This window comes from Atractosteus spatula, chromosome 13, assembly GCF_055471065.1.
Source record: "Atractosteus spatula isolate fAtrSpa1 chromosome 13, fAtrSpa1.hap1, whole genome shotgun sequence".
Classification (NCBI taxonomy): domain Eukaryota; kingdom Metazoa; phylum Chordata; class Actinopteri; order Semionotiformes; family Lepisosteidae; genus Atractosteus; species Atractosteus spatula.
In genome coordinates this window covers 43869653-44013213 of record NC_142718.1, presented here as the reverse complement: position 1 = coordinate 44013213, position 143561 = coordinate 43869653, and the positions used below count along the sequence as shown (strand labels likewise).

The 143561-nt window shown below is 39.0% G+C and overlaps 9 protein-coding genes across 11 annotated transcripts; 2 read left to right on the top strand and 7 right to left on the bottom strand.

Moving 5' to 3' along the window:
- Positions 1 to 22084: 22084 nt before the first annotated feature.
- LOC148822473 (rac GTPase-activating protein 1) lies at positions 22085 to 34680 on the top strand. The gene is made up of 16 exons (XM_088930076.1): positions 22085 to 22166; positions 24265 to 24467; positions 24991 to 25127; positions 27897 to 27975; positions 28209 to 28262; positions 28415 to 28516; positions 29484 to 29616; positions 29920 to 30071; positions 31068 to 31232; positions 31345 to 31440; positions 31557 to 31755; positions 32787 to 32892; positions 33027 to 33159; positions 33515 to 33641; positions 33804 to 33918; positions 34620 to 34680. Exons 1-16 carry the CDS (start codon positions 22085 to 22087, stop codon positions 34678 to 34680), a joined length of 1944 nt encoding a protein of 647 aa, XP_088786202.1.
- A 1673-nt stretch (positions 34681 to 36353) lies between these two features.
- On the bottom strand, positions 36354 to 47065 carry gmppaa (GDP-mannose pyrophosphorylase Aa). Of its 3 annotated transcripts, XM_088930071.1 has the most exons (13): positions 46736 to 47064; positions 46308 to 46405; positions 45330 to 45433; positions 44293 to 44485; positions 43831 to 43890; positions 43423 to 43553; positions 43263 to 43277; positions 42022 to 42156; positions 41411 to 41508; positions 41283 to 41329; positions 39329 to 39421; positions 38976 to 39144; positions 36354 to 38429 (listed from the first exon to the last, which is right to left on the bottom strand). In XM_088930071.1, exons 1-13 carry the CDS (start codon positions 46773 to 46775, stop codon positions 38329 to 38331), a joined length of 1284 nt encoding a protein of 427 aa, XP_088786197.1. In that variant the 5' UTR covers positions 46776 to 47064; the 3' UTR covers positions 36354 to 38328. The 3 variants fall into 3 exon arrangements, with proteins under 3 accessions (XP_088786197.1, XP_088786198.1, XP_088786199.1); XM_088930072.1 differs by lacking the exon at positions 43263 to 43277 and having other exon boundaries at positions 46736 to 47065; XM_088930073.1 differs by lacking the exon at positions 39329 to 39421 and having other exon boundaries at positions 37395 to 38429.
- An 888-nt stretch (positions 47066 to 47953) lies between these two features.
- catip (ciliogenesis associated TTC17 interacting protein) lies at positions 47954 to 54511 on the bottom strand. Its single transcript, XM_088930075.1, has 9 exons — positions 54442 to 54511; positions 53560 to 53745; positions 52570 to 52625; positions 51809 to 51895; positions 51320 to 51487; positions 50695 to 50819; positions 48918 to 48994; positions 48550 to 48638; positions 47954 to 48236 (listed from the first exon to the last, which is right to left on the bottom strand). The coding sequence occupies exons 1-9, from the start codon at positions 54509 to 54511 to the stop codon at positions 48033 to 48035; spliced, it is 1062 nt and encodes a 353-aa protein (XP_088786201.1). The 3' UTR covers positions 47954 to 48032.
- Positions 54512 to 55518: 1007 nt separating this feature from the next.
- Positions 55519 to 65465, bottom strand: pnkd (PNKD metallo-beta-lactamase domain containing). Its single transcript, XM_088930074.1, has 9 exons — positions 65299 to 65465; positions 64624 to 64739; positions 63973 to 64085; positions 63100 to 63158; positions 60904 to 60996; positions 59408 to 59571; positions 58477 to 58563; positions 57773 to 57888; positions 55519 to 56883 (listed from the first exon to the last, which is right to left on the bottom strand). Exons 1-9 carry the CDS (start codon positions 65457 to 65459, stop codon positions 56710 to 56712), a joined length of 1083 nt encoding a protein of 360 aa, XP_088786200.1. The 5' UTR covers positions 65460 to 65465; the 3' UTR covers positions 55519 to 56709.
- A 2132-nt stretch (positions 65466 to 67597) lies between these two features.
- LOC148822469 (protein lifeguard 3-like) lies at positions 67598 to 80972 on the top strand. The gene is made up of 12 exons (XM_088931212.1): positions 67598 to 67902; positions 72191 to 72527; positions 73752 to 73819; positions 74244 to 74308; positions 75346 to 75399; positions 76275 to 76325; positions 76419 to 76458; positions 77451 to 77488; positions 78026 to 78113; positions 79098 to 79193; positions 79419 to 79472; positions 79938 to 80972. The coding sequence occupies exons 2-12, from the start codon at positions 72221 to 72223 to the stop codon at positions 80082 to 80084; spliced, it is 1008 nt and encodes a 335-aa protein (XP_088787338.1). The 5' UTR covers positions 67598 to 67902; positions 72191 to 72220; the 3' UTR covers positions 80085 to 80972.
- Positions 80973 to 81027: 55 nt separating this feature from the next.
- Positions 81028 to 84384, bottom strand: LOC148822468 (uncharacterized). Its single transcript, XM_088931213.1, has 3 exons — positions 84280 to 84384; positions 82470 to 82701; positions 81028 to 81838 (listed from the first exon to the last, which is right to left on the bottom strand). The coding sequence occupies exons 1-3, from the start codon at positions 84326 to 84328 to the stop codon at positions 81679 to 81681; spliced, it is 441 nt and encodes a 146-aa protein (XP_088787339.1). The 5' UTR covers positions 84329 to 84384; the 3' UTR covers positions 81028 to 81678.
- Positions 84385 to 85719: 1335 nt separating this feature from the next.
- mcm6 (minichromosome maintenance complex component 6) lies at positions 85720 to 92821 on the bottom strand. The gene is made up of 17 exons (XM_088931210.1): positions 92625 to 92821; positions 91863 to 92009; positions 91639 to 91749; positions 91093 to 91342; positions 90686 to 90851; positions 90377 to 90522; positions 90138 to 90288; positions 89772 to 89913; positions 89452 to 89593; positions 88818 to 88925; positions 88251 to 88406; positions 87927 to 88055; positions 87659 to 87820; positions 87274 to 87409; positions 86879 to 87043; positions 86609 to 86748; positions 85720 to 86370 (listed from the first exon to the last, which is right to left on the bottom strand). The coding sequence occupies exons 1-17, from the start codon at positions 92720 to 92722 to the stop codon at positions 86260 to 86262; spliced, it is 2460 nt and encodes an 819-aa protein (XP_088787336.1). The 5' UTR covers positions 92723 to 92821; the 3' UTR covers positions 85720 to 86259.
- A 2473-nt stretch (positions 92822 to 95294) lies between these two features.
- Positions 95295 to 130270, bottom strand: dars1 (aspartyl-tRNA synthetase 1). The gene is made up of 18 exons (XM_088930634.1): positions 130099 to 130270; positions 123050 to 123149; positions 121598 to 121627; positions 118638 to 118695; positions 117443 to 117535; positions 115202 to 115304; positions 109660 to 109762; positions 109059 to 109139; positions 107182 to 107241; positions 102379 to 102490; positions 99982 to 100116; positions 98993 to 99140; positions 98683 to 98829; positions 97963 to 98005; positions 97564 to 97644; positions 97333 to 97444; positions 96402 to 96473; positions 95295 to 95807 (listed from the first exon to the last, which is right to left on the bottom strand). The coding sequence occupies exons 1-18, from the start codon at positions 130119 to 130121 to the stop codon at positions 95716 to 95718; spliced, it is 1593 nt and encodes a 530-aa protein (XP_088786760.1). The 5' UTR covers positions 130122 to 130270; the 3' UTR covers positions 95295 to 95715.
- An 8824-nt stretch (positions 130271 to 139094) lies between these two features.
- LOC148822465 (C-X-C chemokine receptor type 4-like) lies at positions 139095 to 141731 on the bottom strand. The gene is made up of 2 exons (XM_088930481.1): positions 141640 to 141731; positions 139095 to 140702 (listed from the first exon to the last, which is right to left on the bottom strand). The coding sequence occupies exons 1-2, from the start codon at positions 141655 to 141657 to the stop codon at positions 139635 to 139637; spliced, it is 1086 nt and encodes a 361-aa protein (XP_088786607.1). The 5' UTR covers positions 141658 to 141731; the 3' UTR covers positions 139095 to 139634.
- Positions 141732 to 143561: the final 1830 nt, after the last annotated feature.

Sequence of the window (143561 nt, the reverse complement as noted above, 5' to 3'; positions counted from 1 at the left end):
CATGATCTCTGTCAACAACTGCAAATGTGGTTAAACGCACAATACACCATAATTCACCAAAAGCTATGCAAAATATGGTACAGTATCTACAGTCTATAAAATATTGCAATGAAAATAAGGGCAGGGAATAATGTCTGCCACTAATTGCTACTACACTGTTGATACCAAGGTCCATCCCTATGGAAGCAACCACAGTGACCTCACTAGACAATTTAACAGTCACTGTTAAATATTAATGTTCTAAAATAGCTGACTTGGTGATTTAACATTGATTTAATTTAACCTGAGTTAGCTATTAGTACAATTTCCATGATTGTCTGTGCCAAGACAAGACTCATTGTAATCAAATCTTCAGAATAAGGTAATCATACTAGGAAGTGCAAATGAGCTGGCCTGGATAAACTCCCCCTCAGATGCAACAATAAAGATTTTAAAAAGTCCAAAATTAAATGCTGTTCTGCTTAAGCGCTAGAAAGTATAGAACACCACGTAAGTGCTACACATTCATATTTTGCTGTCAAAATAAAGATTTATGGTAATGTTGGGGGGAAAAATGTATATGTTTTTAGAACCATTTTATCCAAAATTCTTTGAAATCTTGCTTTGACCGAGCTGTCCAGTATTGTCAGTTTTAAAAGAAGAATTTGCTACAGCCTTTGCTCTTGCCACCCTGTATAACAAAGCTATGGTGATTGTGTACATTTAAAACCAATCCAATTAATTATTCAGAAGCATTATTATTCATTCCGAATCAGGTTTCCCACATGAGCTGTGTGCTTAATGGCTCCCAGTGGGATCTTTAAGGTTATATATTTTCTGATCTCCAGTGCCACTATGCTCTGCTTATCACACATTCCCTTCCTGGTTGTACTAGGAGTCAATGCCTTCTACAGTCTAGTTGGTTTCTCATAGTGAATGGCCCATCAGCACTCAGGACTACTCTATGGCATGTATAACATGCTATTTTATGGTTGTTGTGGGAAATTCTTTATCAGAGGCGCAGGACACAGCCCAGTGCAGATTTAGTTTTTATTCGATAAGGACAACAAGGCATGTTGGCTCTGCCCTCTCACAGGCTGTGAAAGAAGTTTGTTTCACACTTTACATGTTTTTTCCTGTTTTATGATCTGCTTGTGAATGTGTGTCATGTTCTACCATATGTGAAAAAGGTTGGTTTCACCCTTCGAGTGTTGATCATGTCATTAGATGTGACTACTACAACTCAGCTGCAGCTGTTAAAGCAAGTCACCTTTATTCTGTCTTATTGTACGTTTTGATAAAGGCTTAATTAACAAATCCCAGCAATTACTCTAATACCTTCCACAATGTGACTCAGCAGTAATATTGTAGTGCTAGATATATGTAATGTATACTTAAATGGCAAACTATAAAATGTAAATTAACTGTAAAGTAAAATAAATAAGGACCCTCAAAAGACAGATGATATAGAATAAAAAAATACTGTCTCCACCTTTGCATGGAATTTGTCAGAACATTCACGTTCTGTAGCTTCTTCTTCTCTGAACCCTGTTACAGCTCAGTTGGGGTCAGCATTGCAGCAGACCTACTATAGACAGAGCAGCTGAGTGTAAACATAATGCTGCTCCTGCTCCTCATGGAAACAGGTAACTATGCAGAGCTTGTCAGCCCTAACTGCACGTCTCTGAGAAGTGGAAGAAATTCAGAGTCCCTGGAGAAAACTCACCTGGGGAGAACATGCAAATTCCACACACAATGTGCCCCAGCCAAGGACCCTAGAGCTGTGAGGCAGCGGGCATAAACACTTTCCAGTGCACTGTCCAAATAAAAGAAAGTATAGAAAATGAAGCCTAGAACAAAGAACTTCTGAGAGATACAAATCTGTGCTAATATCTCTGTAGAAAAGAGAACAATTTAAAAACAAGACGAATTCTAGAGGTGTACAGTTCACTTAGCAGTGGGATATCTATGGATTTAGACACTTTACTATTGAGTTTTATCCAGGGTTCCCCTAAACTAGTTAAATCAGTATGTTGATCATTTAAAGTGTCTTTCATCATATAATGAAGGCAAATGTTTATTAATAGTCAGGTACTCTGAAGCAAAGCTAGAAATCCAAGGGAGATTCAATAGACATCAGACAAGCTAGATGGGTAAATACCTTATAATACCCTTATATATATTTTTATATCATTTTAAGCCTCAACTAACCCATTTTGCCTGACATCAAATAACTGATGTTACTAACATACACAGTCCTTCCATTCAAATTTTTAAAAATCACAATATCTGGAAGTTATATGCACAGACAGTTATCACGTTGAAAATAAGGTTACTTACAGCTTGACAGAGGTTCACGCTTTGTCTCCATTATTTTTTATTAATTATTCCTTGTAATTCGTTTACAAGTTATACTAACTGTACTGAGTGTGTAATATTAACAACTGCCCCTCAGTATAATAGAAAAGTAGGTGATATTTTTGATTACTTACTGTGTTTTTTTTTTATTGCATTTGAGTAAATTGATGAACTGCTTGAGCCTTTGGACATGTAGCTAGTTCATGTAAAATTTGCCAACAATTCTGAAAGGTCATAATTTGTAACAAGTCAGTTTGTACAAATGGGCTTTACAAAATTATTTACCCCTTCTGTGCACCCACTGAGGGCTGGCATTGCCAGTGTAATGCAAACTGTCTAATCAGCCCATGCTATGCTGTGAGTATTGTCTTAAATCTAACACGGAAGATGTCTCTCTGGGAACATCCAGTTCAAAATCCAATAATGTTCAGCCAGCAAAGGTGTTTGAATGACCCACCACATATTTCAAGATGTATTTAATAAATATCACTACAGAAAATTTAACTTTGAAGAGACAGTATTTTTAAAATGCTGAGAGATATTTGATACTGCAAAAACTCCATTATAATAAAGAAATAAAGATAACTTTTCAATAATGTAAACAGCTCACCTATAGCCTAAATCAAAACAGCATTTTTAATCATATATACAGTCATGAAATTCACAGTCTATGTTTTGCACATTTTGAGAAGTGGTGAGGTTAATGTTTTTCTGAGAATTTGGATTACTAGTTTGGGTTAAAGTAACAATCACAGAAATAGTAAAAGCTTTAAAAAGTAATGAACATTGCAGCAAAACCAATGAGTCATGACGCTGAATTGTAAAGCCTCTACTGAAACAATAATTGAAACTAAATTAAACACTTGAAACATTACAGGAAAGGACAAAGGAACCAATGGCTTTAATCAATACAAGAACAAAAAAATGAAATGGTAAGTACTAAAATAATAGCAGCATATACAGTACACACAGTTTAGGTGCAAAACAGTAATGACACCCTGTTATATGTATAAAGTGAATAAATCCAGCAACAAAATCATTGTTTGAGAATAAAAAACATTAATTCAATTAATTGTGAAAATTACTGAAGGATGCAGTTGAGAGTTGCAAGTTCTCGGGTGCTACAGTATATACAGTAAACAGATGACCCTTGACCAGGTGCTGAAAGGTAGTTATGGACTGAGGATAGTTCATTCCATCACAGAAAGCAGCACTTCTGAGCCAGCCTTCTTTTTGGCAATGTGATCCACGCTGAAGGTAGGGATATTCACTTTTGCTAATTGCACAGGAAAGTCTAAGCTGCAGAAACATATGCATGAAAGGGATCTGATGTGTAATCTATGTCCTCATCAAGACCAATAAAAAAAGCAAACAGAAAGCCAGGATTAATACTAAACATCGTGGAACTGAAGTCAAGTGAAGTAAAACATAGGAATGCTCACAAATGAGACCATTCAGCCCATCTAGCTTTGGTTTTTACTGGCTTATTGATCCAAAGATCTCATGCAGTTGTTTCTTGAAAGAAGCCATCAACAATAAGGCTAGGTGTCTAGTTCCCAGCTCTCATAAACCACCAGCATGACCTCATTTAGAATATTGTGTTCAATTTTAGTCATCGTAGCACAAAATATATCACAGCCTTGGAAAGAGTTCAAGAAAATTACAATTCTTGGGGAATAATCACATACAGAGAGGTTAAAAGAGATTTAAAAATGTATTCAGTCTAGAACAAAGGGGATTGAGAGGGAATTTGATCCAAGTATATGAAATTCTAAAGGATAAAGATGGATCAACACAGGGGACTATTGCACACTCGGTGGGAAAACAAGGGGTCTCAATGAAGAGAATGGTAAGGAATAGGCTTCTCAGACACAATAGGTGGTTGATGCCCAAACTCTGGCAAAGTACCAAAGAGGCAATATGGGCCAAATGGCTTCCTTCTATTCTAATCCTCCTTATGTTCTTATCCTGAGGGATAGCAAACCTTGTTTTCTAAGGCAATTTCATTTTAGTAGAAAATTAAAGTTATTATATTGCTCTCCTTACTGCACTTACTGTATACTGTGATATTAAAAGCTTTTTTAACCCACTACCACATCTGTCCCCATTTTTCTGAGAATAATGAAAACTATATTCATTTTGGAAATATTTCAAATATTTTTAAAATATGTTTTAACTTTAGAAACAGTTTTTGTATGAATTTTTGTAGACCATGCCCTGTGGCTGCTAGGGAATCACTGCTAAAGTTCTGGACTTCATGGTGACATTGTTCATAAGTAATTAGCTGACTGTGACCAGTGTTTATCAAGTCCAGGGTTACGATTGGCCTAAAATAAATTTGAGGAAAGATAGCACTAACAAACAACCCCTTTAAAAAATGCCAGTGAACCCAAATCGGTGTTGAAGCCAAGACAATTTTTACCTTTGCTTGCTTGAGGTGAGGAAGTGGCTAGAGGTATTTCTCTGTCATAGCCCTCCCTCTTCTTTTGCTGTGCTGGTGGAGGGCTGCGGGAGGGATCTGACCAACTAGGAAAACCAGCCTTTAAAATGTCAAGCTGAGCTACAAGTACTATTTACAACAAAAAGACAATATGAAAGTTATTTGTCAAACAAGTACTTACAAAAAAAGATTCAAGTTTGATTCAGGTGATAACAAAAGCATTTTAATGACAAGCAAAATTTCTCATTTGGTGCATACTGCAAACATATAGTGCTGTGGGTGCACTTACTGAATACATTGCTCCCTGAAGTGTGCTGTAGTTATTTTATTGCAGCAAACTTCTACAGTATTTCTTTAAGGTGGTTTGATATTCTACCCTTTCTTACAACAAAGGACTTTCAGCAAAGTGTAACTAAGCTGTGATACAAGAAAGAGGTAACAAAACTTGCATTGATAGTGCATTGATAACACCAGCTGCTTGAAGACAAATTGTGGATACTGTACTAGATTTTTGATTTATATTCTTTCACACAATACATAGAGTCCCGTGCTATTCGTGTGTTTCTGGTACAGACTGTTAGTAACTAAAATAAGGTTTATTCAATAAAATGAAAACAGAAAAAAAATATTTAGCATTCCAAGCTTTTAGAAGCTACTTAGATTTCACATCCCTCAAAGAGACAGACATAGACCGTGGGAAACCCATTAACTCATAATTTTAACTTTTTTAAAAAGGCTTCTTTCGGTTCAGAAGTGCAGGGGGGCTGGAGCCTATTCTGGCAAGCAACAGGCACAAGGCATGGTACACTCAGGACAGCACGCAAGCCCATTGCAGGGCAGGCAGACACATCAGCACAGAGAGGACCAATTTTCCCAGATGCCAATTAATCTACCGGCATGTGTTTGGACTGTAGGAGGAAATCCACGCAAAAGCAGAAAGAACATGCAAACTTCACACAGACAGCACCCCAGGAGTTGAACCCAGGGCCCAAGCCCTGTGAGGCAGCCATACTGACCACTGTGCCACTGTGACACGCATATAATAACACCGAGAATAAAAAAAAGTATCACTCTAATTACGCAAGAATGTTTTTACTAAAATAAAGTATGTGGGTTTTGTATATGGATGAAATGATCACAAGAAAACTACCGAAGGGAACCAGTATACCTCCCATATCAAGAGAACACATTCAGCTGGGTTGCAGTTGCAGATGTACAGTTTGTGCTGCTTCCAGTGGTGGGCACGCACGCTCCTAACCCATGGCTTTCTGTTGCTCAGCCTTGTTCATGACGAATATTGTCACCATCGTGAATTTATCTGCCATGTCTGTTCAATAAAATGTCAGAACACCTGATACAAAAATGCTATATTTTTTCCCCACTGATAACTTATTGTGAATAATTAGTTGTTATTATTATGTTAGTGATAAATTTCTTATGATGGTCTGTATAATCAATCATTTTACACTTTCATCACTTTCATCAATTTCCCTATGGGATTAATAAAGTATTATCTATCTATCTATAAAAACATATCTCTGAAAGTCAAAATACAATAGTCCTCTTTAGAAAATGCATTAACTAGAAAGATGTTGGTTCCTGCCAGATCCATTATAACAAAATAGAAAAACAGGAGTCTAATACAAGATTGCACTTCTGCATTTTCTCATTTTCTTCATTGCTAATTTTCTGTCTCCACAGTGAAGTTAACTGTGTTGTCATAGCCTAGAGGGAAACTCTTCTGATAAACTGCTTGCTTCTAGTAGGTAAATATGTATATTACCCAGCAAACACTGAATTTTAAGAAGGCATCTTAGTTTTACAGGCAGCCATGATGACCATGTACACATAAAAATATTTACAGTATTGAAGTCCTCTATCTGCATGTTCAGAATTGACAGCATATTCTGCTACACAGTCTTACAAAAGTGCTCCTGTGCAGAAGAACAGTTGCTCAAGCATGTGCATGAGGATTAAGTAGTGTACAAAGAATGTGGTAAATTTGCATTAGAAACTACTAGTGCTTTTGCTTATGTGAAAATATTTAATTTAATCTGTAGGGATATACTGTATGTTCATCATTACTTTGATAAAAAGCTATCAAATGAAGAACTTTAAAAATACACAATTTTTACTTCTCATTTCACATTAATTAGAAATAAATACACAAATAAAAGGTTAAATCCATTCTGAAAAATAGAACAGAGAAACACAATGAGTGAATGAGACCCAAAGAAGGCTCTACAGCCAAAAAATGTGTTTCCACCCTCTATTTTTCAGTGTGGAATTAACCTTTACTTGTTACTTTGCAGCCAGTGTATACTGACACAGCTCGCCACTCATACAAATAAAGACTAAGTTTGTTAATTATCCTTTTACCTGTGTGATATTGTAACATTTTTATTTACTTTGAATTTGCTAGCCATGTCAATAATCAAACTGACATAATCTGACTGGGTCTGTTACATATAATAAATTGATTTATTTGATATTAAAGGGAATTTTGCCTTGTGTGCCTCACTTTAATGACTACATTTGTTTGTTAAATATTTTGACAACTTTGGAACTGTTTGCCTATGGGAATCCTTAGTTTTGCCTTCCAAAAGAGATTAAATATTCAGTGGCAGAAGACAATTACTAACATTGCTGAAAACATGCCACTCATTAAAGCCAATCACTAAACTACATGGAAATATGAAGAGATACATACATTTCCCAAAGTGCATCACTCCCCAATTCAATTAGCATAACTGTCAATTTAACACCCTCAGCTTATGGCCCAGAGTTTGTTGTTAACCTGTTTTCCAGAGAATAAGAATGCAAATTCAAATTTAATGTTGAAATACTGTAACACAAAACCTATTTTGGTAAGAACCAGCCTGTATTTTATTTCAATAATGCTAAGGTTATGATTCAAAGCTTCAGAATTATAGATGATCATTGTAATTAAATTCACTACTGTGATGAAAGACAATACATATCAAATTTATCCTAAGATGAATGTTAAATTGTTTCAAAACTGTCAAATACTTTTTTCTACCAAATGTCTTTAGTTTCAGTAATAGTTATGCATGCAAGCGTTGCTATTTATCAGGTAAAATTACACATTTTCCTAAAAGGCATTTTCCTTTTTGAAAGTATTCCATTTAAACCAGCACATGATTGTCTTATTTTCAGCATTTCCTGTTTGGTTTTCTAAACAATGTAAATAAGAATGCACACAGAGGAGCAGGTGATTATGCATTCTGCCCAACACTTCCCATCAGAATTACATTTTTATCAACATTGCACCGGGGAGAGGGTTTAAATTAGAGAGCAAAACTCCATTTCCAAACCACAGTGGAATTATAAACGAGAAAAAAAAAGATAAACCAGAAATGACTTTATACAAAGGATTCATTAAAATATTTCTGCACCATTCAAGTTGGAATAGGCTCACTGCGTTAGAAAGAGGAGGAAATTCAACTTACAAAATTACACATTATCTTCTTATCAAAGGAGCATTATTTTGATTTGTATTGCAAAGCTCCATAAAAAGCACTTAGAATACAACATCCCTTTCCTAAGGCCTAATTCATTCTCTGTATGTAAAAATAACTTGGCTTCCCACTGGCTTTATGTACTCTATGCTTTACAATAAAAACAGTGTTTTGGGAGCTGCAGAGCAAATCCAGCCATATGAATGCATTTCTTTCTACTATTTTGTCATTCCATTCCTGAATACGTTATGTGGTATCATAATGTCCTAATTGGTTACATAAAATTAACTTCATATTTCATTCTTGAATCACCCAAAGCAGTTTTTTCCAATGTTTTTAATTAACTCAGTATTCCTAATTATTAACAATTAGCATAAAATATAATGAATAAAGAACAGGCACTTTAATTAAATACAGTGGACATTTTCCCATCTTGTTTCACAATTATCTTGTGGTCTATAATGACCATTTATAACATTAATAAGCAGTTGCTGACCATACCTCCTGCTGTCATTGCAACCACGCCCTCCCCTGTTTTCACAGGCTTGTGATTCTGTCACTTTACCAATTTTGATTCTGCTTACAGTATATGATTGAGCTGGCAGCTAAAATGCAACCTACTACCTGTATCCTAGACCCCATTATCACACTTCTACTCAAAGCAGCTTCTAGGCTCTTTCACCATTTTGTCCATTACCTTGTCCCTGAAATCTGGTTTAGTTCCTTGTAGGCTTTCAGTTTGTTTCTATTATAGTTGTGTCAAGAACAGAAGAACAGTTACAAATGAGAGAAGGCCATTAAGCCTATCTAGTCAGTATGGTTACTACTATCTTATTGATCCAATAAGCTCCTTAAATGTCCCCTTAAGCCCTGAATGTATCTGATTGCTCTTCTCTGGACTGATTCCAGATATCTTTTTGATAACACGGTGAGCACAATTGTATACAATATTCTAAATGAGATCTTACTAGCATAGTATACAAGCTTAACATAATATCACTTGATTTGAAATTTTAGTTTTCCTAATTTTTTATTTGCCTTCCATTTTGCTTCACCATATTGTCTGGAAGATATAAATAGTGTCTGCATACAATAAACACTTTCTAGATCATTCCTTCATACAAAATCCTGCACTTGTCTCCATTAAAGGTCTTTTTGAATATCTTTTGCATCTAGTGTTTGTTGCATCTCATATTTTGATATTAACTACAAATTTGATGAGTATACCAGAGTCTAGATCATTTATACAGTTTCTTTGTTTTAACCAGTTCTACGTCCATATAAAACTCCTTGAATGCCAATTGCCTTCATTTTAAGAATTAAACATTTTGGGGAACTTTATGGGGACCAAAAGCCTTCTGATATTGTGAATATACAATTTGCTCTGTTTGTATCCATCACTGCTGTTGCTTGTTCTAAAGACCTCTAGCAAATTAATTAAACAAAACCTGCCTTTTCTAAATCCATGCTGACAATCTCCTAGAATTCCGTTGCCATACAGGTAAGCCTCTAGTAGAGTACTAATTAATGTTGGTATAACCTTACATGTAATAAAGGTAAGACTTATTTGCCCTGAGTTCCTTGCTCTGGTTTTGTCCCCCTTGGAATGAATAGGTACTACGTTAGCAATTCTGCATGTGTATTATCCCTGTCTCAAGTGACTGCTGGAAGAGTTTTGCTAATGGGCTATGAATAACATATCTTGTTTCCTAAATTACAATTGGTAGAATGTCATCACTTCCCGGAAAGTTGTTTGTTTAGTGCTATTAATACCTGTAACTCACCTAATTCTTCTACACTAATAATTTTAAATAATAAAGAACTTTGTCTTCCTTCAGCCTGAGGTATGAGGTTGATCTCTTCTTTGGAGAATAAAACAGTCATTTAAAATATCAGTCACTTCCTTTTCATCATCAAATGTTTCACATTATTTATCTCTGAGACACTTTACTTCATCCTTTACAGTTCAAGAACTTTTATTTATTTTAGCCTCCACTGAACTATTTATTTTTTCCTGTCTTGGCCTTTTCAACATGGTTTATCACATGTGCCTGCACTTCATAAAACCCCTTTTCTAACTGGATACTGTTCTTTTTTAATCATTTAATATCGCCATTCCTCTCTCTCTATATTTTTATTGATTTATTAAACCATTTGGACCACTGCTTTCTCACCTAGAATTTATAAACTCTTAGGATGAATATCTTCTGTGCGTCTTGCAGAAATTCTTTAAACTATCACCATCCATTTTGCACTGATTCTATATCCATCCTACTCCATTTTACTGCTATCAAACTCTGTTCCAATCCTTCATAGTCTGATTTCTTTAAATTCTAATTTTTTTTTGTTTTGGACTCTAGGTGTGTAGTAAGGATGCAATTGTTAACCATTTCTACCACTTTACTATTAGCTATTGACAGCCCGTATGATTTTTCCCATTCCTTGTGAGAAAAAGTAAAATCTTGCCCCTTGATAACCAGTTCTTCATTAACACATATTTCTATTTTCACTATATAATAATGTACCTATATGTGATGGTGTACTGTATATCCTAACCCTAACATTATACCCTTTGAATGGTTTTCTGAGCAACCTTTGATTCATCAAGGTTATGTCCCTGTGCATGAATGCTCTTTTTTATGTACTGTGTAGCTACTCCTCCACCTCTTCTGTCTTTCCTGTCTCTTCAGAATGCAGTGTATCCACTAATGTTGCATTCTTTAACATCACTCTCTGTTAGCCATGTCTCAGTGATTCCAATTACATCATAATTGCCTGCTAATGCAGTGGCTTCTATTTCTTGCATTTCCTAATACTCCTGGCATTTAAGTATAAGCACTTAATTACCTGGTTCTTTGATGTTTTGTTTTTCCTTAGACTTCTCTTTTGAGTCTTTTTTTAACTTTTTTCTCCTTTCCAAACTTTCTTTAGATTCTCTTTCCCTCCATTCTGGTTGAAATGTTTTTGAATATCTCTGTACTGTACATTATTGCCTCTAGCTGACTGGTACATATCTCATTTAGATGTAAAATATGTGGATCATATGCATGACTGAAAGTTACATTTAGAATGTAGGTCTAATTTCATGTTTATATTACCATCCTTGGATGAATAATGCTGTTCATTTCTTTCAGGAAGTCATTGAATGTTGGAATTTTCAAAAGCTGAGCAATGTGAGGTCAGCATTATGTTGTACTGGATAGCAGAAGGAGTACAAGTTACCTTGTACAGACAAAGGAGTGAAAAACAGAGTGAAGGAGTCAAAGCCAATCCAGTGTCTCGTTAAACTAGACCTGTCAGGAAACAGTCTCTGCTGTAGAAAGTAGAATAATGTCTGATTGATAACTTGACAACTATCTTGCAAGAGAGCCTGGCATTTCTTTTAGAAGCTTTAAAACCATTATCTAACATCTTGCCTTGCCAAATGTTTCTACTAAATTCAGAGATAAGAGTCCGTAAATGTGATGAAAGCTTTTCACAAATGATACAGAAGGGTTTGTTTAATCTGGTTACTGGCAATGAGAAATGGGTTCACCATTGGCACCCTCCAAGATTGAATCAATGCACTGGAAGCACTCAGCACAGCTATCCATGGAAGGTGGTGGAAACTCTGACACTTGGTATTCTGGTGTTGCACAACAAACAGCTAGTTCACAAGCCCACCATACACCAGTATGAGTTTGAGCAGTTACATTATTCATACTACAACCCAGGCTTAGCCAAAAGGGACTAGTATTTGCTCTGATGTCAGACTTTTGTGCTCCATGACTAGACAGTAAAAGACATGACTAGACACCCTTAAAAGACAAAAAGATACCCTATTGAGAAGTGTCTAAAGGAACATTCAACAAAGATTATTATTTAAGAATAATCGCTGTTGTTTTGTTTCTATTTACCTGAGTTACAAAACATTTATACCTGTATATACTGTACACTGTGCTAGAACTTGCAAATCAAAAATGCATTTTTCCTTCATAGGTGTGCTGTAAACACAACAATTGAAATTACAGTCTTAAAGTATATCCTTGCAAATAATTAAATGAGGGCAAAAGAAAACTTCGTGATGAGAACGCTGATTTACGCAGCCCATTGAGCTCATCATTTTCCTGTACATTACATAGTTTCACTAGAGCATGAAGCTTTGTTTTGAAAAAACTTTTCCATGAATTGGTAATTCTCTATGTAAAAATGTTTTCTAGTATCAGCATAAAATTAACATTTTAACTCAATTAACAAAAATAATAATGTGATAATAATAATTCTAATTGTGTCATCCCATTCTGTCTGTTGAGCTCCATCTGAAATAGCTACTGTTTATATTAAATTTATTCCGGCAAGAGTCTTCCCATTTCTGCATGCTTCAATCACTTATGTGCAGTATCCATTTTATACATTTATCACTTCACTTTTGCTCTTTTCCACATGCTGAGCTGTGTTTCTGAATAATTTGCCAATCAGACAAGTCTGTTTTTATGCATTTTAATAGTGTTCAACTCGGGTACGAAAAGTGTCAGTGACCCAGTAGTGCAGAGGAATTGTGCAGTGTCATACAGCAGCAATATCCCAGGCACTCTGCAGTGTTTTTAATGGTCAGTGTTTTCCATTAAACATGCATAAATTTAAAGATAAAGTAGAGCACAATGTCACATTTGAAGGAGCTGAGCGGAGCTAAATTAGTGCCTGTCAATAAAAAGGGTGACAAAACTGAACCAAGTAATTATAGATCAATATATCTGACCTTTGTTATTTGTAAGGTTATGGAAACAATTATTAGAACTAAACTAGAAGATGATCTATATGGAAACATGTTTCTAGGAGATGGTCAACATTGATTAAGATAAGATAGATCTTGCTTAAGTAACCTGTTAGAATTCTTTAAATAAGCAACTATAGTAATGGAGACATAGAGGACACAATATGGCATATTTAGATCTTTAGATATGAGTTTGAAAAAAGTTCATTTTATAAGATTATTTCTCAAATTACAAGCAGTAGGCATTTGTGAAAAGGTGTGTGTTTAGATTAAGAATAGTAGAGAGTGTAGATCGGGGTGAATGCTCAAATTGGGAAGCGGTAATTATTTTAGTTTCACTGGGATCTGTACTAGGACCACTTCTGTGTCTAATTTAAACCAATGATCTACACACTGGTACAGTTTAGTAAACTACTTATGATTTTGTAGATCATACCAAAATAGGGTGATTAGCAAATATCATAGAAGAAACAAATGAAATTCAAAAAGATTTAGTTAAAATTAAAGATTAAGATGTTAACATTGAACAAAACAATAGTAAGACCTCGGTTAGAATCGTGTGTACAGTTTTGGTCATGGAAGTCCATTTAAAACCCAACACTGTTACTGGCAAGCATGGACAGGGTTGTGAGTACAAGGAACAAATTACTCAGCCACATTGTTGAAACTGGCTAAAATTGAAACTGGATAAATTATTGCAGCTACTAACTACCAAATGGGCCAAAGTGGCCAAATAGCCTTATTTTCATTATAACCTTTATTACATTTTCATGTTCTTAATTAGCTATGTCTGGTAATGTTTGGAGACACCAGACAGTATTATAATTCTCAAAGGGCAAACTGTCCAGAACAAAAATCTGCACATTTTCCAGAGGAGAAAACCACATCAGTTAATGCACTAACATCTAATTAGGCACTGCGTATAAAGTGTCTCACATGTTACATAATCTTTACAATGGTTTACAAATTCTGGACAGAGATCTTAGTATTGTTCATAGCAGAAATACACAGATGGCTCTCTGTATTGCATCATGCTAGCCAATTACTAAGGTCTGCAGGAATGGAACAGCTGACAAAGTACTGTACATTCATCCTTATCACAATAACTGAAATGGCTGCATTGCTAAGGAACCTGACACAGTAAGTACGAAACACCCTGCCATCCTGGAGCACAATGGACAGTCCCTCTCACACTGGTGCCAGTGCACCTACACCAGAACCCTGCAATATGTGTGTGCTGCAATATTCCCTTATCCATTTTTTTTTGTAAGATGGTGTTAATGTGACTTTCAGGCTAAAGAGGGCAATCTGGAAGTTACTGATCCTGGAACGTATGCTGCATTCTTCAAAACAACCATGAACCATTGAAATACTACTACATATTTCCTGCCTGTGTTTTATTATACAGTAAATCTTCCTTGAATATATAAAAAGAGTCATCCTATAGAAATATTTATATTTCACCATCAGTTATGAGTGTAGTTTATTCTGATAATACTTGATACTAACTGGAACCTATTTTGAAAAACTAGATCTAAAAAACTAGAACCACAGCTGTAGAAGCAGTTTTATTACTTTTAACTACATTTTCATATTTTTAATAACACCATTCCTTGTCTTTGTATGGACTCAGTGATGCAAAGCATTGAGAAATAGCAAGACTTAGAAAGAGCTCTATTTTTAATTTGAGAAGGATTCCCTTGTCTTATAAAACCTGAAGCAAAGAAATGAAAGATGCACTTGTGACACATCCAGTATTTTTGCAAGCTGTTTAATATTGTGGTAATTTCAGGTATATAGTTCATGGCTTCCCAAACCCAATGAAGACCTACAGCAGTTCTGAAATTCCTGAAATATGGTGAAGGATACTATGGTAGCAATATCACTATAGCAGACTTTTTCCAAATAGCAGACTATTTCAAACATTTTTGAAGTCCTACTAATGTCTCTAAAAGTGGCATAAGGCTTATGTTCTCCTGAGCTCTGTTGAATCAACCAAACACAGCAAATCTTTGCTCAAACACGTTGCTAATCACTGTCGGATGGAACAGCCTCTTCATCATATTAGTTCTACCAGATGACCAGTTACAGATGTGTGTGTGTATACACAGTGCCCTCTACTGCCAGAAAGTGAATTACAGAAAACAGGCAAAGATGGGCTGTTCTCATTCTAAAATAACATAATAATGAGAAGAAGTTCTAAAATCTTAACAAAGATTATAATTTATAAGCAAAAAGTGCTTTCTTAGGAATAGTAATATATAAGTTCAGAAAGATCAGAATTAAATGCTAAATAGATTTTTCAGACTTGTTCTTTCCTAATCTGCTTGGAGCTTCTCAGCCCATTGCCCACGTACTGTATTAATCAGGGGTTGGAAATCTGAGATATGACAGGATTATATATAATGAGTTTATTCCTTGTAAATACAGAAGTTATGCCACCGATAAGCTGCGGGGTCAGTAAGTGGACAGACGTGGGAAAGATCATGTCCAGTATTGCTGCTTCAGAAACAGCTTTAATTAGTTCTGCCTTGGTAACCCAGCCTGAGTCACTCTCCAGAGGCCTTCGGCAGGAAGAGTGCTTGATATTGCTTTTCTATCTGCTGGTCCGGGTAAAACTGCCAGGAACAAATCAATCTGGAAGGAGAATCAGCACATAAACACCCAATAAGGGAGCCTGAGTCTTTCATTTTCACATGTGCCAATGACCTTAAACAAAACACTTGTTTTATTTATTCTTCTTTTCATCTTCATTAGTAGTAATTTCTAAAACACTACACATTAGCAATTTGTTATACAGTACTGACATTTTCTAGCAGAAGTTCAACTTTTCAATAAGCATAAATAAAGCAATATTAATCCAATCCAATTATATTCTGGTACAAAATATTTTTATTATAAAAATAATACATTTCCATTCTGATACTTAAAACTTGTGACACTGCTGCAGCAACAAACAGTTGCCCCTTATTTCCTCACAAATATACAAACTGACATTTGGGTGCATTTTATACTTGTATCTCTGGAACTCTGTGCTTTGCTGCCCTTAATTCATCAGACTCAAAGAGCAAAGTCTCAGCAGATGAAACACTGGTGTTTCAGCTCCCTGGAGTCCTACTTTGATGTGCTCTGTGCTCTTCATGGCAGAGCCTGCAACAGTTACAAGAACAGCCCTTCCTGTGTGTTACTGTCGGGGGCTGCAGCACGCTCACACCTCCCCGAGACGCACTGCTCCTCCCCTGGTGACTGAACTCCTCCCTCTCCCGCAGCCCTGTGGTGAGCAGTAATGGGCTCTCGGTCCCGCCTCGCACCCTGGTTTCTCGGGATGGGCTCAGATTTGCTGTGCCCTCGCCAGGGCGAGTGGCTTCCTGACAATGGAAGGGAGCTGTGCCCTGAAGGGCTCTGGCCCCACACTGCGCAAGGAAGGGTTTTCAAACCTGCATGAACAAATTACTTTCCTGTGCTTTGATGTGCACTCACACAATGGCCATGGTTACTTCAGACAGTAATAGTCTATGTCTGATAATTTAAGAATGAATATTTGTACACTTTTCACCATCTTCCGCACTGAATTATTGAAATCCTGCCTTCACATTCTAACCAGCTGCACTTCGGCTGTCATGTGAGTTAAAAGAGTGCCCGTGTGTCAGAACAAGGGGATTTAGTCCCTCTTAATTAGTATCCCTGTTTGTACCTCCTCAGGCAATATATCTGTCAACTGCTCAATTTTGTGTTAACACAAAGTGATGTTTTTCAAAGAGGATTAAGACTACAGAATAAAAAAAGGATTTGTTTTGGGACATTTGTTGTGTTGGGGGGCAACCATTTTCCAGACAAACTGCACAGAAAAGTTATATTAACTATCAAAAGCATTTAAATGTAGCACCACCTGGTGGTTATTAATCAAGTTTCCTCTAAACTTAAGTGGTTTTAACTTTTTTCATAAAAGGAAACATCATTGGTAAGCAAGTCTATTCTTCTATTTCCTTGGCACACAATTTCTTAAACCTCAAAGCAACACATCAAATACACCATTATATTTATATATTTTAAGCATGTGGGCACTGTAATAAAATTTGTACTTTGTAGTTATATGATAAAACATCAAACATCAATGGCATGGATCAAGGACGGTCATAACCCATCATAGCCGGACTCTGCTCTTCTTACTTTGTTCTCTTTCCTCCTTAATCTGTTTTAATGTTCATAAACACAATGAGCTAGTGGACAAATGTTGTCTGAACTTCTTTGATTTTTTTGTTGTTTTATATGAGCTATTGGAAAATACTTATTATAGTGAAGTAAATAACTCATGAGAACAAATGGCATTGGTAGTGTTCATAATAGCAGCCACAAAAAAATACAATACGTCCTCATAACTTACTGTCCTCATTCAGCTGTGCATTTGTCAAAAGCTCTGGCCGCCCTGCACCTGTCCCAGGACTCCAGTGCAGGGTGACAGTAGATCCTGGACAGCATGCAAAGGAGCCATGGAAACGTACAGTGAGAGACGCCAGCACACCTGGCCAGCTTGCAGACTGCACACAGAAGACAGCCCAGTCCTGGTCCTACTAGCTGTGAGGCAGCTGCACTAATTGTCACTTCACATGCATTTTATCTCAAGATTCATCACAGAGCATCGCACAAACATGACCAGGCCATTTCTTGCTTATTACTTTCACCAGGAATAAGGAGAAAAGATGTAGAATTCCTGAGGAATTAAATTGTTGGTAATGTCTTCCATCCACATCCTGAAAGAAGCTAGGATTTACTTCCAAGAATAAAACTTGATGCAGTGCGAAAAAAGAAATCAGATCTCTGTGCAATACTAATTGTGTTATATTTATCTACATAAAGAATTTAAAGAAAATGTTATCACTGCTGTGCTGCTTGTATTGCCCAAAGGGAAACCATTTTTATTTATGTGCAGTTTATTTATGAATCATGTAAAATGCTTCTTTATGTCTTGTTTAGAGCCACCTTACTCTTAAACACTGACATAACTACTAATGACAAGTCAGCAGGTTCTGGCTCATCAATTCCACTTTATAGATTAGTGAAATTCAACATCCATCCTCTAAATCTATTCCAGTACACTACCTTGTTACAATTTAATTATTAATTAAATTAATCAGTTTAAATATTTAACGGAAGCGAAAAACAATCAATTAAATAATCAAGGCACTGGATACAAAGCCCACTAAAGAAATTAATTGCAAACGCCTCAAATGTGTGCAGGTCGTACATGATGGCTAGTGATTAAACTTACACTATAGAAATCGTTTAACATTCATGGCTTGTGGCTGAGACCTAACCAAACCAAAGGAGAGAGTTAGCAATCATTCCAAGGCTGGAAGTAGCACTATCTGCCAGAGTGGAGAAGTGGTTAGAACTCTAGACTTATGACTGGATGGCTGTTGGTTCAAATTCCAGGTGAGCACTGGTGTTGTGTTCTCGAGCAAGGCATTTCATACAGATTGTTATGGCACAATCCTCAGATGTGTAAATCAGTACAAATATAAGACCTTTAGGATAAAGGTATGAGCCAAATAAAGTAGATTCAAATTAATCTTTAAAGTATTTCTAAAGTAATAATACTGGGAGAGAACAATAATACTTACAAATAACAACGATACTGAGAGTGAATATACATCTGGGGCAGGGTCTCTCACTCCTGGTTCTTGTAGGCCATTTCATCGATCAGCTGTCTGGAAAATAATCACTATTCATGATGTCAGCCTTTAATTCATTTCCATGTGTCTGCATGGAAATTAATTTGGCAACCTAGTAAAACTAATTTAGACAGGAATAGGGAAGCAACAGTTTATCAAGCTTGGCTCAGGCTGACTAGAGACCTCTGTGCTAAATGTCTCTACAACAATACAGAGAAAGACCAAGAGGAGAAAACAAGTGGCGTGGCATTGTTTTGTTTTTTGCTTCTAAAGTGTATTAGTATTTCTTTTAAAGAATTAACTGCAAAAATAAAAATGAGAAAATGTGAAGTCTGAGTGACTTGGAGGTCACAGTGTATGGAAACCTGAAGACTGTCTGCCAGGATCCAGACTCAAACTGCTGAAGACTTCACCTGCACATGACACAACGGTCATATGTGGATCACATGCATGTTTTATTTTAACACTCTTTAACATATGCATCATTCGATTAAATAAACAAATTAAGCATCAGAACACAACCGGGCTTTACTGAGGGTTCCAGGTTTTACACCAGTTTGTGAACCAGCTATGTGAAGTTTGATGCAAAATTTCACACTGTACTGTAGGTGTGGCAAATCTGGAGACTTACTATCTATCACCGCAGGAACAGAACAGCATTCAGAGACCCTCAATATACATCATTTGTGACAGGCGTCTTCAGTTTTAAATCTGTCCTTACAAAACTTTTTTTAAACCAAAGTATCACAAAGGAGAAAGAGACGATAAATAGCTTACAGTAGATTACATATTCCATCTCAGTAGCAGAAGAAGTGGAACACTTTCCTTCTGTTTTCCAGTTCATTTTTACAGCTCCGTGGGGGACGCGCATGAAGCTGCGCCTTACTGATTTTATCACATGTTTAAGTGAGAGCAGCTGGCAAGACAAAGCTGTTAAACCGCGGAATTACTCTTGAGCAATCTTCTACCAGTTGAGTGAACGTTTACTAAACAGTATAAAGACATATTTCTAAACCACCCATTAGCTGAAAGTGTAAGATGTAGAACTCATTTCTGAAGATCATTTATGTTATGCTACCTAATAAAAACCTAATAGAAGGTGGAGAACCAGGTGAACTAATTCAAAGACACCTCCCCGAGTGCCGCTCTTGCTTGTACTCACTAACTCCATCTTCGCCTGTTGCGGGGAATATTCCCTGAATTACTCACAATTGAGTCTTCAGGCGGTAAAGAACATGTATCGTGCAAACTAATGGAAGGTGAAAAGTCAGCATCTGTAGCACAGAAGAAGGGTGTCACGGCGAGTTACTTGTTTCTCTGATTAAAGGTCATAGTGAAACAAATTCCCCAGAACAAGTTGCGCACGTTACGTGCGAATCAGTTTGCAGCTGCTTCGTCTTTTCAGCCTGTGAATAGTTGCATTATAAGGTTGTAAGTATAAGGTTGTATTATATTTATTTCTAGACTTATGTTAATGAGATGTAGAAAAATGCTCCTCATATTTCTGATCTGTGCTATAAACGGGCAACAGGGTATCAAAAGGCATTAATGAGTAAAATTAAACGTCATTGTTGTTGCAATTGTTAATCGCAGAGTATTTCATACAGTGCTCACTGAAAAGGTATGGTTGTACTGTATGTGGGCTTTCGGTCGAAGAGACCCGCTGAACAGGTGTATATGATAGGACATCACGTTGTTGGAAAACGAGTTTTCATTAGATGGGTAGATTTGGTTCTCGGGAACGTTAAAAGGCAAAAAAACGGTACATTGCGCTTAAATAGATCCAAAAATATTTATTGCAAACGAATATTTTCCAATTTTATTAACTTAGTCGGCGGTATCATTTAGGTTAAGCACCAGATACAGTTGTTTCGAAATGTGTAGTGGGTGATGCTTTACTATACAATCAAACGTTCACATCCTGCCGCAGAGTTCATCTCTACTTTCAGAGCTCTTACCGGGGAGGTGATCGCGCCCTCTAGTGTTCATGGTTCTCAATAGAAGTGAGTGACTCGTCTGGCGGAGGGCTGGCGTGCCGTCTGCTGTAACTATTTTAATCGTCTTTTAAGGGAAAGTTGTGTTCCGTTGGCTTATTCATATTCAGGTATATGCATTATTACATTAATGCATTTTTATTAAACGCATAGCCACTGTTCACTAACGACAAGCCATGATACCGCTGTCTCTCCGGTTGCTGTGTTCAGTGTTTCCTAATGTTTTCCTGGGTTGTACTTCTTTTTCATAAATAAGTTCATTTTTATTTTGTGTTCTTGCTGTTTGGGCGTTGGGAGTCCCCATAGCGTTTTCCCATTTTTTACATACATTTTGTAGCAGCCCGACTCCAATCTTGATATTCATTAAACCGCATCCTGTGCTCAATACCTTATTATGCCTGAAGAGTGGAAATTGCGATCAATGCTAGCATTCGATTGTGCAAAGGTTACTTCACAGTGACAAATAGCAATGTCATAATAGTTGCTGAGATATATTTTTATTTCTGATGGGCCCATTAAGTTGGTTTGTAGGTTTTGCATTTATTAAATTACATTAATATTTTCATTGTTTTTAGATGATATCAGTCACTTAGGGAACGTTAGAAAAACAGAAGTAACAAGTTGTCAATGAGTCTGGTTACACAAAGAATGTTTTTTCTTATTGTTCCCGTTTGAAGAATTGTTTTTGAAGTTATGCAATATTGTCTTGTTTTACTTGAATGCTAATTTAATCAGCCATAAATTGTCTGATTATTCTGTAATAATATTAAGTGATTAGAACCTCAAAGATTTATTTTCATCTTTAGGCCTAAACAACCACTCTAATATCTCAAAGAAAAGATGATTAATGGACTAATATCTAATGGATGTTTTTCTTCACATAGGGTTTTGGAGTAGTGTTGAGAATTCTTTTTCCTTTATGTTTCAGTAAGCATGATCCGTTATTGCACATTGCTATCATTATCATTTTCTGAAAAATCATCTTGAGGACTTCTGATGTCATTGATTTTTTTTGTATGTCATCACTTCATTTCCAATCATGAAGAGTAGTCTGTATTTCCATTAGGAACAAGTAATAGGTTTATTCCATGCTGAAAAGAATAAACGGGTGTTTTACCTTTGTAGCCTACGCATGCTGACGCAGCTACCCACCTGTATTTCCATTAGTCTACATTAGGATTCCTGTTGAAAAAACCTTGCTCTTCTGGCTGGCGTTTTGTGATTGGACTCCATTTGATTTATCCAAAGCAGACCTCCACACACACACACATATATATATATAAGAATTTACGAAAATATTCTCCCCATTGTCTCTTTTAATCTCTACATGTAGTTTTTTTTAATGATGATAATAATGATTCATATTTTGTTTTTGTATTACAAACATTCTCTGCTTGTTTCACAGCAAGATGGGGGAAACATTTGTAAAGGAGCTGTTGAGTTTGTGTCTCATTAAAATTGCAGTGGATGACAACACAAACTCAGAACTTGGTATGTTTAATTTCTTCTCCTTTAATGTGATTCAGTATGTCTGTGAAAGATATAAAAAAACAAAATAGCTCAACATTGTTTTAAAATATATGCTAATTTGGTGACAATATGTATTGGTAATATGCAATGTTTTTTTTTCAGATATTGATGTAAGATGTAAAAAAAATCAATGAATTCACACCTCAGGGTTCAGTCCTGTGTGGATGTGAAGTTTTTTTTGGTGTGGACAGATGGCTGTTATTACAGTGAGAAAGGGGCGCATGCGCCTGTAGGTTAGTGGAGATATTAGTGTTTCTATTATTGCCATTTTACTGGTAGAATATTACTTGTCCTTATCTCCAGCTTTTTAATGAACTTTCAATCCTAACACCAAGGTTAAAAATTAGGTTTAGCCTCTGGAGATTGCTTTTTGTATTGTCACCTTGATATATTGTTGTAAAAATAATTAAGTTAATTCCCTCTGTTTTGTAGAGCTTATTAAATTTTAGCAAGGCTGTTTGCTTGCGGACATTGCAACCAAAACTCATTAATTTAGGGAAGTAAGCATTATTTGGATAGTTTTTTTCATGAAAATCCCCTTTCAATAAGCTTGAAAGGTTTCTTTTGTTCTTAGAAAATGCATTTCCTTTATATACAAACACTGTTGTTCACCAGAGCTGCAGTTTTCAAGCACCGTGAGCCAGCTCTATCCTTCAGAGCTGGTTTTACTTGCAGTGATTTAAATGAATCAATGAAAATGGGGATTTTGAACAGTTTAAAATGGATTAAATAAGTAATTTAAAAATTCTTTCTTCTTCTTTTTCTCTGCAACATAATCAAAATTATTCCATTCAAGACAACTGTGTGCTATGTGCTTTATTACTGCACTTCAATTCAAACATTAACTACACACCTAATAGGACATTTAGAAACCTGCTGTTGCTAGCTTTCTTTTGTTAATACAAGGTAAAATAAGTCGAAGCAGTATACACTGCTCTTGTTAGGACCCAGAAAAAGGTCACTAATGTGTAATATAATAGTTGGACATTTTTGTATAAAAAATTTGATTGCGCTATACTTATTGAGTATGTGACTGTATTTCATGTGCTTTTCATATAGAGGACTTATTTGGATAGCTTTAGTCATGTAGATACAGCAATCTAAACTGACATGATATTTTGAGATTGTGTTTGTTTTCTTATGCTTTGTGTTTTTGTGATCTGGGGCTTGCCCAAGAGAATATTTAGCACCACAATCACGGGTTGTGTCACTAGTCGACTGTGACTGTCATTCCCTCAGTGGGGCTGTGCAGTTTGCTGAGCACCATTGAGGACAAGGTGCGACCGTTCAGCCAGGACAATCAGCTCTCAGCCACACAGCAACCCTCAGTAAGCGGCTGTGCTGTCCTTTTGAGTGCTATTGAGGATTTTCCCCAAACTTGCTCATTCTCCCCTGCGCACCGTCCCTGGGTTCAGAGCTGCCAGCTGAGAAGTGAAAAACACGAGACGGGTTCTTCCGTATCGGGTACAAGAAAAATTAAGTTGAGATCTGAAGATCTCACTTCATTTGAATCTCCAGAGTACTTAGAAAGGAAATGTGTTTTTTTTGGTTGTTGTCCCTCCTGAGTGTTACTTAGTGTGTACATTATAAGTCTTTCTGTAAAGATTTTGGGAGGCTTATTGCAGGCATACAGTGGATGGAATCTAAAGAGTGCTGCTCTTGCCTGTGTCAGCTGCAGAACTGACATCTTTTAATCAGTGGTGTTCTTTGCATCTCACAGTAAAGTGTAACAGCAGATTAAAACAAAAAGATTCGGAATTGAGTTTTTTTCAGACATAGTTTTTCTGCTGAATCAAATAAATTAGCAGCCACAGCAAGATATATTCTATATCTTCTTGAGAAAAACTTAATACAGTGCCAGATAAATAAGGCCACCTCAATATGATCTCAAATAAGAAATCTATATTGTAAAATGCATACAATTGGGACATTTTAGATGTCATTTGTTTTAAGGAGAATGCAGTGTTAAAACAGTCATCATAAGCATGAACAGAGTACATTCCTTTACTGATTTTTGGCATATATTATAAGGCACAACCCTGTCATAATTTGCTTTCAGAATTCCTCCAAGTGGTGAAGAATTATGAGGAAACTAGGAAAAAATGGCTGCAGTCTGAGCTGGAGCTGAAGAAGTATAAAGAGCTCCTGATGAAGTCGGAGTTGACAAAATCAGCACTGGAGGTAAAACTAAAACATGCTCGCAACCAGGTTGATGTGGAGATGAAGAAACGGCACAAAGCAGAGGCTGATTTTGAACACCTGGTAAGTTACTAAACAGAACAAAGTCTTTCTCCACCATATCATTGACAATAAATCTGCATTTTTGTGCATTAAGACTTTTTTGTGTGTGTGAATCTGGCAACAATTTAAGAATATTCTGTTTTAAAGAATAAGTCCTTGGATTGCTGTAGTAAAAGAGAAAGTCCGGGGCTTAAAGCTGTGTGAAAGTTATTGCATTTCTCTACCTTTGCCAATGGCAAAACCTGCTTAACATTGTTTTGAGACGTTTAGAAAGGAACCTGATCTTGATGGTTTAATGTGAAATTTTTTCCTCAGTCAGTTTGTTTTTTGAGGACCTTAACAGAGGGTTTACAATAAACCATAGAGGATGAATTAAACCAAAACATATTCTTGCAAGAGATATACAGTAGGTATGGAGTTGTCCTCTTTGTAAGAGTAAGGAACTCATGATGTATATATATTTAATGACATTTGCAAGTAAGAACAATTTACACATTGAATTAGTATAGAGCATATTTTTGTGTGTGATGTTTTTTAATCACAGGAAAGACAGATGCAGCTGATTTGTGATGTTTTAATGCATGATGGCCAGTCTGGTGCTTATCTAAATGAAGAACAGAAATTTGTGCTGGCCAATTTCAATACGAGAAGATCGGGTGTCACTCACAGTATGGGCAGAAGGTAAAACATTCATGAAGACCATTAATAATCCAACTGTTCATATACAGTGCCTTGCAAAAGTATTCACCCCATGCAAAATTTCCAGATTTTGTTGTTGTCTGAACTTCTAATCATGCCACTCTCAAATAGGACTTTATATTTACAAATGACACATCTGCTTCAAACTGATAAAGCTAGAAATTTATGATTATATTTTTGAAAAAACTTAGTTCCTTCTCAGTTCCATAAGGATTCAGCTCTCTTGCTGCAGCAATTCTAAAACAATAGTAATATATTTAACAAATAAATAGAAAAAAGGCACAGATCAAGTTACTTTTCCTAATAAGTACAGTGAAGTCCATCATTAAGATGTGGACTGTAAATTACAAAACCCACACACTACATAGACCAGGCTACTCAGACTGGACCCAGAGATGTGACCTTTTCCACGCCCACATATCTGAGAGAAGATCACATGATTCTCTTCAACGAACTGAGTGGCTACTGATTACGTTCTGACATCTAATAGAACAGCAATCTTCAGATATTCTTTAAGCTGTCCGTTAGTTTTACCAACGTGCTTTTCCACAAGGACACGTGATGACAAACTACACCCTGTGCATTAAAAGAAACAATTCCCTTCATATGTGTTTTCTTGCCTGTGTGACGATGATTTAAAGGAATCACACTTCATAGTACTATTACATCATGTGCAAGATCCACATTTATAGTTCCCATCACATGCTGAATCTTATCATGCTCTGTGGCCTACTGTACCTATAAGTGACCAGCACATCCTTGAACTTGCATTTCAGATCATCTGACCACTCTGGTATCTACTTGCAAACCTGCTGTAATTATGCCGTTAAGTGTAGGTCTCTTTGCAGTGGGCCTCAGCCAACTACTCTTGACAACTGTATTACACTTTCCAATTCCACCCTGGGTGGCATGTTAGATTGACACTAGACTCTGGATGTTCGATCTCGTGGGTGAAAACTTGAATGTTGTTGGAAGGATACTGTTTGTTAATGTCACACACTGCGTCCATCCCATGGTAATGTGCTACATGCTGCTGGGTCATCATTTTTGTAAAGCCGATATTAGAAGGTAAAAGTAATCCTTGAGCCCTGTTTAATTATTCATCTCTGAAACCCAATTAACCCTGGAAGAGTGTACGGAACCAATGCAATCGTTTTTCACTCAAAAATTTATAACATCAGGGGTTGGCTTGTATCTTGTCATTTCAATTCTGAGTACCATTCATGTACATCAAGTTTAATGCTTTTATAACCTTGTAGAATTTACTGACTAATCTAGTGACTAATTCAGAAGGTATCTGAATTAGTTGCTAAAATGACAGCCAACACATGATTCTTGGTTTATATGTCCACTGTCTTTAACTTTTTAATTCTCTGTCTCATTATTAGACATATCAAATGAATACGATGTTGATATTTTCCTTATCCTTTAAACTTGCAATTAACTGCATCTCTATTAAAAAGGGAGAACTTAGATGTCACTTGATAATTAACTGATTGGCCGGAATCTAACTTAATTTTGGCAAAAGATCTATTGGACTATAACTTTATTACAAGATAATTTATTTGAAAATAAGCTGTATGAAATAAGATGAGTTCTTCTATCCATTCTTGGTTCTTAGTTGTTGGTAGTACTGGAACTGATTTGCGTACCTAACTTTGTTCAAATTGGGCACTGTTCCTCCTTGACACAGTTGGCTTTTTACAGGGCTCTGTTTTGCCCCATTTTTATTAGTTCCTAAATTTCCCCATTGGATCAGTTGTAATTTCTATTACTATTTCTATCGTTTACACTCAACTATATGTTTGCATGAAACCTAATATTAATCAGACACTGTCAGCATAGATAATGTTACAAATGGATGCAGCAAAGATTTTAAAACCAGGTCTGACAAGTTCCAAGATATAATAATTATCTCTTCCTATCAACTGTGTCCACTTCAGTTCGACAATCGATAGTTTTTGCATTAGTCAAAATACTCACGTCAGAAATCTTTGTGTCATCTTCCATCTTGTTTCAAAAGCAAGTGCAGTGTGTGAAGGTGTTATGAACATTTTTCATTTTTGTAACTGGATCAGATGCAGAAAAGCTAATCCATGCATTTCTCTTTTTCTTGCTTGATTATTCTAATACAGTGCTTGCTAATGTATCCAAATGCGTTCTTGCCAATTTGCAATATGTTTAGAAGTCGGCTGTTGAGATCTTAACTAAAAGTAAAATGCATGAGCATATCTCTCCTGTTTTAGCTTCCTTAACTGGCTCTCTGTGGATTTCCGAATACGATTCAAAATAGTACTGTGCAGCTTTAAGGAATTAAATGATTTGGCTCCTGACTACTGTACATCAGTGAACTGTTATCTCCCTACACATCTGCACATCATTTGCACTCTTTGGACTCTGGCCTTCTTTAGAGCTCCCAGAATGAGGATCCGAACTCTTGGAGACTGTACTTTGTGTTCTGTTGCTCCAAAGCTCATATTGCATCTTTCATATCAGTTAGCACTTTTAAATCCTGTCATAAAATTTTCATACGCTTGATTTTAATTGTTGTTTTCATGTTTTTACATTTGCAATGTTTTAAACTGCTTTAATGTGTCAATAAAAGAACTATATAAAATAGCTTCGTACTCACTGAGTGAGTGTAATCTGAGTTTTCACTTTCAAGGTCTGCTATATGGTATACTATGGTATAAGTAATAACTTTAAGTATATTTTTTTTTTAATTCTTTCTATTTTTGTTTTGTTTTTCAGATTATCGGTCATTGATGAATCCGGCAACTCATTTCTGTCACATTCAGATATTAGTTATGACCGAACAGATGATGACCTGGTAGAACATTTTTGAATTTTTAAATCCTAGTCCCCATTTTAAAATTCCTGATACAGAATACATTTCATATACTATTGAATGTGATTGAAAGGGGAGGATTGGTTAAAACATGATAGTGGTAATAGTTTTGAAATGTACTGTATGAATGTAAGTTGTCTACTATAGTAGCCAAAGTAAACACATTGATCTTAATATTTATAATAATATTAAAAACCATAAATGCTGTTTTGTAGGATCTGGATACTTCTGTGGTTAAACCGCTTAAATCAAGAGCAAGAGAGAAAAGGGTAAGCATTTTCTGACATAAGAAACAAGTAAAAATATGGGCTACTTGTGATGAAATTGGGAAGAAGGAGAGGAAGCCTCATATTAATAAGGCTTGTAATATTCTTATAAACCTGAAAACACCTGTGTGTTTGTTTTCATGTAACTCCTCCAGCGCTCCTCTCTCGCTCCGGGGGTTGGGCCGCCTCTTCTGCCTAAGCGGGTTCGAGCCGGAGGACGATCAGGTGACTTCTTAGGAGGAAAGGCAGCTGAAAATGTAAGAAGAAATTACTTGTGCTTTTCATATCATGGGCTGTTTAAATGAACAAACACATCAGAGAAAAAGAGGACAGATATGCTAAGATAAGCTAAGCATTTATAAAATGTTTGTGTCTTGCGAGTCTGTGGGTGAATAGTAACAATACCTGGCTCGACAAGCAGTTCATGGGTCCAGGATGTTCTTTGCCCACGAGCTCCAGCTGCTGCAGTCACTGAAAGGACACAGTAGGGATTCTGACAGAGATGCTGTGTTGGGATGAGAGAATGATGAGAATTAGAATCTGTGCTTTTATTTTAGTGCCTTTACCTGTTTATTTTCTAATCTTTATTTCAACCTATAGAAAGCCGAGTTTTAGCATCCTATCAAGCGTGTACAATGTGTCTCACTGAATAAATGCAGTGCTGCTATCTTGAATCTCCAGAGAAGACGACAGCAAAAAAGCACAGCCTTCTTACCCTGAGGCGTTGTTACATGGCACAGTTAGCAGAAAGTCAGCCAGCTGTTCAAAAGGAGATGCTGTCTGTGAAAGAAATTCTTTCATTAATCACCTGATTATTCCTGAACTTGTATCTTTTATAGACAGGGGGCAGCATGTTGTCACTTCTTATTGGAAACCTAATTCATCAGTCCCCAGGCCCTGCACTTGTCATCATTCTCGCACTGCCTGCGTCCTGGTGTGGAGACGCTGCTGGACCAGGCATGATCAGCTTCTGTGACGCCCCTCCCTATTGCTGCACCTCAACATTAATCGTCCCTTGAAGGAACACAAGCTTTCACACTGAAATTAATTACCCTGACTTCAGTCAATAGCCCTGAATGTGATTATAAGAGACTCATTAGTGTTTGATAATTTTCATAATACAATTTGAGCTTTGGAATCATGATTAAATATATTATTGTGTGTGAAATGTAATCCAAGGAGAGAACTATGTAATGCTGAACATGGAAGTGTTTTGTTTTTCAGGTCCACTGTGAATCGATTGTGACAAAAACTACCGTGACTCTGCCCGAGGACAGAGGTCACATTCAGACTGTGTCTACTATTGAGACACTGCCTCAGAGGTCTTTCAGAAACCAGCAGATCTCCTCTGTAACAGGTGGTTATTGATATTTTATATTATATATATATATTATTGTTTTAAATGGCAACTGCCCATTCCATAACATTAGAATTTTAGAATTAAAAACATTACAGTACAAAAACATGAGTTTCAAGTGTGACATACGTATGTATGCTGTCGATAAAGTGCTCTGAAGGGGCACAAACATCAGAGTTTAAAAGAGTTTAATGTTTAATAAAATGTTTTGGATTCTTCTAGTATGTGGTTATTTCATTATTGAACTGGTTTCTAAATCTGTTTTGTGTAGGACAATAAATTAAGAATTTTAGTCCCTTCCAGAGCAAACCACAGTGTGGGCTGTTGGGGAGGACACAAATGGAGGAAATCTGACATGTGTTGCTGAGATGGAAATAGATTCGAGCATTAAATTTCAGAATGTTCCCGCTGTCCCTGAAGAAAAAGGATCACGACACACATTTATTTCTAAAACGGTGAGACCATTTTTGATTCTTTTAATATTTAAGTGACTTCAACTATTCATTGAAATCCTGCTGTCACTGAATGAAACATTTTTAAATATTAGGTGTGGTGTTAAAAGGTATGCATAATAACTTAATTTTCATTGTTTTTAATAGTAATTACTGTACCAGGTGGGTGTTATGCAACTTAGTGTCTGTTCAACTTTTATAGAAGTGGGATCAGAGTACAATCTGTAGCCAAGTGTTCCTTCTGGTTTAAGTTCTCATCAATACATTGGTTCATGAAGTTTGTTCTTGAACTGTTTCAGTTCTGCTACAAAATGAAAATCTTGCCTTTTGTAAAAGCTAATGAGGCTGCATTTGCAGTTCAGGGACAGGGTATTGATCTTCTGTATAAGCCAACATAATCGAACTATAAAGTTGCACACATCGCTTAATGCTCTTCTCCTTGGACTTAGTCATGGTGGACATAATGCTGCAGGAATGTTCTGCTCTTGAGTGCTCAGCATTTTTAAGCAGTCAAATGGAAAACAGGTTAACTGTCATGGAAGAACATTTTTTTTCAGCTTCAATTTTGTTTTCTGTTTAGAAAAACTTTTTTTTTTTTAAAAAAGGTCCCTTTAGAATCTCCAGCTTTGTACTGAACTCGCCTCACTGATGCAGTGCTCATCCCAGAGTGACGTATAGTGTTACAGTTGTGAGTCCCACAGTGCCTATGGTGGAGATGGCATTGCTCAGAGGAAGGGATGTAAGTTTTGCTGATGTCCAGCAAGCCACGCACGAGCTGCTGGTGTGCGACACACGGAGGTCAACCCTGATCTGTGCAAGCCCACCCAGCCCAGTTACGTGCAGGTATTTAGAGACTCCAGACCACAGCTGGCGTAGGACCCCAGCTGGTGACGTCTGAACTGACCGCCACAACAAGCACTCCTCATTCCCTTCTCAGTCCGAGGCATTCAGGAACCCCTTCTCCCCATCTTTGAGCAGATTCCCCTTTTGTCGTCTCAGGTTATCCGTCCTGAAGCTTGTATCCCATGTGGGAAGAGGATCAAGTTTGGGAAGATGGCTGTGAAGTGCAGGAATTGTCGGATGGTGGCTCACCCTGAATGCAAAGACCTGTTTTCCCAGAGGTGTGTGCCTAGTGTCTCGGGCCCTTCTGCTCAGAATTTCAAGGTATTGACTAATTTTAGCTTTGTTCGTAACGTGCATAGTGAAATGTTTGTTCATTATCTGTTTTTTTGTTGCAGCTAGCTTTGAGTTGTTTTCAAATCCTTTGTTTTTCCAGGGCATTTTGGCAGATTTTTCTCCATCGACTCCTCCAATGATCCCTCCAATAATTGTACAGTGCGTAAATGAGATTGAGAAGAGAGGATTGCAAGAGGCGAGTCCTTCCTTACCCTAGTTCTTTTGGATAATATTTCCCGGTCTATTTCAGTGATCACTTGCTGGTTAAAAAACCATGAAGAGATCCGTTAATTTCTTTTCTTTATGATCCAGATTGGAATTTACAGAGTGCCCGGCTGCGAGCGAGTTGTGAAAGAACTGAGGGAAAAATACCTGCTTGGGAAAGGGGTAGTTTCACTTAGTAAGGTGGATGATATTCATGTCATCTGTGGATTTCTCAAAGACTTCCTGAGAAAACTGAAGGAACCTCTTCTTACTTTTCATCTTCACAAGGTGTTCATGGATGCATGTGGTATGAATTTTTGTTCCACTTACAGATATAAGACAATAGTTATGAGTGGTTTAATGACATAACTTTGAGTAATGAGCTCTGTTTACAATTATCTGCAGTTGAAGAATAAAGTCACTTCAAGCAGCCTGTTAGCTCTCGACTCAAAAGAGTTGCTCTGATCATGGCTTCCCTTCAGTCTCAAAATCATCTTCTAAGCCATAAAATGAACTGAACCTTGTAATGACTTTCAGCTTTCCTGAGAGTGTGACATGTTTTTAAACAACTAATTCAAGATCTATTAGGCTTCACCAGAGAGGAAATGCACAGGATATGTAGGGTAACAGTTCCAGTTAAATGAGCTTGCACAAGGGCAAATTAGTAGTTGAGGAATCCAGTTCAAACTGCCTTTGGGTTGCAGATGCCAAATATTCTCCTGTAGGTTTTGTGAAAGAGTAACACTTATAGTTGGTGTCTTTATTGAAATCTAATAAAGCTAATGTTTTCTTTTAGCTCTTCTTATCTCTGTACTGCACCTTCTGACCAGTGACTTATTTAGCACAGAGATTATAACCCATTCAATTTATATCCACTTACTGTATTTTGCACCAGTCAGATTTAATCTTGTGATAATGAAAGCCAGCTTTCAAAAGTATACATTTTCAGTTTGTCTGAATCAGATTTAATGACTTCAGGGCATCAACTCTGTTGCTCTGTTTTTTTAAATTAAAAATTGAAATGGGTATTTCAAGGAGTCAGTGTTAATTTCCTATACTTTTAAGTGTTATAGCAAATGCTACAGTGCATGAACATCATCTATGCAGCACAGTATCAAAACTGACATTTATTGAACCTACACTCCAGCTGCTTCAGAAAATGTATATTTCTAATTATCAGTTTTTGTATTGGTGCTAAATGGTAGTATGCCAAATTCAATACCCTACAACATAAAAAGGAAAAAAGGGAATACATATTTAATGATGTGCATTAGTTTTCTCTGCTAAAAAGAACATACCTGTTTACAGCCTCTGATGCTCAGGTACTGTTCTTCACAGAAATTCTCGATGATGATAACAGTATTGCAGCGATGTGCCAAGCTACAGGAGATCTGCCGCAGCCCAACAGAGACACACTGGCCTTTCTCATGCTGCATCTGCAACGGTGAGATCCCCCCAGAGCAAGTAAAGCAAGCAGACTGAGCACATGCTATTCTACCTGCCGTGGAGTCTAAAAATCTGCTTTTGAACTCATTGAAAGGTTTGTACTGTTAAAACAATTTTAAATTCCTTCTCCAGAGTGATGAAGAGCCCGTTCTGCAAAATGGACCTGAACAATCTGGCCAGGGTGTTCGGACCCACCATTGTTGGGCACTCTGTCCCAGAGCCATCCCCTATGATGATAATGAGGGACACGACACTGCAGCCAAAAGTAGGTACATGGGGAAAATAGGTCATATAAAATTCAATTTAATACATTTTTATACAATTTTGGGGACATTTAATATAATTTATGTAAATGTAATTAAGACTATAGTGATTTTGTTTTTTTCTAGATTTTAAACCTCTTTAAATAAACCAGAATGGTCTATTTTTAAAGACAGCATCTTTAAAATTTGGCATGTTAAAACTACAGAACTATTAAACATTTTGATACCTTCAAATTTTTTATGTAAACAGTCCAAATGATCTAGCACTGTTTTTACATGTTTTTACACTAGAGAGACATGTGTTCTAATAGTGATGATTTTCACATTTCATTACAAAAAATGTGTTTATGTGATTAGGTTGTTGCTCGTCTCCTGTCCCTGTCAGAAGATTATTGGAAACAGTTTATTATGGTGGAAAGTGATCGGATAATTTCATCTGTGGTTGATGCCAATATCAATAATGATAACAACGCCATGGAAAAAGGTAAACAGCTAACCAATGCTATCTAATATTATTCTGGGTAAATATAGTATAGTCTGTGAAACTAGCTCAAGATGAAACAGATTTGATCTCATACTAATGACAGTAGAGTAGTTTTCTGTCAATTTCAAACCAGTTTCACCTCTCTACACATTTTTATATCAGATCGCCTGTTTAAGCCCTTGACGTCCCCAGAGATGAGTGGTGCTTTCAAAACCCCCAGCTCTGGCTCTCTGAAGGGCAAATTCAAAACCACTCTGGGCACTGCTCTAAACCAGCCGTAAGTCCTTTCGCTTTCTCTCCAAGTGCTGTCTTAGACAAAAATACAGGAATGTACAACTCTTCTATTTGAAAAGGAAACGGTTTAAAACTGGGTAGTACTGAAACATTGATATTGCTGTAGTAATATGATACTTCCAGAGTTTGTTTTTTAGAGGTCCCTTGTCTCCCATAAGGATGCCCTTATTTTATTACCATATGAACACCGACTCAGGGAGGTTAAAGCCATACCTGGAGGGCTGCTGGAGAGCTATCTGCAGCTTTTCATTGCAACAGAAGTACTCAGTTCTTAATAAGACTTGAGTTCTGCATGGCATTTGTATTTTCAGTTTATCACTCAAAACAGCCTCTTAATTTTTGGAACCTAAAAATAATTACCAACATTATATTCTTTACGTTACTCAGGTAATTTATCTAATTAAGTAGTTATAAGCTTTATTATAACAAAAGCCAGGAGGCACTGTGACCCTCTGGACATGAGTTTAATACCCCAGCTCTAGCTTTACCTTAACATAAGGAAGCCCAACTCCAGACCTGGAGGGTCACAGTCCAGCTGGTCTTGTGTTCTTTGTATCTCTTGCATGTAAATTATTGGAATCAGTTTAACCAATAAGTTCAATTAGGTCGATAAGGATATGGCTGGTCACTTGACTCCGGATTCCTGCAGTACAAGTGTTATTTTAATGAAGTGTTTTTTTTCAGGTTCAACAGCAAAACCAAGACTGAATCTGGCAGAAAAAAGTTTTTTACGTCACCAAACTGATCCAGCTGTTTTTTTATTAATGAAAAGGTGTTGGGTTGAGGTGTGACTAGGTTTTCTTTTTACTATAAAATGGCAGAAATGTTTCTTAGGGGCTTCTGGAAATAGCGTGAATGCTGCTCCAACGTTTAATTACGACATTGTGAAGGAGAGAGGCTCTGTTGTGCTTCGAAGCTGCTTATTCTTTTGGTGGTTTCTAAGAAGAAATTGGCTGGATTATTTTGAATGTAATTGTAAAGTGCATCAGGGATCTTTAGCCTCTTATCTTCCAGTCTGTCGTTTCTGCTGCTGCACATTATCAAAACTAACAGCTCTCTGTTGGTAAATGGAGCTCCTAAAATTAGCTCTTTTCGGGGCAGCCTCTGCATCTGCCTCTCTAAAGGGCTCTATTTGTAATTTATTGCTGGCAGACCTTAAATAATGGATTGAATTTGGTAGTAGATGAGAATCTTGCATTTGTACCGAAACTAGTTCCTTTTTCGTATAGATATATTTATATTTAATATTACTTGTATAAAGCCATTTTCAAAAGTAATGACATCCTTGGACGGATAATCATTTGCAGTGTATATATATATTTCAGTCAAATATGAAATACGACGATTACTGATTGTTTCTAGGCAATGTTTATTGCATAAATACACTGCCATATTTATCAGATTTTATTGCTATGAAAGAGGAAAGAGGAGTGAAGGAGGAATCAAGGACGTACAATATCAACAGCGCACAATCCTTCAAGCTTTCAGGTACCTTTCAGTTGGAAAAGTTATAAACTTGGAAACAATTTGTGTTGAGCCATTTTGAATTTTCTTATGGTTCTAATGAAAACATTTTAATGGAGGTTTTCTGCTGTGCCGTTGTCACAGTGATTTATTAATCATAGTTCAGTATCTGCTGAACAAAATAGTTTCAAGTTTAACATTTGTAAAGACCTTTATCAGACTTGAAGAAAGCCAGCTTGGTACTTCAAGATACCAGGAAGACTGAAATATTCAAAGCTATTAAAAACTTGAAAGTACTTATGTATAAAAATATATTCTGCACTTGGTCAGATTTACTGAACATAAATACCTTGTGAATATGTATGGGAATGAATTAGTGTGCTGTGCCATGGGGAAAATCGTATTTATGGAATCATGCACTGGAAAGGAATTGAAGCACTTTGTAAACCTGCAGTGTTAAAGTAAGTGAATTAAATCTCCATCTAATATCCGCATCTCTGATCCTTGCAATATTTATTCCATAAAAAAATGTAATGAATTTGAACAGATTTCTGCACCATGTGGAAACTTATAGCTTGATTACATTTATTAACATTACAGTTGGCTGATATGCTTCATACAACAAACACCCCCCTGGGAAATAGCACAGGCCCATTTTCTCTTTGAAGTTGCTACACTCCTGCTTTGATTAACCTCCACTTTAGCATTACCCTCCTGAAGCTAATCTTGCAGCGAATGTCATGGCAACAACAGCAAACTGGTACTAATAACGCAACTCCCACCCACCCCCCCAGACACTCCAGCTCCACCTCTCGACCATCATCTGTCTGCTTCCTTTTTCAATAAAACATTCTTGAAGGGTTAAGTCGTAATTAGTTATTTAAGTAATTATTTCTTATTAGCCATAAGCAGTTATTAAAAATTATCCTGAAATTAGGACATTTCACACCAAATTCAGGTTTTAAACTTTTAAAGTGTTAAAAAAAATTATACAAAATGATGTGCACACTTGTTAAAATAAGTTACAGTAAAGGTAAGCAAAATGTCAAGAGAGAAATATGTATTCAGTCACATGAACTCATCATTTGGGCAAGTCTCTACCAGCTTTGCACATCAGGTTGATGCAATCTTTCCCCGTTCTTGACAGATTTGCAGAAGCTCTTGCAAGGTTTTTGGGGATCATTTATGGACAACAGCTTTCCTCAATAGGTTCTCAATAGGATTAATCTCAGGGTCATTCAGAGACATTCACTTTCTTCTTCTTAATGCTACACTGGAGTGGCTTGAATCATTGTCTTGCTGAAAGGTGAATTTATGTCTGTGATTTATATCTGGTGCTCATTTCCCTCTACAATTTGCACCCATCACAAAGCTGCCAGCACTAGGCTGGACAGCTGGGGATGGCTGTGCAGCAGGCAGTCAGTATGTTGGTTTGGCATCATGTAAGGTGTCACATTTAGACCAAAAGGTTCACATTTTGTCTTGTCAGACCATAAAATCTTTTGCTACATTTGCAGTAGCACATAGATGCTTTATTACAAACTAGATGCAAGATAAATGTTTCTCAGTTCCATACAAACCCTTTGTGGCATGGTTGTTAACCAGTCAATATTTTCTCCCATATTAGCCACAGAATTTCATAACTTGCTTGCTGTCGGACCCTCAATGGTCTCCCTAACTAGTTTCCCCCTTGCATAGCTGCTCAAGATAGAGGGACAGCCTTAACAAGTTACCGTGTGGGTGCCTTCTACTTCAAAAGGCTAATTCATTAGGCTTTACACAATGCCTAAAAGACCTTTCAGAGTCAGTGTAATCACTTTCAGTGTAATTAGTCTGAAATCATGTGAACCATTATCATCAAACAGGGAGGCAACTCAGATAATTGTGTGGCTTAAGGTGATTTTGTGCACCTAAATTAATTTCGGTTTACTAAACCTAAAACCTAAAGGGCTGAAATATTTACACAATCATGATTTTGTTTTTCTTTCACATCTGTTTTTTTTTTTGCAATGAATGGAGTAGTTTAACAAATAACTGCTACTTTTAAGTGTCCTGACTGCAAGCTTTAAAAAAAAGAAAACCTGGGCAAGGGTCTGCTGAGCTCGAGTGGGCTGCCCATTGTGAGTTGCAGATAGATATGGCTGCTGGAATAAACCTATTACTTTGCAGCCTATGCCTGCTGACGCAGCTACCCATCTGAACATATTTAAAAACAGGTCAACAAGGGTGATATCCACAGTATTCCAGGCTTAAATAGTGTTATTTCACCATCTGCTTTCAAAGCTCTAATAAAGTTAAAAAACCAATTAGCTACATTCATTTTTTTCATTTTCCTTCATAGTTATAGTAAAAAAATATTTCAATATACTGTACACTAAGAAAATTACAGGTACAGTACCAATATGATCAAATATAAAAACTGTAGTTACCCATTCTGTTATTCCAAGTTAATGTAAAAGTTTAAAAATACATTTTAGGTGTGCTTAATAAGTGGTTTCTGTGTTTTAGTGAATATTTTTATATTATTTTTAAGCTTACCTTTTTTTTTAATTTCTGAAGGAATTTAGAAATGTCGTAGAAACCAGGGTGAAATATTTAAATAACATAAAAATGTGGAATTCCGATCACTATGTGCATAGTAAAGAGAATGAGGATAAGTAAACAACTTTCTGCTTCTGTTGGAACCCAGTTTGATGCCAGGTGTAGCGCAATGCAGTGACAATGCAGGCAGCCAGATGGCGGCCATACAGCTGTGCCCTGGAGCAGCAGGTGGGAACAAGGGAAAAATCCCAGCTCAACTACTGCACTGCGTTTCTAACCAACTCAACTCAACATCACATTTATTTCTTAAATACAGTAAAAAGGCAATGTTATGTATGCATTTTTTTTCTAGTGTATAGAAATACCTATTGACAATCTTGCATTAGAACTACAATATAATCTGGTTTTTAAAACTCCTGTTCAGATCCTTGTGGGGGAGAACGATGGAGTTGAGAATAATCACTTCTGACGGGATGGTCACGTTACAGCCTGAAAAGTAAAAAATATGTTTTTTTGCTTTCATATAATCAACCTACACTACACAACATTGTGATTTAGATATCTCGCTGCACAGTCAATTTCAAGAGATTTTTTAAACTTGCAAAATTTACATGTAAAATCTATCATATCATTACAGCTTATCACAGGAAAGGACCTGATAATCACACCATTACAGTTTATTACAGCAGAGGACTTGATAAATGACTGTCCTTCAATACGTTCTTGTGAACAAGTGATTCTAACACCTGGACCTTAAAGGCCACAATCCACCAGTTTGTAAGGAGCTCATCGTCCTGACTGGAATCCATGAATCAGGGTGGAAATTTAAACCTGAAGACATGGCGGCACTCAGGGACCAGGAGCAGGCCTGGACTGAGGAGTAGGGTCTGCTGAGATCGGGGTCTTTTTAGACCTTTCAAGTGACCACGGGTTGGAATTTCCAATTGTTTTAATATGAAGGTAACTTTTTGCATACAAAATATGTAAATTACACTGTTCATAAAAGTATTTCTACTTTGATGATACCATACTCACCCAGAATTGTTATTGAAGGTGTAAGTTTTCCATCCCTGAAAAGCGTCTCACTGTCTATTTTAGCATAAGGGTCATTGGGGTTGGGGTCACTTGGTGTGCCCTCAACTCGTGCCCACCGGCCGATCGTACTGTCCCATCCAACAATGCTGTTCAGGACACAGCTATGATCCTGAGTAAAACATTTTAAAAAAAAAATTAAAATTGCTCACAAAATGTTTTCAACTCACAGTCAGAGTGGCAGATTTTGAGTAGCAGGTTAGCTCTCTATAGCTACTGAATGTGTTTTTCTGGGTGTGAAAGCTGTTAATGCTTTCTTCCAGTGATTACCGATATGATTAGTATGTGATGGTCACCTGCAGAGTGGCACCATGAAGAATGATGGACTCTCGCACTCGAACTCCAGCTCCTATTGTCACTCCAGTACCAATGGAGACGTTGGGACCCAACTGTGGACGAACATTAAGCCAAAATGAACACAGGAGTTCCTGTAAATCATTCTGATCAACGTTCTTTCCCTTCCCCTTTGCTCACTCTGTGGACATCGCCGTCTCTATGCCTCTCCCCCTCCTGCTCTGCCACTCGACCCCTCCCACCCCTGTTCCCAGCACGTTTCCACTCTGTCGTGATCCAGCCATGACTTCCTGAGCAACACTCCTAGAATCCACCCCACCCTTACTAGCCATTCCACACAACTTCTAGCCCAGTAATATGAATTATTAGTATTATTAACAAACCTTGCATATGTACAGCACTTTTATCCCAAAGACTGAATATTATGAAAACCAGAGTACACAAGCGCAGGATACAATTGAGTCAGGACACTTGTAATTCCAACCCACCTCTTTTTCAAAACTAATTACGGGATTTTTACTGGTTATGTCAGGACCACACCGTTGTGATGTCTCATCTGAAGGATTGCACACTTCAATCAAAGTGACCCTGGTTTGGAAATTCTAGTGCAAAGGGAAAGGCTGGCTGAAGTCGATACCCTGGCTTTTCCCAAGAAATAGTTGGATGAGATCACTGGATCACTTGCCTACTAAATACAAAAGAAGACAGAAGGACAGAGTGTTCGCCTCTCTTTTGTATACACAGCTGGCAGCCCACTGCAGTTCAGCAGGTGTGAGTCTGGCCAGTACCTGGATGGGAGATCTCCTGGGAAAGCGAAGAGGTGTTTGTGGGGCCAGTAAGGGGCGCTCACCTTGCGGTCTGTGTGGATTCTAATGCCCCAGTATGGTGATGGGGACACTATACTGTATAAAAGACATTGTCCTTGTGATGAGACGTAAAACCGAGGTCCTGACTCTGTCATTAAAAATCCCAAGGCGTTTCTTGAAAAGAGTAGGGGTGTTACCCCGGTGTCCTGGCCAAATTTTCCCCTGGCCTCTTACAATCCCCATCTATGAATTGGGTTCATCTCTCTTTTCTCCTGCCCACTGATAGCTGATGTGTGGTCAGAGTACTGGCACACTTTGGCTGCTGTCGCATCATTCAGGTGGAGCTGCACATTGGTGGTGGTGGAGGGGATCCCCATTACGTATAACATTCTTTGAGTTAAGTGTCCAGAAAAGCGCAATATAAGCGTAAGGATTATTATTAAGCACATGCATTTCATTTCTGTCTTACTGTATGTGATTTCACTTTGTACTTCTACTAAATGGAAACTTCTTATATTGCACTTTTTCCTGAATAAGGCCATCTTCTCAACAAATTAATAATCTCTCCATAATCAATAGCAGCCTTGTTGAATTACAGTTGGGTTTAGGATTTGATTTAAAGATAGGCTTAAATATAGGCTTACTGCAAGCAACTGTACAGAACAGTCCTACAAAACAACTTGCATTTGTACAGCTACAATAACCTATTAATGATAATAACTGTTCATGGCATAATTTGTTTGAAAAAAAACATTAAATTGTCCTGAATGCAGCTTGATTATTTTGAGTACACAGGAGTAAGGCCATTGTATATGTTTTTATAATATTGTAATTTTAACCGTAATTACTGTAGCACAATTTTAATGTCAATTAAACATTCTGCCTCTGTAATTGTAATTAACGGTGCTGCGGCAGTCTCTAACAATGATGTGAACACTTGCTTAACTGCTCTGTCATGCCCTACATTACTGACCCACTGTTTACTTTAATAAAGTAGCAAGAATTCAGTATTTGGTAAACTTTCACTTGCTTACATTTTTTTTACTGTAGTTAAACACTTTCAGAGAACTTCTTTTATACACTTTTCTTGTTAACAAAAGCTAATCTCATTAAATGAAATATTTCATTTTATTTTCGTGTCAATGCTTACCACAGCAGTGGAGTCGATGTTGGCAGTTGGATGAATGTACACGTTGCCTGTAAAAAGATCATATGTCAGCCTGAAAACAGAATTAACCCCAGACTAAAGAAGACAAGAGTCACAGGCAGCACCATTACCACTTATCTTGGGCCCTCCTTCTTTATTAGAGGCAAGTCTTTCAGGGTGAGTTCTGTGATACTGATTTAGGTACAAACGGCTGGCGTAGATGGCTGATCTGTCAGAAAAAACAAATTAGTTTTAAAAAGCACAAGTGACACAGTGGCGCAGTGGCTAGCATTGCTGCCTTGCAGCGCTGGAACCCTGGCTACAATTCTGGACTTGGGGTTCTGCCTGCATGGAGTTTGTATTCACGTGGGTTTCCTCCGGGTGCTCAGGACTCCTCCCACAGTCCAAAGACATACTGGGAGGTTAACTGGGCTTTGGGAAAACTGACTTTGGTGTGAGTGTGTGCATGTCTGTGTCTGTGTGTGTGCTGCAATGGACTAGCGTCCTGCCCAAGGTGTACCCTGCCTTGCACCCGTCAGGCTTAGAATAGGCTTCAGCTCCCCTGCGACCCTGAATTGGAAAATGTGCTTAGAAAATGGACAGATGGATTGAAAAAGCTGCTTTGATGCCAACTCACTCACTTCACTGAGATTAAGCTCTTTGCTGGAGAATTGTACTCATGGACCACATTAAACACAGCACGTTACACATGAAACAGAAAACAGTGGTGCTAAACACGTACCCTGCAGATTTGATCTGGCTCCAGAATCGATCCGTTTTGTATACATAAAGCTTTCCTTGCCCTGCCAAAGCAGTAAAGATGTCCTGTTCCAAGCGAATAACTTCAGCGCGCTGCCACCCGTTCACCTGCTCCTCCCTGCGGAATAAAGACAAATACACGCACTGAACTGCTAGTCGCTCTGGCGAGAACAAACTAATGAGCTGGCTTCCTTGTGTATTCTTCACCCTTCCATCTTCTCAGTCCTTGGTTTCATATCAGAACACAAGCATCTTGGATTACACACAAAGTACTCTGGTAACCTAGGCCACCCTGCATCCCGCCCCAGTACAACACGCAACATGAACAGGTGCCACAGACAGCTTTGTACCTTCAGGTATACGCAATATTTAAACCGAACACAATTGTTAACCCACTAATAACTTTTCCATTAAAACTATTTGAAGTTCAAAAAAGGAAGTCAAAGAAAAATGTAAGAAAATAGACAGAATGTTCTGAATGTAGAATTTAACAGCTACTGTAAATGAATGAAAATGTTTAAAAGCTTCAAGCTGGTCTGATAATCTTACATTGGAACTGCTGCAATTCTTAGCGCAGTGACTACACAGAACGCCCCAGGCGGTGCTTAAAAATCGTCATCAAGTTTTAATGTACACATGGCAGAAATAAAATTACGCGTGACTGCAGTCAGACCTTTAAAAAAAAAAAGTCTTACAGAACAATGTTACACTTACTATAATTAACTTTTCTAGAACATATCTGATTCCCAAGTTGATCTTAAGTATTTTAATAATCTTTATTAAATCTTTATTATCTTTAAATAATACATGACCTGTAAACACAAAGACGTACAATTTGTACAGTATATTGCTCCATTATTCAATTTTATGACAACGCTTAGCTATAAGGTTAATAAAATATATTACTCCTCCACTGTGACCAGTTAATCTAAACACTAAGATGTTATGAAATCGGAACCTTAAATACTGAAATGTTTACTGAAAGCTTGTGTTTTATTAAACTCCTGAAACAATTGTTTTTTTTATTGCAGTATTGCTTGACACAACAATATTTATCTCAATTTCACAAACCTTTCCATGTCTCAAAAATAATTTTAATATTATTTGTGCAGCCTGATCTGTAGTTACTTTTTTGCCACCCATGACAGGGACAGCTGGTTAAAGCTTTATAAAAGCACGCCACAAGTCTTTTTGTTTTTCTTCACACCCAAAGTACTGACTTACCCCTCATATGGATACCTGATGACAGGGTTCAGGAAACAGAATGGTGGCAGAAGAGGGGAAAGGAAAAAACAAGAAATGAATAGAACTGAGGTAAGGAAAAGACGAAATGAGAAAGACAAGCTTTCCCAGGCCCTCTGCCCAGGGGTGCTCTCATACGCACAGCAACAGGTCCTGCTGGTTCTTCTGAAAGACCGCTCCAATGTGCTGGAAGATTTCCGGTGTGAACAGGTAAATGCCACAGTTGATAATATCACTGACAAACGTGCTTGGCTTTTCCACATAGTGCAACACCTAGATGGGAAACAAAAAATAATATGTGCATTGCTCATTTTTGTGCCATCCTCTTCGCATTTCTCCCACAGTTTTAATATTTTGAAGATTGCACTCCAACACAAGTAACCTTCTAACACTATGAAAGCTTGTGAGCTAAGCAACTGAATTTCCTAAAAAAAAAGCTTTAACAAGGAAAACCTAAAAATCACCAACTTTCTCCATAAATTGTGTTATATTTAAACTACATCCATTTAACCCAGTTAGATAGGGTATAAATTAGGGTATCAATTATTACCTCGTTAGTTTGTTGGTTTTCCACAATGCACCCATAGTTCATGGACTGTTTTCTGTTAGCCTAAAATATTAAAAATACTAACAATTACATATGAATTTACACGGTATTTAAAATCATTCAGAATTGTTTAGCACTGCAAAGAAAAACACTGGGCAAGATTCCATCACCCAAATAAAATGTATTAAGCATTAAATACTAACAAAAAAATAAATTTGAAGACATGAAAAGTTACATTACATTAATAAGACACCTAATAAGCTACAAGAAGAATGCATAGCACAAAGAGACTAAATAATTTAAAGAAACATAACTAACATTGAATTATGACTTACATCTCCACAGACACACATACTGCGCTCCAAGACAAATTATATAGAAGCCACCAAGCAAAAACTGTATTCAAACTGCCTGAAGGTGTATGAGAGAACTGTCAGATAGATAAATCTTCACTGGACTGCTTACAGTGGTACCAAGAATGACAAAACTGTGTGGATCTCCATGTTCCTTCTGGAATTGCAACATCTCGGGCAGCGGGAACTCGGAGCACACGTCCGCGTTCATGACGAAGAATGCCTCCGGACCCCCCGACAGAATCTGGTCTCGGAAGTGGTAGATCCCCCCCCCAGTGCCCAGCGCGGCGTACTCCTGGAGATACCTGAGGACAGGCCCAGAACACACCACCAATGGGCTTCTCGGCTCCACACCGCACACGCATCCTTAAATGCAAAGGCCAGCTGGAGATGGTTCTTACATGTACGTTCGAAAACAAACTCCTCACCAGTTTAAAAGTCTAGAAAAAGTAGGATGTGTCCTAGGCTAATGTCATTCACCATTGTTTTTATCAGTTACCTTACCATTAGAGGGATGACTCTGAAGGCTTTCTTGTCTGTTTTTGTTAGTCAATATCTCTTTATGAAACAAACTTACATTAAAAAACTATGCTCTTTTATAAAAGAATATCAACATAAGACATCAAATTAAAACTAAAAATGTTCTTTCCATAATTCAAAGTAACAGAGCAGTTTAGGCATATTTAAGACCCACAATATCACGTTAATAGGCAGTTACTTGACGATTTGACCCCATTACTCTAGAGAAAGCAAAGAGCAAAACTAGCATGGTGGGAACAATGATCACTCCTTCATGGCTTCCCGATGTTCTGCACGTTCCATATATTGAATACACAACCTAAGAAGTGACAGTCTGGGTCTGGCCTGCAATGAGTGCCAGTTAATACCACTCAGGCATTAGAGACGATCAACTGTTTGTGGACTTTTATCTTTTAAACAGGGGAGTTTTTTTTTTTGCTAAGTGTATATATATGAATTTGTGGGAAATAAATTCTTGGTGGACTTTTAAAATGTCAGCAATTCAGTGCAGTCTTAAGACACGAAGATGAAGTACAGAACATGTTTATTAAAAATGTCCCTTATAAACACAATATTGTAGTCCTGTCTACTTTAAGATTAGAACCAAGTTTTGAATGTTCATGGCCATACCTTATAGGGATTTTAAATTCCTGTTGTGAACAAGATAGAAATCGAGTGAGTTCTTCATTTGGTTGGTAAAAACCTACAAGTAGGATCTCTTTCATATTTGGTACCTACAAAGACAATAAGAGATATAATGCACTTCAAGGAGGTGAACTTGTTACAGATCCTTGTATAGATCAGTAGAGCTCAGTTTTACTGGTAGCGATTATGTATACAACTGCATTTGGCATTTTGATCCAGTACCATGCTACTATCAGCAATGGCCAGTCAGGTCGGGAAAATATTCTTCTCATCACGTAAGGGCTCGTACGTGACCGGTCTAACCGCCTCTGATGCCTCCAGTGACAGCATCTGGAAGTTATGCAAGGGAACCTGCTTCTGTCGTTGACTGCAGCCAGTAGGTGGCAGAAATTTCCCACGATTACATGGACTAAAGTACTTCCGTCTATAAGGGTTATACGTACTGCATAATGCACTAAGACGAGATCATGTCAGTAACCAACACATTAACTCCTAGTGTGATGAATTTTGCACTAAGACGAATTGCTGTTGCGTTTTCAGCTCCAGTCTATAGCTGCTTAAAAATCAGACCCAGCTCTGCCTAATATACATACACATTCACATTTAAATACAGCTCAGACTCCCCAAAACTCCTAAAGCTAGTTTCATTGATGAAAAGCTTGTATTTTTAAATCTCGTCTTAATAACTGGAGTGGTTCACTTCCAACGTATAAATACCAGAATATCTGAGGTTCATTTGGGTCTGCAGGACTAGCAATCGCAATCGCACTGAAAAACGGTGGAGAAGCCCACAAGCTCATCAGCCCAGTCGTTCAATATTCAGAGATGGTTGTTTAAAGCAATCTAAAACAAGGCTTAGTTTCGGCGGTCTATGGATTTTGAAATAACCTGCATAGTCGAAAAAACTAAAGCAACTGAAGCACCAACAGAGGTATCGATAAGTCGGAAATCGAGTCGGCTGACCTTCGCACAAGCTTCGATGTGGTGTTGGAGCATCGGAACCCCAGCGACTGGGAAAAGGGGCTTGGGAACCTCAAAGGACAGAGGCCGAAACCGAGTGCCTGGGGGAATTCAAAGGGGAAAAAAATCTAGTTTCTCAAAAGCGATAGATTATCATCAATTTACCGCTTCCAGATACAATTGTAAAAGTAGCATTTCTTCTTGCCTTCACGTCTGACAGTTTATCACTTGCAAATATAATTTACTCATATGGGGCTTGTAATGAATGAAGCAAACAACAAGCAACTTCAAACTGACAAGCTGAAACTGTGCCACCGCTCCTTCACCGACTAGATACACGTCGCCACGTCATCAAAACAGCTGATAAAGACAAGAAATAAGAGAAAGGCACGCGAATTCACACACGTTTTTCTTGCCCCGTGTAGTTTTACCTTTCTGTGGGCCTCCAATCAAGATCACAGCTTTCAACATCTTCTTTGCGTTAACAGTCCTGTAACTGAGAGGCAGAGTGTCACCGATCCGTCAGTGTTCAGCTGTTGGGCTTTTCCGTGTGAGCGTAAGCCAATTTCCAGTTGCGTAGAATAATACAATAATACCAAGGTACCGCAAAAAAGTGCTAAGATGAACTGACTTCAAGAATTATCTCCGTTCTAACCCGCAAAATGTAATAAAATTCAACCTTGCTGGATGAAAATACTACATAGCTCCACGTACACCCAATCTTCAAGTTTGCAGTATGCGTCTCAAACAGATGACGTATGAGGTGAGGAGGATTCTGGGAAATATAGTACCGTTCCAACAGAGAGATCAGGAAATACACACCTTGTATCTTCTGCAACCATTTAAGGTCAAGTAGGCAGCAGGCCGCAAAGGAACAACTAAAGATTTATTCCATGCTAAAAAGAGAAGAAAAGAAACAACGTTTCGGCTGTGGAGCTTTCTTCAAATTACCTGAATGTCCACTCTCCTACTTCCCTCCTGCTCCCCTCTCCCAGCTTATAATTTCCCATGCTTGATCAGCTGCTGACTTTCCTCTCCAGGAGACCGTTAGACATTACTAGCCTAGTTGGTATTCAGTAGATAATTGATCCACAGAACTCATCCAGCCATTTCTTAACTGTACCGTTCAACATTTCTGGGTAGCTGGGCCCACTCCTTTACTTTGCAAAACTGTGAAATTGCAATACATTGCACTGATCCTTAAAGATCAGTATTGTGGATTTCATGAGAGAATCACAGTGATACCTGAGGACAGATGATGTCTTCATGCCACAAAGAGTTCAACATGAAAACATCAACTAATAATAAACCAATTTTACATGGCATCTTTAAATGCAATGATTTCAAAGTACAGAACAACATTAAAAGACAAGGACAGTGAATTATATTTTCATTGCATGTGTTAGCAGTACATATACTTGATTGATTGTATCACAAACTCTAACCCCTTGTTGAGAATTACTGACCTGATCAAACAGCGATCAAGCTGTTTGTACCAAAATACTAAGCCTGAATATATGAGTCCTGGATCCTCTCTTGAAAGTTTTACTATGAGCTGTAGTTTAGTATAAATACATCACTTCATTAATGGTCTATTAGTACACTATTCTAAAAGGAATACAAATAAAAGCAGATACTACAGAGTTGGAACTAAAAACCTTTAATGTTTGATCAAAATATAACTTCAGATGTTGTCTTTAGTCCTTCTATCATCGGTTTTAAGACATTTTACCGAAATGGGTTGGTTTTGTTGGAGGACATAAAAGTGTTTCCCGGATTCCTTTGTGAAGAAAATGGTGCAAAATACTCAGCAGCAAATGAGAAGATATCATTGGGTTTTCTCAGCAGTAAGAACTGAAGGAAGTCTGCCATTAGGACTTTGAGTTCAGGATGGTGTCTCACATATGAAGCATGACTTGCTTTTAATTCTTCCTGTAATGTAAAAAATACAAAGACTAAATAATTTCACATTCTGTTCTTAGCTAAAATTAGTAATAGCTAAAATTACTGAGGGGTTCTTTCACTGATGTGAGCATTGTATTTTGTCCTTTTTGTACCACATATACTTTATTTGATTTAACAAGTTATTTGTTGATGAGATTTAACAGACATGTATACTACAATGTATAACTAAGCTATTTATCATTAAATAGGATACGTGTTGATCATATAGAATACTGCAAACTAGCATTGCAAACTCCTGAATTAAACAGAAGAAACATACCAAGACAGTACTTTTTTTTACCTTCCTATCAAGAAACCTTGAGTACAGTTGCATGTCCTCTTCCCAGACCAATGGTTTCTTCTCAATTACAGTTTTAATCTCTTTCTCATCTGAAACAATGTACATAATAAACGGACACTTAATTCTGGATGCAACCATGTGCAAAGTTTAGGTAGAGTCAAACTTGCACTACAGAGCAAATAGAATTAATACACATGCCTTCTTAACAACCATCTTTTTTAAAAATAAAGTAACATTTCATTTACAAATTAAAATGAAAACAAACATGGTTAGAATTTTAAACATGCTAGGTATGTGTAGTGAATATTCATGTGAAGGATATCTTTAAAAGTATTTTTTTAAGTTACATTTTTAAAAAGCAAAATTACCTCTTTCTGTTTGTGCAGGCATTTGCATAAGCTTCATCATCACTGGAGATCCAACTTGTACTCTGCTTGATAAATGCCTGAAAGATATTGCAGTTCTTCAAAGTGCTTTTCTTACCAGTTAATAAAACAACACATATTTCTTTACATTTAGTGTGTCATCCATCACAATACAACCTAAATAAGTAAATATTACTATCATTTTGCTGAGGAAGAAGAAACACATGGCTGCTATAAAATCAAGCACAAACATTAAAGATTATCTTAAATTATCAGTGTGGCAATAATTCAAGATCATTTCAATGTCTTTGGGTCAGATTAGACAATGCAGAAAAAAGGGATAATATATAAAATGCTTTAATACCACCTCCAGGGTGTTAAAGGTTTAAATGTAAAAAGCAGTGAAAAGTAGGCTTACAGTAATTTCCTTATGCACTTTAAATGAATACAATTATTATATATTTTGGTATATTCATATTTTATTCTTATTTCAAGTCTTTCGTCCATCCATGTTCTAACCACTTCATCCAATTCATGTGCCTTGGGGGAGCTGGAGCCTATCCTGGCCAGCAATGGGCACAAGGCAGGGCACACACTGGACGGGACGCCAGTCCTTAGCAGGGCAAACAGACTAGAGGTGTGCTACCCAACCCGAGCCCGACGGGGCCTAACAAAATATCAGAACTACTGCCAAATGAGTCGGGGACAGCTTCGTTATGGAAGCAGTATGACCTCGTGGTAACAACAGATAAAAAGCTCACTGGTCACATACAGTGTAGGGCTTCCAATGCTATTTTGATTTATGATAGGCAAATGGTTTATTATCGTACTCTGCTGTGCTGTGCTCATGGGCCGCCGTGCCTTGCTGTGTAGGTAAGCTACTGTTTATTATCCCATATGGAAATAAAGTACAGCCTATTGCAGTATGATAATTATTGCCAGGTAGGATAATTCCACAAAATTATACAAAAAAAATTTGTGTGCTGGTGTGTTGGCTTGCATGACTTTATGATGAGGAAGGTAGCTGAAACCAGTAATGCCTGTGCACATATTTGCTTTGCTTATAGCGCTACGTTTTTTTGTAGGTCTATTACGGTTATCAGCCATTCCCCACTTTCAAAAGTATTACAGATTTATAAAATACCAGTTTTTCTTTGCGCACAGCATTTTCTATCAACTTCTATCAACTCAAGCGCACAGCAGCCAAGTAAAGCATTGTAAAACCGCATCTGTGAGAATCCTTCTCCATGTGTGCAGGTGTGTCTACTCGCTCTGAGAGGAAAAGAGAGGGACCGATCTCAGGTTCAGGTTTCAGATCTGGCAGTACCATTCGGGCTCGGTCGGGTCGGGTCTCAGGGTCTCGGGTACGAGCCAAGTTCGGGCTTCAATTTCATGCCCGTGCAGACCTCTAAAACAGACACACACTCACACCAGGGCCAGTTTTCCCAGAAGTCAATTAACTTACCAATATGTTTTTGAATTGTGGAAGTAGATCAGAGCACCTTGTTGAAACCCATGCAAACACTAAGAGAACAAACAGACAATGTGCAGACAGAAGCCCAGGTGTGGAATTGAACCCAGGGCCAATGCTAACTACTGCTCTGCCCTCAAGGCCTTCAATTAATTTTATATACTACACTGTAAATCATTTTCCACTTTCCTTGCCCTTCATTCATTTAGTATACTATATTGTGTGATTAAGTTCAAGTCAGGTCAAGTTCAAGAACTACAGTTCAGATTGTAGACTAGATTTGTAATGTTGTAGGAAAGCCCCTCTTACCCATCAGAGAGAAAGTAGCTGTGCCAGGTGGTAGGGATGTCATCTTCTGACTGAACTGTTCTTTCAATGCCAAACACCTCAGTCCCCTCCTTTTCAACGGTCTGGTTCTTGACCCCTAGCTCTTTCTGGGTCATAAAACAGTGCAGAAGAAAATGTGTCCAGTTCATCATCGTACAGAGATTCTGTTCTCATCATGCCTCACAATCAAATAAAGGATTGGTATGTTAAATTGTTTTTTTCACATCATTGAAATTATGCACTGCATGAAAATCATAAACTGAAAAGAGTGGACATTTTTGGAGCCTTTTGAGTCTTACATCTTTTAATTCAATTTAACAAGTTCTTGTCAGTGGTTCATCTTTCACCTTATTGACGTGCATGCTTAGCTTATTTTATTCCACACTGCCTTGCATAGGTTAGGGTCAATTTGAGTTTTTCCATTCCAGTTCCCTCTTTCAAACTAATTCCTGATTACATCCATGTTATTGATGTTGGGAATTGTAACTGAATGTCTGGAATTGCCCCTAACCATGTTGCCTGGCATTCATCCTCATTTCCTAATTGAACATTACAGTAATTTAAATTACCATTCAATATTTCCTGTAAAACAAGAATGAAAACTTACATAAACCGAAGTACAGATGTGAGTCTCTGCATCAAATGCAAGAAATATCATGCTCTCTGGAACATGCCTTCTCTTGGCAAGTACCCGCAAAATTAGAAGGTTAGAGGCCTCTGACACAAACCCCTCGAGAGAACTCAAGGGAACTCTGAAGGACTGCTTTTTCACATCCTAAACATAAACAAAAAACATCATAGAGGAAGAATACCAGGTGCCCATTTCAAAAAGCTGAGTGTACAGGTCTCTTGTTGGAAACTACCCACTGAGGCAGTGAGTGTACAAACGACGTCAGCATTTGTTCTCTTTATCTTTGGACTTTTTTCTTCTTTAAAGAAAATACTACTTAGATATCTTAAGTATTTTCATTTTTTTTTACTATATTAATCTTTTCCTTACAGTTCTTTGGACCATAATTTAAATCACTAAGACTGCACTACCCAATTAAATATTATCCATTACTGTTAGGTCACACTGACACCCACAAGTAATTACCTCTCTTTCAGTAATAATTTTGTTCACTACCAGATGATCATCCTGTCTGATGACGTGTGACTTTCTGTCCAAAGGATGATCCCGAAGCTGAATTGAGGGAGGATTAATAACCATTGAGTTTTCCATTTTACGTCTCAGTCATAATACAACAAATAATTGCAATGTATAATTACTTTTAAATATTTATAAAACTGAACAGTTCAGGGAACATTTTGTTTCAAAATGTTGCAATTATTTTACGTGAAAGATCGTGTGAAAATATATTTACAATGTGGGAACTAAAAGCCTTCTCAAGGTTATGCATTAACTTAAAACACTTAAGGTTTATCGTTAGACTCATTTACAATTTCACTGCATTGCAAAGCATTAGCAATTAAGGGATGTTTGACAGCGCCACCACTAGGTGGCGCAGACAGCCGCACTTTATTAAGTTATGTACAAGTAAGGCCTCTTCCGCTACAATTTGGACCCCAAACACGATCCATAAAAACAAGTAGCAGGGTTACATCCTGTTTTAGAAACGCATTGGTTCAGTATCAGTCACTTAATTGTATTTTTTGTATTGTAACACCTGACATTATGCCAGTTGATTTTAGAGCTGGAGTTGGTATTTATAAAATCAAAAGACATAAGAATTAAATACTGATTTAACAGTAATATTTATATATTGAATATATAAATAAAATAACCCCAACAGTTGAAAAGTTTGTTAACAGCGTGCCAAGACAGACGATGAATGTACTGTACTGTACTGTAGATACCTTGACGTATTCATGATGGTGCTGCTCCAATGTTTCAAGTCTCTCGGATACATAAGCTTATAACAAAAACAAGAAAACTGTCAGCAGATCTCATGTTCTTTGTACACAACATTTGTGCTTGATACATTTGCTTCCTAATGTTTATACCTAAAATATCCTCAAAGATTATTAAAAACCAAATACTTGCATCTCTTGGTTCATTAAGACTGAACTACAAATGATAAATAAATGCAACTTTTCCAAATTTTTTTTTTCAAATATCTGTAAGAACACAAGAATGGTTACAAACACAAGACAAGGAGGCTATTTGAATCCCAGCAGTTAATAGATCCCAGGATCTCATTCAGCAGATTCTTGAATGAAGCCAAAGCATTAGCTTCAACCACACTGCTCCACACTCCCACAACCCTATGGGTTAAGAAGTGCCTCCTTTTCTGGCTTTTAATGTACTTTCACATCATTTCCACTGTTGTCCTCTGGTTTGTGTTTGTTCATTCAGAAGAATTCCTCTGTATTTGCCATGTCAGTATTTAGAATACTTGTTTCAGGCCATCTTATAATCTTCTCTGCTCAAGACTGAAAAGGTCCAGTTCCTTCAGCCTACTAATGTGGGGGGATTGTGCGAAGTCCCAGAATGCATCTAGTAGCTGTTCTCTGAACAGATTCTTGAGCATCAATATCTTTGAAGTGGTGATGTAATCTGACTCATTAAATTCCAGATAGGATTTGATGTTAACCACAGTCCTCAGAGATCTTAATAATATTAACACAAAAAGCACACTTTGTACTATAGGTTAGTCTCTTGTACATCTTAGTGAAATTGCATAAAGCTCTAAGCTAGAAGAGTTAAAACTAAGGCATGAAGATTAAATTGTGACAATTCTGTGAAATTTATCTCTGGGTTTAACACAGTGCAGAAACGTAAGTATCAGCTGTACAGCATCAGGCGTGGTTAATCTTTTGATTAATGGATGCTGCTAGCTCACTTACCCATGACAGAAGTTCCACAAGGTATGTCATCAATGGAACCGTGGCTGTTAGCATGAATTAGGTAACACATCTCATTGTTATAGACAGCATTCTCAACAGTAACTGTGAACTCTCCAAGCTCCCTTCCAGTATCTGAAATGGTCACTAAGGAGTCAGCAAAAAGGCACTGCTGCAATTCCTGTCTCGCTGGGAAGAGATGTGTTTGCATTAGAGGTTTGCTTCTCTTTAGCAGTTTAGTTCCAAATCAATTTTTAATGACCTTCTCATGGACTTCCTTCTAGGTCTTTAAAAATACACTAAAAACAGGAAAGTGAAGTCTATTCGAAATTAAGTACTCACTATCATTTAAATGTCTTTATTTGTGTAAATGTCTTAGGACAGTTCTCTTTTATATTAAATAGAATTTAAACCAGTATCTGAATTGTTAAATTAACAGTGATTGCTTGGATTGCACAGCATAGTTTATGCAATAAGTTCTTGGACTATGGCATTACAGCTAACGTACTCACAGGCACAAGGCTGGAAAACTATTCTGCATGCAAGTGGCTCCTATCAAAACCAGATGGTTACATCAGCACTTTAGCAGTTATATTCCGAGTGCTACTTTTAACCTCCTTTGTCACCATCATAAGATGTGCCAAAGAACACATTCTCCTTACGTTAGTAACTGTAACACGTTATTGTATGTTTACATTTAAATGCATGATACAATAACAGCAGGAAAATAAATGACTGATAAAGCAAGATAACTTAGGAAAATGAACTCTTTGTTCAAGTAGAATGAGCTTACATTTTTAGTTGCTAAACTTGATCGAACATAAAAGTACATTAGATCTGTAAAAACTGTTAGATCCTGAACAAGTCTTTTGAATGGTAGCTTACCAACGGTGGACATGAACTCAACAGCATCTGTGCTAGCTTTTGCCTCCGAGTGGTCCTTAAATTCGGCCATGAATAACTCTCCAGGACTTCAAACTGCTCCAAGTTCATTCGTAGGATATACGCGAGTGTTAACAGATGGAGAGAACACAGCTATGAAAACTTCAGAGATCTCTTACAGAAATACAGCTAAACCCACGTTTTGAAACAAGCGGGTGTACATGTAAAAACGGCACGGGAATCAGGAGCCCACGGGAACAATTTAAATCGCACATTTTATCGAGAACGCGATCAGATAGTTTTGGTGGCTCTTGGTGTTTTAGCAAGTACAACATGGAAATTACATCAAAAAGAGGAGTCTCTTCATTCACATATTGACGTAGACAAATTATTTAAAAAGGCCAAAGGCTAAACAAACACTATACAGCAAAGTAAAAATACGGCTTGCTGATGTATTTTCTACTTTAATCGTCTTGTGGGCGTAGCTACAGTCCCCGGCGAGAAGTACTAAAGACCCAAGTTGCCCAAAACCGAAATAAAACGTACAAGTACTAACCTCCGCCCGCCTCTAACCTCATGCACCAAAGTCGTTCATTCTTTCGCAATTATGACAACTGTGAAATAAAGGTTTACCTTCCCGCAGAAGGATTTTGTCTGGCCTGACAGAAGGTTTTCTCAACACGATGTAGGACCTTTCCGCAATTCCTCGGTGTTGTTGCCACGGTAACGACGCTACAACCGGAGGCGGTACCGCAGGGAGAGGATTTACCGTATATTTATTGTACGTGCGCACATAAAAAGGGGGCAGTATTTATGACGGTGTATTTTCCAGTTTCCAGTAGCTCTGAAATGTTACATGCTCACTCTGCAAATATTCCACACAACCAGTGTCTCACTTCTTCAGCTTGCACAGAGCTTCACCAAATTTAGAATCAATGCTTTCACATACACAGACCAAGCTATACAACTCTTGCAGGGAAACACTGACACTGCTGATACACACAGGAAACCCATCTCACTGATAGTAAAAGTAAATATGAAATTCACAGAGACACCAATACAAAAGATCTGAAAAACATCTCAGATGAGCACAATTTTATTGTCAAACCCATGTTATTCTGTTGTATTTCTACTACCTGAAATAATGGACATCCAAAGATCAAGTTACTGTTATTTTCAAAGGAATAAAAAAGAGAAAGGCTCTGCATCCAAACCTTCACCACATTAAAATTAGTTAAAATTAATCATGCAAACTGTTTTGGGGAACAGGGACATCAATTAAATTATTAACTTTATTAGAAATGTCCATAAAATGTTCGAAGTGCTAACTAAAGGTTACCAAACACTGCCAGGTTTACTGAACGTTGCTGAACAACATAAGATTATATTTCAAACATTAAGTGCTCCTTTCTAAAGATGGCAAACCTATTGAAAATATATTAAACTCAAATGTACCAGAATTTGCAGGAGAGACAAGCTCTGCATTCACGACAAGAGTTCATGGACCCATGCCAGAATGGTCATCATTTAATAATCATTAGTAAATTCCTCCGCTCGATTGACTTAGAAGTATGACTATTACAGCTTGTTAGCCATTAACATTCAACTTCTGAAGTCAATAGTTACGAGTGAATCTGTGCATATTTATGTACCATACACTCAAACCAGTACACCAGATTGCCAACAGTGGAAATTAATTAGGAATTGATTCTCCACTCCAAGTAACATAAGGAATGTGTTTTAAAAACTTGCATGAATATTAAACACCATTTATTTACTTATGAAACTATCAACAGTGCATATAAAGTATTTATTCAACAGTTCAATGAGCTGAAGCACATTAAAGAAATTTCCTTCCTGAATGAAATTCAGCAGCAGCTGCCACATCACTGTGCACTGTATCTCCAGTGTTTGCTGTTCAATAGCTGCATGTTCTCAGCTCCACAAATCACTTCATGCAGTAGCCTGTTCATCATGAAGGCTTCCTCTATCTTCAAGCAAAGTCAATTATGAAACTCAGCAGCAGGGGAGCAGAACGTGCAGCACTGGTCTCTCAAGCAAACAGTACCTCTGTCTTTTATGTCATTTCAAGTTTCTAATTTTGCTCATGGAAGTTAAACAGCATTCCACAGGAATCACCCAAACTCACACAACTTCCACTGAGAGGAATCCCAACATGCACCCATTATTCGGAACTGGGAAAACAAACAGCTGCATGTTGGAGATGTGTTTTTTTCCTTTTGGAAACAGTATTTCCAGGCGGTGGGGACACTATCTGCCTTTGTAAACGTCCTTGCGCCGGCGCAGCTCCTCCAGCACCCGGGCCCTGAAGCACGCCCAGTCCTCCTCCAGCTCCTGCTGCAGGCCCAGAGCCTGGTGCAGCTCTGGGCTGTGGCTGCGCAGGAAAGGGTTGTATTCCTTCTCCTCTCTCATCGTGGACGGGCACTAGAATAGCAACAGACATCAGACAGACTGGCCCTGCTGTTGTGCGTTTTGTTCACATTACAAAAACAAAACCACATTACACTTCATGCACAATAGAACAGTAATGAAAGACAAACCCCACATCAAAAACGTATATTAACATCCTTATTATTAGTGATTTCATGTTGTCAGGAAGTGTCATTAATTGCATCAGTCATTTCAGCATTATTGTAAATGGACAAATAAGCATTACATCTCAATCCCATCTTTAAAAAAAGTTCAGACACTCCAAAACTTAACAAACCTTATTGTCATAGGATGTTTTCATCCATATTAAAAGCTCCAAACATGGCTGAACTGCAATACATAGTAGGCCTTGAATTTATTCTCAGACTTTAAAGGTCTGTTAGTACAAAACTGCTTCAAATGTAGTGGGCAGCTTTTTCCTTTTAAAGTGCCTTGGATTGTTGGTTGAGTGATAATATGCTGCAAGAACTTACTTCAGTTCAGTACAAAGATGCCATGTGCATAAGTACATCTTACAAGGAGTCACGGCTCACCTTCTATTTCATGGGAAACACCTTCCCACAAGATAATTATTTAATCACACCGTCTCATAGATCCCTACCCACCTTTCTACAGCTGGAATCCACTTAAAGCAACCATTCCCTCCTTTATGAATTCTACATTGATATGTAGAGTATCTCAGAATGAATAAACATTGCTGCACAACCACAGAAAAAGTCTGACGTGCCACACACCAACACATCCACACCTGTAGGCAGAGGCTGTCATATGGAAGATACATGTGCTCCGGAGACCGTCAGAAAGGGACAGATCGCGGAGAGAATACAGCAGTCTGTAATCTAATAGCATTGAAAAGTCAATCGAACAAATGTTGACAGCTCACCGTACACATTTTCTGCCCTCTTTGCTGTAAGACCCAAAGAAATTTGTTTTCCCTAGCAGCATTGCTTGGCTCAACCTCAGCAGCAAACATAAGGTTATCTTCAGCATACTCATGACCTGGAGCGAGAGGATTAAAGTGTTGTCATATCTCAAGGAAAACGTTACACACAGAAATGTCATATTTTAAAAACACCTTTAATGACACGGCATATATAATTCAATTTCACCAATATGTAATTACCACAAATAGAGAAGCTGTACTGTGCTTAATTTAGAAAATCCCATACATAAATACAATGTTAAAGTGTTTGGCAATGTGATGACTAGCCCAGGCTTTCCATTTAATTGCACTGTCTGCATGACCTACTCAAGACCCAAGACGTTCCATACAGAAAAGAGCTGTACGACCCTTCAGCCACTATAGCACAATCTCCCTTGGAAATACCAATTATGATATTTCATTAGAAACAAGAAACTGGATTTTTTACCACTCAACTATTAATTAATGTAAAAAATAATTTTAAGAAGGTACAGAAATTTTAGGTGGTAATGTACAGCAAACGTTTTTTTTCCTTAGGTTCCTAAGCTTAACCTTATACAACTCTCATATGTGAACTATAGTTGTGATTTAATGTTACAAAACGTTATTAAAATCAGTTTTAAATAAGGAGCTTTTCTGCTGTGTTACATTTAATTCTGTCATACCTGGCCACAACAGGGTGTCATCACTCAAGGAGCCAACCACATCCAGTGAGGAGAGCATAGTAGAGGCACTGCCTTCAAAGATTCTTCCTGCGCAATATAGAACAACTAGTAAAGACCTTCTCACACAAATCAGCTTTTATCCTACAACACAAACTCAATGACATCCACACTGTTACAGTCATCATCACCTTAAGTTGCTTTACAGCTGAGCTGTTACCTTGACCTTCATTAAATTTCCACTGTAACCTACAGGTAGATATCATTTCTACCGTTCAGAAAGCAACACAGAAGTAACTTTATCTAGAAACAAAAATCCTGCAAAAGAGCTGCGCATAACCCTCATCAGAAGCTTTTACCTGTAAAAAGCTTGTAAAAGCAGCAGTTATGTAGTATATCATGGAAAAAGCAGAGCTAAAATGCTTCACATTTTACTTCACAATTAAAGAGAATACCAGTTACTCATCTAAACTAGTGTAGAAAAGCAGCAGTGATAACAGACAGTCAGAATCACAGTGTGACTGAACTGGGAAAAAACGAATCAGGACTCCTGCCTCGCCAGGTAGTGTGACAAAGGTGTGAGGCACAAAATAATAATAATAATAATAATAATAATAATTGCTTACAGTTATATAGCACTTTTCTGGACACTCCACTCAAAGCGCTTTACAGGTAATTGGGACTCCCGTCACTATACTGGGGCATTAGGACCCACATGGACTGCAGGGTTAGCGCCCCACTAACACCTCTTCCAGCAGCAACCTTAGTTTTCCCCAGGAGGCCTCCCATCCAGGTACTGACCAGGCTCACACCTGCTTAGCTTCAGTGGGTTGCCAGCTGTGAGCTGCAGAGTGATATGGCTGCTGGCTGCTGGCTGCTGGCAAAAGGATGTGAACACCTGAGGCATGCCAGCCCGCTACAACTGAACACTCACCACAGCCAGAAAGGAACACCAGGTCTCCAGAGAAGAGACTCGACGGGCCATCAATGGACTTCCCATCTAGAAGATAGATCATGTGGCCAACAGTGTGCCCTGGCGTGAAGAAAGCTCTGAAGTGCATCCGGCCCACATCTATTGAATCCCTGTCTGACAGAGGGCTGCAATTACACAAAAAACAAGGCACACGTGTCATGCGCCGGGCCATGTGACTCCCACGCCAACAGTCTTCTGCTTTGGCAAGCACAAGGCAGAGCTCAACTGAGGCACTGACTGTGCTCATAATAGCTGATATCACAGAAAAAAATAAATTCATCAAAGCATGCACAAGCGCTGCACACACAATAGAACTGAAGAGTACAACACTGAGCACTTCATGGGGCATGTGTAATGAGAATATTCTGGTTAGATAAAGCCAAATTATCATGATTATATAGAAATCAATGACATTATTCAAATACTTGTCATCAAACAATTAATGAAGGCACAAACTAGGTGGCCGCAACAGTAAGACCTAGACAAAAAGAGCCAGTAACAAGACCCTTAACAAGAGCCAGCAGCATCTGTTTTATTAGAAGACAGCCAAAAGAATCCGAGACAAGATACTGCTACAGTATGGTAATTTTTACAAAAAATAAAAAATACTACTTTTCATAAAAATATGGGTGTTAACTGTGTCTTGTTGCTACTTTGCACGATTTAAAAAATGTAAGTATGAAAAAATAATGAAGCATCTTCTAAAAAAAACATTTACAATTAGTAACAATCATTAAAAAGCGATTAAGTACACATTAAGATCTGACTGTAGGTTTGTAAACTGGAATTACAAAAGAGCACAAATCCTAAACCATTGGTATGAACAGATATTTAAACTCTATTTGATGATAAACGATGTATGAGGTCCAAAGTGCCCATATAAACCTTTTATAAATATAGTTAGGAACAATCTTTCTTTGTAGCAAACTCAGAAGACCTTTTCAGATATTATATGTTCTCAAAGGTACGTTCATGCTATATAAAAAAATGTTGCACTAACAGCAAAACAAGTAAAACAAACTATAAAAAGTTTGGAGATACAATTCAACCACAAAGGCAAATAATGACAGAATGAGGAAAAAATGCAATTGTGAGATATCAAATAAGATGATGTCACAGTCTGGGTTAAAAAGTCAGAACTCTCCGTACTGTTCATACAGCGAATACCAAGTCCTACAGTTCTCTAAACAGGAAATAGCTGATGTTCAGTTTGGGAGTTTAAGGAAGTGAAAACAAACACAGCAAACTAATTTTCTCTCAAACAATAGCTGACATTTTTGAGACAGAGCTCAGAAATCATTTTAAATTCAATCCACACATAAGTGTATCTGAGCTTGTGAAAAAAAAACCATTAATGGATTAAGGAAACAAGCTCACAAAAAAAGCAATGTAGTTTTAAAAAGTCTTGAGGGAATGCAATACGTCAGGTTTTCATGTGCATGTGATCTCAAACTTACTTGGTGAGGCCTGGAATGTTGTCCATCGTACTCCCATACACTCGACAGGAGCTGTGAAGTCTTCTCAGGCCTTTATTGCCTCCGCTGTGGTCCCTGGGGATTGCAAAGTACTGGCTACAGAACTACAAGCTGAAGCACATACGCCTCCCTGCCTTTTAAACACATGCACATAAAAGTTACACTTATATAGAGAAAGACAGCTGTATTTATCTAACAAAGACCTTCTGCCCAATCTTTTTTTAACTATCAACTAAAAGACCGTAACTCTTACTTACTGAATATTTTTCCCCAAACAAAAGCTCTATTTTCTTTATAAAACACTGACAAGGACATTGTTGTGTGTGAGTCAGCAAAGAAAAATCAAAGTCTCCTTTGTTTGCAGACAGTGAGGAAAAATGCACTGGCTTGCTTGTAGTGAAAAATGAAAGTTGTGTTTAGATGAGGAGACTAACATGCTGTAGCTGAGAGATACAGTGCTTTTTGAAAATATTTAGACCCTTGTACAGTTTTCATATTTCGTTGCTTTAAAGCTTGAAGTGAAGCACTTTGAATTTTAAAATGTAATATTTGTTATATGTTTAACCAAATCCACAAACTCAAATAAAGCAATAGACAAAAAGAAAGCAACAAATTAATAATATGAAGGAAAATGGAAAAGAAGTCATCACTGCATAAGTATTCATAGCCTATGCTGTGGAAAATCTAAGTTAATTAAAAGAGTGGCCTCTGTCTCTGTGCAACATAGTGGTTCACATAATTCAGTGAGTTTCAAGCAAACACTCAACCATGAGATCTTAACAACTCAGGTAAAGGATCTTTACAGCTCAGGTAAAAAAACTGCATAAAGATACATATCAGGAGGTTCACATCATTCTCAAAGAGATATTAAGGGTTAAGTCGATAATTAAAATGTAGAAGGCACATAGGCACTGCATAGATCACACTGTTCCTCAAAACTGAACAGATGGACAAGGAGGAAACTGGTTAGGGATGCCTCTGTGAGGACAACGTTGACTTTGAAAGAATTACAAAGTTAAGTGGCTTAGACGGAAGAAAATGTCCAAGGCTCAACAATTTCCCAGTTACTCCTCAAAGGGACATGTATGGAACTAAAAATAACATAATAAACTAAACTAGAAGCAAACTTAATATAATCATGGGCTAAACTAAACCTCCATGGAACAAAGAACCTGATTTATTCTGCATAAATGTGGCAAAGGTTTTTGTGGTCAAACAAGACAAACTTGGAAATGTTTGGTATAATGGCAAAACATTACATCAAAAACAGTATAGTACATCACTCAATCAGTGCCATCCTTGCTGTCAAGCATGATGGGGACTGCATTATGTTATAGTTTAGCTTCTCATCAGCAGGGACTTGAAAACTTGTGAAGACTGATGGAAAACATAAATGGAACAATGTGCTTGCAGATCTTAGAGAAAAACTTGCTTTAGACCTAAAAGTGGGACACAAATTCACCTTTCAGCAGGACACTGATCCAAAGCACAAGGTCATAGCTATGTTGTAGGGTCTTAAGATTAAGCATGTGAACATATTTGAGTGAAAGTCCTGACTTCAATCCTATTGAGAATCTACTGTGCACAAACAATCCCCAAGCAACATGAGAGGGCTTGATTGAATCTCACAAGAAGAATGGACAAAGTTTGTACCAAGCCAGTGTGCAAAGCATATAGGCTACAATCCTATTAGGCTTGCAGCTGTCATTGCTGCCAAAGGCTCATCCACCAAATAGAGCTCGCAGACCTGAATACTTACACAATCGACATATTTCTAGTTTTCTTTTTAGTTTTTGCCGATATTTACTGTAACACTTATATGTTACACTTAGAAATCTGCAGTGTGAGCTTCCAGGTTTGAATAAAATATCAAGCTTAAAAAATGCATGTACCGCTTTATAATTGAACATAATTGGACACCTTTTTCCCGACCCATCAGATGCAGCTTCTCTAGGAAAATAATCCATGCTGCTCAGATGAAAACAAGACCCAGGGCACAAGCCATTGAACTATCAGTGGTGCAGCTCAAGCATTTAGGTGTTGGTGCCATGTTTCTGGGCAGACAACATAAATCAAGTGTAGTTCTAACACAGCCCATGCTAGAAGTTACAGTCATACTGATTTAAAAAGGCTGTTATTTAATAAAGAGATGTAAACCAAAACCAGGCCTCTCCTCACCAGTGCTTGTGTGTACACAGAATAGCTTCTAATGTCACTCCTTCATCTTCAAGGCATGCCTAAATTGGAAAACAAGAGATTTCATATTCAGGACTTTTCTTACATTACTGTTTAGATAAACTGCTGTCTATTTCCTGCTAATACCCTGCCTACTGTATGTGGTCTTGTGCTGACTAGAACTGTACTGACCTTGGGCTGACTAAAGCCGAGCAGATGATTATTCACAACTCAAAATATAGAACACAAGTCATCTGTTAACAAATTTAAAAAAAAATCTTCAAATCATGAAGTGAACAAGATAGTTTTGGTTTTGGTTGTTTTGACCTGCAAACATCTCATGACAGATGTAAAGAGAGACGAAAAAATGTTTATATAACAAACATTTAGGGTGAATACTTTGTGTATAAAATCAGTCTTCAGAAAAAGCATGTAACAAATTAAAAAACATGTTTAAGGAACCATATTTTTAGACAGATTACTAAATTATTCTTAAATGTAACATGTACATGCTATACATTTATTACCATCTGGTCAAGATGTGTCGACCACATGGTCTGGTATCTAACTGCAAATGCAGCCAAAGTCCAGCCTTCGCAAAATATCCATTCCTAATTAAATAACTTTATTGCCATATGTAACCGGTACATGTACTGGTACAATGGAATTCTTACTAGTTAAATAACTAACTCAATTTGACCACACAGCTGCAACAAGACAGATTTGTCTTACTGAAATTCAGTGACAGGTGATATTTCACCTGTATTTCTGTGACGGCAGAAATGAGAAGCTCTAAGTATGTTAATGCATCAAACCCATTTAGAAGTATTTATTAATAGGGTACAAGTAAGCAATGCTAACTCGTGTGTCACTTACCTGGACAGTCTGTGGGTCAGCAGGATCCACAAGCACAGCTGCATTTGATGTTTTGTCAATCACCAGGTAACTATAGTTATCTGACAGTATAGGAATTGGCACAATCTTAATACCTAAACATAAAACAAGAATCACCGAAGGAGATTAAAAATGATGAATGCAACATTTTCCACATTTTAACTTTGTATAACATGAAAGGTCTTGAGGGGGAAAAAATCCAGATGTTAAAAGATTTCAAAACCACACTTACAAAATACTAGTTGCTGAGGAAGCGCCCTTTTCCAGGGCAATGCATAACAACTCTTTGGATTAAAAGATATTAAGGTCTATCCGCTAATTTTTTAGTCCAGATTATTTAACATACAAAATTATTTAGGATAAATTACTTTTTCTTACTCTGATTATTTTTGATTACCCTGGAACAATATTCCAATTCTCATAGCTTTCATAGCAGGCTAACGAAATCATGACTTTACAGAAAAATCAAGTTCTTCAATGGCAACAAGCCACCGATATTTCAGTAATGTAATTGCTACTGTACCCTTGTGCTTGAGTGGCTTTAGGTATTGTTTTAACTTGCATCTGTTTGTTCAATAATCTAAACAAAGTATGTTCGCACGTGGACACGGTTTTAAACTCTAGAACACGCACCGTTGATATCCATTGGCTGGACAGAGGAGTGACCAGTGGGAAATTTCTCTCTAGCTTTTCTCAGTTGCCTCTTGTAGAACATATACCCCAGTTTAGTCCGTGTGTACAGCGTGTACCTGGAATGTAAACATTGCTGTAGTACACACAGATAGATCCGACGAACTACTGCTTTGCAGTTTAAGGGGACTTAACATGCAACATGGCCACCTCACAACAGAAAATATTCATTTTGAAATCTGCGACATAGGCTTCAGCAAAACAAAACTTTTTTAATTAAACCATAAAGTCACTGAAACCACTAGCATGTCCAATATTACTCTCCTGCTTCTCTTGCCGTTACCACAGGGTACTGACATATGCATAATTTTCATACTGTCACAACGGGACTGACACACAGTAATGATCCGCCTCTACTGTGATTATTACGGTGTAGACACCAATATATAGGTTCGTCTCAATGAATATATATGTAGGTCTGTATATACGCCTGCAAAAACATGATTTCATTAAATGAAAACACACGTACAGCACAGACGTGGTTCCTGTGGCTGAGGCCAGGGTACCTGATTAGCAGTAAAGGTGCTGTCAGCTGCACAAACAGTACAGTCACTCCCACTGTTGGGAACCTGGCCTCCTTCGCCTGGTCAGCAAAAAACACAAAATGCCGCCACTTACGCGATCCGGAAGAGTGGTTTTTCCGTTCGAGCCATTATCCTCATAAATAAATTCTTGGTGCAGAAGCTCCTCCTCACCCCTCGGTACCGGAGACAGATACAAAACAGCCCCGATGCCGCGGCCGCCAGGAACAGCGGAGTGAACCAGTCCGGAAGCGCCATAGCTGTGGGCGCGGACGAGTGACGTCGGGGTCTCGGTTTGGGCGGGGCGGTGTGCGAGAGTTTGATCATTTATTAATTAGCCCTGGCAGCAGTGAATTGGACTGGTGTTGTTAAGGATAGAAAATATGTTTAATTAAGTTATTATATACTCGCAGTCCTGGTACAGTGCGTGCCTATACCGAGTAGTAACCATTGAAGTTTTACCAACTTTAATTTTTCTTTTTAATCGAGCTTTAATCGAGCATTACTAACCTTAGTATGCGCGAAGATTAAAGCATACTAAGATCATGACATGTTTCTTAAGCACAATTTTGTGTAACTTAACCTTGAACGTCTCTTCTAAAGCTGCAATATTGATACATGGTTGTAGTTAATCAAGACTAGTAATGTTGACACCACCACCAGTGTGCAGCTCCACCTGGATGATGCGACGGCAGCCATAGTGCGCCAGTACATTCACCACACACCATCTCTCAGTGGGAAGGAGAGCAGAGTGATATAGCCAGTTCAGAGATAGGTATTATTAGGAGGTCATGACTGGTGAAGATTAGTGGGAAACTTGGCCAGGACACCAGGGTAACACCTCAATTTCTATCGAGAAGCGATAGATCTACTGACCAGGCTCACACCTGCAGTGGGCTGCCAGCTGTGAGCTGCAGGGTGATATAGATGATGAAAAAAGCTACCCTGAAAAGTAATTTAAAAAAAGTAATGAAAAGTGCACTGACACCCATTGAGATTGAGAGTGGACTGTCAGTCTCCTGCTCATCTGTAAGGGGTTCAGCTCCAGGTTGCTTTAATTGGGGACAGCCTTCTTGTGTGCAGCGCTCTGTCTGTGGAGATCACTGACCCAATCCATTAGAGGCTCTCTAATGATGACTTCTTCAGCCTTGCTTAAATTCTAGTTTTTATTCTGAGTTTTTAAATCTAGCCTTTAATGTATTATTTGGCCTCATCGTGATCATGGGATCCAGGAACTCATTCAAAATCAGTAGAAACAGGAGGACAAGCGAAAATGAACTGAGGCCGAAAACAGGAGAAATGTCACAGAGAATTGCATGTGGCTGAAACTGACTCCATGGGATTCCTTAAGAAAATGGTTAACACAAGTCCAGGTCTTGATCTAGTGTATAGTATACAACAACCAAACGAACAAGATGTCTGTAGCCTATTTTTTATGCTCTAAAAACTGATCACAAAAAATCTGGAGTGTGATGCCACCTGGCGGAATCAGAGGACAGTTCAGAGAGCTGTGAAACATGTTTTGAGCTCGCTCACGTGCTTTTGAAATCCGATACGACGTGCAGCTTTTCGGGTCTCTATAGAACTCGTTTTGGGCTCTTTAACGAAATTACATTTTATTGTTTGTGTTTTGAACTAAATTCCATATCGATAAATGAGGCGTTCATGCGCACTATCTGCTTGGCACATATACTTCATTCAATACGCGATTATTTTATCATAAAGATAAAATATCATATATGACCTACATTGTCATGTATACGGAAGCGCATCGCTGCCTCCAAGGAAAAACAAAATCCTCGCCCTTATCTCGTAATTACGAGAAAATTATGTCGTAATTACGAGATAGTAATTATCGCGTTCTTTATGTGATCACACAATAGCACAATTGTCATACAATACCTATATCGCTCCGTGCGGACTTACTGTACAGTTTTAGACAGTGGAACTGGTGGCACGTATAACTGTTCATAACGGAACCATCATTGCTTTGATCTCTAAATCCCACAAAATGGTCCTCATGCTTATAATGATTCTGTTCATATTTACTAAAAATTGCAAGATTTCATTATGACTGAACCCGTTGAAAGTCAATCCGTTCTGCAGTGCTGGACACTGACACGATCATTAAACCGAAAGTGCCAGCCAAGTTCACGGCAGCTTCTAGATGCGTTCAGTGCACAACGTAACAGGTAGTACATGCACTAAAACACTCATTGCCACCTCGTAATTAAGAGATACTTCGTTAGTTGGATGATTTGTTTTTCCCTTGGTGGCAGCTTTGCGCTTCCGTACACATAAGCTTTATTCACAATGTTTTTTTAATTGCTGTTGGACCCGCAGAAACATCATTTCTCCACCACCACCCACCACTATCTTTGGTCCTGGTGTTCCTTTCAGTGCGAGGAAGTGTCTTGGAGAAAGGGCAGGCGAGTGAGCGCTGCTCTGTGAAATTGCACACAGTTGCGCAGAAAGCGCCGTGCCGGGAGCTCCAGCGAGAAGTCCCGCCCCAGCCCGGCCCGGCCCGGCCCGGCGGACACTCCCAGCGGCGCTGCAGGAAGCTTGGCGAGCCGTGCGTCCGGACGGGGTCGGTACTGCAGCTGCGGAGAAGCCGTCACCTGGCTGGGCCGGAGTTTGCCGTCCCGCACGAACTTCTCCGCGGGGGAAAGGCGCTTGTGTTTGCATGCCTCCTGGGCCAGAGGTGAGCGGACACCGAGTTTGTGTCATACCCCGCTGAGATCTGACTTCACTCGGAGGAGCGGTGCCACTTGGAGGCGCAAACAATACGTTTTGTTTGGGTGCTCCCGTAGACGCCTTGCCGAGAGTGGGTGTGGGTCGTGTCGCCAGGTGCGAGGACGTCGCGAGTTCGGGTCCCGCTGCTGTAGGTGTGCATCCTGCAAGTTTACCGTGTGGTCAAGTTTTTTTGGCAGAGGCCTGAGCTGTGGGTACAATCGCCCCTGCTGTTCTGTTTTCCAACTTGAGTTCCATTGTTTGGTCACCTCTGGGGCTTTAACATTTCAGCTGGAAAGCGGTGACTGATAATGCGAAAATAATTCGTTTTTTAATATAAGTGTTTTAGAATTGTTGCGGAAGCATCGAGCCAGCAGATAAAAGCAGAACAGATGTAGTATTATAGTGGAAGTTTTTTTTTTTTAATTTCGTCATCTGCTAGTGAGGCTGGGCTTCTCTGAATATTTACCATACAATGAAGCATGGAAAATGCTGAATAACTGCTTCGGTTTTAAAACCGGTTGGGTAAAGAGTATGAACTGTAGCGCAACAGTTGTCTTAATTCATTTAGGCGTTTCCCAGGCATTTTTTTAGAAGTGGTCACGCGTCTGGAAGTCGTGTTCAGTCTCGGGATTCAGTTTCGAATATCTTTATTGGCACCGCACGGTTTTAGAAGAGTTACCAACAGGCCTGTGACACTTGCAAAGACACCTCAGGGCTGCCCCACCTTGGAAGATCTCGTGTTCTCTGTCTATGTTACAGCCTGAGCTCTCAGTTACACTGTGGGTCTTATTAATCAACTGCATGAGTGTAATACTTGTAACCTGGCTCTGAGATGTTTTATAACTACTGTAAACAAAGTGGGTATTTTGAATCACCTTAAGTAAAATCATTTATGTGTCAATGAAATTTTTAAATAATTGGGTTTGTTTAACTGATGACCAGGGTCGGAAGAAAAGCCAACAGACAGGAGGCCCTTCAGGAAATAAGTCTGACACTGCTGAGATAAGTGTTAAACAGTATGTAATTAGGGGAAGACGTGAATTAAGCGCATAGAAGTGTGAGACATTTTGATACACATTATTAAAGCTAAACTCTAGATAAAGATAATATATCACTGTATGCAGATATATTGCTGTGTTCTGTTAACGTGGTTGGCTAAGCTATGTGGAAATACCCCCTATTTCCCCATCTAGTTCAAGGCTGTTTGCCCCTGGTCCTGGAGAGCCCCTATTAAGTAGAAATTAATAGGCCACCCTAGATCACCTGCTTCTAAAGACTGGACACGCTTGATCCGTTTCCGCTAAACAAGTAATGTGTTCAGCTGAGGGAATTCTGGTTCTTGACTGCTGGAGAGGACATCCTTAACACGATGTTGGTGACCCTTGATCTAGTACCTGGGGTTGCAGTACATTATCTGTAACATTCCTAAATCTATTACACATAGCAAAAAAGTCTTAGACACTCTTATGTTGTGTTTTATGAGGGAGTCTCTGACAAGTTCACCACAAAAGATTGAAGCCATTAAAAGCTAAAAAGCAGAACATGTAAGAGGAAACTGAGACCGTGTCCTTCTACTGTGGGTGTTATGATCATGGAGATAACATGTCCATGTAACATGTAGAGAAAGAACATAAAGATGTTTGCCATCTGGCTTGATCACGGAGGAGCTTATTGCTCTGTATATATTGTATATAATATGTTTCTACCCATATTTAGTAATTTCACTCTGTGTTAGTTGCACTTTCCGCCTCTCTTGGTTTAGGTGATGAGAGCTAAGAAAAGGCCATTTTTTGGGTCTGAACGAGATGAGCTCATAGTGGCTCTTATACAGCTGCCGCAGCCACATTTACTGCAGATGATGGAGAACACAGCCCTCAGTTTGTATGTTTTCTAAAAATCAGCCTCTCTTCGGTGGCTACAATAAGGGTTTCAGCCTTGGGACCATGGAGCTTAATACAGCACCTTCAAAGATGGATATACCCAGAGCCCCTTTTACTTTTAAAACAAGCACTTTAACAGTAGAACTTGAATAATGGAGAATGTGACATTACAGAGTGGAGTTCAGGAGGGCTTCAGTGCTGTTTTTTTTTTGTTCAGTGCATGATTAAAAATGGGTTGTCTTCCTGGCATGGAGCACAAGCAGGAATTTAAACTTTCCATTTTTTTTTCACTGTTGCTTACCAGATGTAGAGGAAATATGATGCAATAGAGTTAATTAACTTTGAAAGAAACTATAAGAAAACAGCCTATTCTACATAATATAAAAAAATACTTTCCACAGAAGTAAAGCTTAAAATTTTGATTATTATGGGCAATTTGTGTAATTCTGAGGACTATATGCTGTATACATATAACAATATTAAAATGTCCATTGTAATGAGTAAAACCTCCAATTTACATAACAAAATTAATCCAAATATTGCTCTTGACTTCGAGATGGTTTTGCAAATACTACTTGTTAACTCTGTATGCAGATCATGTTGGAACATTTCTGTGGTGAAATGTCTGCTGCACAACCTGTACTTATTCGCTCATACATCACAGTACATTAGTCAGTACAGGGACTAGTGAGCAGAAAGTTCACATCGTGATTTGTGTAAACTCTCACTCTCGCCTGTGGGAACATGGGGGCCGTACAGTACTTTCACAAAGTGCAGGATTTTGTGCTTAATCTGGAATTTTGTGATACTGTCAATTAATTTATTTTGTTACTGAGATTTTAATCAAGACACAGCTCCAACTCCATCTACAAATATGCTGATGACACTACCATCATAGGCCGAATCACCAGTAACGATGAGACGGCCTATAGGGATGAGGTCAGGGACCTGGTAGAGTGGTGTCTTGACAATAATCTCTGCGTCACCGTCACCAAAACCAAAGAGCTGGTAATTGATTTTAGAAAGCTGGGTGGGGACCACATCCCTATTCGCATCATTGGTGTGGCTGTAGAGATGTTTAACAGCTTCAAGTTCCTGGGTACCTTCATCACTAATGATTTAATGAGGTCAAAGCATGTAACTGGAGCTACAAATAAGCTATTTTTATCATCTTAAACATTATATTAGAAATGTCTTATAATGTACAAACACCTTTCTGCATAATGTGCAGTCTCCCTGCACCAGTGCTGTTTCTAAGACACAAGCCATAACTGATTGTTTGAGAGTATGCAAATGGCAGGTGTCAATAATGGTTTACAGTAAAAAAAAATGCAGTAAAATGTCAAGAAAAAACAATGAGCAATACATTTAAAAACATTAAATAAAACTATACTGTGTTGAAATATTATTTTGTGATGTTAAGAAGTTATAACCCCCTGGACCCTACCCGGATGTACCTGTAAGAGGTAGATAACATTTTAGACAGTTTAGATTGAAGAAACTTGAATTTGAAGGGTGTACATCTCCTTGCTTTGTTTTCAGGTCTATGAGTGTAGTTGTCTCCCAGTTCTGGTTGTGGAGGGCAGGTGTGTCTGAAGATGTCCGGGTCTCTTTAAACAGCAGCACCTGTAGAGATGGGAGATGTTTAGGAAACAATGAGCCGATTTAGGCGATGAGCCCACGTGGACTAAAAACCTGTAGTCACACTAGCCCTCCGGGACCAGGGTTGGAGACCTCTGCCATTGAACATTTCTCCTTTTCTCTTAACACCTGGAGCTCATAGTTCTTGTATTGTCCAGCACCGATGGCTCTTTGTTCTAGAGGTGTCTTCAATTGTGGTCTGCAAACTTGTAGCCTGGTTGTCCCAGGTGGTTGTTGTGCTGTTGTAGGGACAGCAGACGCTAGTCAGCGATGGTTGATGAATGGCCATTGTGAGCAACGCAGGTCCTGCTCACCACGCGCCTGTCCTGTGTATCAGCATGCTCACAGGCGGGGCACCAGCCCCCTGCTGTGTCAGCAGATGGTCTGTTGGGACAGATAACAGCAGTGGAGAAAAGACACGTGATCATTTAGTTTCCATATTTCAGAACCCACAGCAGCTCATTGCTATAAACCAGAAGCTCGCTCTCCGTCTTGGTTAAGTAGTGCCTCTCAGACAGCCTCGTTGTTTCTCAAGCACTTAGAATTGGGATGACATTTTGTTTGGTTCCCAAAAAATCTGAAATTAAAATGGAAAAATTGAAATAATATTTGTCACCAAAGTCACTTTGCAAGAACCCATTCAGGCTAACTGAAATTCTGCTGTGCTGTGTATTTTTACATTATTTTAAACAACGATTGCAAGCCTTTGAAAGTAGTGTTTTACTTTACTTGCAGAATTAAACTAGAAGCTCAAAGCCTGTCACAATGTCGAAGCCTGATATTCCTCCGAGCTACGAAGAGTCGCGGAATCCTCTCTACCCGCCTCAGGCTGGAGAATATCCTCAGCCCCCAGCATACGGCTTCCATGGTCCTGCAGGTCCAGCCCAGCCTGGCGGGTACCCCGGGCAGCCTGGTGGGTACCCCGGGCAGCCTGTCATGTACCCCGGGCAGCCTGGCGGGTACCCCGGGCAGCCAGCCTCTCAGTATGGACCTGGTCACCCACATCACGGCATGCCCCCACCAATGCCTCCAATAATTCCTCCAATGATGCCATCTTCCGCATTGAACCCAGGTAAGGGTGGCACACTGCTCGGGATCTCAGGATCTGACTCCGAATCCATCCCGTTATATTTCACTGGGCTTTCAACATGCTCCCCTGTGAAGATAGTGCAACAACAAAAAGGGATAAATTGCCATATTGTGTAACAATTATTATTGCTTTTATTTCCAGATATGAATTTGTTAAAGAATAAGTATAGAAATCATGTTTTGGTTAGAAGTGTACCCCGGAGACACTGTATTCAGTCCAGCTCAAACTTAAGTATTAGCTTCTGTTAAAGAAGCAAAACGTGGCTCAACCCAGAATACTGAATCTCTCTGCACTCTAAGTCCTCCATAATCAGAAACTTCAAGGATTGTTTTATAGATGCTGAGAATGCTTTGTCTTAGTTGAAATAATGCTTCGTAATTGATTTTTATTAGATTTGTTTTCTTACATTGATTAGATTTATGGTAACACAATGTTAGACAGTGAAGGAACGTGCAGAAAAAACTTTTCAGTTCTGAATGTCCCAGTCACATGTAGTCTTTTTAATGTTTGTTTAAACAAATGCAACAGTGAGGGGTCTTTTCAGCCCAACTAATGTTATGTTTTTTTCCCCATGGATATTTTCTGCAAGCAGTCAGCGACTTAATTAAAGGGCATGGAGGATCTTCACAACAGATTTTCATACTTTTCATAATTAAATTAAGATTTTAATTGTCAGCTTAATCTGGAATGAAGCATAATGCATTGAAATTCAGTGACTCTCAAAATTCTATATTGAAATGTCAGATTCAAAAGATAAATGATGCAAGATATAATACAGATCTCAACCATCTGTATTTTAAAGATTCATGTGCCAGGCACTGTGGGCAACGTTCAAAGTAGATATTCATCCAGGAGTTAACCTGGACAATAGGATGCCATTGTCACATTTTCTAGATAGTACAAGATATTTAAAATACCCACTTCTGTTTGAATTCATCACATGAGAACATGAAAGACGTCTGGTCAGACCATGGCATCAATTCCAACAAATTTGTTTTTCCATTAAATATTGGATGGCAGCTTCCATTAATGCATTATAAATGTTTTCAAGACTGTCATAGAAGCTGGGTGGTGTACTTGTTTTTATAACCCCGATCCACTTCCTAAACTTTTAAAAATGTTTTGTTTAACAGTGCAGGAGTTAACTAACGTGTAATTGCTCATGTACAGTAGGTAATAATAATAAATATGGCACTACTTCTGCAGGAGACCCTGAGGGATTTACATCCGCTGACTGGGATGACAAAACCGTTCGACATGCTTTCATCCGAAAAGTAAGAAAAGATCATGAGGGTTAAACTCAAGTGAAACTATTATACTCGGATTATTGCTCTGGAGTATGAAGAGACGGGAGATTCATGAGTGCATGTAAAAGAGGATAATAAATTCCTGTTTCTGTGGCACTGTATATATGCATAGCATCTTTTATATATGCTTTTATTTGGCTACATTTCTTATTACCTATTTGTTCCATTAACTGTCATTCTTATATTCAGTCTGTTTATTAATTTTCATAATCATTTCTTAATAATTAGTCTTGTAGCTATTTCTCAAACAGTAAGCTGCTGTTTTTATTAAACTCAATGTAATTTTAATTTTAAATATGAAAAATGTAATTTTAAAAATGAAGGCACTAATGATAAGTGTTGTCTTCTCTTCAATAACCAACACTTTTCATGGTGTGTATGCAATCACCAGGTGTACCTCATACTGGCAGCCCAGCTCCTTGTCACAGTTGCATTTGTTGCTGTCTTTACATTTTGGTGAGTCCAGAAAATATGTCTGCTAATTCTAACCATTATAAAATAGTCTTGACATTACACTACACTAACGTACATGAATGATCTACACATGATGTTTGTTAGTATTCAGATAAAGCCCGCAGAGCAGTGCAGAGAGTGAAAGATTTTAAGGCCCGGAGGTACAGGGTTTGCGCTGGTGCGTATGTAAAGACGCCAGTGAGAAAATGCAGCTGAGTGGCCTTTGAGGGTTTGTGACTTTGTTCCAGATCTCTTTCATGGTCACAAAACACCTGGAACTGAACACGCCAGCTACTGCTGCAGCCCTTCTTATGAAAGAAGAATTCTGTAAAATACTGAAAATAAGAAAAATGTCATGGTTATTCAAAGTAAGAAAATCAACAATTTGAATTAATTTTCATGTGATGCAAAATACTGGCTGGCTGGTCCCTAAAAAGTCTCTGGCTGTTCATTGCTGCACTTCCGTTTATTCAGACTGTGTCATGAGCCACAGAACAGGGTGTGCCAGTGCAGTCTGCTGTGTTGCCATGTGACATGGAAACTATGCTCGTTCAGTTCACAAGCTCCTGTGAGGCTTTGGGTGTGTGCAGGGCCTGCAGCGAGCGCAGCTGTGAGAAAGGGGACAAGCTCTGGCATCCTCAGCAAACCCTGCGGAGTGGACAAGCTGGGATCTCGGTGCCAAGATCTTCGCTCTGCTCCTCTAAAAATGGGCGCGTCTCGTTCTTCTGCAGTTATACAAATATGTACTTTTTTAATGCAACCAAAGAAAATGGGATTACTTGTTTAATTAGGGAGTTTACCTCTCTGGCTTGGCGGGTGTGTCTGCTTTTCTGAGAAACCTCAATGCCTGTGATTCTTGGTTAAAGTAAACAAAACCCATTATGTGCTTTATAGGATCTGAAGCTTGCTGTTTTCTCTAAAATAAAGTGTGTTATTAGAATTTACATAAATCAACAACAGAGAAACTTTAAATCAATGTATTTGATTAACTTTCTGACAACCTGAATTCTGATTCTTTCTCTCACATTTTTGTTTTACAGTATGCCAGTTCGTCTGTTTGTTGTCAAAAATTCAGCTTTATACTGGGTGTCCTAGTAAGCATTCTTGTTTTGTATTATTAATGACTTGACCATACTGTTTATCATTTATTATCTTTGTGGTGAAAAAAACATTTTAAAATTGATCAACAAGTTCAGAAAAAATGATGACTAATGAACTGTAAATCTTGGAATACTACTGTTCATCCGGAGGTCTTAATCATCGAATGATTCATTTATTACTTTTTTGGGGCATACTTGACCCATCATAGATGTGGTTCTTATATGAAACTTATCCCCAGTTCCTTATATAAGATCACTTTATTAGCAGTATACAATCTTGTATTAGGAATTTGTTTTTTCGCATACCCCAGCTTGCTCTCCATGAGACACACAGACAGGGGGAGAAGCTGGGGGTCAGAGCGCAGGGTCAGCCATTTATACGGCGCCCCTAGAGCAGCTGGGGTTAAGGGCCTTGCTCAGAGGCGCAAGGTAGTAGGATTCCTCTGCCGGTCACAGGATTTGAACCGGCAACCTTCCAGCCACAAGTGCAGATCCTGAGCCACAGTGCCACTGCTCCGGTGCCCATGGGGAACTATGGACACCTTCTTACTCATTTTCAGAAGGTCCAAATATGATTATGTTTTAAGAAAGTGTGTTTAAATTATGTATTGTATGTTATGTTTCTGGAAAATGTTAATAGTAGTAAAATTAGTTCACAGAAAAAAATGCACTGCTCATTCTAGCCTTGCGTACACAGCGGTTTTGCACACCGGTGGATATTGCTTATTACTGCCACTTTATATTTTAACTAGTTTGCTTTTCTCAAAACATTCCGCCTCTTGCCTGCTGCTAACAAAGAACTGTTTTTAAAGCGTGATTCATTCTGTCAGTGGCCTTAATTATAACTAAGCTCGCATGTTCTTTTCTAGCGCGGTTTTCATGGTGACATATCTTGTCCTGGCTTGCTGTAAGGGACCCAGGTAAGAAAGTATCCATGAACATGACAGTACTGGAGTTTCATTGCGCATAATTAAATCGACTGTGTTGTACTGATAGACTTTTCTGCTTTCCAGGAGACGCTTCCCTTGGAATATAATCCTGCTGGTTGTGTTTGTAAGTACCCACAGCTGGAGAAACAGGAGGTGTAGCTGAATGTGTTTAGCTTGCTGGGAAGTGTCATGCCGCAGCTGTAAGTGCAGGGACACATGGCTGCCAAGTCCAAGCCCCACCTCATGAAGTTATTGTGATGTAGAACAGTGAGAGAATATCTGGAATTCAGAACCTTCTCCTAGTGAGAAAGTGAGCAGCTCCGCTGAGCAATCACAGTTTAGACTTTGTTTCTAACCTTTATTGGAAGGTGTGAAAAACAATGTCTCTTTTTCTCCTTTGCAAAATTTTAGGAAGGAACTTTACAAACCACTGCATATACAGTATGTAACATGTGGAGATGCAGAGACATTTCCAAATGTGTCCTAACATATTAGTTTATTCCATGCCGAAAAGAAAAGAGATGGAGCCTTCTTCACACCCGAAGAAGACTCCACAGTGGAAGTGTTGCGTCTCTTTTCTTTTCAGCAGGAATAAACCTTTACCTGGTCCTTTGCAGCCTATGCATGCTGACACAGCTGCCTACTTGAACTTCACTAATATCCCGGGGATACACGTTCTTTTAAAAAGAAATTATTTGTGCTGGTTTTGTTAACTCATTCCTGATTTATTCAAAATTAAAAATAGTGACACCTAATAAGATACTGAATCCAATTCCCCACATTTTAATCCGTTTATTAATTTATTTAGCATAAATATATACAGATATTTCCATGGAGGTTAGAGTGGGGTCCCGTCAGCATGCGAGTTGCAAAGGAACAAGTAGAGGTTAATTCCACCTTTGTAGAAAGAAGGTATAAGGGGAAGTGAGGGGGAGAGTAGGAATACGATGCCATTAACCTGTTCTTGTTCCTGTATTTATTTGAGTGTTCAAGTTCAGGGTTGTAAATTTCATTTGATTTGAATGTAATTACTGTTTAACAGAACAGTCATGTTTAATGAAATACACAATGAAGCACTTAAGGTATGCAAATGAGTTCTATATTGTTGTTTTACAGACACTTGCTTTGTCTTACATGACTGGAACAATTTCAAGGTTTGTAAGAAAAGCTAGTATTATTAAAATAATGTGCTTATAGCAATATTAGATTTTGCATAATAAACACTTTTAGCCTTGAATATCTTTTATGTATTATTATAGCAAAAATGTTTCAGAGTATATGTTATGATTGTATCTGATTTAAGAGAAAAGACTCATGTTTCTCAATAACATTTGTCATTTTAAAAATGTATTTATTCATTCTCAGGAAGCAAAATATTTTTATTATATATTGTATATTTGTCCAGTGATGATCTTTGAACTCACTGTGCTAAAACTCAGTTTTCATCTCAACATTTGTGCTCTTGTGAGATGAAACAATGTTGCCAGGTGAGCTGTGTTATTTTTAGAAAGCAGGCAAACATCTTCAGTTTGCCAGGCTGATATTTTTGAACCACAGCTGCCAGTCCAGTTTGAAACTATTTGGCGTGAAATAACCTACCTGTTGAAATCGGAAGATGTTTCAGCCTGTGTAGGAAGAGGTACGGACTCTTCAGTGCTTCACCTTCACCTCTGTGTGTTCTTCCTTTGCAGTTACTACGACACAAAAGCCGTGTTTCTTGCTCTTGGAATAACTGCGATTGTTTGCATCATCGTCACTGTGTTCTGTTTCCAGACAAAGGTAAAAGGATATTTGATCAGAACACAAAGGACTATCAGAAAGAAATGCAACATATAGGATGTAGCTTAATCAATTAAATTCCAAGTACCACTCTCTGGAGTGCTGTCTAATTTTATTTCAGTTGTCCTGAGTGACAGTTACTTTCTTTTTTTGGTAGCAAGTAGAGATTTTTCCTTTTCTGTCAGGATCAGACATAGTTTTCCTTTTGCAAATGTAGGGTGTAAAATAAATTTCTACATGTCCATCACATTAGGTTTAGAGTGCACCCCTCCCCCATCCACAACAAAACCCTGAGTTAAATAGTCTAAATTTTCAGATACTGTCCAAAATAAATAATATTTTTTTGCACTGTGGAAGAACAGAGGTTTTTTTTTGTGTCAAACGACCACTCCGTCTGCTTCATGCTGTGGTGTCTTGTGCCCACTTTGGCACAGAGAACAGTCATCCCTGCTGTCCTGCTGTGGGCAGTATTGGGAAACGGTAGCGCTTGCCAATCTGCTTCACATGAATATTCCTTTGTCCTCAGTAGCAGATGGGTTCTCATCACGTTTCATCACGGGTTCACTCTAACGTTATTAATGTCATATCTAAGGCCTGTATTGCATGTCAAAACAACTTTTTTTTCAAGGTGAATGTGGTGCCTATATAAAGAAAAATGAAAATTAGTTACTTTGAGAGACTGGGGAAAAAGTTATTGACTTATCTTTCTGGGAAATAATTAGAGAATAACTAGTTTTGGCTCACAATTATTTGTCATTTCCTTATTCAGGAGTGGTTCTGGTCGATATAGAAAGTTTTACAAGTAGATGTCCTCTAAAAAAATGACAGTCATTAACTTTTTTTTTTATTTGTAGGGAATACTCAGGTATTCAACCAAACCGATTTAAAGCAGACTGGTCAGTTCGAAGGTGACTTCAGGAGACTGAACAAATGCACAGGGGAGTGTTGCCTCTCTGATTAACAGACTCCTGTGTTGTCTGTCAGGTTGATTTCACTTCCTGCGGAGGCCTGTTCTGTGTGCTGGGGATTGTTGTCTTCGTCACAGGGATCATCACCACAATCGTGCTTTCCTTTAAATATGTGAGTGCTGTTTTACAGCAAAATACAAAGATGGCAGTATCCTGTACCACTCAAGCAAATTCTGTCTGCGCTAGACTTCCCTGTCAGAGCAAAGAATATTTCTACCATTACAAGAACTGTATTTTTTGCTTATGAATTCTGCTTACACTCCTGTGCCATATGCCTTTTTTGGTGATGTGTACATCTTGAATCCTAGTTTGACCCTTGTTGTATCCGATTCCCCAGATTCCATGGCTACACATGCTGTATGCAGCTATCGGAGCAATCGCCTACACCTTGGTAAGGGACTGTTTTGTTTCTCCTGAAATATATCACGATAGTACAGAAAAATATTTATAAAACATGAGAAATTAGTGCAGACTATCTATTCAGACTGTTTAGCCCATATGGTTGCAGCTAATCTGACCCAGCCTTTGCTTGACAGAAGCCAGGGTATCGGCTTCAGCAGTCTGCCTAGGTGACTTGTTCCACAATCCTACGTGTAAAAAAGTGCCTCCTGTTCTCAGCTTTAAATGCACTTCTGCCCATTTCCCCTTGTGTCCTCTGAGTGTGTTTTGAGTTCAGGTGATTCTGAACTCAGGTTAACTTTGTCTGTGCCTTTGAGGATTTGAATACTCAAATCAAGTCCCATCAGAGTCACCAAGATGCATTACTTCCGTTTTCTAGAAGCAGTAAAATAGGGTGAGGCATATCTTTGATTCATTCTGCAGATGGTGACTTTTTTAAAAATCTTTTTAACTGTAGTTCTTAGCCTACCACACCCAGCTCCTCATAGGGAACCGAAAGCACTCCATCAGCCCGGAGGAGTACGTGTTCGGGGCTCTGTCACTCTACATCGACATCGTCCAGATCTTCCTGTTCCTGCTGCAGCTGATCGGGTCCTCGCGATGAGAACAGCAGGCCCATCAAGCTGTGGGCTGCAACGCAGCCATAACAAAGCAGACGTGTTTACTTTTGCTAGATGTAAACCTAAGCTGTTTTTCTAAATCGCCCGTTCAAAGGTCATCTGGTAATTTACACTTACATTTATACCAAGTGTGAATTTGTATAGGTTAATATTGGTTATTAGAACTTTGTAGATATTCTATTCAATTATAACTTAAAATGTCATTTTATAGTTATTTTTTCAGAAGAATTATGCTAGGTCTGTTGTTTTTTCCATTGAGATTTGTTAGTGAATTTTACATAAAATAGAATATGTTTGCATTTTGATTTGATGCTGTCTTTTGAATGCTTATTTTAATTGGACATCTAATGTGATTGAAAGGTCAGGGGTCTTTTCTATAAAAATTGATCACATTAACCATAGTTTGCTCTTAAAAGGGAATTTAACAAAAGAAGCCAACAATGATGGCTACATTTTAACAGCAGTGGAAGAGTTCTTTTGTTATACGAGGTATAAATGCACCAGAGAGTTTACATCCTACAATTGCTTCTATATAGGGGGGTACTCAATAAATATTTTACCCGAGTTTAGTATTAAGACATATACTGTACATTATGTTTATCCAGTATTTTTAGTAGGGGCTAATAATTTTGTTTAAGGTTTGATTTTGGTGTTTTACTGTTTGTGCTTCTGTTCTACATGCTATGTGTTGATCTCATCCATATAAAATGCATTTAAGAAAAACATCTATATGTTTTATATTTTATGTGCTACTGAAGCTTTTCTGTCTTGTATTCATGTTTTTTTTCTTAGCTTGTCCTAATTAAAATAGACACAATTAAATATAAGAAATCTTAATCCCTATCATTTTAATAAATATTTGTAAAAATGCATTATTGAGTTTTCCATCCCATTTTTTTCCCCCAAGGAAAATATATAATGCCAAGATATTTAACAGACATTTATTCAAAGCAGTGCAGAGACTGTGAAAAATTAGGCAGCAACAACTAACTCTACAGACCTGTATACAATAAGGCAACCCTGTTTTTAACACCTCACCATAGACCCCAATGAGGTTCAGTAACTTGCTCAGAACAGTCTGTGGCACAACCAGCATCTGAACCATGAACCCTTGATACTGTCACAAGCACATTACCTTAACCTCTGCATCTCACACATACTATTCCCATCAGATAAGTTTTCAGAGTTTAGAAATTCTATATCAGTTATATCAGTTCCATACTGTGAAAAGAAACTCCACATTTCTTTTTTAGTTTCTGTAACCAAAAACGCTTACACTTCAACACAGCATTAACTGCATTGTGTGTCATGTCTGGGAAAACACCTGTCCTTCACAGGTAGTTTGAAGGGTGGTTACTAGAGGTTTGATATAGTAGTCACATTAGGAAAGTTTAATACTTTGTCCATTTTTGAGGCGTGATTAATTAGCTCTCATAGACAGGGTTCTACAATAGTGGTAGTGTGGTTATTGTAAAGGTTTTTGAACAGTAAGAAATTAGCTTTTTGAAAACAAGTTCAGTATGTATTGAGGAGGAAGGGGCTATAACACTTGTAACAATGTTCAAACTGTGTTGGTGGTCATTGAGTTTTCTGGGCTGTTTTGTATCTTTCACTGTCATAGTCTCCTTCGTTTGCAGCCTTCATCCTCTGCCGAATTTTCAGTTGTTTTAAGCGGTTCTTATCTACTTCTCTCTTTGCAAGGAGAAATGTGATTATACCCGATGGCAAGCCGATGATCCTGAAAATAAAGCAAAGAGAAATGTGTGTAAATGCCAATGCATTTCAGAAACTGAAAACATTCCATCTTCCCTCATTATCTGCTTTTATTAAAGATCTCCATCTCATTTTATGGAATGACAGATTTAAAAGATCTGCAATTTTCCTTAAGTAGAAAAACAATAACGCATTTGTTGTTTGTGTTTTGTAGCACCAGTCTGAAGGGGCAAGGCACTGCTAAAAGCTTCAGCATATAATTAAGATTGAAATTATCAACACAACAATGAAAGAAATCAACGTATGATTCAAAGCATGCACAATATATTAAATTGATTATATTAAATAACCAGTAGTTTGAAAGATCAAACTTCAGAACGTAAAAAGCTTACAAATGAAAGGAAGCAATCTGACCACACAGCAATAGTCTATAAACACAGCTTCACTGCAATTTATGCTATTTATATATGAAGTGCAAATTGCCAAAGGAGGAAACTGCAAACCGTTTGCACATAAATTAAATACAAACAGGGACGTGCCAAACCTAATAACGATTTTGACAAAGCTTATCCGCTACACCACATGTACACGTAGAAGAAAAACAAGAGTTATCTCAAAAAGCTTTGCAGAGCTTCCACAATAATGCAAGCTATTACCAGGCGAGCCCAACTTTCATCATGGGGTTCCTGGCCTTGCGTTTGGGAATGTACTCTGGCTGGCCGTGCACTGGCATTCTGGGATCTGTTCTGGAACACCTCAGCGTACTTCCATGATGACAATGGAAGTGCTTCCAGGTCTGCAGGACGGGAGCGGGACTCGGCATGGAAACAGCTGGTGCCGAGAGCAGAGGTCTCTGGAGAAACTGCTTTGTGAAGAGTTTACATGTGCCTGAAAACAAAATGAAAAGCATCTACATGTGCTTATTGAGCTGTACATGCCATAAGGCTGCTGTCTGAGTCCAAGGTTGTACTCCCTGTTCACTCACGAGCGCACAGCAAGACACAGCAGCAACCGCATCATTAAATTTGCAGATGACACCACTATAATAGGCCTGATCAGTGATGATGACGAGTCGACTTACAGGGGTGAGGTCGTACAGCTGCTGAGGTGGTGTCATAGCAATAACCCGCACTTGAACGTGAATAAAACAAAATAGCTAATAGTGGACTTTCGGAGACACAGGCCACACACTCACAGCCCACTCAGTATTGATGGAACGGAAGTGGAAACAGTCACCAGCTTTAGGTTTTTGAGAATTCACATTTCTAATGACCTAACCTGGACTGTGAACATGGACATTATCTTGAAGAAGACTCAGCAGCGCCTTTATTTCCTGAAGTACCTCAAGTGATGGGGCATGCCAGTACCTGTGTTGGTGAACTTCTACCACTGCACCATCGAGAGCATCCTCTCCAACGGGATCACCGTGTGGTACGGCAACACCTCTTCTCGAGAGAGAAAGGCACTGCAGAGAATGGTGAATGTGGCCCAGAAGATCATCGGCTGTGGTCTCACTGAGATTAACCAGCTCTATGAGGACCGCTGCTGTGGTAGAATTCTGGCCATCACAGAGGACAGTCACCACCCTGGGCATGAGCTCTTCACCCCACTGCCCTCAGGCAAGAGATACATGAGCATACAGACACTTACCAGCAGATTCTTCAATAGCTTCTACCCACAAGCAGTGCGACTGGCGAACACATTTGGCCGTGCCCCTCGGACCACACCTACACCATCTACCTCATTATAATTTCTTGTTTATTGCACATCTCCAGTCATTGTTTACACGTCTGTAATGTTTACTTGTACATTGCCTACTGTTTGTTTGTATATTGTCTTGATGCAGTCTGCACTTTGTGTTTTTACACTTTTTTAACAATCAAGAGACTTTCTGTAGGAATTCCATCGTACCAGTTACATGTACCGGTTACATCTAACAATAAAGTTCAAGTTCAAGTTAGTGAGCAGGAAGCACCGCTTCAAATAGCAATTTGCATGAACTCTTGTTTTCGTCTGTGGCGAGACCAGTGGTTTGAGACAAAATGGAGACCGTACAGTACTTTCACAAGGTTTACGATTTTGTGCTTGATTTGGAAATTTTTGCGATCACGTAAATTAATTTTGTTACCGAGATTTAATAACAGGTCTGAGAAGTTAGGACCGCTGTTTCCTTTTAAGATAACTCTTGCCAGTGCAGAAGTGGAAACTCCTTTCTTTAGGTTGCTAATGACGTGAACACAAGACTACCTTATGTTAAAAAAATCGTTAAATTATCTGTGTGAATTTCATGGCAAAGTACTTCATTGACTCTTTAAGCTGACTATGCTGCCCAAGCTAAATCCTGGCCTCTAAAAAGAAACGTCTGGATGAGACCCTTGTATCACTTAGATCCCAGCAACCAAACAAAATGTACCGAATGACCCCCTCTTCTGAAAACTTCATGTTGCAATAGCCCTTCCAACTAACCTCCAGCAGTTCTGAGGCGAATATTCATCCGTCCAATGGTCGCCGCCATCTTTATTGTATAACTTCCCAGAAAGCACCGCTCTTCCGCATTTCGCCTGTCTTCCGCAGCACGCAGGCGCAAGTGCTGCCCGTGTCGCTCGTTAGCTTCGCTCTGCTATATAAAGTGCCTCAAACAAACCCGTACCTGAACCTGCTGCTGTTCTAGGTTAAGTTTAGGCTAGTTAAAAGAAGCCAATAATTCACATTTATATTTCTTTGGGGCAGCTGTACTTTCTTACATCTCTGCTATTTATTCTGTAAAGCTCCTTAAAATGAAAGATTATCAAGCTAGTCTAGAACTAGTTCAGGTGGGTGGCTGCGTCAGCATGCGTAGACTGCAAAGGAACAATAGGTTTATTCCCTGCTGAAAAGAGAACAAAAACACAGGTGAGGCTCACACCTAAAGAAAGGCTGCACGGCCGAAACGTTGTGTTTTCTTCCTTCTCTTTTCAGCATGGAATAAACCTATTGTTCCTTTGTAGTCTAGAACTAGTTTGATTTAGTGATTTATAATACATCTGATTCACCATGAGCGTTTCCACAATTTTGCGCAAGTCGGAAGGTCAGGACGGTCTTTGCAACTATTTCAGATATCCGCTGAAATTCATTTAAATACTTTGCCCCCGTTCTTGTCTGTCCATTATTTATTGACACAGTTTAGCACTGTGTCAGAAATGGGGCAGGTGATACCGGGAGCTGCGCTGAGGCGAAAACTCCCGATCATTTAAAACAGCTGTTCCGAGTCTTCACCAGGTTGTGCTCGTCAATGCACTCGGTATACAATGATAGAATTGTATTGTCATTACTTAGCATAATTGCTTTAAATAAATAAATGAATATAAAAATATTAATTTGCTGCCAAGAATATACGTGGACTGCTAAACGAGTTGGAAGTCTGCTTTAACAATCGACTGAAAAAAAACGTACCCACATATACATGAGTAAACCGCAGGACGACAATGTGCATTAACGATCGATCAGCGTCACATATAAACCCTTAAGGACTAGTGAAAAGCAGCTCAGGCCTTGTGTAACCACTAGTCTCCAGAGTTTTAACCAGGAAACAAAATTATAGCGACATCATGACAATTACAGGGTACAATAGGCATACAGATGCAGTATGACGAGTATGAGCAGATCTGCTCAGCCTTGTGTCATATGAATGCTGTATTTCAATTTCAACTCAACGAAGCTACCGACTGCATGCATCACTTGTTCCAATACTTTTCCTGAAAATAAATCAGATATATGCCTATAAGTTCAGTAAGCACAGGGCAGCAGTGTTTAGGGTTGAACACTTACAAGTTGGGAAACTGCACATTCAAATACAGTTTTCTGTCCATAGAAAACCTCTCTCAGAGAACTGTCAATGGCGGAAAAAACAGGACATTACACTTCAGATACGAGAAGACAATTCATTAAAAGCTATGTCACATACACAAGAAACAGCCAAGTTTTTAAATTATCTAAAAAAACTAAACAAAATTTAAAGCTATTTTGCACTGTTACACACAGCTGACTGTAATAAATTTGCAGTCTTTAACAAAAATCTAAAAATATAAAAAAAACAATGAAAAAGTACAGATTGAAGGTTAGGTATATACAATGTGCATAAAACAGGTAAAATGAGACACTGGAATGACATTAACCTGTCACTAAATTTAAAGCAGTTTCAGGTGTAATCTGCTCTACAAAACAATAAGCCAAGATCCTCAAGTAAGGATAAATACTTTTAAATGGGAAAAGACTGTGTTGAATGCATTAATAACAACAATGCTTTGCAGAAATCAAAGCAAAAAACAAAAACCACAACTCTACCCATCACTTTCGACAAGAATTTTAAACTCCAACCAAAAATCATCTGAATTTAAACTGTTTCTTCAGCACTTTCATGTTCTCTCAAATGTCTGACAATACTGAGACTGAAGTATTTTCTCCAGTTTAGTCCTCCAGTGTATAGTTGGGGTTAACAACCAAAAACGCCTCCTCAGGTTCCGCCGCTGTCTGGGAGCCCTTCAGTGCGCTCTGCGATAACTCGATGAGAATGTGGTCCTGCAAAAGCAAGTGATTGAACTTAAAACAAGTCACTGCCCTGAACAAGGAGCAGGTCTAAATCATAAGAACGTCATGGTGGAATTTCACTGGAGAAAAAAAAATCTCAGCTTACAAAATGCCAAAGACGAAGAACCAGCTTCCTCATCAGAAATAATCAGACAAGCTGACGATTAATTTAAGATCGAGTTAAAGAAATCCCAACCCAATTGCAAAAACACTGAAAAAATAAACTTACATAATGAACAAGCCTGTGAATGACTTTTTCAATTATTTTCTTCTTATTAATAAGCTCTTCTTCAGAATCAATTTCAGATTCTATCTCCTTCAAGTACCAGTTAATAACTGCACTTTTCTTCAGCCCAGATTCGTCGTCATCTGCAATAAAACGAGAGAAAAAAAAAACTCAGATGTTGCCTATTAAACAATTTGCCTCCTCCCTCCTCGGTAAGGAAGGAAGCAGTATTTAAAAAGAAATGAAGAGTTTTAACAGTGGAATAGTGCTGACCTTCCTCTGCCTTTCTCAGATGGAGGACGATGAGGTTGGAAATTCGACGGTACTCTGTGAACGACAGTCGCAAATGGGGCTTCCCAGCAGCAGTGTCCATTCCATCGTCAGCATGGCCAGCGACTCCATTCACTTCACCGTTAAGACCCGCCGGCACAGTGTGACCTGGGGAAACCAACACATCCTAGTCTGGCTGGCTGAGCCATATCAGTGGGGCTTCGGTTTCTGCAGTGTGCACAGTCTAGTCTCAGTTCAACTACTTCAGTTATTAAAAAGCAATAGGGCATAAATTAAAACACAGGTTGAGTTTATTATTTTATTCGGTAAACTTAATCTGAACGGAAATCCAAGATTGAAACTGCCTGCCGGTGTAATTCTAGCGATTTGAGCCGTACCATCCACTCCATCGGCCACCTCCTCCTCCTCTTCAGGCTCCTCCTCCTCCTGCTGTAAATTGACATCCGGCGTTTCCACCCGGATGACGGACTTGTTCAGTAACCTGAAGGCTTCTTTAACATGCTTTGGCTGCACCTGTGAAGCAGAAAGAAAAACACAGCTGCAGTTTCCTCATCAGAGCACAGGGCAGTACAGCCAGTGAGAAGAGCCAGCGCAGAGGCACACAACATGCAACCTGCTCTGGAAGGGTGTGCTGATAACTGCTGTAGCGGCCTGCCTGCTCTCTTCATGCCATGCTCACGCTGGGAAAGGCATTCTCTGCGTGAGCTGAACGAGTCTATGCCCAGGGGCCTAGAGGGACGCCCAGCTCTCGGGGAAACGCACCTCGTCGCAGCAGTGCATCCTGGCCATGGCCTCCGACAGGCGGATCATGCTCTCCAGCTGCCGGACCGTGATCCTCCAGGCTGATTTGGCGACGCCTGAACCATCCCGCTGCCTCAGGCGCTTGTACTGCTCAACAATGAAGTCCTCTGATTCCTTAGAGATCTGGCAGCAAAGCACGAGAAACCCTGGTTTATCACCAGTCCTTCAATACAACACGATTAAGGTTTATTTTTAATTTGGAAAAAGGCAATTTTTTATTTTTACTCACCTTTGGTTTAAACTGCCTGGCAAACAAGAGGTATCTGCGGATCTCATCCAAGGTGTAGAGGCGGTCAATAGACTCCTGCACTCTGGAGTGGAGGTCCACTATACGTCTGGCTATGGCGTAATCTGTGACCTGGGGAAATGCATAAGGCCTGAGCAAGTCAGAAAGCCGTTCAGCAGAGCAGAGCCCATCACAGACACCAATCAGTTTTCCAGTAGAGACGGGGGGAGGTAAGCCCTTGTTACTGCCAGTCCTACAGCCAACTGCTGTTCTTCAGGAGCTCACTGTGCACAGCGGCCACAGCGGCAGGAAAGCGCTGCTGCTCACCTCGTTGCAGTCGTCCACCAGAATGAAGAAGAGGTCGAATCTGGACATGATGGGTGCTGTGAGATTGACATTCTGCTTCAGGGACTTTGACCTGTCATAGCGCCCCCCAATGGGGTTTGCCGCTGCCAAGATGGAGGTCCGAGCATTTAGGGTGGCCTGTGTAAGAAAAATAAGAATAACCCCATTTTTACACTTAATATTAGAGTACTTTTAGTTACAATACTATTACCTTAAACAACACTACATTTAAGAAATCTGTGAAAAGAACACAAACTGGTGCAATATGCTGAGTCCGGGCCAGCAAAATACTGCTGGCCACAAGAAAATAATACATTTGTGCTGCATTCTTCAGATTTAATGGCTTCAATTACATCTGAAAAGGCATAATGGGGTCAGCAGTACTTCCAACCTGCAGCCAGATCTCATCAGATCTCACAGCTAAAAAAGGCCTAGGTGTGCAGCACTTGGGGATCTCTTGGGATGAAAAAACTACAAATCCATAAAACTAGAAAGAGTTCAGCAATGCAACCAATAATTGTTCTGCGTATCTCTCTGGCAATTGCTCACCTTAACACCAGCTTTAGTGATGGAGATGGTCTGCTGCTCCATGGCTTCATGGATGGCCACCTGGTCCTTCATGTCCATCTTGTCAAACTCATCAATGCAGCACACACCCTGAGGATCACACACAGGCTGGACACTTGGCTGCTATTCACAGGAAGAACACTCCACCCATTCTAGGTTCAAATCCTGTCCAGATCTCTGTTACAACAATGAGAACATACTGGCCTCCTCCTGTAACTCCCATGATGTTATTCTGGCATTGACATAACTGCTGCAGCTTCAGCAGGTGTGAAACATTACCACCTGGCACAGTACAGGTGTGAGGGTTCAGATATCACAGCTCCAAAGCTGGCAGGTGTGATGGGCATTATTTTATAGAGTTTTAAGCTGTTTACCAGCAATTAAATTCATTTAAAAACAAATCCAGTACGAATAAGAATACAGAATATAAAGGCGTCTGTTGCATCATGTTACTTCTAAAATGTCAGGCACAGCTAAAGTGCACGACCCACAGATAAGGGTGTTATTATTCCATAAACCACAGACACTCGACATTGGGTGAGCCAATTATAGAAAACAGAATTCCTAATGACGCGCGTTTATATGCTGCAAACAGACGGAAGCTGCCGAAACCTACGTTGTCAGCCAGCATCAGCGCTCCCGCCTCGATGACGAACTCGTGGGACTCCTCGTCCCGGACCACAGCCGCGGTCAGACCTGCTGCGCTGGACGCCTTTCCACTGGTGTAGACCGCGCGGGGGCAGAACTCCTCCACGTGTCTGCAAGAGGACGCACGGAGCCGCTAAGAGCTCACGCTTGACAGATGGCTCTCCTTTCACACAGGCAGCACCAAGGCTCTATGCAACTACAACCAAAGAGGGCAGAGCTTCGTGCTCGGCACACTCCGACCTCCAACTCCAGACCTGCCACACCAGGCTCCCCGGGATCCACACTCACTTGAGGAACTGGCTCTTGGCCGTGCTGGGGTCGCCCACTACGCACACGTTGATGTCCCCTCGCAGCGAGGTGCCCTCCATGGTGGTCTTGGGAACTCCTCCAAACAGCATCAACAGGATGCCCCTCTTCACTTCATCATTGCCTGACAACACAAACACTCTCACCAGCCACGCTCTCACTGCTTTCAACATGTAGAAAAGTACACCAGCTCAAATGCCAGCATGGAATGGCTAAAGTTAAAACTGATCAAAATGCATTTTTAGCACTCAGGTTTGTGGAGCACTAAATTAACACAAGGTTAAATTAGGTTTTTAAATCTAGATATTTCTAAAGGCTACTTTTTCCAATATTTTCCTCAAGACTCACCATGTATAGTGGGGAACAGGCTGGTGCAGAGATTGTGATAGAGGTTCTTGTCCTGGCTCATCTCAAACACTTTCTCCCACTCCTTCACAGACATCTGGTTCTTTATACTCTCGGCAGTCTGCTCTTCATCTCGTAGCTCCTTTCCTCCAAACTGGAACGAAGAGAATCTCTTACAACCGTCTCTCAAAGACAAGCTAACTGCAGAAAACAACCATAGAACCACGAAGTGTCGCTCTCACCCTGGGGTTAGTTGGAGCCACGTGACAGGCCAGGAAGGCTAGCTTATAGGACAGGTCTCTCACGCCCAGAGCTCGCAGGCCCCGCAGGCCCTCGTTCTCGTAGCCCTGCGAGCCAGAGGGGCGAGCGCCCGTCTCCGCCCGCACACCTGCAACAGCAGCAGGGGAACATCAGGAGTTTAATTTAGTGTAGTGACTTAACAATGTCACTACCTTAAAAGCAACTTGAAACCAAAAAGAAATCAACCATGCCACTCGAGATCCCAGTGTTTCATGAGGTCGCGAAGTTCAGTGTCAGAAGAGGCCGGGTACCTGGTGTGGCCAGCTGGGAAACATCTGGGACGACAATCAGGGTGCCCACAAAGTCGCACTTGTCCCCCGCCTGCGCTGACTCTACGGCCTCAGAGCGCAGGATGACCTCCATGCTGCGAGGGATGCTTCCACGCGGCAGCTCCGCCTGTGTCTCCTGGATTCGCACCTGGAGCGCGAAACCGTCAAGGTTACAACTGGAGCGACATTCACTCCTGCACAGCAGGAAGGACTGCATCCTCTGATCCAAGGGCGCCTTTATCAGGCACCACAGCACCAAGGTTACAGACAGACTTGCGATGGGTAGCAATGGCTTTCTATCTGGAACTCCAAGGGGCATGAAGCAACAGTGCGGATGAGCATTTCAGGATAGAAACTGAAGAGCTCCCAGTCCCAGGCCCGCGACCCACCTTCTGGAAGTCGATGAACCGGGACTTGTTGGTGTCCAGCATGAACCGGCGCCGGTTGTTGCAGACCGGGTTGCGGCAAATGTTGGGCTGGGTGTACTTGAACTGCTGCTCCACATCCTTCACCACGGTCTGGCAGTCCAGGCACAGGAAGGTGCCGCTGACCAGCTCTGGGTGAACGGGGTGAGTGCGCACCACCTGTCCGCTGATCCTCACCAGCGACCCGATCTGCACTGAGGTCAGCTCCCGGATCCTGGGCACAGGACAGACATCACAGTACAGGCACACTACTGCCCTCTTCAGCCTACCACTGAAAAATCACTCAGACCTCACACCCATTATAACAAAGGCAAAGGCTTAAAGTCACACACAGCACAGGCTTGAAACTAATTTCACCCAAAAAACTAACAAACCCAGCATTGGGATTGTGAGCTTTAAACTATGTGAACTGTAACAGCTGCGATCATATTGCACTGGGCCAATCATAGACATCCAACAGCTTCTCCTTCACTCCACTGCGTGGAGAACACTGCTGTCGTGGTCTCTTACTTGTGTCTGGTGGGAACATCCTGGATCGCCACATAGAACTCCTTGCTTGCTGGAACATTTCCATGATCTCGGGCGAAATTTTTTACAGCTCGGCACACATAGGGATACACTCTGAAAGATCAAAATAAAAGCTTTTAGGGAAAATGAGAAAACAAGCGGCGCGGACAGCAATCAACACCTCACAGGGCAGCGGCGTGCTCGTTCCGATGCAGCTCATGGGCTACCTGTAATACTCCTCCTGCACGGTGGTGGCCAGCTGCTGGTTGAACTGCTCCAGGTCAGCAAAGCTGACGAGCAGCGTGTTTCTCTCGGGCCGGATCAGCTCCTCCGCGTCCCGCAGGTACTTCACCTCGCCGTCGCTGTTCTGAAACCTGCGACACGAGTAGAGGAATCCTGTCACTGCCGGGCAGCAACTCCACCGTCGCTACACAAAGCTTTACAAGTGCAACGTTAAAAACAGCTCTCGCAAACTCGCACTCGCACAGCGAACAGTGATCGGCACAAAGCAACGCTACAGCGATGCGTTTTAACCCCTTCACAGACTGGCCTTGAGTTGAAGTGGCTGAAATTGGCTTTTTTTTAAGTAAAGGTTTCGTGACATAAACGTATTTAAATACACTGCAAAAAAACTCAGACACTTTTAACCAACACGGAACTTCTTTGTACACAAAACTATTGGATTAACAATTATAGTCAATATGACTTCACTGCTGTTGATTCACAACAGGGCGCACAACTTAAAAACATGTTGGCACGATAAACTACCGAATCCCAACATTAAGGGTGAATAATATTTCAATTTGATTTTAATGAACGCACGAAAAATCAATAAAGTTATTCTTGAGAAAGAATTAAAGATCCCACCAAATCCTACTCATCCTGTATTACAGTTATTAATGCACAATCCGTATAGGCTTTTCTGGATACGGAGCAGACTACAGGAGCTGCAGCACACTTTCAGTCGAGTTTCAATCTTAACCACTTACTCCTCCAAGAAATCCTGAAATAACTTCTGACACTTCTCTGCTAAATCGTCTTTGATTTGCTGTCCAGGAGCACCCGCTGCAGGTTCTGCAAGATCCATGTTTCTTTAAAACCCTTATAAGCACAGTAAAAGAATAAAAAACTCAGACACAGGCACGCAGCCCCAGACTTCCAGTGCTCCGAGAAAGTTTCGCGCCAGAGCAATTTCCCACGTGTTTGCTTTCCCGCCACCAAGAACCAATCATAACCATCGTTTTTTACATCGACGCCTTCCCGCGAGTTTTGGGCCAATCAGATCCCCGATGTGGAGTGGGTGTGTCTTACAATGAAAACCTGTATGAGACATGAGGAGGGTACGACATCCGGGCAAGAAACAAAATGGAGAGGGTTTGCGAGTTTTTATGTTGTGGTGTTCGATTTCTGTTCTTGCTCAACAACAAAATAATCGTTACAATGCAGAAATTACCTTACTATTCGGAAACGGAGGATTATACAGACGTGAACTCCGAAATGCAAGCGTGTAGGGCAGCGTAATTTCGGTTTTACTACAGATCATCCGAACAAAAACTGAATAATCAATTTAAAACCGAACAAAATATTTAGGATGAAGTTTCTTACTGAGAGTGTACCGAAACGGGTTTCTGACTCAGTGGTAAGACATTACTATTATTATAGGCTCGTATACAACAGCGTTGTTAATAAACGCACGACTAGTAAAACTGCGTTAAAATGTAAAGATACAGGAATTTCACAGTTACTCAGGTTAAGCACTGAAGCTAACGATCCGTTAGAAACGTGATTAGGGATGTATGATGACGTAAAAATAATAATAATAATAATAAAGCCCCGATCGCCACAGGGGCTCAAATGCGGTCCCAGGTGTTATTATTATTTATACTTTATTTAGAAAGTTTAGAAGTGAGTCAGAGAATCTGTCTAATAGGAAATGCATTCCGGAACAAAGAAGCAGCGACAGAAAAGGCAGCAACAGGCAGATTCAGTGCTGGGTACAGGAAGCAGAGGACCAGCCTCGACCGACTGGAGCTACAGGAGGGAGTGTAAACACGGAGGAGTTCAGAAATGTAAGGTGGAGCCAAATTATTTAGAGCCTTGAAAGTCAGTTACAAGATCTGATATTGAATTATATAACTCAGTAGGCCATATTGCAACTTTCTGAGAAGAGTGTTGGGGAGCCTATAGACCAAGCAGTTGCAGAAACCAAGTTCTGATGTTATAAATGTGTGAATCAGACACTCACCATCGGTCATTGATATCTGTCAGATATTGCCTAGTGCAGGCAATATTTCTGAGGTACAAAAAATAATAAAAATCTTTCCTGTGGGGCTCAAAAGGCAGACTATTGAGTGTGACTCCCAGATTCCTTACCAATGGCTGACACATGAATGAGGAAGCCATCCCCCATTACTGTGAAGCCCTTGAGCTTTTCCAGCTGACATTTGTGCCCACCAGTCCACCAGTCCAGTTTCTGTTGCGTCACTATTTAGAGATATTTAGAGATAAGTGACAGAGGATGAGACCAGAGGAGGAAGAAGTTTTCACATAAATCTGAGCATCATCTGCATAACAGTGAAACTGAATGCCATGTTTGCATATATAATAAAATTCAATATACTTTATGTAAAGTAACATATAATGTAAATATGAAGCCATGGGCCCAAGACTGTGGCACACTGATTGACTGGGGTGATGAGATTTATAAGGACGAAGGAAAACAAAACTCTGCCAGTCAGATATCAGTGGAACCAGTTAAAAACAGTCAATTGATAGACCTGAAGGTTCGCAAGCATTTGAACAACAAAGAATGATTTACTATATCAAAAGCCATACTAAGATCAAGGAGCACAAGAATACTTTTAGCCCAGGAGTTGAACGCAATGGGTAAATCATTCACAACCCTGATAAGAGCAGTCTCACTGCCATGATTAGGGCAAACACCGGACTAGAATGATTTAAACAAACCATTAGCTATTATGTGAGCCTGTAACTGATGTGCAACCACATTTTCTTAAACCTCACGGACAGAAGTGGTAAATTAGAAATTGGTCTGTAGTTGTAATAGAATCAGAATCCAAGACCGGTTTCTTTCATATAGGAATGACTGATGGAGTCTTTAAAGCGGTACGGAATGCACCCATTGATGATAATTGACAAGCAAAGGACAGATTCCTGGCAGGCAAACTTTCAGCAAAGGAGGGGTGGGGTATAGGCAACAAGAGCTTGTTTTACAGCTGCTAAGATTTTTTAAAGTTGATCTGAATTAACTAAGCTCAATTCAGAAAACTCTGGTATGGAGGGAATGTCAATGGAAAAGCTAGGGCTCAGGTAGCGGTCCGAATCAAGTACAAGGCTAAGGCTCAATTCAGGTAACTAGATTTATTGCATCTATCAAATAAAAGATGCTATCCAATCAGTACTTGGCTCACAGACATCACTTGGAGACTGTGAATACCCGTTTTCAGGTCTACAACAGTAAAAGAAACTATGAACAGGCTGCTAAGAAGATCTGTAGACCTGGGGGGCATCATGCCCTTAATTTCATAAACCTGTTTCATAAAACCTGTTTTAATCCACTATGCGTATTAAGAAGGTGGTATTTTCTCTAGGGGCCTTTCAGGAGCTCTTACATTAGAAATAAATTAACACACCATGTGTAGTTTTCTATTGCTTTAATTCATATTTGTAATGGCCTTTACTGTTAAAATTGAAAATCTCTTAATCTGCTACTCCATTTCCATAATTAAACAGCCTTCCAGTGTGCACAATCATAAATGAAGAATCGTACAAGTGTGACCTTAATACTGCAATTGAGTGAAATCCATAAAAATGCTTAGAACAGTACATTAATAAAAATAACTGCTGTATAAATGCTTTAGAGTTGTTTCAAGTCAGTGTTAACTGGTGTAGAATTTCAGTGTTTAAGTTCAAATCCCCAAATATATCCTTTAATTACTAATTAGTATGATTAAAAACGGCTTGATTTATTGAATCAGTGGCACTGGTTTGTACACAGCATGTGTGTTGAACAGTCTGACAGCAGACGATGGGAGTGGAGAGTCCAGCCATGTGTCTTCCTCAGGGGGTCAGGCGCTTGGGGTCGCGGGGGAACATGGAGGTCTGGCGAACGTTGTGGAGCCCCAGGTACAACATGGTGACTCGCTCCAGGCCTGTGACACAGGACCCACACAGTCAGTGCAAAACAAGAGCTCGTGTTCCAGAACAGATGGCATGCAGATCTCTCGCTATTGAGCCTTAACAATGAAATTAAAAGTTTCTTCACTGTAAAAATGTAATGTAGGCTTTAAGCACTGAAATATACGCAATGTAGACAAAGCAAAGATTAAAAAGATTTTAAACTTAATTCACCACTGATTTTTAAAACAAGATTATTCATTAAAAGGATGTTTTGAAAAGTCTAAGGCATTAGTATATTCTTTCCATGACCAGATAAATGCAATATCTGTATATTTTCTACTTCTGAATTCATAAGCCATATTTTGCATTTTGAGATAGTTTCTTGTAATGCAGGACACAATATGCTTTAATATCACTATTAACATAATCACAGTAAGATCAGGTGAGTAAAAGTAACTCTCTCACTTTCAACTAAGTCTTAAACTGGTTGACACAGTGCCACCAAGTGGTTGATTGTTTTCATAGTCAGAAAATACTGAAAAATAATCAGAATTTGACTTTTTTTTTCTCTACACAAATTCCTGTTTGCAAAAGAGAGGTGACCAAGTTTGAAGTGGATACTTCACCTATGCCACCGCCTGCGTGAGGAGGAGCACCGTAGCGGAAGGAATCGATGTACGCTTTGATTTTTTCAAGGTCTGCAACGGACACAGGGCTTTAGAATATAGACCATCCCGTCATTTTGAAGTGAACACAATGTTATACAGGTACATCAAGTTTTAACAGCAAAAACTTGGGATTTCTAATTATGTAAATAATTAATCGTCAAATCTCTGAAGTTAATTAAATGAAACCTTACCCCAAGAATTGCTTTGCTAATCATTTCTGTTCATGTGCTAGTAACTCATAAACCACAGCAATCTAGTCTCTGCAGTCATTATGGGACATATGTCCAGTTCCAGCAGCCTGACAGCTCATATCGAATACAAACTGCCAGTAATCTGAGCAGCATCTCATCACATGTTTTGTGAACAGTGTCTTAAGTAAAAGTGCTGGAGGAAAAGCAATGTTTCTTCTCTTTTTGTTAGCAAGTTGTTATAATTATGTGTAGGTTAATATACAAGGTGGATAGAACAGAAACTTCCATTATAAAAAATAACAGTTTTATGAAAGCATTCAATTAAATGTTTTAAGATTTTGTACATTTGTACAATTAAATATTTAGGATTAGCAATGACTGGACTATCCTAGATAATCCTGAGTCTAGGCAACTGTGGTCTCTGTTGTCTCCATTGTCAGCTTTATCATTCAGCCCACAGTCAAATGACGCATCAGTGTGCTGATTGGATATTGCCAACTAGTCATTTGGAACATGGTCTACTCTGCCAGATCACACTGCCAGGTGGGTGTAAGTTGTTAAAGGACTTACACTGGGCAGTCTGTGCAAACAATAAAAGTTGCCAGTAGATTCTCTTTTGTAACAAAGGGTTCTATTTGATTTTAGTTTCATAATCTAAACAAAGATTTCTAAATTAAATTCGAGGACTGTTCTTTTACCGATATTGTGATGCAGGGCTCTCTCGCTGAGCAGCTCAGGATCGTGGATTCTCTGAGCTCCGGACAGAATTTCTTCTCCCCTCATGAACATGTCATAGGAGTTTGAGTATTTCTGAAAGAGAGTTTTACTCATTGTTTATTTTTTTTATTTTTTTTTTTTCATCGCTGAAGTATTTGTATGCAGCTGTAATGAAAGAGGCCAGTGTGTAGAGCACGAACTCTGACACTCACAGGGTTGTTGGGGTCTGGCATGGTGTAGAAGGGCCTGACAGCCAGCGGGTACTTGTCCAGCACATAGAAGTCAGTGTCATACTGCAGGAGGGAAGAGAGCAGCCCTCAGGCTCATCACACGGACACATATGCAGAATTCACACAGGAACAGTGTCAAACGACAGGAGGCCATTTGGCCCATTGATCCTAGGATCTCATCCAACCCTTCAACAGCATGACTGGCAGCTTGTTCCAGACTTCCACCACTCTTTTTGTAAAGGAGTATGTCTTGCTCCAGGTCTTCAATAATCTTAAAAAATATCCATCACACATGATGTATGCATCGATAAATCACAAGAATCACAAGTATCATATTCTGGGTGGTTTTGCTGTAACTGCTGTTAAGTGAATTTATCATACCTTTTCTTTCACAAGACGACCAAGAAGCTTTTCATTTGGTGTGCTAAAGGAAAAAGAAAAAAAAAGTTAACACAAAAACACCTAGTTTTGATCAGAATAATTTTTTTAATAAACTCTGCCAGAACTGAAAGAGAATCGGAAAGCCAAGTCAAGACGTTTAGATCTGAACCTTGCTGGCTCCTGTAACCTGAATATCAGTCCTGGATAATGCATAACATAAGGATAGCTTCATAAACAACGAAGCCTTTTTGAAAAAAAAATAGCAAATACCTTGCATTTCAGGTCAACACATACACAGCACAAAATTCTGTGTGTAAAAATGCTGAACAGCTCACAGTGAATACCGCGAGTGCGCTGTGCATACTACAGGTCACGTAAAGTCACTTCCCCTGGGCTCATGGGAAGGGTACAGTCCCATGAGCCCCAGCAGGACAGTGGTTTGAGACCGCTGGAATTCGTGTTCAGTCTAGTCCAGGAAAGACCTCGACATGCTGTGATTTAGAGTTGCAAGTTACTGATTCCTGTGCAGCACAAACTGTGACCCCAAGCTTCTCTCCCTGTCTGTGTGTCTCATGGAGAGCAAGTTGTGGTAAGCGAAAAGACAAATTCCTAATACAAGAAATTGTAAATGGCCAATAAAGCGATCTTATCTCATCTCTTATCTTAAAGTCTGAAGTGATGTTTTTGGGAAAGAAGAGTCGCAGCCCATTTTTCTCTAACCTGAGATCCTCCTCGTCCCCCATCTCCACTCCTGCTTCCCTCAGCATCGCCACCGCCTCCTTGTACTCCAGCCGCAGGGTGGGCTCCAGGAACTTGAAGGGCTCGCTGGGGTACTGTTTATTCACCGTCTGGATCTCCGTCTGGAACCTGCGATATCCACGTACAACGCTAGGCCACACTTGCAATACACTTTTTTCACCACAAGATGGCAGCATTAACGTGTAAAATCCTGTCGAGTTCTGACGGACACCGACTCGAGGAAATAAAAGCTCATGAATAGAACATCTCAGAAAAGGCTAACCCCGTTTACCTGTCTCTCAGTCCCTTAAAAATCTGAACCAAGGTGTCTGTGATCTGGTCCACCACCTCGTGATAGTGGTAGTTAAAAGCCATTTCGATATCCAAGCCTACAAACTCAGTCAGGTGGCGGTGGGTGTTGGAGTCTTCTGCTCGGAACACTTGTTAGAAAAGAGAAAGTGTTATGAAAATGTAGTTAAAAACAGGAGATGCAAATTTTGAACTGTATTTTCTAAATTATTAAAATTTATGACTGGCTTTCAAACCTGATAACTATAATGTTAAAGAGAAAATAAGTGATACAATAACATGGTAAAACTCTCGTGTCATACTTATGGGCTTAACCCTGCCTTAGCAGAGCCTGTAACCTTGGAACTGAATTAAACACATACATCACAAAAGTTAATTTACAAAATACTACTATTGCATAAGTAGTACTTGTGAAGAAAATTATTTTAAATACCAGAAGAACACTGTTAGTTACAGTTCAGTGTTTAGCAGTCTAGGGGAGGTTGGTAGGTGTGAAAAGCCATTGCAGCAGTTTTTACTTGACTACCCACAAGAGGTCCCTAGAGAGTCATATCTGTGAAGTCTGAAGAGCCAGATGTCAATAAAAATGCTGCAGGGTTTTTACTTCACACTGAAAAATTTTAGGGAGTTTCCATTGTTAAAACCTTGGTGACACTGTCATCTGATACCTGGTCTTAATAGGCTTTTTTGAAATGTATTTTCAATCATCAGGCAGCTAAACGAACTGCCACAAGAGATATTAACTGAAAAAACAAATAGACCTTTCATTGCTGTCTCTATACCAGGGGTGTTCCACTCAGCTTTTGGAGGACCTAGTATCTTCAGCATTTCAACATTTAGCAGTATGAGGTAAAAGTCTAAGAGTCTTGGTCTATACAGCTAAAATATCCTCTGAAGGCAGACGTTCTGGAGACAGCAAGTGGTTCAGCATTTGGTTGCAGAAGGAACTGAAAGGTTCAGGAAGGTTCTTACCAGGACCAATGCAGAACACTTGATCAAAGTCAGCACAGATGCACATCTGCTTGTACAGCTGAGGTGACTGAGCCAGGTAAGCACTAGTCTTAAAGTAGGAAACAGTGAAAACATTGGCCCCTCCTTCACTGGCAGCTGAAAACAAAGTTATTTATAAAAATTATTATAAAATATAAAAGCAAAAAAAAAAGTTGTTTAAACAACAATGTTAAATATTCTATTATTTTAATAAAATAATCTGATTTCATCATTAATTATTACAAATAATAATAAAATAAAAGACATAAGTAAAATACAGTTTTTCATAATTCATGACCTACTGGTAATCAAATTGTTTTAAAAAGTTTGAAACTACCCAAATCAGAAGACAGTCTGCTACGGTGCATTAGGAAATCGTTTCAAAGATGTTGACAAACTGCACGTGTCATTTCAAAATTCAAAAGTTCATTAGCCTGATGTCTGATTGGCTAGACAGAATCAGGAAGCAAAAAGAGAAAGGAAGCAAGTTTTCTCCAGCACAAGGTACACCACCATGCCTGTGTTGCTTACAGACTGCTAACATTTTTTCCCATGCTTACTATCCAAAATACTAGGAACCTCCACTAAATAATGGGTTCATGATCTTGTAACAAGAATAGCATGTGGAAAGAATCATGCAAGGTTTTAAAAATTGTGTAGTCACACGCACATTCCTTCTGCACAAGGCCAATTCTACCAGCTAGATTTTGTCTTCATCTGAGACTGTGATTAGGTATCACAGCACTGGGGAGGGAACTGTACGGCTTGCAGCAGTTCCCAGCAGAACAGAGAGCTGGTAATTATTCTGGCTGGGGAAGGCAATAAAATTCTCCCCTACTCTCAAAGTGGACCAGGAATTGCCCAGCCACAGAAAGTCTCTTTCTATTGTTTTGTTGCAGAGTCATAATCCTTCAGGTCTCTCATAGGTCAGCCTGAAATCAATTGTTTGCAAAGATTCAGAACACAATGAGTTTCGATCATTTTAGTAAGTTAACCAGTTAAGATCTATAGGTCTTTGATATTTTTATTTCAAATGATCTCTAAAACACACGTGAAAATATATCCTGTAGTCAAAATGAAACTGTTTCAAGTGTTCAGAAAATTTACAATTTAAGGCTGACCTAAAAAAAAACTGTAGGTCTCCAGGACCAGGTTGGCCACTCCAGCTCAGTTCACTTGACTGCTTTCCCAATATACAAGTCGGCGAGTTTACTCTATTGAATATTTTAATAGCTCTACTTCACCTTGTAATGATAAGTTATTCCTTCAAGTATAAGGAGAATAGTTAATGGTATAAGGGTGTAAATAGGAACTGCATGTTCAGAACTGGTGAAATATATAAGGTACTGCAATGCTTCAGTTCCTAAAAATGACAAATGTTATTCTTTAAAAGCGGTGAAGCATGATTCACAAAACCTGGGCTTTATTACAAGAATCACGGAGTGTAGGAGGGCCTTGAGATGCAGTCTTACCTATAGCAATCAAACAGAATCTATTATAACGTTCAATGCCAGCAGCAAACAAGGAATCAAAGTTATTCTGAGCTGGGAAAGAAATAACCCAGGATGGAACTCAGCAGTTCAAGGTGTACGAGTCAGCTGTCTGGAGGAAACAGCCCTGACCTCTCTCTGAGACAGCTGTGCCATTAACCTGCAATAAAACACTTGGAAAAGGCTGCCCAGCCTGTCTCTGGGGCTTTATCAGCAGCCAGTGGCATCTCTTTACAACAAACTGCAGGTGCACACAAGTTCACCTCTCATCAAGTTTTTACCTTTCAAGCAGAAAGCAAAATGTCCTTGAGAGGGGTCCCTGGCACCAGAAAAGGTCAATATGCTGGTGATAAAATAGGGTTTACAATCCCAGAGGCTCAGGCAGGAAGGAAAAAAAATAACACTGCCTGCTTGTCGGGCCGCTGGGGGAATTGCAACAGACATCTGGAGAAAACCGGCAGAACAGAATCTTCTTCTGAAAAGTGAAACTGCTCCACTAGTGTAAAAACCATGATCCACAAGACAATGAGATTTATGAAGCAAGCAAAAATGAGAATTTGTTTCCTGTTCGCCTCGGACTGTTAAATAAAAACATTTAATTTATATATATATATTCCTGATGCAATTGAAAACCACAGATCAGAGATCTGTGAATGTGATCTCATGATGTCTGTGTCCAAGAGAAAGGACAGGGAATAAGTACAGAACAGTAGAGTAGCGGATCATGGCCCAGCTGCACATTAATGTCTCATCACACTACCTTTCTCTCAGCACCCTGCAGAGACAGATGAAGTCATGGAAGAAAGACGAGAGAATAAACCCTTTCACGACAGCATGGCTTCTTCACACGACGATTTATAGGACACAGAGAAGCATGTGAGCAAAGTACCAGATATAATTTTGGGAGTCTGAATTTCCACAAAGCCCTTGTTGATGAGTGTGTCCCGGAAGAGCTGGCAGACGCCGGACTGCAGGCGGAAGATGGCCTGGCTGGTCGTAGTCTGTGGAGAAGAAAACAAGTAAACACCCATGACTGGGCCTCCAGCTGAATCATCCCCGAGATTACCTCACTCACAGTGATGCCCACATGAAAACAGAGAGGGCTACGGCAACAATTAGTCTATTAATTACTTCTGTCTAGACTTGTTTGACTTGGAAATAAGAACTTGAATTTCATAAGATTTTTAATTTGAATGAGAAAGGCAGTTGTGCTTAAGATTCAAGCCTTTCTTTTTGCTTGCATCCAAGTTTAAGTAAGCACTGATCACAAACCTAATCCCATGTCTGACTGAATTATACAGAGCATGTTCATTCATGACAAATCGAAAAAGGCTTTAACTTCATCCGTACACACATGACACTGAAAACTTCAAATAAAGGGTGCAAAAGAAATACCACAGGAAAAACAAAACATAAAATGGAAATACAGAATGATATGAAACCATTATCACATCTCCTCTTCCCCTCACCCATCAAGAATAATGACTTGAGGTTTATCTCTGATTTTAATTCAGATTTAATTACAGTGGAACATTTAAGAAAAGTGCAATTGTCTGATCTGGCAACAGCTCACTCTTGTCAAAAAAAGATAATACAGTCTACTGAGAAAGCACAAAGAAGCCTCAAGTTGAGCTTCACAGGCTGAACCATTGAAAATCTGTGCTACAGCCAAGGAATGCGTTTGTCACTCTTGCACAAGCAGCTCAGGTGGCACGACTCAGACGGGCTCCCCTTCCAGGGACACTGGCCAGCCACCCGCTGGTAAGGAACAGACCCAGGAGCTGCAGTGGGTTCCATGAGCCAAGGTCACGACAGCACAACACACCGTACACAAGCCAGGGGGCAAGAACAAAACAAGTCCAGCCAGAAACACTTCTCACATGCAAAAGTCCCAACGCAGCGTGGCTGAACACGAGACATCTGATTTCATGTACTCAGCTCTTCATTCAAACACCATCTCGCATCTCATTCCTTATAATGTGGTCCAGTATTTCAAGACGCATCTTCTCCAGCCTTTCTCCTCTGCCCAGGAGATGGAGATTTTAAGCCCTACTATCTTCTGCATTTGTCTCTGAAACACACATTCCTATTCAGACAGACTGACCGAAGATTTGAATCTCATTCCCTGGAGTGCTGCTAAGGCACCTCATTGAAACAGATTGTACTGTGTGGAACGCCACTGGACATCTTATACAGCAGCCCCTGTTCAAATGTAAGAAAAGCTAACTGCAGTCATGCTTAAGCAGGATTCATACTTACTTAAAGAGACACGTGGCTGTAAAAAAATCTCACTGCCGAAGTTAAACAACTAAAGCCACATTGTTTTTTTCCCATAAAAGAGATAGGAGATAATATACTATATAGGAACAAAGTTAAAAACATGAAGCACAATGAATTGTTTGAAAAACACATTAAAATGGATAATATCTCTATATTAGACACTTTTCATCTCAGTTCATTGCATAATCTGTATCTTCAGTGTGTATATGGTTTATATTTAGAAGTTAACAGTTCTGCCAGAAAATATTTGAAAGTCTAACAATGTTTACTCAGAATACTGTTAAAATAAACTGCACTTTGTTATTCAGGTCTTGGCCAACCGAGCTAAAGGGAGCGGATTAAAATGCACTGAAATCCATATAGCAGAATCAGATCAGATGGTTCTTTGTGAGGATGTGCAGTTACAAAGGATGACTTGATTTTTCTATTGAGAGAGATCACTTGGATGTTCTGATGAAAGTATTGTACAAAATACTGATACATAAAAGCACACTGGGAGACACATCTTTGATAGTTTCTCAGAATGATCTCCAATATTAATTTGCATTTATTTATTATTTATTTAAAGTGCTTAGTTTTATGTACACATCTGAATACATTTTGGAGAGACAATATATAAGGAGACTTAACCTGCTGTTATATAGCTGTCAGTATTTCTGAGTCTCAGGAATAGGCACTTGAGCTGTGCAGCTACGTACAGTAAACATCAAAGTGTTAAGGAGACAAAAAAAATATCCTGCTGAGATCTGAGTGGTAATGCCTGCAAATCTAACAGGGTTCACTCCGTATTTGTTCATACCCCATAATGTAGGAGAATTTTCCAGACATAAGAAAAAAAATAAGATTTAAGTCTTAATATCTATAACTGTAAATAGTAAGCTATAATGCTACTTGAAAGAAGAAGGCTTTAAAGAAGGGGTACTCATATTTTAAAATCCCATTTCAAAAAATGATAATACTCAGACCCTGTTCTTTTGTTATACAATCGTTAGGGAAAACTACTTAAACAACTTCAGTCGTTTTAGAACAATGAAGGAGTTTTACTCATGTCTGAAATTAAATCATAAAAGTAACTTGCACACAATTCAGTGGCCAGGACAAATATAATTGTAGGTTTCTACTATAATGAACTGTAAATGTGTTGCAAAATCACACTTATTTGGAACAATAAGACATTTGAAAGAAATTACCACTTAGCTATCCAAAAGCTTTTCAATGGGTTTGTCACTCACTGTAAGGAGTCAACTGTCATGGTGCGTGTCTGGTACTAGGCCACAAGGCAAAATTTCCCCATACGCAAAGATCTGAATATTTTTTATGTTTTGCTGCATTCTGAGGAACATATAGTATGTGTGATTTGCGTCAATGTCAGTCTGTTTACTTCTGTTTTTAACCATACCATCATTTGATAAACTGTGGTTTTGTCACATGGTTCCACCTCACAAAATCATAACTTTCGCTGCAGACACAACGAGCAAACCAAAGGGCATCCAAGAAACCTGTGAGTTTCTACTAGTTCATTCTGAAAGGTCAGGATTCTGTTTGTGTTTAAGATGGAGAAAGCCACAGTGTCACACAGTATACATAAATACTGAACTCATGAGAATGCCCACTTTAACAATAAAGAGGTAACTACATACAAAAAATTAGTGTGAGAATCAGAGAAAAACATATTTCTCAAAGATATATAGCAAAGAATATGTATGAGCTAGCGGTTATTGATGCAACACCATAATACCTGCTTCACAATTTCTACACATTTCCTGTGTCAGGAGTTAACTTTCTCTTTATCAGCATTAGATCAATTGACTTACCACAGAAAACATCTCCACGCATACTCACTATTAACCACACAGATGAATGCAACAAAGTAAAAGCTGATAACTGTACGTTAATATCTCATTCTTTTGCCTAATGCCTGAACTATTAGGGTTCCTTTAAAAAACAAAGTAACCTCAAACCTCTTAGAAGAAGCTGAAGTGCTGATTTGAATAAAAAAAACACCTTTCATTCAGCTGAAAAAAAGAGAACTTATTATGATGATAAAGGGGTACTTATACCTAAAAACCTTCTTTCAACTGCAGAAGCCTCAAGACAGGAACATGCTGACATGAATAACTGAAGGCCTCCTACTCTGTACAGCACTGAGACAGGAGACCTCAGCTCTCTTAGCACTTGGAATACAAGACAGTTTATACACATTTCCTGAGTTACATTTTATAACAAAAAACAAACTGATGGGATCAATAAAGAATGGTCACTAAGCCATGCAGTTCTGGTTAAATGTATTTTTCAATGCAGTGAAAGCAATGCAACCCTTTCGGTACCCAAGTTAAACCAGTTTCACACAAAATCGTTGCTTCCACCCTTTCAGCTCATCAGACCTACATCCAGAAAGGTTTGCAGCTGCATTATTCATGTAGTTAACACTGACGTCTGAGTGCTATGATTTTTAATCTTAAGCTTCTTTTTCCCAATTGCAAAATTGATCTCTGTGGAAATGTTAATTCTGCTGTATGAGATTGCACATGCTTGTAAAAACATTTATTAATTTCAGAATATATTTAAACACAAAAAATGTCTTTTAAGCCTGTGTTACACTGACAGACTAAAGGACTGAATTTATTAAGCTTTGAACAGAGAAGACCATGACAGAATCTGATTCAAGCATTCAAAATTCTCAAAAACATCGACTGACTTAACCCAACTGTCCTCTTCCAAATCAACAGTGAAACATGAACCACAGGGCACAAATGGAAACTATTGGGAAATGGCATAAAAACTGGGAACAAGAGACATTTCTTTACACAAACGGCTGTGGGACTCTGCAACAAGGATCTCTGTCAGCGATGCTTGTTTCAAGAAACAGCTGGATGAGATCCTCGCATTAGCACTCCTCTGCTGGAATTAAACAACTGAGCAACAGGCCCAATGGCCTCTACTCATTTGCAAAGTTTCATATGTTCATGGTTGTACTAGTTTAAGCTTCAGCTGAGACATTGTTTAAAAACAGGTGTCACAACAAAGACACAGATTTCTGACATCAAACCTGTTGTTTTCCTGGTTCTACAGCAGGAATTAGGAACTGCTGAACAATGAGTATTTTATACAGTGTCGGCTTAGGCCTTCCATGACGTACAGACGTGATCTGAACCCAATCACTTCCTTTTCTTGTGCATGCATTTTTAAATCCTTTTCAATCTAAATAACTACTTAGGCATCCAAGGGATGTACTGTGGTTGTTAAGGTTAATTTGGGATATCACCTGTATAGTCTGAGCATACCTTTCAGATCTGTGCTACTGTTTGTACTGTCTGTGGTTTGTTAACAGTACCTAGGATGTACCTACCTCTGCTTCTGAAAGGCAAGAAAGGCCTAGACAAAAAAAAGACAGAAGGCAGAAGAGACTTACCCTGAGATCTATAACCCTATTGTCCAACCTGGTGTCTTGATTGACAGTGGCTCTTCCTTCCTGCGTAGATTGAAGAGTTGACAGTAAACAAAACATTGCTGCTTAATCTTTCCAGTATAAGCTATACTAAATGTAACCACTCAAGGAAACAAGACACATGTCTCAACATTATTTCATATGCAATCCAGCATACAAAAGAGGCCTGTAACTTGAGAGTTTTAGTTGATACCACAGTCTAACAGAATAAAGAAGTTCACTTTTAAATCTACACCGGCTACTGCTCTCAGGACATTGTGGTCCATATTGGAACATGGGACAGTTGTTTACCACACAGTTGCACAATAGCAACTTTAACTTTAGAATAGATTATAATTACCAAACAGAATAACGTGATATATAAATAGATCCACTGCAGCTTGGGAAAACAGGGTGAACATTTAGTTGGGTTGCATACTTGACTGTTCTATTTAAATCTTTAATCAATAAGTTTTTCTATTATTGGATGCACAGTCACGGCAGGATTCAGCTTCTACCCTAAACTGAATCAAGCCAGGAGCTTTGCTACATCAACCGGTTTGGGTTAACAGACCTTTTCATTCAGTGCACCTCAAACCTGCAACTCCCTTCCATTTTAATTTAGATAGTTGCAGGTTTGAGGTGCACTGAATGAAAAGGTCACTTCCAAATAAGTCTTTATTGAAAGGAAACATGAAGGTTCATCATAATTGAAATGTGTCTGAAATTTAAGCTGTTTGAAGCTTTAAAGTCTTTTCTGTGTGATGCACAGTAGTGATCTGTCTGTTACTACAGGTAATTTATCATGTTCAGTTTTGCCTACAATGGTACAGGGTCATTCTTCAAGTGAGCTGCATTGCTCAGTGCACTGATCTCCGTGGTACTTTACCAAATAATCAATTTTATTACAGTATTGATCAACATAAAAGGCCATCTTCAGCAATACTACATAAGGCATATAAAGTGAGAGATCATGCTCAATATTGAACAAACATAACTCATGAAATAGCATACTCTTGGTAATTATTACTTGGTGTCAATATATTATTAAAAAAAATGGCAAACATCCGAGCATGTATGTATTCAGGGAAACTCAGTCTCGCCAAATGCTGAACAACCTGACCCCCCTGCACAGACACAAACTGGGACTGTCTGTGTTTACTGAGGCCCGGTTCACCAATGCAGTTTTCTCCACCTGCACGTGTTGCAACTGAAACACAGGAAACATCCTTGCAGAAAACATCTGGGAGGATCGTGAGACTGTTTCACAACTGAACAGATGTGAGTGACAAACAGCAACAAGTCACACCAAGAGCTGACCTACAGATATTCATGGCAGCATCCCTCCAAATAAACCTATAAATCCACATGAGGCAAACTGTCTCAAGATGGAATAGGTAGAGACTCGTGATGTCCTTCCAAAACTGTGGCACAGTGAAAAAGGCAGCCGACATTTAATGATTTTCCTACAATGCCTCATGTTTTTGCAAGCAAACCAGACTGAAGGGAAAACGCTTTATTCATTATTTTAATTTACTCAACAAATCTGCAACTGTTTCAGGGAAATATATAGTCAGTTTTTATGAGGTATATCATATTGTTTCATAGAGTAGGGTGAACTTATTCTTTTTATAGGTTATTATTAACAGTGCTGATTCTAAACTGTTTCAGTGTCCTGGTTGAACGGTGTTCTAAAGAAAAATATTACAAGACATGAAAGGTCCTATAATGGATCTGCGAGGGACTGAGCCCGCTGCTGGTAGAAGGAGAAATCCTTAGCGATGACACGTCCCTCAGCACGACCCTGGAATCTTATTGCAGGACGTGGGTACATGGTGCTCCACGCCTGGCCGACCCCTCACCTCATCGCCCTCGACCTCGGGGCGCACTGCGTCCTCCAGCTGAAGGGGGAGGCGCGGCTCAGCTTGACTGATCACAAAGATCTGAAAGCGAGAAAGTGTCAAAATAGGCACGAGTGAGCCAGGTACCAGATACAGCCAACACAATGCCTCTCTGACTGAGAGCGAAACTGAGGTTTTTGCATGGGTACCATAAAAACATAACGTCTCTTACACTTAGATAACCACTTTTCTTAATTTGTTATTTTTTTAGGTTTTGCTTAAGCAATTATAAAGCAAAAAAAATATATGAAAAGTTTGGGTGTGCTAGAAATTGTCTCTGGTGCTTGTATTCCTCCTGGGAGATGGCAGTGGTTTAAGTTAAACTATAACTCTCATTTACTGCCATTTATCTTAAACATCTCAAACATTACTCTACAATTAGAGCATGCGCATAAACAGCCTCATAAAACATATTAGCAAGAACTAAATTCTTATAAAAAATTGTGGTGAAGTTGTTTTGACTTATCATGATAAGATTTAAGGACATAAGAAAGGTTGATGAGAGGTGACTTTTCAGCCCATCTAGCTCGCTAGACTGGCGACCCTGTTTCTTCGAGCTTACTCTCTGTAGGTGCAGCTCCACATCCTGCTGGGAGCAACTCTCAATCTTCTGATCCACATTCCTTACAACTCCCTCCACATCCACAATGCTCTCCTTACTGATGCTGTGGCAACAAAAGAAGGAGAGGGATTAGCAGCCAGAAAATGAATGGAAAAGGCACATGCTAGCCAGATGGCCATCCGACTGGAGCTTGTTTCTTGTGGTTGGCATAACAAAGTGGCCATTATGAAAGAAAGAGATTGTCCTCAAAGATTTATAGTCTTTTTACAGTGATGGGTAACCAGCTACATTCCTACAGTTCTAAAGCTGATATTTCTCTCAGAACTTCATTTGGGGGAAAGTGTGGATGTATGAAGACTACTGAGGCTGGTACTCAAACAACAATCTAACAGTCCAAAATAATACACACCAGAAAAGCTGCCAGGCAAGCAAGGCATGGCAAAGCTGGAGATACCTCGCTCCAAGCTTCTTCAAGCCTCGGAGTCTCCTGTGCTCTGACAACCCTCCACACACACTCATGAGCATGATCTATGAAATACAGTTGCCCTATCACAAACACACTAGTGCCACAGCAATATACACACCTCTGCCGTGCCTGCCTTCCCTGAGTCTCAGAGGACGGAACAGTATCAGCTGATGTCATTTTCTTTTATCTGAGACAGATTGTTCATTTCATTTACCACTAGTAAACCAAACCTTTTGCCCAAACCAAATTAGAGGAACTAAGTGGTAAACTTTACCAATTATAGATGAAAGGTTGACTTGAGGTCAGCACAAGTAGCTTTAGTGTGTTTGGCATGCAGACATTCAGTGGCTGTGCAGAGGTTTGAACCAGGAACCTACAACTAACAAAGTTTTATCCTTTAATCAGATGAACACCTAATCAGTGAAATAATCTCCAAGCTAGAAGGTTCTGTACTTCTTGTCGCAGTGTTATGCAAATGTGACCATCTTTTTTGTTGTTGTTTTTGAAGTGAAGCCCTGCAAATAGCACCTAGAAGCCTGTCTTGTGCAACCTCCCTCTGAGGATTTGCTTCTACAACAAAGTGTTCTTGGTGTTTGTTATTGCAGTTAACACAATAACAACAGTAACTCCTGCAATGCACGATACGTAAACATATTATGACGCATATACAAATAGAGTACAGACTAACACTGACCTTAATTGACTCTGACTCCCAATTCTCCAAAATATCTTCTACTTTGCAAGCAGAAGGGCCAGTCAAAGCAGAAGTTGTTGTAGGAATCATAGGCGTTAATGTCTAAACATACCATAATGCTACTGTAAGGTTTAGTACTGCTCTCTTGTCAATTAGTAATGAAGTCGGTCCATGAAAAGTTTAGTGTATGGTTGCAGTCCCTTCAAATGCAACTGAAAATTAATTTTAGGATTCCTAAAAAAAAAACATTTTCTTGACAACTATAATACATCTAAAACAAACCACACCTGAAGAAGTCAGACAAAATGTTGCATTTCTCCTTTCTATTTTTCAGCGAGGAATTAAACCTTACTTGTTCCTATAAAACAAATCAACACAGATCTCCAAGGAAATCAGAGTTCTTCTATCAGAGGTGCTGGACAACAGGGTGGCGACGTTCTTCCTTTGGATGAGATGTTAAAGCAAAGTCCAGATGACACTGTTAGAGTGACCATGGCAGAGTCCATGAGAGAGACGGCACTCAATCCCACCCTGGGCTTGCAGATTCGGCCTCCCTATATCCCCTATAATTCAACAGCTTAAGCAATTTTTCAATTTGTCACTCTACTTGTGAACTGAGGTTAAACTTTACTGGTGGCTGAAGTGAGTCCAATCATACAGATGAAATGCTTTGGGAACCTTTGAAATAGAAAGAGCTCCACAAAAACAAGAAATTAAAGTGTTTCAGGAACACATGAACAGTGCACGAACAGGAAACTACTACAAGATGACTACTACTACTACTAAATTAATATAAAGTCACTATTTTAATAATTTGTGGCTGCAATATTGTGTAAGAGAAACACGCTTACAATGTTTTTTAATGATTCCTTAGGTTCCTCATTTGTTCTGCTGTATAAATGATGTATGATTACACAGACAAACCACAAACTTTCACCATTTTTAAATATATATTCCCTCTTACTTTCCCTTTTAGAGAAAACAAGACTAAACATTGTAATTTAATGCAATCAGTTAGATCTCAGACTTCATTAATTCTATGAAAACTAGAACAAACGAACGTGCTCCAGTATCCAATAAGGAAGAGTGAGTGTCCATTGAAAGCTAATGCTGCTCAGATTTTTTACAAGGATCTTAATTCCGTTACTAAATGAAATGGCAGATTCTACAATAATCCTTAAACTGTTCTCATCAAACAAGGACTAATAGGGAACCAGGTATCAAAGCAATCACATATCCAAGCTGTTGTAGAATGTAAACATATCTGGTAAATGGGGTTAAAATATGCAAATAAATCTAAGATAACCATACAGGAATTTTGAGAATAATAAACACTACCACTACTGAACTAGTGCAAGACTTCTTATTGCACAGTCTAACAACCTGAAGAGATGTAATTTTGTTTATATCTAAAACTCTGCAATTAGCAAATAAAAAGGAACATTATTAACTTGAGTTAGGTTTTTTATTGACCACAGTTGCAGAGACTGACATTTCCAGTGGGGGATAACACATTTTCTTTACACCATCGATATTCACTACAGTTATTCTGACCAGTTTCAGTTCTACTACAGGGTGACCTATAGGCCAGAATCCACCAAGTCACATGCAGTTTCATTCCTGCTTTCACTCTTGACTCAAGCCATGCTTCACGTGGGCAAGGAACTAGGATAAGAATCAAAAGCTCTGACACTACATAATTTCCATCCATCCATTTCCTAAATCTCTTTATCCAGTACAGGGTTGCAGGCGGAGAGCCACAGTCTAATCCGGCAACCAACAGGAGCAACACATGGTCCTCCCTGGACAGGACGCGAATCCATCACAGACACTCACATCAGGGCCAGGTTTACAGAATTAACTTATCAGCATGTCTCTGGACTGTGGGAGGAAACCCAAATGAACATTCGAACTCCACTTGATAAGTTCATTTCAAGAAAGAAAACGCAGATTTGAATCTGCATGGATAAAAGCAATCTCTGTAACTTAATACAGAGACCTTACCAAGAATTTTAGGCTTGACGCTCTCAATATGACAAGTCACTGAGGGATGTGTCATACAGCCAGGCCTTCTTAGTGAAGGTCACTAAACTTCTTCATTCAGCAAGATAAAGTTCTCTAAAAAGAAAGGTACCTGAAGGACATTAATGTTTTATATTTTTACAACACTAGTCATTCATGGACAAGTTAAAACACTAGCTGGGAGATTAAATGTGACATCAGTTTCTTAAAAGAGTTTAATGCAGCATTTTCTCTTGTGAAATTATCTATTTATCTCCAGAGAAAATCGAATTGTAAGTCACAACTTGCCTGAAACCATCTGATTTCATGTCAGAGTACATACTTTTTTCGCCGGATTCCCAGTTTTTGACAAACATCTCCAAACTTGCAAGAAGCCAGTTTCTTCATATTTCATACATCATTCTGCCATGGAAATCAGAAGGTTGCGTGCAAGAAACCCAACTGTCAGTTTGACCACAAGAAGTTTTGCAAGATCACAAAAGGAGAACACATCTGTTTACAGTATTATGCCACTTCAACTTCTACAAAAATGTTACCTCATCATTTAGAAACCCATTATTAATAATGCAATATGCATTTAACTAAAATCCCTGCTTAAATACATAATTTTACACTATAATTCATCTAAAAAATAGGTTGCATAATGGAACAATGAGATTATATAATTCTCTAATACTATACCAGAAAAATTATGTATAAAAGTTGTAACTTTTACAGAGAACTTCGTTTCCCATCCTGTGTACGCCAGTTTTACACTCCTAGGGATGGCACTGGACAAAAGCGTCTTCACTAGCTTGCTTAGAGAAAGTCTTGAGTGCAGAGAGGTATATCAGGGCTCCAACAGCACAGATGAAAGAATCACAGGTTTTGCAGACCCTACCGGAGAACATCATAATTATAGCTGCGGGCTGCTGACAGCATTACAACTGACAGCACTTTTATCATTTTTAAACTTTTTCTACCACATTAAAGTGTTCACAGTAAAGTTCTCAAGTGAAGAAATCCTATGAAAAGACAAAAAAAATCGAGTAAACTCCCATTACAATGTACTAAAAGGTTACTGCTACATATAAAAGGAGTTAACTATCTTGTTAACTATGACAAGCACAGGACTGGCTATTATCCTCTGTGTCTGCCGAGTCCTCTGTGTGTCTATTGTCATAAAGGACAGTCAAAGAAACAGAGCAGCCCCCAGCCCCTGACTCAGAGCTCCTTACAGGCTGAACGTTTTTAATTTATTCTTAACCCATCCGCACCACTGAGGACTTATTCTGTTCTAGTGCTAAGAAATAACCGTTTTGAAATGACAGTAAAGAATGGGCTCAGACAGAGTGTGGAAACATGTGCACAGCAAAAAAAAATGAAACTAGTTATTCATGTAAAAATATTCTACCGAGCAATATAATGTCAAAGCACAATGCAACAAATTGCGAAAACATTTTAGAATTTGTTCATAAAATTGAATCAAAAGAATTATTCCTCCATGGAAAAGTAATGTTGTCTCCCACATAAACGTTTTAACACTTCATATCAGCATGGAAAATATACTTCATGTTTTATTCTAAGGACACTAGAGTCTAACTCAGGAAAGGTTACAAAAGAGAGGAGGCCATCTGACCAGTCTTGTTCACTTGGTTACAAGCAGTTAATTGACCCGAGACTCTCATCTACCCACTACTGGAAATATGTGCATTAGAGTCAGCACATGGCTGGCAGCCTGCTCCACACACCCACCAGCCTTCGTACATGGAACACCAACCCTAGAAACTGCCAAATACAAAGCAAGCTGACCGCTGAACCAGCTGAGATCATAATGCACAGGACATGCGTGAAATCTGGCAAATATTGCAACAGTATAAATGACTCCAAATTATGGTAAATGTTGTAGCTAATGCTACAAATCTAGCTTTTAGAGTCTCAGTTTGTCTGGTCTGTCACATTAGTTTAATGTGTTTATAGTGAAAATTAAATACCTTGAAAATTACTAAAAAAATACTGAAGTTATGAAGAAAGTCATAATGTTTATAAACTACTCTCTAATTAAGATTAATATAGACAACATGAGAACTCCAGGGGCCATATAATTTTTCTCCTTTGCAGATGTATACCTGAATGAGTCTGAAAGCTCATTAGTGTGAAAAACTAATTACTGATTAAACATCTTCCTGCATGCACCCCTTCTGACTCATTTGCAGGTTATCTTAAGCAAAAGTCTGCAACACTTCACTGCTCTGTGCTGCAGGAAAGATGAACTTGCCTGTGTGTATGAATCTCTATGTGTGAAAATGGGTTCTAACCAGCAGAAGTCTGTGTTTCCCACCATTGTTTACTGGGACAACAGGACGCAGCGTCTTACTCACTTGGCAGCGAACTTTACCATCTGCTTGCTTGTACAGTCTCCCACCGCCACCAGGGCCTGCACGTTGAACTGCTGCTGACGCAGAACCAAGAAACACTGCTTTCCTGAAAAACATCGGCAGATACGTCACAGCTGTCAGGCAACCTCTCCTTGCTCAGCTCCACCTGCAGCCACAGAACGTGGCAGAAATAAAGCACCTTTCCCTCAACACCCTCACGACACCAAGACATTCCCCGAGCCTGAGCACTTTCTGCACTTCCTACCAGAATCAGGCTTGTCAGAGGTGCACGATTCTTATTGATACCTTCTTCAAACTTCAATTAAATGTGTAAAAATCACATGCACTAAATTAGAAAGGACAGATGTGGTAAAATTTAAATTTTCAACATAAAGCCCTTATGCCTCATGAAAAGACAAGTTTGTCCCCACTGAGGTGTTCTGTGTGCTGGTTATCAGATAAATATCCGAACTAAATACATATAATAAACAGCATCTTGCAGGTCAGTGAATTAGGATATATTTACACACATTACCTTTTATATAATGTTATTTAAAGTCCCGAAAAAAACCTTGCGCATAATACACTAAATTTAGTAAGCAAAGGCGCTTTCTAACATGAACATAGAAAATTAAATCTATAAAGCTTTGTCACTTTGACATTGATTTTTAGGTGGGGCAATGGAGAAATTGTTTTCTGTTAACACCAAACAAGTGCTGACTAGAGAGCTGCTGCCTTCTGTGCAACACCATTAGCTAACACATGTGTGTCGGGCTCTAAGCCTTCAGCACAGAAATTCCTGCAACCCGTCAGTGCTAATCCAAAGACTGACGATCTGCTCGGCGCTACAAAGCCAGGGGTTGCTGATCAACAGCACAAACTGCTTCATTTAAGTGTAAACCAGGATGTGTTATTCACCCTCAAAGATTTCTTAAACCTTAACCAGCAAATGAGGCCCTACTACACACATTTACACCAGAGTTTAACTACCTTGTATGAAAACGTGCTTTGTCTCACAATACAAGGACTGTAGCAGAAACAGAAAAATAAAAGACTATCGGCAGCAAGTAAGGGCAACAGCTGAAAAAACTGACGTGGGGGTCTGGCGCTTGAGCTGCTAAGGAAATACACTGTGCTTTAACTTCCTTTGCAGAGTGAAGTTTTTATCTTTCCTTTGTGTTCATGTGAATTCATTCACTTTTCACCCTTTTGTTGTGAATTGTGAGCAGGACAAAGAAAAATATATTAAACATTGGCGGCACCAAAACATTAAAAAGAGAGGTAAATACTTTAATATGTACAAGGTGATATTTACTTTTATTTCTGGCTTACAGAATGGAAGCCTTAAGATGCTACAAAGACCCTCGACAATTGTTTCTATTATAATATAGAAGGTCTCCAAAGCCATGATTAAAACAAGCCTGCAGGCAAGGTATTTCAATTTAATTAAATCTTTAAAAACAATATTAATGTTTTTTTAAGAAAGCAATCTGATTTCTAATCTCTCACCATGATAATACAGTATGTCAGCTCAAGTAAAGAGAAGAAATCCTAAAACAAACCACAGCCTGTCTCACTAGATTTAGAAAAGGCTTTTTATGTATTTAAATTAAATTTATGCATGTGCCTTTAATCAGCGATTCTAAAAGCACTTCACACATACCGTACCTAAAATCACCCAATTCAATTACTTGGCAAAACATTTCCTGTGCCCTCATACAACCAGACCTACTATCCTTCAGTCTTATGTTGTTAAGCCAGACATCCTAAATCTAAGCCTTTTCTTTAAAAAAATAACATGAACACTAACCAGGCAGACATACCCTGACAGCAACTCCCCAAACAGTGGAATTCACAATTTATTTCCCCCTCAGCTGACAGAACTGTGAAAAAATAGATCTTGAAAATAGGGACTCCCATATCTCTAGTTCTTCACATCAAAAGGTCATTCTGTTTAGCAACACAAGAGTTATGATGTTGTCTGCCTAGATGAGAGAATACTCCTTGTGGCCTTGCTTGAAGCATTCAGTGAGTGCAGAAGGGGGAGGAAATTCACAATCATTGTATCGGCATGAGTCTATCCCATCCATAAAAACTGAATAAAAAATACATTAAAAAGACTATGGTAAAATACGAAAACACAATAGATATGTGCGTTATTGTTCTGGAAGAGAAACACCCACCGCTCACAGGAAAGCTGAATTCTGCTAGACCTGCCCAGTTGGGTTAGTGGGAGTGGCTCACCTTTGGCTCTGCTGGTATGAATTCTGGCTCGCACCCACACCAGCTGGTCAGCCTTCTTGGGTGTGAGATCCTGTACACGCACCAGCACTCGATCTGGATCACAGACACATGAAAGAATGAGGCAAAGAGGGACGAAAAGACACCACCTTGCATTTTGACAATTAAAAAAAAAGGCTAGCCTGAAAGATTTCAAGTAGGGAGCTGCGTCAGCATGCGTAGGCTGCATAGGAACAAGTAAAGGTTTATTCCATGCTGAAAAGAGAAGAAAAGAAACACAACGTTGAAATGTACACAATGTTGTGTTTCTTTTCGCCTGAAAGAGAGAAAGTGTGAGGAAGTGCTAAAGAATACTGGTCTAATTAATATTACATGGTACAGAAGAAGAAGGGAAGATGACTATCAGGAGGTTCCTGGAAAAAGCCCAAGGTGACTAACTGTGCTACCTTACAAAAGTTACTGAAACTCCAACTGAGATCTTACTGTATTGCGACTCTGTAGAAGTGCTTACTACAGTGCTAAACCACATTGCAAAGTGGAGTGGTAAGATGCATTTCAAACACTGTTTTTACATTTCCTGAAATTCACTTTGTATTCAGTCGTGGTAAGCTTTGGTGTTGTTGATGTAGACTGATCAATACTAATCCCACTCTCGTTTAATGCGTCATCACCCACAGCCAACGCCAGGCTCCATCAGAGGATCAGATGTGCAAGGCTGGAGAGCACAGGCATGACAAAATAGACTTTGTTCTTTAGCATCTATGCTGAAAGGCAGCCAGACAGACGGACGACAGAAGAGGAAGCAGGATTCTGTCGAAATTTATCACACTTTTAATCATGACATCAATCTGTGGTGCTAAAATATGCAGTAAAGCCCCTTGTGAACACATGCTACAAATAGGCTTTCAGGAAACTGATTTTACACATAACCATGGAATACATTTAGCGCTGCAAGAAGATGGAAGATGCTGACAGCTCACAAACAGAAATCATTGAACTGATGAGAGGAATTACGTGTGTCAAGGGTTCTCATTATTAAGCTCAAGACAAATACCCAAAACTGGAAATATTTGTGAATTCATTTAACAGCAGTTTAGCACTGATATTTTTCAGACAGCAACAAAATTAAAATGTATATTGGAGAGCAGCTTAATTGTAAGAATCTACACATCTGAGGCTTAAGGAATGAATTACTAACCTAGTTTCTGCTGTGACTGAAGCATGGGAGAAAGTCCATACCGATCCTTCGCAAAGTCCTGCATGGATGAAAAATAAAATTAAAACCACACACAAGTAAAAACATTAACACTGAGTACTGCAGAGGCTTGTTTTTCAAGATGTTATACATTGTGTGCATCCTTCATACTCATAATTGATAATTAGATTCTTCAGGTTTAAAAATATCTATACACTTTGTGTGGTGATATACTGCGACCTCTATTATTTATTAAAAAGTCATAAAACAGAGCAATATTCTGTTTGGATCATGTGTCCTGATGATAAAATTCCAAAATGTTATACTACAGTTTTAATAGCACTGCAAACATAAAATGTCATACTGGTTGTATTTAAAGTCCAGAAAGCACGAGGGTCACATTAATTCACACTTAGGTAATGAGTATTTTGTAAATCTTCCTCTGATATGAATGACAAGACGCTCTGTGACAACTTATAGTGAAGGATGCTATACAACAGTTTAAACTGATTGACAAAGACTCCTCCTGTAGAGCGCTGTAAGGTTCTGGCACCTCTGAGAAAGATTCTCTGACCATTCCTCTAGGCTGCACTGCTCCAAGTCCTTCACACCCTTTGGTCTCTATTTGTAAATGGCCTCCTTGATTTCAAACCACAATTATTAGATTGGTTTGAGGTCTGGAGACTGGTTAGTTGATAACATTTACTTTTTGCAGTTAACCATTTCTTTGTCTATTTGGACCGTGTCATGCTGGAACATCCATTTTCAGACAAGCTTGAGCTTCCTTGAGGAGAGGGAACCAGCTGTTTGGCCAAAATGTCCTAGATAGATAAGACTTTATTAATCCTGTAGGGAAATTGATGATTGATCCTGATATGTGATGTGATATATCATGATCATCCCTGTCTTAGCAAAGTTCAGGGACCTACAGAGAGAAAACAACTGCAAAGCACAGAAGACCCCCCTCACAATATTAGTGCCTTGCAACCCCATCTTGCTACATTCGTGTGGGTGACGTGAAGTGGGAGAGTCAGTTTGTATTGATGTTGGCCTTTGTTGCCTTCTGAACCACTTGTCTTACAGGCCGGCGTGTCAAGATACAAGACAAGATCAATTTAAATTTAAATTGAACATCTTGGGGGTAATATTTGATTCAGTCTTGACATCTGACTCACATGTGCAACACATTGTAAAAACATCATTTTTCCACCACTGAAATATCACCAGACTACATCCTAGGTTGTTGTTAACTGTTGCTAAAAAGCCAGATAACATTTTCATTTTCTCTCAAATTGATTACCGAAATGCCCTAGGATTTAGGGTTTCTAAATCCACACGGAACAAACTTTAGAATGTTCAGAATTCAGCAGCCAGAATCCTGACCAGGTCCAGTGAAAATGATCACATTACTCCTATCCTGGAGTCTTCGCACTGGCTTCCTGTCAGGTTTGAGACGACTTTAAAATCCTCCTGCTCACCTATAAGACTCTGCATGGCTTGGCATCTCAGTACCCATCTGGGCTACTATCGTCCTGCTCCCCACCTCCCAACCTTCGTTCTAATTCTATTCTAATTTGATGCTTTTTCTGGTCTCCTATCCGATACCCAAAACCGTCTACACTTGAGAGCTGACATCCTTCTCCTGCAGCGCCCCAAAGCTCTGGAACTCTATCCCTAAGGATATCAGAGTCACCTTCCCTGAGCTCTTTCAAATCTAGACTCAAAACCTTCTTCTTCAGAAGGGCTTTTATTTAACTGGTTCTGAGTCTGGCCCTTTGCTTTCCTTCTGTATCCCAAACCCTAATTACAGTTGAAAGTATTTACAGTGGAAAGATTCTGCCTTTTGTGGATTATTTTATAGCCATCCCCTTAACTTGAAGAGATCAGTGACTGTTTCCTTGCTACCTTTAAAGAGCTCTCTGGCCTTAACTATGATGATGCTGCTACTACTGAACGTCCTCTGTGTGTTACCTCCTTAGATACACTTGGAAAACGGGAAACTTATATACAGTCTTCTATATAGATTCAGAGAGATCCACTGCACTGCACTTACAAAGACTTACAATTGTAGATTGTTTTTTTTTTTGTTGGATTTTACTTGAAAGAATACTTACGAGTTGTAAAAAGTATAACATTTGTGTTTTGGGGAATTTACTTATTTTTGACAACTATAACTTTGATCTGTGCAATTTTAGAACATTATACAATCTGTATCTTATTCAATAATCGCTTTAATTCCTATTGTGTTCCTGTGATCTTAGGAACTAGGGAGTATGAACATATCTGGAGGACACTAAACACAGACAGATTTTCACATTTCCTCCATCAGAGGTGCACAGGAAGCCCTTCTGAAACCTCAGCCCCGATAGCTGAAGGACCTGCTGTCTGACTGAACAGGCAAGGCCGCTCGAGAAGGGCTTTCCCTCGGGAAGTGGGAGATGAGCTGCGCCATGTTGAACGATTGCTAATTATACAAAAGTTCTAAAAACTCAGAGTAAGCTCAAATGAAAAAGTAGCCTCTGTCAGCACTAAGTGAAAAAGGAAAAGGCGAGATTAAGTCTCAAAGTAAAAACAAAAAAGAACACAATGATCCTTCTTCAGGTGTGTTTTAAAAAAATAAAACATTTTGACCTTAATACTGCAAATCACAATATTCTAAAAAAAACTGAACAGTCCTTACCAGGCAATTTTTACATTAGAAGACTAATATTCAGAATGATTCAATATCAGGTTAGCAACTAGCAACCAAATGAGCACAATGGGTCAGTTGCCTCCTCATTTTTGTTCTAGTTTGTCTTGCTTTCTACAGCGTCTACATTCATGAGATATTGTACTAAAATAATTTTACTGAATTTCCAAGGATACTGCAGCACATTTGCTGAACCAACCCCCCCCAAAAAAAAACTGAAACTGTCAATGCAAATTCTCTTTTTCTGAAAAGACTCTTTATCACCAGGTCTTACCTCCTCATCAGTGGTTTGCTGCTCTGCTGCCTGGGGACAATTAAAAGAAAAAATAGGTCAGGGAAATACAATTCAGGGATGAGTTTGCAACACTTATTAACTTTCAGTATGAAAAATGGAACTACAGATTTTCTTCAGCAACTGTCTAAAGTTCCAATAATGCAGACATTTCCTGATTCATCACCGAAAACTACCCTGACTGTCCATGAACCTGAAAACAATTTAATTCCATGTCTGGAAAAAGAATTTGACCCTCTGTTAACTGCAGTATAAAAGTAGCAGAAACTCCTGATCTTCAGCCCAAGAACTTTACATCTTTACATGTTCATAGAACTACTGTAACACAAAATCCATCTCAAGCTAAAATCTTAGAGCTTTAATAGCAACATTTTCTGCTTCTCTGATAGAATACATCTAAAATTTAAAACAATAACAGTACAAAACTATTCATTTCTAAATAACCTTGGGCTTCTAGATATCTACAGGAAGTTCACAAGAAACAACTCTCTTTTATGTGGTAATATATAACTCTCATAACATGGGACTCTTCAATCTATAATTTCAAATAATTTCCATTGCATTTACAGCCTTGGAACACTTTCAGTAAAGATGTTCAGCTATCTGGATGCTTGTGACTGCCGGCACCAGCAGTATAAAAGACAAAAGGAAGAGGTCGTTGCCTCTTGCCTTTGTCTTTAAAAACAAACAGCAAGAGGCAATGGTCTTTCTTTATTCAGTTCCTCTTTACAGTGCCAATGACAACGGCACCAATTACACATTCGCATTTCACGCAGTGAGCTACTTTGTTTTTCAATGGTTTGTAATTAAGCCAAAGTTTACTTATACATCTTAAGATGCTTAACTGAGATGTGCCTACCAAGCCCTACCCTGGGGGTTTGAATTTTAGCTTCAGCCCACGAATGTGAACTCCACTGCTTGCATTCACACAGATCTTGCACTGTGCTGTACACTATGAAGACTTATGACCAGCTGGAAAAATAAAATCTTTATGTTCCAAAATATTCACTGCAACTAACCCGTGTTCTCAATTGCCTAAATACATCACCTCTTGCTTAGGTAATACTGACAGAATAGACTGTAACACACTTGGCATGATGTGCAAAGGTGCCATTCAAAAATTAAGGGAACTTCATTACTCACAGCCCAAATGACCAACTATATTCTCTTATATCATGAACGTGTAGTAAAGTAGGGCCCTTGAAGCAGGTCAACAAAGAAACAGACATTGTTTCAACACGCTGACAAAAACAAAGTGTTATATGTCGATATTACATTTTCAGCTAAGCTGGGCTGTGCTGAAAAACAAGCAGGCCTGAAAGCACAGGAATTGGGGAACAATAAACATCCTTTAGGAATAAACACGAGGTATTTTCCTTTACGTGCCAGTGCCACATCACAGCTGCTCAGGGCACAGGGCTCCTGCGCACTGACCAGCTTCGCCTGCTTGTCCGCTTTCTTAGCAGCTTTCTCGGCTTCCTTCTGCTGTTTCTTGAGGGCCTTCTTTGATTGTGCTTGGGGTTCCTCTGCAGACCTATAGCAGGAAAGCGGAAAAAATAGAAATGTAAACTTCCAGGTCTATTTCTTTTACCTCCTGAAGGAAGTTTTTAAGCTCTGGGAAAATTAATTCCACCCCTCACCCACCTCCTTGCACATCCATTCACAAGCACTGAAGTTGCCTTTAAAGCTATTGTTTCCCTAAGCCTCCACAAACACAATTCAATTGTCGACTCCAGGGCTGAATTTAAAAAACAAACTAAACACGTTTATGCAGAGAAGACAGAAGTTTAAGCCAGGAGATAAAAACATGTTTTATTCTTTGGCTTAGCTGTCGATAAGAATAAAAAACAAAACCAAATCCATGCGTCTCGCATAACAGAAAGTTATTACCACTGTGGATGTTGAAAAGTTCCAAACAGGAGAGACCATTTAGTCCTATCTAGCTTGTTAGGTTGCTAGTCGACAATTCGTCTAAGGATCCACACATTTCTTGACAGCACCCAGGGCAACAGCTTGTTCCATTCTCCCACAACCCTTTGTATAAAAAGTACATCATGGTTTCATTTTTAAATATACATTCCTGTTGTTTCCAATGCTGTCCTCTGAGAAGAGAATCTGGTCACTTCTCTGGACTGACTCCTGTGCAGCAATATCTTTTTGTGTAACCTGGTAACCAAACCTGTACACACTATTCTAAATGAGGTCAAACCATCACCTGGTTTACTTTTCATTATAAAATGGTGCGTAACACAATAATGAATATTGGTCTATAATCACTCATTCGGTTGTGAGATTCTTGTAATGGGTGGGCGTGCAATTTTCCAGTCAGGGAGTGTTACCCCTGTCCTGAGTGACCGCTGGATGAGCTGTGTTAAGAGCCAATGGAATTAATAACATGTCTTGTTCCTCCAAGTACAATTGGGAAATTACCATCACGGTCCAGAGATTTATCTCGAGTGCTTGCAGTAGCTGTAACACATCCGCCTCTTCTGTTCAGTATTATTTTATATAGAACTTTGTCTTTCCTCAGCATGAGACACATTTCAGATTTCTTCCCTGATGAAATCAGCCATTTCCTTTTCATCTATTTTTTATTTTATTACTTATTTCATTCTTGGCTATACCTTTGCTTTGAAGAACTGAATAAAACTCATTCTAGCCTCCCTTGCTATATTCATTTCTATCACTGCTCAATACTTTTTTTTTAGTCTGCAATTAATCTAAATCCATTTCTTTAATTGGACATTGTGCTTTTAAATGTTTTTTTTATAAAGTACTTTCTTTCTACTTATATTTTTCTGAATTGATTGTTAATCCCAAAGTCTAGACTTTGATTTATTTCATTGTGGAATGGAGCAGCTTGCATTGCACTGTAATGCATTGTAAGCACATCAAATAATGCAAAATTCTGATTGAAGAGTACTTATTATTATTTAATGGAAACTGCATAAAACATTTGCAAAAAACATTCTTAAAAGCTTCTTTAAACTTAACATTCGGTGAAATAAAAACTGAGGCATCTTCTAAAGGCATTTACTGTTCTTTTAAATACAGTCTTATATCATTGTGTATTATTTACACACAATAGGTTTTTTCATAATATCATGTGTTCTTACATTATTATGAATATTAATTATTCTTACGTTATAATTATACTTTATTGTCGTGTTTCTTACTCTGAAGTCTTACAATCTTACTTATAATCGAACAAAAAAACATTTCCACACTTATAACAGGAGAATAGTGCCTTAGCACCTTGAAATGGAAAGCAGTGCCATCTGACACTTTTGATGTGGCTCAATCAGATGAATAAGAAGTCGTACTGGATGCAGGTCTCCGACTTCTCCGCTGGGTGCGAAGCTGCAGCCCCTGAGCTCGCTGACCCGGACATGCCTCATCAAGAGCAGCACAAAAGGCTAGAGCCTAATTGGCATCACCGCCCTCCCTGCTGCAGGAAGACAAACACGCTGGGTTTCTAACTTTAGTCCGCATTGACAGCACGATTCCTGAAGGAAATAACAATGGCATGAGAACGACGAGGGACACAAGTCCCAGGTGCAAGGAAGCTGACAGCACAATCACGGTAACAGGTGCCACTTGGCAAGTCTGTCTTCAAGAGAACTTGCAGAAGCACCTGCTTGGAGCTGTTAATTCTCCTTCCTACCCTGTGTGCCTGGAGAGACCAAAGACAGACAACGTGCTCTCTAACACATTCAAATGCCTGTGACAGAGCTCCTGCTGCGAACACTGTAGTGTGTGATCTTCATACGTGCTGCACGCGCGGCCCAAAACAACTAAGCTGATGGTCCACAGAGTGCCCAACACCCTGCAATTAAGAGTGTGGATACAACCACACAGAAAACAAATGGACCTTTTTAGTATTGGTCACAATGTATGTCTCTTATAGGGCAACAGATATTAACAGATTTGTATATCAGACAATTCTTCATCAATTTCTGAGCACATCACAGCTAGATTGATGAACCAAAGTAACAGCATGAATTGGACAGACAAGAACAACACTGCTCTAAGAACATTTTCTCAGTCTGTTATGTGTAAAAGAGGTGGCCACAGCAGGGCACCAGAGTATGGGTTGTTAGATTACATCTGTCCTCACACTGACAATATCATATAATGCGAAGTTTACAACTGCATTGCTACTGTAATGCTGTCAAATTCACAAGACCAAAACATTTTTCACTTTTAACAGCAGTCACCTGGTGACAGATCAAGTTATACTGCATTAAGATAGAGGCAGTTAATGGAGCTTACTGGCAAGGTAAAGAAATTATTTTGCATTCTTCATCTTAAATTTATGTCCTTTTCTTAAATCAAAGGAAACGCCTAATTTACACCTATACCTTAGCACATGAATAAGCTTTTAGTGTGATATTTTGTACAAGCACATACTAAATATGAATATCAACTACAAAAGAATCTAGATATAAACAGAATGAAATTTGATTTAAATGTAGGCCTTAAATGATACAGTAGGACTGTAACTAAACAAACGGAACTCTCAGGCTGAAGGAGATTGTCTCCTTGCAGTCAAGCAAAGAGCTGAACAACTGTAACAAGTTTTCAATTCAGGTACAGGAGCTGCCGGTGCAAGATTAAAATAGAACACAAATTTAGCAAAAAAAATCCACACTAAACAAAATATTTTTACTCCTAGTAAAGTGTAGACTTCTTATACTATTAAATAATGATGAACACACAAGCTCAGGCCCAGAAGCCTCAGTTTAGCTAGACCCTTCGTGGTATTTCACAAACTAACTGTCAAGTCTGATAAAGATCAAGAATGTTGCAAGGTCTCTGAAGTTCTGTTTCTGCCTTGTATTGTAAACAACTGGGCTCCCAGGTATATCTCTCTGACTTCTGAATTCTTTCATAAACATCTCCTAATCTTAAAGTAAACATGACTTTCTATTGTATTAAATCACAAAGAGTGCTTGTTTTAGCAGCAGCAACTGTATTAGTGATGCAGTGTTAACACCCCTAGCTGATTAACACACAATGTATAAGGAAGAGGAAATGGACTATTTCAGTGAGCAGGGTGTAATTTAATTAATGCCAATTGATTGCCTTTAAGGATGACTGTTTTCATAGCATCATCCTAGATGAAAGACTTGATGAAGGCGATTTCCTTTGAACAGCCAAAAGGTGATCTGATGTCCACTACATGATTTTTCAGACCTCAGGAAATTGATACTCTTTCCTTTTCTGAGCCATTAATTTGTTGCAAAACCTTGGAGGGAACAGCTCCCTTATGTCCCTCATCAGAACACAATCAAAGCAGTGCAGTAAGGTCACCTAGTCAGAAGGCACAGAAAAAGCCCCTTTGGCCTGCAGGTTTTTTAGCACCAAGAAACTTTTCAAATCCTGTCAATCAGCCTCGGCTCTCATGCAGCACAGCTGTCACCACACGAAACTGACACCCTGATATCAAATTCCATCCACGCTGGACCCTGAGGTCTTTTCCACATAGTTCACATTTTTCTCATTTCCCAGTTCAAATGCTAAAGGGATTTACTCCTCAAGAGTTCAATGATATCAGCTAATTAAAAAAGTACTATTACATTTATAAATGAGAGACAGAAAATGCTGCTTTGCTAAGAACTAAAGGCATTCATTCACATGCTCACAAACAATTCTGAGCAATAAGGCTTAAAATATACATCTGTAAATTAACGGCATCATACATTTAAACAATAAAAACACTAAAAATAAATATTTGCCTTTAGTAGGTATGGCATCAGCTTCCTTTTCTATGTTCACACTAAACCTGAAGTTAATTACGCACTATTTGCCTCTTTACACTCCTTAGAAGAAATAAAACCTTTTAGGTTAGAACTCAAACACTCAGGTTATGCAGATTCGATCTCCCTATCAACTATGCAGTTATGTTAAACTTAGTCTGACTACTGATTGGCCTGGAAGCAGTCCAAGCACTCAGACCAAGAAGCACAGTGTCTGTCACTGCAATCTGAACCTTACATTTGAAGCTCATGCTAACATTTTGTGAAAGTGTATTTGTTTTTAATCTGCTTAACAATGCCAGTATCACATGCATGCCTTTGTCTTTTCCAGGCTTGATTATTGCAATAGTTCAAGTAGGGAGCTGCGTCAGCAGGGCGAAGGCTGCAAAGGAACATGTAACGGGTTTATTCCATGCTAAAAAGAAAGGAAACACAACGTTTGATACACCTGAAGATGGCTCCATAGTTGTGTTTCCTTTCTTTTCAGCATGGAATAAACCCGTTACATGGTCCTTTGATTATTGTAATGCTTGTTTGCGCTTACTAGTGTTTCTGAACATGTTCTTAAGCTGTAGCAAGATCACAGCTCAGCTGTTCAGACGTGAACTAAAACACATGAGCACATATTCACCTGCTTTAGTGTCCTTGCACTGGTTGACCTTTACATGCTTGAAGGGTTTAGCCCCTGACTAGATCAGTGAGCTGTCAAACCTACACCTGACTTGCACTTTTTGGGTTCCTGCCTTCTTTCAATTTCCAATATAAGACTTCAGATACTGGGCTTTCTGTGCTGTTGTTCCAATCTTCCAGTCCATGTCAAACACTGCAAATCAGCCAATACTTTCAAGTTATACCCAACAACTCACCTCAAGTACACATCTTTTTTACATTTATTCAATAGCCCTTTAGAGCTCCTGTATCATTCATTTTGCAACAAGTAGAATTTTGTAGTTATCTGTTTCAAACCATTGAGGAAATTGAACAAGTGGCTTAGTAACTTTTACAAGATGTTTTATCTACATTGACTCACATTTTGGCCCATAAAACATCACGTACATTCAACTGTTGTGGTTCATGTGTAATAGAGATCTGCTGACAGCTACTGTGTCTCATTTTGCAAGCCCAGTCACTGTCTCTTAGCAGTTGCATCTCAGGTGCAGCTCCAGCAGGCCATGGCACTGCCCTGCCTGAATGTCGGGACTTTTATATCATGCAAATTACATTAAAAAATGCAGTAGTGTGTTTCTGGATGGACACAACACAGTGTTCACACATTCCGGCAATACTGGTTATGCAAGAACATCTCCTGCATAACAGGCTCAGAAATTCAGCAGCAAACATCCAAAAAGTCCAGGAAATTGTTTATTTCTTCCTGCTGCATAGGTGTCCCAGCTTTGCTACTTACATGTCAACCTGTAGCTCCTGTTTTAGTGTCCTTGCACTGGCTCCCTGTGAATTTCACAATGAGATTCAAAGTGCAGCTGGTCACCTTTAAGGGCCTGACATTCCTGGCAACATCAGTGAACTGTTAACACTCTACACGTCATCAGAGCTCTTTGAACTTTGGTCTTCCTTCAGTTTCCAGTGTGACCATGCCTTCTGCTCTGTTGCGCCAAGACCTCCCAGCCCATTTCAGATCTTGCAAGTCAGTTTATACACTGTCTCAGCTTTTTGCAGTCCTCATTTTATTTAAAAGGGCCTTGAGATATCACAAAAGCCATAGTATAGACACATTAGAATTCCTTGCATAGGATCTCAAAGCTTTTTAAATGTGTAACCACCACCCATCCCCAAAAGCTGTCAAACTGTTAAGTTGATACTCTAAGCAATCTCTGAACACACCCAGAGAAGTTTGGATATAATACCAATAACTCACTTTTCTCACTATAATGCACTTTGGAGCGAATACAGTTACAAGTAATTCTAGGCCAATAAGTATATATGTATCATGTAATGGAAACAATTATTATAAGTAGTTCAGGTGGGTAGCTGCGTCAGCATGTGTAGGCTGCAAAGGAACAAGTAATAGGTTTATTCCATGCTGAAAAAAAAGAAGAAAGGAAACAACGTTTCAGCCGTGGAGCCTTCTCCACGGCCGAAACGTTGTGTTTTCTTTCTTCTTTTTTTCATCTAATAATGTACATCAATGATCTATTCTGAAAATAGATTTCAGAATAATTAGTAAACTAGTAAAAACTGCAGAAACTTGTCCGTTCTGAAATAACTGCTGGGTTAAGACACTACGTGAAAAAACAGATCTCATAAAACCCACATATGTGTCAAGACACACTGATAAGAACCTTTGAGAAGTTTTTAAAGCCTGTTTCAAACTGAATTTGGGGGTTGCTTTTTCATGTGAAAATGAATTCCTCTACAATGAGGCGTTCTCCCTGCCGGCTGGCGAGCACATTGAGCACTCAGGACCTACTGCCGCGCACTGGCCCGATCACGCCTACACCAGCCACCCCGCTACACTGCTGACACAGCACCCCGGCCCTCTGTACGGCGTCCTTCTCCTTGTGTGTGCACGGAGGAGTAATGTTAGCACAGGAAACTCAATAATAAGTGTTACCGATTACAATAGTTACATTTTAACGAAATAACCAGTTTATAAATCAGTCTTTATCTACCGTGCACTAATGATGCAATAGCCTGCAAGACACTAGGCAGCCGTACACATGTTATTATTAGTACATCGTGCGCTTTTTGTCATTCAGACCTTACCCTTTGATATCTTCTTTAGTCATTTCTGGCGTTCTTTGCTGTACAATTATAACGATAAAATCCTTTTTGGTTAGATTAATTAGGAGACAATACTATAGCACTCACTGAAGAAGCATGGAGAGGAAAGACTTGTTTTAAAGAGCACGGTCTGCTAAAACACTTCCTGTATGTCCGACTGAAACAAACTAGCAGAAACTCTCAGTTCCTAGCAACGCTGAAAAAGTAACAGACTTAATGTCTGTTTTTGGTGTAATATTCTCTTGGTTTCGCATTTTGGTTTGATTTTTTGTTAGATTTCTTCAGTGTCGTATATTTAAGTGTACATCGTGCTCACGAGAAATATGACCATACTGTTTAGGCTGCATGATGATTATTTGAGATGCAATGTATAACTTATTGGGAAAATGCACGCGTTAGGAAATCTGAAGAACTGTCCTCAAACTGTAATGGCTCTAAACGTTTAAGGTTACGTTTTTGTAATAGTTTCAACATTTCGCACCTGACTGTAATCTGTTTTATTACGTTAGTGTTTTCGAGAACTGAGAACTGAGCATTGTAGGTATCTTTTTTTCCGAAGAAAATTACATTACATTACTACACCTCGTTCAGAATACTGTACAGAAACATCTGATTATTTTCCATTTTCTCCGGTGTGCAATGGAGTAAATCGACAAAGTCACCCATCTTGGGGTGGCTCTGTGGTTAAGGATCTGTGCCTGTGGCTGGAAGGTTGCTGGTTCAAATCCTGCAACTGGCAGAGGAATCCTACTCTGTTAAGGCCCTTAACCCCAGCTGCTCCAGGGGTGCTGTTCAATGGCAGACCCTGTGCTCTGACCATAGGCTCTCTCCCTATCTGTGTGTCTCATGGAGAGCAAGCTGGGGTATGTGAAAAGATCATTCTTAATGCAAGAAATTGTAAAGGGTTAATAAAGTGATGTTATTATTATTATTTATCTAATGCGTGCAATGTGGTCTTTACGATCCTATCTCTCAGGAAGTCTCCCAGCAAGAACCAATACAGGCCTGTTTGTGATCTTCATTGGTGTTCAACGCCCAGCAAAGAGGAAGCTTTGCACAATGTTATGAAAATCCATATGCATGTCTTATGTATTCAGATCTCCTTATACATCATTTGCAATCCTAAGGATATAAACATTACTACAAATTCATGCAATTGTATACTTCTAAATGTCCATCATTACCATGTCTGCTGCTAAAAGCAACAAACTCAATACCATCATCGTGACAATATCACTCAATAATATAAATCCTGATTAACCCTAACTCTTACAAAACTGTCTATATAGGGTTGCAAAGAAACAAAACTATCAAAACAGTGAAGGAACAATTTGAGTTTAATTCTGCACTGGAACGTAAAACTGAAAAAAGGAAAACCCAACATTTCAATGTGGGGCATCTACAGCAGAGTGGGGAAAAGAGGGAGAAGAGGAATAAGGGACAAAAAGAGAATAAACGGGAAAAATAAATTATGTGCTATCATGTTCTTTCTCCCTTTTTTTACTTTTAATCATGGAAAAATATCTTTGTTCTTTAACTTTCTATACTGTAGTTCTACTCATTCTATACATACTATTCAACAGGTTCAAACTTCTCTTTGTTCCACGAGAGGTTATTCAATCCAAGAAGTGTGCATCTGAAGTTCCAAACCAGACGTGTTGACCTAAGATCCTGCCAGAACCAGTGGTGAAAGCAGAGATGCCCAGCACAGCCAAGAAGAAAAGAATTGAAGATCTGCTGTCCCATCAGAAATTTATTTTGTGATATTCAGCATTACAGTTTGATAAAAACAGCAGTGGGTGTTTGAACACATGCTCTTTGTAATCCGTTGGAAATAAAAGCAAGCCTACCTATCAGAAGCCCAATTTAATTTTGACCTTTAGGAATTGAGGCGTTATTTCTGTTATCTTTAGATGCGGCAAAACTTATATCTCACTGATCTAGATCTTAAACAAGAGAATTCATGATTCAGACATTTTAATTGTTTTCTCTTATTTTTGGATGTGGCCAAATAAAAGTTAAGACAATTTGACTTGCTATCGTGTCAGTGTTAGATACAAATTGTATCTACCATGCATAAACATTAGATTTTTAATGCTTTGGTTTTAAAAGTTGACTAATGTAGGATATGAACAATAAAGACAATTTCCAGCCAGAGGTGATCTTTGGCATTCAGGTAGTAGCAGTTGACTCAAATGACGGTTAACCATGTGTAACATTGTGACTGCTCTGTGTCATAGCACTATGCAAAGTCAAGGCTAATGATGCTGCCTAGTCTAAATGTGTGGAAGACTCACATAAATAGAGCTAATTAACCCAGCATGTGTTAGAAGGCTGACAGCAGTGGATTAGATATTGGTATTGGATGTGAATTGCTGAAGCAGTTCTGATCATTGGGAAGCTGGTTTTGAGAGCTTCTGGTCTTGCTAGGTTGAGGGTGAGTAGTCCTCCACTAAATCTGTGGATTGGGCAGATCTCTAGGATGTGCTGCATTGTTTCCTCCATCCCACAGGCACACATAGGGCTACACTGATCTCCTGTCTATAGAGGCTGGCAGGATATGGACACTGAACTGTACCGAAGTGGTTTAGAGTGGACTTGGAAGCTGAAAGCCAGGAGGTTTCTTAAGAGGTTGATGAAGTGCTTCTTTTTTAAAGTACAGTGATTCACATTCTTGAGTATAAGTGGAGTCTTCATAGATATCTTGCTGGGGGAATTTGGAGAGAGACTGAGTTTCTTGAAAAGATGTGTGATTTGGTGGATTAAATATATCCTCATGCAGTGGTAGATGAGGATCATTTTGGAGCATTTTTTGGGTGGTTGGAAGTAATGAGATGTGTGGAGGCTTGATGTTTGAGAGTAGGGGGGAGCTGCGGTTTCCATTGATGGTGTGCATGGTGGTATTCAGCTGGGTGTCTGCTCTGGGAGTATGTGAAGATCTTGACCACGCAGGGGTATAGTAGTCTGCTGTTGAGAATGACAGTGCAGGGGCTGATGTCTGGAGGGTGGTAGTAGCAGCTTTCCATGTTGAACCAGCAGTGTGGAGATCAGAAGTTCCTTGTTTTGACCTTGGCTTCTGTTGTCTTTAAGTGCTCTTGGAAGCTCACCGTCCTATTCGGGATCACAACAGGGTATGCTGGAATAGCATGGTGCTGAAATTTCTGACTGTTCATGAGCTTTTGAGCTTTTTTGTAACTTTTGCATTGTGGAGATGGAATATTCTGGATGCTGATTTTGGGGGCTTTGTTTGCATCAACATGAGTTCTGCTACTGTTCAAATTTGGTTATGTCCTCATTTAGGATCTGGTCCAAAGTGTCAAACCCAGTAGCAGGATGGAAATTTGGGGTCTTTTATTCAAATTTAGGTACGGTGATGACCTTTGCTCTCCACCATGTCTTTGTGATGGTGTTGGAGTTCAAGACCAGTGTGTGGAACTGAGTCAACAAGGCAAGAGACCTCAAGTGTTTTATAAACTCTGGCATGATGTTGTTGTATCCTGCTGCCTTGCCACACTTCAAGTCCTGCAGAAATGTTTGTAGTTATGTGCTTGTGTTCCCTCTGTTGGTCTCATGCTGCTGCCTAATTCACCCCTGACTCTTATTCTTGTGTTGTAGGTCAGGGGTACTTTGGCAATATAAAGCAGGTGGCTAGAGACGTGGTCAGGAGTGACAGAGCGGTGGTATTGGATGGATGGCTTTTGAGCAGCTCCAAGCTGGAGTATTACTGTCCAGTACTTCCTGCTGGAACATGTGAAATTAAGACTTTGTGACGCATTTAGGGACTCCATAAGATGATCTGTTATCTCTAAGTTTCCTGATGTGTCATGTGTCTGTAGAAGGGCTGCACTCTCTTCGTCCAGGCATGAGATGTAGATGGGCGGGATTACAGTGCATGGGTGGCTTTGTAGACAGTGCCACAGATCCTGCTGCATGCTATATCCAGAGTGATATTTTGTAGTGGAATTGTTGTCCAGTAAAAGCACATATCCTTTCAGAAATCAGTTTCTAACTGGATTGTTACAGTCAGAGTCTACAGGTAAGGAGTGCATTTCATTATGGCCAGTTCTTTCTCTAAGTATCCATAATGACAAGCAGCTGGAATTGTGTCACTTCAAAAGACATCAAGTTTTGTGTAGGACATTTAATGGGAGCTTCACTTTGTGTGTTAATCGTTTTACTTTTTTCTTCCATTCTGGATAAAATTTTTTCCCACATTAAAATGTGGGCTTTTCTTGGAAACTCTTTGAGTGGCAAAGCTCTTATTAAAGGATAATGAATCTTGGGCTGTTAACAAAAGGCCTTTTGAAAACCCAGCCCTGGAAGATAAAAAAAAAACAGAAAGGGTGCTGGCTTTTTGCAGGTGCTGAAAGATTGAACAGTCATAAAACTATTTAGTATGTTTATACAGAGTTTGTGTTCTCTCTTTGTCTGACCTTAAAAGGGTTCATACTCTAGCTATCTTTATCCACAGATAAGTGCAAATATTTTATGGTAGGTACACTTTCAAGGCTGTTTAGCATCCTCTAAACAAAGCATTTAGTCTCTTGGCACCCAGTGAATTCTGTCTTCACCAATTCTCCAGAACAGAAAGAGGATAATTTAGGCTTTGGCAGGTAAATGAGACAGAAACACAGAAAGAAAGGTAAAATATAGAGCAATTAATGTTTTCTGAAATCTAAAATAAAACATCAGACTCATTCAAGTTAAACATCTTCAGCATTAACTATTAAAAAATAGAAAGGTTCTTATGTTAAAAGACAGTTAAAAGATCGCAAAAATAATTCAAATAAATAATAAAAAGTTAGTGTAATTTCCAAAACTTAATGTTGCAAAACATTTAAACATAGTGGAATAACTTTGTTATTATTTTTAATTTTCAAATTTCTGCTTACTTGTTTTAGAAAAAAAATAATTTTCACTGGAACAAAGTCCCATGAAGGTTGTGTTATTATCAGGATTAGAGAGCACTGCTGAACAGGTAATAAGGTTCTTCTGAACTCTGGGGGAATTTTTACCCTTTTAGAACACAGCACAGACATGCACTAACAGATGTTTTTTTGAGACATGGCGATGCAATGTGAATGGAACTGACCTTTGATATGACTGATATTCTCTCTTTCAGTAGAGAATATCTAGTATCAAACGCATAAAGAAAAACAAATGAGCAAAAAAAATGTTTTTCTGTAGCATTTAAAATAATGTCTGAAACATAATGAGTCACCATCATAACAGTAGCAACCAATATTTTGCCTGTGAATAGCACATGTAAAACAGCATGTAGGGCACTTTTAAATGATGTGACGTCCAATCTGAATCAATGCCATTGAATGTTTGTCCAGCTTTCTTCTCTCAGGAGTTTCAAATGCAGGAAATGACTTCCTGGTGGTCACTTCCCAGCCAAAACAATATAGAAAAATAATAATAGGGCCAGAGCTCAAAGGAAACACAAGGACCTGGCTGTTTGTGTTGCTTGGTCTATATCTCACAATGCCACCATAAAGTTAATTGAACATGATCTATATTGTGAGACCCTTTTCTGAAAGCCCAACTTAAATAAACATCCTGATAATAATGAACTGAGCAGCAAGTCCTGTAACAATCCCATTCTATTCTTCTGAGGTCAAGTTATCAGAGCTTCAACTTCTAAAGCAGTGACTGCTAATGGATCCTGTAAACAAGAGTTATTTCCTGTCTGCTTTTGTCAATGGCTTTACCCTTTTACCCTTTAAAGCCCCTGTTTTTTCTAAGTAGTTGCAGTCCAAATTTAAATAATACCACAGGTCCTTTAGAAATGCAGCTTCACCTTTGATGGAATCAAATAATCTTCAATTTAAGTTATTGGATTTTTGGATTTTGGATGACTAGCACATGGTACAGACTAATAATTTAATGATAAAACCTGCCCTTATTGAAACAGCAGGTTGTGTATGATATTCCACCTGTGCTGTGGTTAAAGCAGGGATACAGAACCAATCGCATTTATGTCCAGAAAGGACACTGCCGATTAGTTTGATGTCTAAGTAACATGAAATAATCTGGACAGCAAGACAAACAGTGATAAGAGAAAGGCATGCTATGTGACTGACTACTTGCATACAAAAGAGCTGAAGAAGAACAAAGTATAGAAATATGCAGTAAAATATTAGAATACATACAGTATATGTAGTGTAATGTTAAAATACGAGTACAGCTCATGGTTCTTTACATAATGTTTATCATGAACATGGAACAGGGTTTTTTCAGTCTTTCTTGGATGTTTTGTTGTAAAATATGAGTTACCGCACACCAATAATATTTTTGGGTGAAAATGGTATACTCATTTTAGCCAGCAGTCACTTCCAAAATGTTTTTTCTGTGAAAATCCTAGTCTCTTTTGATGTTAATAGCAACTTTGAATCAAGAATAGTTGATTAAAAATGAAAGCACTGGTTGGGTATTTTTCCATACCTGTATATTTTGTCTTGGGATTCAGTTATTGATAGAAAGGTGCTTTGGACATGAGGGTATCTGTGTTAGCAGCTGTAAACCATGGGCCTTTGCTTTAAGGAATCTCAAGTATCCTTTACCTGAGATGTGACAGCAGAGCTCAAGTGATTGTTATTAGCACTATAGAGCATTCGGAGAGAAAGTCAGCGCCAGTCTTATGCTAATAAGAGGACCAATCCAAAGCATCTCCAAGTGAAAACATCTCTAATTGTTTTTAAACTACCTGACAGTTGGAGGCAGCTGAGTGGAAAATGGCTTGGGAACAGGCCATTTTGTGTTGTAAGCTAGGCAGTATGAATGCATTCTTTGGTTTGGAAATGCAAATAGCATACATATGGTAGATGTGTCTATTACCTGAAGAATCTGGAACATGAATCTAACAGTGTGCTTCTGTTTTATTTCTACAGACTCATGTGCTACAGTATATCCTAATTTTCACCTAGGTTCTTCTTCAAACATTTTACCTTATTTTGAAGAGGTCAAAGCAGTAGAAATATAGTGCAGTTTTAAGAGACCTACTGCAGTAAAGAGCTAATACCATCTGTAATAATTACCTTTTGCTCCAATTCACATATTAACATATTATCTGTAATGTAAATATGGAAGATTTCCAAATGTTTCAGTTCTTCAGGTAAAGATGTTTAGTTCTAACTTAGATGTGACTTTCAGTTAATTTAGGAGAAACAGTGAAAATATGTAATGAATCATAAATGTGTAACTTTATTAATATTTTTTTTTCATTTTAGTATTACCCTGATAATATGCATGGTATATACATATACACGACACCCGAAGAAGGCTCCACAGCCTTCTTTTCTTCTCTTTTCAGCATGGAATAAACCTTTACTTGTTCCTATGCACTGTATACATGACTTTAATATATGTACATTTCTTTTAATTTCTTTATCTGCTAGTTCCTGCTGCAAAGAAGCACTACTCTACCAGTGAGCCTCAGCTGCACTATGGATATGAACCAAAATCAGAACAAAAGCCCCACTTCAGACCTCAAATCTTCTTGCTCCTGACCTGGGTGACTCTGGACCACTTAACTAAGCTCTTAATAAAATTAAAATTAATAAAAGTTAATGAACCCTGATGAAGAATATTCATGTAGTATAAGTATGACTTTAATTAGCTTACAGAGAGATCTTAGAAGAAAAACACAAGACACAGTGGTCACAAAGAGGGGACATTGATGAGGATCCTTGAGTAATCAGACATCCTTAATTCACAGCACCATTTCTGAATAACATTGTTCTGTAATTCTTACTGATCCATCAGTATGGTGTCTTGGACTGTTACAATCAGGGATGGATTTTGAGTCTGGACAGCTGTGGCATTATATAATGATAATTCAGAGACAGTAACAAGGAACAGTCTTAACAGTCTGAACAGTCTGAGATAACACAGATAATATTTGATATTTTTATCTAAATGTTCTGGTCCTGAATGGCTGGAATTTAGCCTGGACTGGTACTGCTTTTCTTTTTTGCTCTCTGAAGAGTCAACACTTGCACATTGTTTCTGCACCAACTGTTGAGTTTCAGATCAGATAAGTCAGATCTCCAGGGATCACCCGTCACAGCAGGGCTTTATGTCATTGTGCTCTGAATGAAGGTGACAGACGTCAGCAGCACACTTTTTGCAGCAATGGGGAAGCCCATCAGGCATTCCCTTCTTTTCAAAAACTCCCATTTTCATTTGTATCATTTCCAGAAGAGTCAATAGACAGCAGGTTCCCATTTACAGCAAGGGCCCATACAAGAGGCACACAGCAGCAGAGGAAACAAAAGAATACAGGCCTGGGTTATTTGCATGTGGAAGGTAACAAACCCCCCCCAAACACACTAGAAATGTTTTAAACAGATGGGAAAAAATTCCCAATTCAAATTCCATAAAGAAGGTCAAATTGCTGCCTGCGGGGTTTTTTTTAAATGTCCTAAACAAATCTTTTGTTTTGATCTTGCATAATCCTTTTCCCCAAAGTATTTAGCTCTCTGGAGGCTGAGTAGAATCCAGAAAAGCCTATATAAGTGTAAGGAATTGCCAAGAGGTGAGAGAATCTGAAATAGTTTGGGCTTCAGTTCAAGTATCACTTAGGTACATGAGACATTAACTGCAAATATTCTCGTCTCATCAGGTTTGTGTAGTAATAATAATTTGTATAGATTTCTTGTTAGTAGTAAATCAAATACACTATATGGAACAACAAACCTTTTCTCCAGTGTTGCTGAATTGAATAGGATATGCGAATGTACCATAGTTGAAAAGACTTTTGATATATAAAAGCTCATTTGAGTTATGTAATTGAAGACTTCCAATAGTCAGATGTTCAGAAGGAGAGCCACTTCTGGAACAGGAACTTTGCTTCAGCATTCAGCCTAATTTTGAGAAGGAATTTTATTTTGCTCTTGTAATGATTAAAGTACTCCATCCCAACCTACTTCAATCTAATCTTCTACTTCAATGTTAAGAAAAGACGATGCAAGATATTTCAGAAACAATTTTGACTTTATTATTAATAATCTGGAAGAGTGGAAGCAGCAATTTAAAATGATTTGAACTTTAGCAAACACTTTACAAACATTCAGTATAAAACACATACCTTAAATAAATAGCATCTGAGAATAACAACGTTTAAGTGCTACCACAAGCTGAAAGGTCATTTCTATATACAAATCCTATAATATGAACCTCAAGTATTTTTAACAGCTTCTGAGAAATATGATGTGCCAGACGTCACACCTGTGGAATACTTTATGCAGGTTTTATTTTATGGTAAACAAATATCAAATTTCATACAGCTTAGAGAACAAGAATATTAGCATTTACTGACACCTGGCCAATTAATGTGCTCCAGGCTCTGCCTGGACAAGGTATCTTACTTAACAAATAATAAGAATATAACACACTTAAATAGCAATGTTCTAAAAAAACAAACAAGAAAAAAACTGTACAGAATAGCAAATAACAAAATGTAGTAAAAGTCCCTTATTGAAACTGAAGTCTCTTGAAAAGTAACAGTGTCTTTGTTAGCTTGATTGGAAACTTGAAGACTCTGATTCAGTGGAAACTGATGAAAGTCCTCCTCTTTTGCTCTTGGACAGAATCTTCAAGCTTGAGCCTCTGCTGACCGAGAGCGCAGTCCTGGCAGACTTCTTGAACTTCACCCCCAGGAAAGCATACAGAATCGGATTCAGGCAGCAGTGGAAGTAGGCCAGTGCCTCTGTGATCAAAATCCACTTCTCCAGCGCTTGCTCCAAAATGCAGCTGTGCTGGATCACGTCGAGCATCATCAAGGTGTCCACGAAGATGGCTATGCAGTAAGGCAGCCAGCAGCTGAAGAATGTGAGGATGAGGATGACGGTGGTTTTCAGCGCTTTGCGCTTCTGCTGGACCTTAGAACCCTGGGAGAGCCTGGAGATGATGATGCAGTAGCAGGTCAGAATGATCAGGCCCGGAAGCACCAATCCCACAAAGACGTGCTGAAACCGGAAAACGGTCATCCAGATGAGGGAGTTTCCCGGGTAAATGCGCTGACAGTTCACTCTGGAGCCCGCGTTACGGACTTTGGCGAAAACCAAATCGGGCACAGTGAGGAGGGCTGCAGGCAGCCAGACGCCAACATATATGACCTTCTCTGCCAGCAGTTTTCGTGGAGCCTGGCTGTTAGTTGCTCTTACGACGGCCAGGTACCGGTCCAGGCTAATGAATGCCAGAATAAGGACACTGCTGTACAGGTTGACGGTGTAGATGACGTGGACTGCAGTGCAGAGAAAACCACCGAAGTACCAGCTGCTGGCAGCATCGACAGCCCAGAAGGGCAGTGTGAGCACAAACAGCAGATCAGCAATCGAGAGGTGCAGTCTGTATTTGTCCGTCATGGTTCTGGACTTCCTCTGGAAGCCCATCACAATGACCACCAGTCCATTGCCAACAATGCCCATGAGGAAGATGAGTCCATACACGGTCGGCAGGAAGAACTTCTTCAGGTTGTTGCTCAGGGCTAGGTCACAGGGCTCCACGAAGTCATAGTATCCTGAACCAAAGTCGTCTGAAGTGTTCGTGTCATCGCCGAAGTCAACCACAAACACATCAGTCTGAAAAAGGCAAAAACAAAAATCGACGTCAGTATACCAAGTACACGTTTGTATTCCGATTCGGTTGTGCACATAACTACTGCCAAAAAGTGGTATTCTACTTTACACTAATTTATTAATGGATAGCATCAAACCCTTTATAATCTAAAGCATAGTACCAAACTATGAAGACGCGTCGAAAGTACTGTAACACATGCTCGGGGTAAGCGGCTCTGGGGCGGGCAGTTTTGAACAGCGAGCATTAAAATCAGTGCTGCTGTACCGAGGCTCTCTGAAAACGCTGCAGCGCATTAGAGAACAGACTCCTCAAAACAACCCGTAAAAGCCTGATACCCACATTTTTACTGATTTATTTAACTTTATTTAATGCGCCTTCTATTTGTGCAAAAGGACATTTTAATGAAGAGGACAAGTAGAGGATCATTCCACGCTGAAAAGTAGAAAAAAAAGTTTCGACTTTTGAGCCTTCTTTAGGTGATACCTTTTGTTCTTCGTGCTTAACCCACAACCCTCTGTCTGGAGCCTGAACAACTCCTCACTGCCCAATTCAGCATGATATTGACATACTGTTTTTACTTAGCTCAAATCTGTTACATCCGTTTGCTGAAACAAACCTAGGCTGCGCCTGCAAGGGTAACCTTGTTTATAAGCACGATATGTAAGCAACAGTGATATTTTATTAATAAATCAGTAAATCTTAATATCAAAGAACAGCTGTAAACAAACCTACATCTTCACTTTGCAAATATCCCAATATAGCAAAACACCCTATTAAATTCACCAGATGAAAAATCAATTGATATGGAGAATAATCATAACAATGAGAATGAATTCAAAGCCGTTCTCTGCTATGGATATTGCTTGCGCGACCCTGTTTGCGTATTACAATGAGGACACTAAAAACTGCCGAATCTGCGATACAATGAGTGATACTTACATCAGTGTAAGAAGACATGGTGCCCACTGTAAAAGGATCACTTCAAATCTGTCACAAACCCTCCAGTATCTGGATGATCAACAAGTCGATTGAGCCTTTTTTAAACCTTGGTGCTATATGTACCGTCACCGAAGTCGGGCCGCCCCCAGGCGGGGCTGTGTGGCAGTGACGCCCCTCCTCACCACCCAGCCGCTCGCCTTAACGCGTGTGACCTGGGCTACTTTCCAAAAATAGTTTTTTTCTTCCCGTTTTACAATAAAACCAGTGTTGACTGTTGCTTGTTAATATCTAGGAGAGCATTGTAGTCATTGTTTTTTTTTGTTGTGTTATGGGGAAAAAGCCTAATAGCCTAACTTGCGTTACAGCCAAAATAGCGCGCAGTCGTCAGTCTTCAAAGTCCGCAGCAAACTTCACAAAGCACTTCACAACACTGATAGAAATTTGTATTTGTGCAGAATATTCGCTATTTAATCAGTATTCACGAGTGAAAAGTGGAACAGAGTGAACTCGCAGAGGGCTAGTCTACTTCACCGGTTCACCGCGTTACCGCATTTCTCTTAAGCTCTGGGAGCACGTCTCCAGATAGTCACTGAAAAAATTGTAAATATTAACTAGCGTTCACGTTGATGCGTCCTTTATTCGATTATCTTGTTTACAGAACCACAACAGATTCGGGTTTAACAATCCGTTTGTATCTGGGTGATATTGTAAATTCCAATTGCTTTTCACGAGTTTCTTGAACTGGCATGATCACAAGAACGGTGATATGTTCAATTCGACTCCAAGACGAGCTCTGAGTCATGACTAGACTTTATTCTGTCATTTTAGAATTAATGCCTGTCACCTGTCACCTGTTAACTTTATTATATATATTGGTTTCTGTGGAAGTATTTTATTTCCCAAAGCCCAAGACCTCCAGCCTGGAATGTGGCTTTCATTGTCATCACAATACCCCTACGTTGTTTACGCTCCACTGGCAATGAAAGCCCTAAAGGATTCAATGCAAATTCCCCAGCTAACAAACAGCCTGAAGTGCGGAGACTTGGTTTACCCTCTCCTGCGCGCCTCGGTTACCCACCCTCTCCTGCGCAATTCAGTGCAATAGGTGGTGCCCAGTAATCTGCTGAGGGTGTTCCTCCATATGCACCTTTTTCCTTACCAGTTTAGCCACTGGTCTTCTTAGCTGCTTCACTTCTGTTCTTTAGCGCTCTCCTCAAAGCCACATATACATCTGTAAAACTGCTTTATTGAACAAAGTGTTCTCAATATTAAGGAGGATCACTGGAATAGAACTAAATGGTTCACAAAATGAAGGAAAAGACAGGGACAACAAAAAAGGTCTTTCTCAAATATAGTTGAAAGTATTTATTATTTTCTTCGTAATGCACTATGAACAAACAAACACATTTGGCCCAGTGGACTTCAGGAACTAGAAGACACAAGTGGAATGAGGGAAAAATTGCATGTAAAACTGAGAACAGGGGGTTATTTTTCACGCTAAAGGTTGTGGGAGTCTGGAACAAACTACTGAATATATTTTTATAGATGAATTCTTGATTTATTTCAAGCAGCAATGATAATAATAATTCCTTACGCTTATATAGTGCTTTTCTGGATGCTCCACTCAAATTGCTTTACAGGTAATGGGGATGCCCTCCACCAGTGTGTAGCCCCACCTGGATGATGCAACGGCAGCCATAGTACACCAGTACTCTCACCACACACAAGCTAGATGGGCCTATTGGCCACCTCTTGTAATATTTCTTTCTTATGTTTTCATGTTTTAATTGGTAATTAGAAAAGCTACCAAAAGTTTTATATTTTTTATGAAAATTTAAACAAGACACTACTTATCTAGTCTTGTCTAAGTAGTAGGGATGGTTTGAGGTCTGTAGTAATGTGTTCCTGCTCCTGTACAGAAT

Excerpts from the sequence above, each read along its gene's own strand:
- gmppaa (XM_088930071.1), bottom strand. The coding sequence starts at position 46,775 with ATGTTGAAAGCTGTGATCTTGATTGGAGGCCCACAGAAAG. Across the intron at positions 46,406-46,735 it reads GATTGGAGGCCCACAGAAAG|GCACTCGGTTTCGGCCTCTG; the intron begins GTAAAACTACAC and ends GAATTCCCCCAG. Across the intron at positions 44,486-45,329 it reads GAATTTAAAATCCCTATAAG|GTATCTCCAGGAGTACGCCG; the intron begins GTATGGCCATGA and ends GCCTGTCCTCAG.
- dars1 (XM_088930634.1), bottom strand. The coding sequence starts at position 130,121 with ATGACTAAAGAAGATATCAAAGG. Across the intron at positions 102,491-107,181 it reads ATAGGGTTATAGATCTCAGG|ACTACGACCAGCCAGGCCAT; the intron begins GTAAGTCTCTTC and ends TCTTCTCCACAG. Across the intron at positions 96,474-97,332 it reads AGCCCTGCATCACAATATCG|ACCTTGAAAAAATCAAAGCG; the intron begins GTAAAAGAACAG and ends TGTCCGTTGCAG.
- LOC148822469 (XM_088931212.1), top strand. The coding sequence starts at position 72,221 with ATGTCGAAGCCTGATATTCCTCCGAGCTACGAAGAGTCGCGGAATCCT. Across the intron at positions 77,489-78,025 it reads ATGACTGGAACAATTTCAAG|TTACTACGACACAAAAGCCG; the intron begins GTTTGTAAGAAA and ends CTTCCTTTGCAG. Across the intron at positions 79,194-79,418 it reads TCGTGCTTTCCTTTAAATAT|ATTCCATGGCTACACATGCT; the intron begins GTGAGTGCTGTT and ends CCGATTCCCCAG.
- mcm6 (XM_088931210.1), bottom strand. The coding sequence starts at position 92,722 with ATGGATCTTGCAGAACCTGCAGCGGGTGCTCCTGGACAGCAAATCAAA. Across the intron at positions 88,407-88,817 it reads TCACTAAAGCTGGTGTTAAG|GCCACCCTAAATGCTCGGAC; the intron begins GTGAGCAATTGC and ends TTTCTTACACAG. Across the intron at positions 87,410-87,658 it reads GGATGCACTGCTGCGACGAG|GTGCAGCCAAAGCATGTTAA; the intron begins GTGCGTTTCCCC and ends TCTGCTTCACAG.
- catip (XM_088930075.1), bottom strand. The coding sequence starts at position 54,511 with ATGGCCGAATTTAAGGACCACTCGGAGGCAAAAGCTAGCACAGATGCT. Across the intron at positions 48,639-48,917 it reads GCCTGCACAAACAGAAAGAG|ATGAGAAAGAGATTAAAACT; the intron begins GTAATTTTGCTT and ends ACATTGTTTCAG. Across the intron at positions 48,237-48,549 it reads CAAGGTTTCTTGATAGGAAG|GAAGAATTAAAAGCAAGTCA; the intron begins GTAAAAAAAAGT and ends TTTACATTACAG.
- pnkd (XM_088930074.1), bottom strand. The coding sequence starts at position 65,459 with ATGGCGCTTCCGGACTGGTTCACTCCGCTGTTCCTGGCGGCCGCGGCA. Across the intron at positions 59,572-60,903 it reads AACATTCCAGGCCTCACCAA|CCCTCTGTCAGACAGGGATT; the intron begins GTAAGTTTGAGA and ends GTGTAATTGCAG. Across the intron at positions 56,884-57,772 it reads GAGGGCAGAAAATGTGTACG|TGCCCGTCCACGATGAGAGA; the intron begins GTGAGCTGTCAA and ends TTGCTATTCTAG.
- LOC148822468 (XM_088931213.1), bottom strand. The coding sequence starts at position 84,328 with ATGGCGGCGACCATTGGACGGATGAATATTCGCCTCAGAACTGCTGGA. Across the intron at positions 82,702-84,279 it reads TCGCCTCAGAACTGCTGGAG|GCACATGTAAACTCTTCACA; the intron begins GTTAGTTGGAAG and ends TTTTGTTTTCAG. Across the intron at positions 81,839-82,469 it reads ATGAAAGTTGGGCTCGCCTG|GATCATCGGCTTGCCATCGG; the intron begins GTAATAGCTTGC and ends CTTTATTTTCAG.
- LOC148822473 (XM_088930076.1), top strand. The coding sequence starts at position 22,085 with ATGGGGGAAACATTTGTAAAGGAGCTGTTGAGTTTGTGTCTCATTAAA. Across the intron at positions 29,617-29,919 it reads GCAGATCTCCTCTGTAACAG|AGCAAACCACAGTGTGGGCT; the intron begins GTGGTTATTGAT and ends AGTCCCTTCCAG. Across the intron at positions 31,441-31,556 it reads AGAAGAGAGGATTGCAAGAG|ATTGGAATTTACAGAGTGCC; the intron begins GCGAGTCCTTCC and ends TTTATGATCCAG.